General features: G+C 39.0%; 1 long non-coding RNA gene across 1 annotated transcript; it reads right to left on the bottom strand.

The window, feature by feature from the left end:
- Positions 1–48,666: 48,666 nt before the first annotated feature.
- LOC131811520 (uncharacterized) lies at positions 48,667–124,321 on the bottom strand. The gene is made up of 5 exons (XR_009345966.1): positions 124,127–124,321; positions 112,586–112,724; positions 70,547–70,598; positions 67,086–67,187; positions 48,667–48,844 (listed from the first exon to the last, which is right to left on the bottom strand). It is a non-coding gene; the product is annotated as an uncharacterized LOC131811520 (long non-coding RNA).
- Between the last annotated feature and the right edge of the window lie 19,858 nt (positions 124,322–144,179).

Here is a 144,179-nt window from a genome sequence, read left to right as displayed (position 1 = left end):
GTGTTGTAGAACTGTGTTACAACCACTCAGCACGGCCACTCTAGTACCAAGTCAGCCACAGACAGACAAATGGGGGTGGCTGTGTTCCAGTTAAACTTTATTTATAAAAACAGGAAGTAGATCAAACAGGCCCTGAACCCACAGTTTGATGCTCCGGTTATAGAAAGTGACAATTCCATGAAGAAAAGGAGGCAGAGTACACTGTCACTGAGAGGAAGACTAATGTAGGGTGGTCTGCAAAGACCCCTACGAGGAGCAGACCTTTGCACGAAGCCCTGAAGGAAGGAAGAAGCCGTGGCTCGGAGTATTCTAGGAAAAGGAGTCAGCTGAGGTAAAAATCTAAACAGAAAAATGAACGTGGAATGTTGTAGAATGAGAAGGAAAGCCAGTGTGGCTGCAGCGTAGCAGGGAGAGCAACGGAAAAGTACTGAGAGCGGGAGTCAGAGCCCAGGTAAGAACTAAAACGGACAAGCAGCCATCAGAGGCTTTTATTTTTTTTTTATTATTATTTATTTTTTTTAAAGATTTTATTTATTTATTTGACAGACAGAGATCACAAGTAGGCAGAGAGAGAGGAAGGCAGAGATAGAGGAGGAAGCAGGCTCCCCGAGAAGCGGAGAGCCCGATGCGGGGCTTGATCCCAGGACTCTGGGATCACGACCCGAGCTGAAGGCAGAGGCTTTAACCCACTGAGCCACCCAGGCCATCGGAGGATTTTAAACGAAAGAATGACATAATCTGATTTATGTTTTTACAAGTTCCCTCTGGTTGCTGTGTGGAGAATAAATGCTAGGGGACGAGAAGTGACCACAAAGGCCTGTTAGTGGCCTAGAGGAGTGGTCCCGATGAGTCCAGGTTGGCTAGCTTGTCCAAACAAGAACACCAGCTGAGGGTTTCCAGGATTCCCACTGTTTCAGTGAAGGTTCTTTGGTTGCAAAACCCAAAAGCCAATTCTGAATGACTTGAGTGAAGAGGACCCCTATAAATGAGGATGAACGCCGTACATTAAAAAAAAAAAAAAAAAAAAAAAAAAATTCCTGAATCACTGTGATTCCTCCGAGTCCAGTTGGCTGAGATTTTGCTGCAAGCCACACTTGGTGAGGGGATAACACAGAACCTTGCCTTATAGTCTCAGCAAGAGGTGGGGCAACTGGATGGCTCAGTGGGTTGGACCTCTGCCTTCGGCTCAGGTCATGGTCTCAGGGTCCTGGGATCGAGCCCCACACTGGGCTCTCTGCTCAGCAGGAACCCTGCTTCCCCCTCTCTCTCTGCCTGCCTCTCTGCCTACTTGTGGTCTCTGTCTGTCAAATAAATAAAATCTTTAAAAAAAAAAAAAAGTACACACAATGAGGGAGACATGATCATTCTGGCGAGGGAGGAATTAGGTAGGGTGTCATTGCAGATGGGGAGAATGGACGTTGGGTGGCCCCATTCCAACAGAAACCTTCAAGATGCTCTTTTCTGGTGCTCAGTCTCTATTGAAGGGAAAAACCTCTTTTCTTCTTTTAATTGTTCTCTCACCATTAGGTCTAGTTGGCACTAGAAAGAAGATACTAACTGGGCTAGAAAAACATGTCCTGCTTATCCACTTCCCCACGACACAGCTCCCAGGGATCAATTTCCCTGGAAATGCTGCTTTGATCTGGAGACTTAGAATCATATGATCCAGAAGTCAACGTGAGCCACTGACTTCCCCGTCTCACGCATCAAAATTGGGACTTCCAACTTGACAAATGGCTTCCTTGCTCTTTTCTCAATGCAGCAAACATGTTCATTCTCATCTCTGAGGTTTTGTCTGTGCTTTTCCTCTTACCTAAAACTCATCCAAAATTCTTAAAATGTTTACCAGTACCATGACATGCAAGGTATGGTGCTAGGAATGGAATAACCACCCAGATGCTTTAACGCAGTAGTTCTCAAATCTGAACATGCCTCCAAATCGCTGGGGGAATCTTGTTAGAATGAAGAGTCTTTAGGGGTAAGGCTGGATAGTCTGCATTTCTCACAAGCCCCGGGTTTAGCTGATGATTTGGGTCTGCTAGTCATGCATTATGTAGCAATTCTTTAAGTATAGTACTTGAAAATAACACCTTCGTTCAGTAATAATCACTACCATTTGTATAGTATTTTAAATTTTACAAAGTAATTTGTTACTCTTAGGACAATTGTGAGTCAACACAGTAGAAATTATTATATTGATACATTTCACTTCTCCCAACACACACAGACATATGCACACACATGCAAATATACACATATACATTTGTACATACATGGTTTCTCTAAACCATTTTTTAAAAGATTTTATTTATTTATTTGACAGACAGAGATCACAAGTAGGCAGAGAGGCAGTCAGAGAGAATGGTAAGGAAGCAGGCGCCCCACTGAGCAGAGAGCCCAATGTGGGGCTCCATCCCAGGACCCTGGGATCATGACCTGAGCCAAAGGCAGAGGCTTTAACCCACTGAGACACCCAGGCACCCCTCTCTAAACCATTTTAAAATAAGTTTCCAATGTCATGATACCTTATGCCTAAATACTACAAAGAGTTATCTCTGGAGAAAAAGATACTCTCCTGCTTCACCTCAATAGCACTGTCAGACATAAGAAATTCAACATTGACATTCTAATAGCGAAGATATGGTATATATTCAAAGTTCCCTCATTGTCCCCAAAATGTCCTTTACAGTTGTGCTTTTCTTTTTAAGATGCAAGATCTAACCAAGGGTCACACGTTGCATTTAGTTGTATGTGTGTTTGTCTCCCCACTGTTTTTAATCTCTAATGATATTAAAATTTTTGATGATTCCGGGAAGTTTTCATTAGATTGTCCTATAATCTAGATTTTCCTGGTTGTTTCCTCATGATTAGACTCAGGTTAAACATTTTTGACTACCACATAGATAATGCTTTCTAGTTCTCATTACATTGTATCAGGGGATTCATGATACCTGTTTGATTCATAATTGGCCATGTTAAGTTTTATTGATCTGGTTAAACTGGTGTCCACTAGATTTTTCACTGGAAGAATACTTTATCTCCTTTGTGATTAATAAGTAATATGCTAGCTGATACTTTGAGATATTTTTCTCCATTAGGTGTCACATATTTCTAAAACATTTTATTTTTAAATATTTTAAATATTTAAATATTTAAATTTAAATATTTTAATCAATTGATAATAAATGTTATAAATGTTTTAAATATTTTAAAATATTTAAATAATATTTTTAAATAACTATAGATACATAAGAGGCTATAAAAAATAAAAAGTATAGGGAAGTCTTCGCACCCTCCAACCCACCTCCTGCAAAGTCAACGTCCTGAATAACTATAGTACACCTCTAAACCAGGAGCCTGATGTTGGTACAATCCATAGAGGTCATTCAGTTCTATATTCATTTGTGTGTTTGTTCTACACAATTTTGTCAGATGTATAACTTTATGCAATCACCACCACAACCAAGATCCAGTACTTGAACTAACTGATATTTATAGGACATTCCTCTACTGGTAATAATGGAATATATAATCTTTCCAAGGACACATGGAACATTAAATAGTATAGATCATATTATGGTGTCAAGATCCCAATAAATTTTAAAAATTTTGAAAACATGCAAAGTATGTTAAATTAGAAACCTAATAAGTCAGGAAGCAATTAAATAAATATATCCGGGTATTTCCCAAATATTTTGAAACTAAATAACACATCTGTAAATAAGTCATTGGTCATAAAAGATAACAAAAGAAACTGCAAATAATTTGACCAGAATAAAAATTAAAACACAGTATATCAAAATTTATATGGTTACAACAGTCCTCAGGAGAATTTATAGCATTAAATGCTCATATTAGAAAAGAAGAAATACTGCAAGTAAATTTTCTAAAGCATCACCCATAAAAACATAGAAAAAGAAAAGCAAATTAATATAAGTGTAACATCAGGTAGTAATACAAACAAGAGGAGAAGTGAATGAAATAGAAAACAGAAGAACAATAGAGCAAAACCAATAAAACACAAAACTGGCTCTTTTAGAAGATAACAAAAGTAAGAAAGCTCTGGACCAACGAAAAAAAGAAAGACACAAGTGGTCAACATCAAAAATACCACCGCATACTCAGAGAACTAAAAGCATAATCAGGGAATACTATGAACAATTTTCTACCAGCACTTTCTACAACTTAAATGAAATTAACAAATTCCTTGAAAAACACCAACTACCAAAGCTCATTCAGAAAGAATAGATAACAACATGACTAGCTTTATATTTATTGAAGAAATTTAATTCATAGTTAAGACATTCCTGAAGGAAATTCTAGATGTAGCTAATTTCACTGGTGAATTCTACCAAATGTTTAAGGAAAAAATAAAACAAAGTGTATACCAACTTCCAGAAAATAGAAGTGGAAGAAATATTGATACCAAATATTTTTAATATCAAAAATGAAGACTTTACAAGGAAAGGAAACTATGGACTAACATTTCTGTAAGCACAGACACAAGTCCTAAAAATAAAATTTTAGTATTCAAATGCAGTAATATATAAGAATGCTAATGCTTTGTGACCAGGTGGCTCTTATGCCAGAAATACAAGGTTGGCCTATGATTTGAAAATCAAACAATACTTCTTAACATACTAGCACACTAGCACACTGGAAAATAATATGATTGCTATAGATGCTGAAAAAGCATTTAAAAAAATTAAGCACCCGTTTATGATAAAAACTTTCAGCAACCCAAGAATAGAAAGGAAATGCCCTAACCTGATACCCTTTATTAACAAACCTACAGCTGAGTGGAGGAAGCAAGATGGCAGAGGAATAGAAGACTGAAATATCAATCACTAGATTCCAGGAGTTCAGCTAGATAGTTATCAAACCATTCTGAACACCTACACACTCAACAGGAGATAGAAGAGCACCAATTTTAGGAAAAGAAAATCGACCACTTTCCAGAAGATAGGATAGGATGTGTGGAGAAGTGAATTCGAGGCAATATATGAGAAGATAGACTGCAGGGGGAGGGGCCGGCTCCTGGAAAGCGGAGGAGCAGCGGAGGACAAAATTGCAACTTTTAGAAGTCTGCTTCACTGAGGGACATGCTCCAGAGCCTAAGCAGGGGGTGGAACTTTTGTGGGGACAGTGTGGTCTCAGGTCCCACAGGATCACAGGAAGACCACAGATGTCTGAGTGTAGCAGAGCTCCCAGGTATTGGAGCAGGAAAGCCGACTACAGACTACAGACACAAAGCCAAGAAGGGAACTCTCAGTTTGGGGTTACCTTAAACCGGGATCTGAGGCACAGGCAGGCCACTGCTCTTTGCGCAGAGACCCCACAAGTGGCAGATCCAGGGAGACTCACCTTCCTCCTCTGGAGGCAGGAATCAGCTGGGTTTGGAGACTCCAAACAGGGCCATGTGCCAGATAGAAATGCTGTTACAGGCCAGGTGAGCTCAGAGCGTGGCCACAGACCAGGAAGATGGGACGGATTGATGGCTTTTCTCCAAGGGGGCACTGAGGAGTGGGGCCTGAGCTCTCGGCTACTCCAGGCCAGAGATTGGGAGGCCAGTCATTTTCATTCCCATCCTCCAGAGCTCTAGGAAAACCATTCAGAGAACAAAAGCTCCTGAGAGTAACTGCAAACAGATTAATTAGCCTGGCCCCTGGCAAGGGCGTTGCAATTCCACCTCAGGCAAAGACATTTGAGAATCACTGCAACAGGCCCCTCCCCCAGAAGATCAGAAAGAACATCCAGCCAAGACCAGGTTTACCTATCAATGGGAACCTTGGAACGCCAGAGCAGGGGAAAGTAACACATAGAATTCATGGCTTATTTCCCATGATCCTTTAGTCTTTCAAAGTTAAATTTTTTTTTTTAAAGATTTTATTTATTTATTTGACAGAGAGAGATCACAAGTAGGCAGAGAGGCAGGCAGAGAGAGAGAGGAGGAAGCAGGCTCCCCGCTGAGCAGAGAGCCCAATGTGAGACTCGATCCCAGGACCCTGAGATCATGACCTGAGCCGAAGGCAGCGGCTTAACCCACTGAGCCACCCAGGCGCCCCCAAAGTTAAATTTTTTAAATCTTATTTTTTATATTCTATTTTTTTAACTTTTCCTCTTTCCTCTTTTAACATTTTTAACTGTTTTATTTTATCAATACCTTCTTAAAAAATCTTTTTAAATTTTCATTGTTATAGTCATATTTTATACCTATTGTTTTTAACTTTATTTTTATATACATAGGATTATTTTTCTTTAAAATTTTGGGATACAACTTCTTCTAATAGATCAAAATACACCCTAAACTAGTGCATTACTTTGTTCTAGTCTCCAACCGGATCACATTCTCTTCTCTTTCTTTTTCTAACCAACTTAACTTATCTAATCCTTTTTTAGAATCTTTTAATTTTCATCTCTATAATCATACTCCATTCCTTCATCATGGTTACCCTTATTTTTGTATATATACTATTGTTTCTTTAAAATCTTGGGAGGAAGTTTCTTCTAAGAGAAGAAATGGTCTTCTAAGAGACCAGAACACACCAAGTATACACCAAAGTCAAGTGGTGGCTCTGTTCTGTTCACCACTCATATATATATATATATATATATATATATAGTTGTTGTTTGTTTTGTTTTTGTTTTTTTAACTTCTTTCCCCTTTTCTTCTCCTCCCAGTTTTGGGTCTCTTCTGATTTGGTTAGTGCATATTTTTCCAGGGTCTTTGCCACCCTTTTAGTAATTTGTCCTCTCAGTGATCTATTCTTATCTGGATAAAATGACAAGGCAGAAAAATGCACCACAAAGGAAAGAACAACAGGCAGTCCCGACAGCTAGGGATCTAATCAATATGGATATTAGTTATAAACTAGAGTTCAGAATGATGATTATCAAGGTGCTAGCTGAGCTTGAAAAAAGCATGGAAGGTATTAGAGAATTCCTTTCTGGAGAAATAAAATTCCTTTCTGGAGAAATATAAGAACTAAAGTCTAACCAAGTTGAAATAAAAAAAAAAAAAAACTATTAATGAGGTGCAAAAAAAAAAAAAAAAAAATGGAGGTTCTTACTGCTAGGTTGAATGAGGCAGAAGAGAGAATTAGTGATTTAGAAGACTAAATGATGGAGAATAAAGAAGCTGAGCAAAAGAGAGACAAACAACTACAGGACCACAAAGGGAGAATTTGAGAGATAAGTGATACCATAATATGAAACAATATTAGAATAATTGGGATCCCAGAAGAAGAAGAAAGAGAGAGAAGGGCAGAAGGTATATTGGAGCAAATTATAGTAGAGAATTTCCCAAATATGGCAAAGGGAGCAAGCATCAAAATCCAGGAGGCACAGAGAACCCCACTCAAAATCAATAAGAATAGGTCCACACCCTGTCATCTAATAGTAAAATTTACAAGTCTTATCAATAAAGAGAAAATCCTGAAAGCAGCCCATGACAAGAAGTCTGTAACATACAATGGTAAAAATATTAGATTGGCAGCAGACTTATCCACAGATACCTGGCAGGCCAGAAAGAACTGGCGTGATATATTCAGAGCACTAAACAAGAAAAGCATGCAGCCAAGAATACTATATCTAGCTAGGCTGTCACTGAAAATAGAAGGAGAGATTAAAAGCTTCCAGGACAAACAAAAACTAAAAGATTTTGTAAACACCAAACAGGTCTACAGGAAATATTGAAAGGGGTCCTCTAAGCAAAGAGAGAGCCCAAAAGTAACAGACCAGAAAGGAACAGAGACAATACACAGTAACAATCAGCTTACAGGCAATACAATGACACTAAATTCAGCTCTTTCAATAGTTACCCTGAATGTAAATGGGCTAAATGCCCCAATCAAAAGACACATGGTATCAGAGTAGATAAAAAAACAAGGCTCATTGATATGTTGCCTACAAGAAACTCATTTTATCCAAAGACATCTCCACATTTAAAGTGAAGAGGTGGAAAACAATTTACCATGGTAGTGGACAGCAAAAGAAAGCTGGGGTGGCAATACTAATATCAGATAAATTAGATTTTAAGCCAAAGAATATAGTAAGAGATGAGAAAGGACATTATATCATACTTAAAGGGTCTGTCCAACAAGAAGACCTAACAATTTTAAATATCTATGCCTCTAACATAGGAGCAGCCAACTATATAAATCAATGAATCACAAAATCAAAGGATCAAAGAAATACATTGACAATAATACAATAATTGCAGGGGACTTTAACACCCCTCTCGCTGAAATGGACAGATCATCTAAGTAAAAGATCAACAAGGAAATAAAGGCTTTAAATGACACACTGGACCAGATGGACATCACAGATATATTCAGAACATTACATTCCAAAGCAACAAAATACACACTCTTCTCTAGTGCATGTGGAACATCCTCCGGAATAGATCACAACTTGGATCAGAAATCAGGTCTCAACCAGTACCAAAAGAGTGGGATCATTCCCTGCATATTTTCAGACCACAATGCTCTGAAACTAGAACTCAATCACAAGAGGAAAGAACCCAAATACATGGCGGCTAAAGAGCATCCTACTAAAGAAGGAATGGGTCAACCAGAAAATTAAAGAATTGAAAAAACTCATGGAAACAAATGAAATTGAAAACACAAATTTTCAAAATCTTTGGGACACAGCAAAAGTAGTCCTGAGAGGAAAGTATACAGCAATGCAAGCCCTCAATAAACAAGAAAGGTCTCAAGTACAAAATCTAACCCTACAACTAAGGAGCTGGAGAAAGAATAACAAAGAAAACCTAAACCCAGCAGGAGAAGAGAAATAATAAAGACCAGAGCAGAAATCAATGAAATAGAAATGAAAAGAACAGTAGAACAAATCAACGAAACTAGGCACTGGTTCTTTTAAATAATTAATAAGATTGATAAAACCCTGGCCAGACTTACCAAAAAGAAAAGAGAAAGGACCCAAATAAATAAAATCATGAATGAAAGAGGAGAGATCACAACCAACACCCAAGAAATACAAACAATTATAAGAACGTATTATGAGCAAATATATGCCAGCAAATTTGACAATCTGGAAGAAATGGATGCATTTCTAGAGACATATAAACTATCAAAACTGAACCAGGAAGAAATAGAAAACCTGAACAGACTCATAACCAACAAGAAGATTGAAGCAGTCATCAAAAATCTCCCAACAAACAGTAGCCCAGGGCCAAATGGCTTCCCAGGGGGATTCTACCAAACATTTAAAGAAGAATTAATACCTATTCTCCTGAAGCTGTTCCAAAAGATAGAAATGGAAGGAAAACTTCCAAACTCATTTTATGAAGCCAGCATTACCTTGATGCCAAAACCAGACAAAGACAAAAAGGAGAATTACAGACTGATATCCTTGATGAACACAGATGCAAAATTTCTCACCAAAATATTAACCAATAGGATCCAACAGTAAATTAAAAAGACTATTCACCATGACTAAGTAGGATTTATTTGTGAGCTGCAAGTTTAGTTCAAAATCCACAAATCAATCAATGTGATATAATACATTAATAAAAGAAAGAACATGAACCATATGATACTCTCAATAGATGCTGAAAAAGCATTTGACAAAGTACAGCAGCCTTTCTTGATCAAAACTCTTCACATTATAAGGATAGAGAGTACATACCTCAATATCATTAAAGCAATCTGTGAAAAACCCACAGCAAGTATCATTTTCAATGGGGAAAAACTGGGAGATTTTCCCCTAAAGTCAGGAACATGGCAGGGATGTTCACTATCACCACTGCTGCTCAACAAGTCATATCCTCAGCAATCAGAGAACAAAAATAAATTAAAGATACCTGAACTTTGCAGATGATATGATACTTTATATGGAAAACTAAAAGACTCCACTCTGAAAGTGCTAAAACTCATATAGGAATTCAGTAAAGTGTCAGGATTTAAAAGCAATGCACAGAAATCAGTTGCATTTCTATATACCAACAGCAAGACAGAAGAAAGTGAAATGAACATGTCCATCCCATTTACAATTGCATCCAAAATCGTAAGGAACCTAGGAATAAACCAAACCAAAGAGGCTATACTCAGGAAACTATAAGGACCCATGAAAGAAATTGAGGAAGATGCAAAGAAATGGAAAAATGTTCCATGCTCACAAATTGGAAGAACAAATATTGTGAAAATATCTATGCTATCTAAAGCATTCTATACATTTAACCAATCGCTATCGAAATATCATCATTTTTTTTCAAAGAAATGGAACAAATAATCCTAGAATTTAAATGGAACCAGAAAAGACCCCGAATAGCCAGAGGAACATGGAAAAAGAAAGACAAGTTGGTGGCATCACTATTACAGACTTCAAACTCTACTACAAAGCTGTCATCATCAAGACAGTATGATATGGGCACAAAGACACATAGATCAATGGAATGGAATAGAGAGCCCAGAAACAGACCCTCAACTCTATGGTCAAATAATCTTTGACAAAGCAGGAAAGAATGTCCAATGGAAAAAAAGACAGTCTCTTCAACAAATGGTGTTGGGGAAACTGGACAGCCACATGTAAAAGAATGAAACTGGACCATTTCCTTATACCACACACAAAAATTGGCTCAAAATGGATGAAGGACTTCAATGTGAGAAAGGAATCCATCAAAATCCTTGAGGAGGCATTAAGGATTGGTTGCCGTCAACAGGCAGCAACCTCTTTGACCTCAGCGTTAGCAACTTCTTCCTATAAACATTACCAAAGGCAAGGGAATCAAGGGCAAAAGTGAACTACTGGGACTTCATCAAGATAAAACGTTTTTGCACAGCAAAGGAAACAGTCAACAAAACCAAAAGACAACTGACAGAATGGGAGAAGATATTTGCAAATGATATATCAGATAAAGGGCTAGTATACAAAATCTATAAAGAACTTGCCAACTCAACACCCAAAGAACAAATAATCCAATCAAGAAATGGGCAGAAGGAAAGAACAGACATTTATGCAAAGAAGACATCCAGATGGCCAACAGACACATGAAAAAATGCTCCACATTACTCAGCATCAGGGAGATAAAAATCAAAACCACAGTGAGACACCATCTCACACCAATCAGAATGGCTAAAATTAACAAGTCAGGATATGACAGATGTTGGCAAGGAAGTAGAGAAAGGGGAACCCTCCTACACTGTTGGTGGAAATGCAAGCTGGTACAGCCACTCTAGAAAAACAGTATGGAGGTTCCTCAACAAAGTGAAAATAGAGCTACCCTATGACCTAGCAATCGCACTACTGGGTATTTACCCTAAAGATACAAATGTATTGATCCAAAGGGGCATGTGCACCCTAATGTTTATAGCAGCAATGTCCATAATAGCCAAACTATAGAAAGAACCTAGATGTCCATCAACAAATGAATAGATAAAGAAGATGTGGTACACACACACACACAATGGAGTACTATGCAGCCATCAAAAGAAACAAAATCTTGTCATTTGTAACAATGTGGATGGAACTAGAGGGTATTATGCTGAGCAACATAAGTCAATCATAGAAAGACAATTATCATATGATGTCTCTGATATGAGGAATTTGAGAGGCATGGTGGGGGGGTTGTGGGAGTAGAGAAGGAAAAAATGAAACAAGATGGGATCAGGAGGGAGACAAACCATAAGAGATTCTTAATCTCATGAAATAAACCAAAGGTTGCTGGGAGGTGGTGGGCTAGGGATAGGATAGCTGGGTTACAAACCCTGGGGAGCGTATGTGCTATGGTGAGCACTGTGAATTTTGTAAGCTGATGATTCACAGACCTGTATCCCTGGGGCAAATAATACATTATATCTTAATCAAAACAAAACAAACAAACAACAAAAACAAACCTACAGCTGACATCATATTTAATGGTAAAACACTAAAGATTTTCCCCTTAAGATGAGAAACAAAGCAAGATGTCCATTCATCCCATTTCTATTCAATATGCTGACCTTATTCCTCTACAATAAGGGAAGAAAAAGAAATAAAATGCATGTGTAATGGAGAGAAAAAAGTAAAACTTTGTAGTAATGGAAAACATGATCTTTTGTGTAGAAAATCCTGTGAAAGAACACCTGGGTGGTTCAGTCAGTTAAGCATCTGTCTTCACCTTTGATCATGATCTCAGGGTCCTGGGATCAAGCTCTGTGTCAGGTTCCCTGCTCAGTGGGAAGTCTGCTTCTCTCTCTCACTCTCCCTCTTTGCGCACTCTGTCTCTCTCTCTCTCTCAAATAAGTAAATAAAATCTTTTAAAAAAGAAAAAGACAATCTTGTGAAAACTACCATAAAGCTATTAGAATAATAAGTGATTTTATCAGCATTTTAGGACATAAGGATAGGAAACAAAAATATAAGAAGTACACTTAAAACTCAATAATAAGAAGAAAGCCCAATAGAAAAAAATGGAGAAAAGATTAGAATAGCATTGGGACAAAAAGATATTGTTGGTAAACAAGCACATGAAGAGGTGTTTAACATAATTTGTCCATAGTGAAGAAAATGCAAATTTAAACCACAAAGAGATAGTACAATACACATCCACTAGAATCATGAAAATTTAAAAGATTGACCAAACCTAGAGTTGGTTAGGTTTCAGAGCAGCTGGAACACTCATGCAACAATTGTGATAATGCAAAATGGTACAGTTACTTCAGAAAACTGTTGAGCAATTTCCTGTAAAGTTAAACATGCACTTGGCATTTGACCCCCCAACCCTGCTCTTAGGTATTTATTTACATAGGATACATGAAAATACATTCATACAAAGGCATGTGTGTAAATGTTTATAACAACACCATTCATAAAAACAACATACCAGAAATAACTCAAATGTCCATTAACAGGTGAATTGATAAACTAATTCTTTATAAAGAAATAAAGGAATATTGCCTGTCAATAAAATGGAGTGAACTTAATTGTGGTAGTGGTTATCCAAATGAATACATTTGTTAAACCTTAAGGAATGCTACACTTAAGATTGGCGATTTTTTTGGTATGAAATTTCTATGTCAACAAAACTACTGTATAAAATGTGTATAAGTACATATAAATATATGTATCTATATTTAGAAGTAGGGAGTGAATTCAAAGATGAAGTTGTAGATTGTAAGTCCAAAGCAAGGACAATATTTGAAACCATGTGTCTTGCAGGAATCCTGAACAGAAGGCAACATCAATAATGTCATCATCGTTTACAAATAAAGAAACAAGCTCACATGTATTATGTGACTGGGCCATACTTATACAGTCATTTAAAAAATCCATAACAAGTATCCCGCGATTCCATGATGATAGATGAATAACTATGCATAAATTACACAAAAGAATTGTTAAGGAGTTTCTCGGTTCCACCAGGCAAAATGTCAAGTCACCACTGCTTGCCTTTTGTGACCCAAAAGTAATGTTAAGTATACTGGGATTAAAAGAAAACTTAAAAGATCACGGACAAGAAATGCCGATCAAAGATCCTTTCTCTCTCTCCATGTTCATTTTATACAGATATCTCTCTCATCCACGTAGAACAATACATGCATGGAAACAATACCTAGACCCGCACGGTCCTCAAAAGAATAAGCAATTAGGTAGATATGAGCATTGTTTGGTGGTTAGGGACAAGGGAGTAGTGGATAAATGAGGATAATGAAGGAGAGAATCCAGAGGCAGGTGAAAGATTGAGGGTAGGCAACATGACCAAGAGAACTCAGCATATCCATGATCCTTAATTGTCTATTATTTTGTCATTTGATAGAGTCAAATTTGCCATCTCAAAGGCTTTTTAATTATTAACTTTGGGGTTATGTTTGCATTTACAGATATTAATAAATTCCTTACACTAATTATCCAAAAATTAACACAGATTAAAATATAAACATTAACTTTGTGTGACCAAAACAATTATCTGGGCTCGATCAAAGAATTTACATAAAAGCATTAATTCAGCAGACAAAAGCATGTCTGCTCTTCCAAATTTACAGGCAGCGTGCAGCATGAAGTAAAATGCAGGCAAAATGAACATACACTAGGAATGTGACAAATTTTTATGCAAGTATAATTTTATTCCAGAGAGGCAACAATTCTTTTTTAAAATGAAATGACTAAAAAATCTAGCAAAGGAGCTAGCAATAACTACACCCCTTCTCATATTTCTTTTAAGAAATTAAATTAAAGCATTTTTCATCTTGATGGGGGAAAAAAAAAGCAAAATACCCTGAAAACAATAGTATTTTGGATTTTTGAAACAGTAAGCAAGTTCTCTCTCCTTTTGCACAAAGATCCACTTCCCATGTGCAGCTTGTCGTTATGGAATATACGTGTGTTTTTATAGCTGTTAAAGACCCATGAATTCTGGGGCTCCTGACAGGGACACTAAACCGCTTTTAATGACGGTGGCATGAACAGTAACTCGAGATGGTATATACCATAGTGCATAAAATAGATCATAATATCATCCGCTTGGATCTTTGAACGGAAAGCTCTGTCTATGTAAAGCTTAATGAAAATAGTAGGCTTCAGAACAAAGCAGAACGGTTGCTGAGAAAAATCAACCTAGAAGTAATCTGATGGCTTGAAGAATAGATAACCACAGCGCAACCGAACAGCCAGTTCCCCACTGCATTTGCAGCAGGGAGTGGGCAGAGGGAGAAGAGCTAACCAGGGCTAAGAAATGGTGTTCAGATATCTGGCTTTTTAGACATTAACCTGTAGCTTCTTGCTGATCCTGTCCGGGTCTGTGGTATCTGATACACTGAAGGAATCCTGGCCATCAGCTCTGGGTAGTGTATGGAGACATACTTACAAAATCCTAATTGAAACATGCAAGTGATTCTTCTTGGGAAAATAAGTTATAAACCAAGGCAAGGACAAAATGCGAGAAGGAGGGGCAACGTGGGGGTGTGGAGAAGACATGGGAGGGGGATATATTTCCAGAGTTCCCACTTCATGCCGTGGCTGTCTTGCTCCATTACTTCCTGTGATGAGCAAGTGCTTTCGGGGCCAGTTTTTTTTTCTGCAGCAGGTCAATGTTCTCTGTAAAGAGAAGCAACGGGAAGAGGGCAATGGTTTTGTACTCTGAAGGAAAAATACAGAAAGCTGTTAAAGGGAGAGACTGAGAATAATATTTCTTAGGATCTCTTCCCTCCTGTAGCTTTTTTGTACTTGCCAAACATTATTTCAAGGACAAACAGTTGTCCTTTCACGGCACACAGCTAAAGGAGCATGGTATTTCGGATGGAAAGATGGGAGAGAAAGATTTAATTTCTTTTACTCTTGGAGACATAAAGAGTATATTTGGCTCTATAAACAATTACTTGTTGCTTATCATTTTTATATGGGACACAAGCCATTTGTAATATTTACTTACAAGGGCTTAGAGACAAAGCTACTGAAGGAAATACAGGGAGTAGTTACTGGAACGGGCATGTGAGACAGCAAATGGGAGCTCAATCTCAGAGAAGATTTAATAGCAAAAATAAATTAATAAATAAAGCTCAGGTAGTAAATGGAAGGAAGGGGAAAACCATAACATTAAAAAGAGGAAAGAGTTGCTTTAAGTATTGCTCTAAGGGGAGTTCACCAAGGTAGAGCCTGGAAGAGCTAAATATTACTAACAGGCTTCAACTTGGGGATAAATAGGTAATATAATAATCGCATTTGTCTTCATATTACAGTTTCCCTCTAAGGGTCTCAGAGCACCTCACATACATATTGGAAAATAAGAAGTTCCTGACCACAAGAGCGGCTAACCATTAGAATAAGTTGCCAAGGGAGCTTGAAGCATCTGTTCTGGAGGTCCTTAAAATGGAGTGGCTTCCTATTTGTCTGGAATTGTTATGGGCCATTGGTTTTTTAAGCATAGCTTGCATCTGAATCACTTGGAGGGCTTGCTAAAACATAGATTTCTGGGTCCATCCCCACAGTATTGATTTAGTAGGGCTGGGAAGTAGGATGGGCTGGAGAGTTTGCATTTGTAACAAATTCTGAGTGAGGCCATTTCCATGGTTCGAGGGACCACACTGGTTTATGCTTGGATCTGTCTGATGAGGGCGATGACCACCCTCCACTGTGCTCTATGTGCTGACTCTGTGCACTCTATCTGGTGGGTACCCCCTTGCTTCCTGTTGCAGCCAAGTGGGAAGATGCAGTTGAGAGATACTAAGCTATTACTCTGGTCACTCAGCATGTAAGGATCAGCGCTGCTATTCTAACATGAGTTGACTTGAATTTGGGCCCATGAGGCTTAATTGTGATGTTATGCTGTCTAGTGGTGGAGATATGAATGATCTTTAAAAACTGTGTATACTTACAAGTTTCAGAAATCACACAAGATTCAAGGGGAAAAGTACATGCACAAAACCTAAAGAAAGTAGATGACTTTTTGCAGTGTCATAATTGTTAGGTCTCCCTTTGGTAGGTAAAGCCACATCTCTACTCTAGATTTGAGTTATAAATTGTTACCTCTGTAATCAAAATTTCAGCAGTCCCTTCGTTCTCCTTTCCAGGCTTCTCCCTTCTCCCTACTCTTAGCACCACCAAAAATAAAAATACACTGATACAAAACCATGTTAGAGTGATGCAGATTTCATAAGGGATGGAGGGCAGGACTCGCCATACCCCTGATCTTTCCTGCAGAATCCCAGTCCTATTTGCTTCCCACTCCAGGGTTCTTTTCTTCTCTCACCAGTCTGCACCTTATTGCCCTGCAAATTTTAATATGTTTCTTTCCTTCCTGAAAACTGGTCACCACCCACATATCCCTAGATCCTGGAAACTGTTTTTCCCCTACGCTTGGCTTATGGAAGCATTTTCTTTTCCATCATGGTCTCCCTACAAAGAAATTTTCATGTTGGCTGCTTGAGATAAAACAGTCTGCATGTCATTACAGAGAGAACTTCCTAGAGACCTTACAGAACTCCTTACCACATAGTAATTTCAAAGGGAGGGTTTACATATTCTAGATCTGTACTCTTCTAAATCAAGTACATTCTAGAGCTAGAAAAGTGTTCAAATTGAAATATGCTGGAATCATAAAATACAAATTCAGAGACTTACTATAAAAAATGTAAAATATCTGATTAATCAATGTTTACATTGATTACATAGTGAAATGATAATATGTGGGATATACTTAGTTATATAACATTGAAATAAATTTCATCTCTCTCTTTTTACTTTTATTACTGTGACTATCAGTAAATTTAAAATTACAGATGGGACTAGTATTACATTTCTACTGGGCAGGACTATTGGAGATCCTTAAGAGAATTAAGCAGACTGACAAGAGAATTAAGCAGACTGAACTTACGTAAGGTTGGCTTTTTCTGAAAATCAGTGCACTGAGAAGTTCTTCACCTGCAAAAAATAGAACAAAACAAAGGAAAACAAAAAACCAGAGAAGATCTACTATATACTTATTTCCACCTGGCAAATGTCAAAAACTATGGTGTTCAAGGGCTTCGGCAGGCTAGGGTTAGCAGATAGGACTAGGACTTAGGACAATTCTTTGTACACCTGTTGTAACACTTACAATGTGCTTTACATTGCATTGCATTGTGTAGTATTTGATAAATTAACAAGTGGATGAATATCTTCCTTATCTTGACTGTAAGCATTTTGGTAGCAAGATTTATGGGTTTTATTCATTTTCCTTCATTGCGTAGTGTCTGACGCACAGCAAGGGCTCAGTAAATATTTGTTGAAGGAATGGCAGCTTAGGGGTCCTGGGGAGGAAGCTGGGTGATGGCGCAAAGGACTGCACCCCCTGGGAATACTTGGTCTGGTCAAATGCAAACACAGTACAAACTAACAAACTCGCCAAAGAGGTCCCTGGCCTCATCATTCTTAAAGCCATAGGTCGGGGCTTCGGTTGTACCTTATTTAATTATGGAATGTGCTATTCAGCATGCCATTTAATGTTTGCAGCACATTCTCCAGGTTGCAATTTGCATAGCAGGCAATGAGTCCAGAGTGTACATTTTCGTGAAAGATTTCAGAAACTCTAAAAAGAGACCTGAAAATTAGAATATCTGTGATTCCCTTGGCACTAACTGCAAAGAAAGAAAATGCAGGCATTTAGAAATTTAACGAACATCAACAAGTCAGCAGTGGACAATCCAGTCCAGGCTAAATGGAGTGTTTCCACAGATGCTTCCAACTCTTCCCCACTTCTCTCTTTTGTTTTCTCTTCATTCTATCCAAATTTAAAGACTAAAACTGACATAAATACAGCAGAGAGTTCGAGGTCAGAAAAACCGAGGTTTTTTATTTAGCAAAAGCAAGAACACAAAATATTTTGCAAGAATAAGAAATAAAGGGGGAAAAAAACAGTTTCAGATTCTACAAGAGGCAGGCCAACCATGTGCTTTCAGTATCAGCAAATAGAGTGCACAGGAATGATTTTCTTTCAAGGATAGGATATTTCATATAAAAAAAAAGATCCACCCAAGTAATCATTTTGGGCCACATAAAAAGCTGAGAAAATCAGCGGATTTACCTATCATTCTTAGTGTGGTTTGGGTTGTTTTATTTTGAATTAAATATGGGATGTATGCCATTATCTTAATAGCTCTTTTGACCTTAATCTGGACCTGGGAGAGTCCAATTGCAATATGAGTATTATCCACAGTTGGAAATACTGTGGTTCAATTCAGGGTGTCCAGGCAATAGCTTTACACAGTAAAGTTAAATGGAATAGGGCTATCATGACACACCAAACCCCCTTACACGTGTTCCCCTCTGCATATGAAACCTTGAGCTGTCTCAGCTGGGTTGCCCCTGGTATTCATGGTTAAATCATTAGATAACATACTTTGTCTCCACTGATGTTTACATTTTTTTCTTAAACATAGCCAAGGAAAACTAGATCTATAAGCAAGATCCTGAGACCATAAAAAAAAAAAAATAGCTGTACTGGGGGACATCAAGGGCAGCAAAATTATTCTGTAGGATTCTACATTGGTTCATGCATGTCAGTATACATCTGTCAAAACTCATGAACATACAACAATAAAAGGAACCTTGTGATAATGGGTGAGCGTTAGCTTATCAGTTGCAACATGAGGACCCCACTGGGACGGAATGGTGATGATGGGGAGGCTGTGTGTGGGGTGGGGAGGGAGTATGTGAGAACTCTGTTCTTTCTGCTCAATTTCGATGTGACCCTAAAACTTCTAAAAGTAAAGCCTATTAATTAATAAATGTCTTATATTTTATACCAGTGTCTGCATCTATCTATCTGCATCAAGTTGAAAAACATTTTCTACTTATTGGGAGCTTTCTAAAATGATGACGGAAGATAGACGAGATGATATTGGTTGTGTGGCAACCAACATAAGAAAAAGAAGAAAGAAACCCCTCTCCTCCACCCCGACCTCACAGATTAGGGGACACAAAAGAAATCTTAAAGAAGGAAAGAGGCAGAGACAGAGAGGGAGTGGGAGATAGGAGGGAAGCAAGAGAGGGCTATCGAAATCCCCGGGAAGTGGTTGTCCCGAGACACTGCCTTGCTCACAGTGGGGATATATGGCCATGCAGTCTGGAAGGGGAAGTGGCGATTGCTACCCATTGTGTGAGATCCAGGATGATGGGATCAGTCATGCCATGGCCACTCAGAGTAGCCTCAGACTAGTTGAACATGATATAACAAACAAAGCGTTTAAAAACCAGCCAGAAGTGAAAGCATCTAGAATGTTGCTTGCTCGTAAGAAAGACTAAAAATGCAAAGGAACAAAAATAATAACAGTAACAATGAGGAGTGGGATCTCAGACATCCACAACAACAAAAAAAATCTATTATTAAGAATATTTTTTTTAAATTTATTTATTATTTTATTTTTTTTTAATTTTTTATTTTTTATAAACATATATTTTTATCCCCAGGGGTACAGGTCTGTGAATCACCAGGTTTACACACTTCACAGCACTCACCAAAGCACATACCCTCCCCAATGTCCATAATCCCACCCCCTTCTCCCAAACCCCCTCCCCCCAGCAACCCTCAGTTTCTTTTGTGAGATTAAGAGTCACTTATGGTTTGTCTCCCTCCCAATCCCATCTTGTTTCATTTATTCTTCTCCTACCCACTTAAGCCCCCATGTTGCATCACCACTTCCTCATATCAGGGAGATCATATGATAGTTGTCTTTCTCTGCTTGACTTATTTCACTAAGCATGATACGCTCTAGTTCCATCCATGTTGTCGCAAATGGCAAGATTTCATTTCTTTTGATGGCTGCATAGTATTCCATTGTGTATATATACCACATCTTCTTGATCCATTCATCTGTTGATGGACATCTAGGTTCTTTCCATAGTTTAGCTATTGTGGACATTGCTGCTATAAACATTCGGGTGCACATGCCCCTCTGGATCACTACGTTTGTATCTTTAGGGTAAATACCCAATAGTGCAATTGCTGGGTCATAGGGCAGTTCTATTTTCAACATTTTGAGGAACCTCCATGCTGTTTTCCAGAGTGGCTGCACCAGCTTGCATTCCCACCAACAGTGTAGGAGGGTTCCCCTTTCTCCGCATCCTCGCCAGCATCTGTCATTTCCTGAGTTGTTGATTTTAGCCATTCTGACTGGTGTGAGGTGATATCTCATTGTGGTTTTATTATTAAGAATGATTATACTGAAATAGGAGAGTTGGTACCATGGTAGGAGATAATTTTTTAAACAAGCTGCTGGTGGTTTGGCTTTTTTGTTTTTTGGTTTTTGTTTGGTTGGTTTTGTTTTTTTCTTTGGTTGTTTTTGTTTGTTTGTTTGTTTTTTGTTTTTTGTTTTATTGGTTTTGCCATGATGAGATGATCTCAGGTAAGAGAAATTTTGGGCTGAATATCAAGAAAAAAATTCTTGACTGTGAGAACTATTGGATTACAAAGCTGTCTCTTGAGGAAAGAAGTGGAAACTCCATCTGCGCTGCTCTGGGAATAGGTTTGCTAGTTAAATTGTACTCCTTTTCTTAGCTGACTGCTTGACATTTCAGCAACAGAACCAAATAATTCATGGGTCAGCTAAGAAGAGTGCTTATTATAATCATCTTTTAAAACCTCCACTAACAGCAGTGAATTAGGAAAAAAATATATAGTTACTATTTTATTCCATGTGATAAAGCCTGTCAGGTTTTTACAGTATGAAACCTGTTCCTCAATACTCTGCTTCTCGAATGATCGCTGATATCCATAAAAAAGAATGTCCTGGCAGTGCTAAGAAAATGGCATTGGAGAGGCTAGAAATAATGAAGAGGAATTGTGTCCACTGTTTGTGTAAGACTGCTGGTAGAATCTTAACCATCATTTACACTTCAAATAATAACCTTGCTAATAATAAACTAGATTAAGGCCAACAACAAACCAAATGACTTTTAATTCTCTTGGAAGCAGAAAGGAAAAAACAACAGTTAAAGTAAAAGAAGGCTTGCAGAGAATCAATAAATTAAGAACTGCAGATTGTGACATTATTATCCTGTAAATACTCCTTAGTGGTTCTTCCAAGATCTCTTCAAACAAAGAAATAGAAAATTAACAAAATCCCATCCAACATTAGCAGGAAACAAACATAGGAAAGGTGAAATCCTAGTCTCAGGGCATGGAGAAGGGCCCAGGGCAATCCCTCCCGCCCCCCGTAATCTCAACCCCTAATATCTTTACTGTCAGGGCAGCATCAAAAGGCACAGGAAGCTAAGAAGAACCCAAAATGGACAGTGTGCAATTTGAACATGGTACCAGGCAGCCACCCTTAACACCCCATACATAGAACTCATGCATCACTGCATAAATATACGTTTTAGACTGTTATGGACACTTATGGCATCTCCTTTGCCCTTCCTGTCACCTGTCTGTAGCTCCTGCCACTGGAATCTCTCATCATCTGTATTGACAAGTACCAAGAACAGTCCCTTCCTGAAAGTAGATGAGCATCAGCAAGCTTTCACCACGTAGATGGGCATGCCCATTTAAAAGACACAAGCCAGTGCAGGATTTGGTTAATTACAATCACAATGTTCACTCCCTTGGATTAGAGCCCATTTAGAGCTGGAACCATATGTGTGTTGGTTACAGTGATGCTAGTTGCTAAGACATCATTGTGTCTTACACTAACTGCTGGAATCCTAAGATGAAAACCTAGGCAGAGCCTAGAAGATTGTATACTCACTCAATCTCTTGTTAGGAAATTCACACCACATAAGAGGGAAAACATTGACTTGGGAATGTTCACAGAGGGAAAACGTTCACTCACTCATCAGAGCAGATGGTAAGTTATTATTTATTGGGAACCCACACTACAATAGTCCTTGCTCTTTAGGAAGATGAATTCTTGAATCCATGGTCTATCACCAATCAGATATGAGACTGTGACCAAAGTAAGGTCCTGAAACTTAGTTTTCCCACCAGGAAAATGGGGTTCTTAACACCTACCAAGGAGTGTGGCTCTGAGAATAAGTTATAAATCCATAGATGATGCCCGAGTATTTAACAAGCACTCAGTAAATGTCTTCTAAGCACCTTTTTATGCTTTCATCTCTAAACTATTGTGCCATTTGCATGCACTTTATTAATTAGACTCCAGGGTTATCTGGTTAGTATTCTATAAAAGTAAGGAGAGTATAAGGACCAATCTTCATATACAGTGACATATCTGTGAAACAACCTTAGGAGGAGGAGCCAAAAGGCCATACAGTTATAATGAATGTGTCAAAAATAACTTTAATGGCTGTTAAACTATTTCTTCCATTTTATATATAAAAATGGGATTCAATAAAGCAAAAGTTATCCATGACGTAAGAAACCACAATGAAATCAACATTTTGATTCATCAACATTGGATCCTACACATAGTAAGATTATATTAGCTCACATAAAATATATAATAAAAGTATATAAAAGCATTTAGAATGCTGAGATCATGTAGTTCAGCTTCTTTACAGATAAAATCTTTGCCAGTATTGATGAATTAAAGGTAACAGAGCTAGTAGGTGACAAGAGACTGGACCAGAAATGTCCACTTATAATTTCTTAAAATGCCCCTTTTATCTTCATAGCTATATAGAAACATATCAGTTTTAAAGATTTATTTATTTAGAGAGAGAGTGAGAGAAAGAGAGTGCATGTGTGCAAGTGGGGGCAGGGGCAGAGGGAGAGAATCTCAAGCAGACTCCCCACTGAGCAGAGTTTCTCTTGGGGCTCGAACCCATGACCCAAGAGATCATGACCTGAGGAGAGGAAAGTGGGATGCTCAACCCACTGAGCCGCCCAGGGACCCCAGAAATACATTTGACACTGTACACTTAATCAGCTATATTCTGGGCACTATTCTAGATACTGGGAATAGAGTGTCTAGAACATAGTTTAATGGGGAAGATAGGTAATGTAGTAAAGATCCAGTCTAGTTTTTGGATCAGTGAAGAACACCCAAGGATATTTCATTTGGTTGAAGCCTAATGTATGAGCCTGGAAAATGGGGTAAGAAAGTGAGGAGGTGGGGTGGGGGGAGGAAGAGGATTTGCTGAGCTGGAAGGCAGAAAGCCTTGGGGGTGAGGAAGGGCTTGGAAATTCAAGGTAGAGTTTGAGAGTTACCCTAAGTAGAATGGGAAGCCTTGGAGAAGTTTAAATGTAGAAGCTGAAATGATGATATTTGCATTGTGGTGTGATCATTCTGGTTGCACCGTGGAGAAACAGCTGGAGAAAAGAGCAGAGGCAGAGGGCTATTAGGGGTCATGGGTGAACATATGATGGCATGAAAGTGAAATAAAATGAACCAGTGTGAGAGGTATTTGCAAGGTGAAAAGACTGGGGACTTGGTGACTGGATATTGGGACAGTGAGGGAATAGGAAAAGTCAGGACTTATTTTCAGGCTCAACACATGGGACCCATGCAGCAAGAAGAGGAGACAATCAGGGGCCACCCATGGTCATGGGGGACATGGGGGCCATATGCTGAACTTAAGGTGCTAGAAGATACATGGCAGTTCTGTCCTCCAAACTGTAAGAGATTTTCAACACAGAGCCCATTATACAACACTATCATCACATGGGAAAGATAATAAAAAAAAATAGAGATGGGGAACATTTTACCAGTCATTTGGAGGAAATGCAAATTTCCTAGAAAGATATTTGCAATCGGAAGTAAGTCCTTGGGCAGATGGAGCTAGGAGAGTCGGAAGAACATTCCCCAAGCAAAACTCCAGTGGTAGTAAACACACTAGATAAGTGACAAATGCATTGGGATGTTGTGAAAGACTTGTTTGCAGCCAGGCTCAGAGAGCACAGAGAACCAACATGGATTAGGTGCACCTGTGCCTAACACAAAACACTTCAAAACAAAACAGTGGTGCCTTCTCTCTCAAAGGAGAGGAAACAAATGATAAATAAAAACTTCAAAATTGCCCCCCAGACCTTCACACTTGCAGGAACATTGATAACATTGCCTGTGCAAATGATCTCTTCCCTTCTCCCTCCATCTTCTGGTCAGCATGCCTTCTATGTCTGAGTCACTCCAAAATCGGGAAAAAGCAAGGGCAGCCTCTTTGACCAGCTTTGCGGACTAGGACTCTGCTTCTGATCTCCCATGTTACCCTTGTTTTTTTAGAGGAAAAAAAAAAAAAAATCTTGCCAAGTGTTCAACCTCTCTGCTCTAGGAAACCTCTAAAACAGAAATCTTTCGTGAAATTACCCAGTACTAGCTTGTCAGAATTACTCGTGATTGGTATCTTAGTTAAGATTCCTCTGGAAAAAGAGCCCGAAATAAGGACAAGTGGGAAGTGTATGGGAGGGCTGGGGGGACACTCTAGGGGCGGAGAGGAGTGAGATAAGGAAGGGCAGGGAGCCAGGGAAAGGGTATATTATCAAGGCAGCTGCCACTGTAGGTGACTGGCAATTAATCAGAATTATCTCATGTAAAAGATGGAGGAGTTAGGTATTTTTATATCAAATATATACATCAGTCACGGGTCGAGGATTTGAGGTGGGTGTGTGGGTGGATGAGGGCTGTTAATTCTCATGTATTAAGCAAAGTGTTAAGAGAAAGCCCTCAGGCACAGAAATACATCTCTTGGCAGTGGGAGGTCCAGAGCTGTATACTGTGGAGCTAAGGATGAAGAGATGTGAGCGGGACTCTTAGAGTGTCTCCTAAAGTTAGCAACAGCGTGGGCTTCCCAAGTTGGAGTGGAGGAAGGTCTCGACATAGACTAAAAGGTCGCTGGTAACAGATACACACACACATATAGCCACCAGGAGAGATGTGTGACTTCGAGGCTTACTGAAAGCAGAAGAAAGCATTCAGAAAGCCATTTTATCATTGCAGTGGAGAGAGAGACCTGGTAAGAGAAAATAGACAAAAGAGATTTCCTCCAAGGGGGTTATGACAACATTGTTGGGGTCATTTGACAGAAAGGCAGCTCTGTCTGAGTGCTAGCAGGTTCTTGAGAACAGGAGAAAAAAGGGTTGGTCGACCTTGCTTAGGTCAGGTGCTATCTGACCATTTGATTTATTTATTTATTTGGCACAAAGAGAGATATAGTGAAAGAGCATAAGCAAGAGGAGCAGCAGGCAGGCAGGCAGAGGGAGAGGGTGAAGCAGGCTCCCCACTGAGCAAGGAGCCCGACGTGGGGCTCGATCCCAGGACTCTGGGATCATGACCTGAGCTGGAGGCAGCCACTTAACTGACTGAGCCACGCAGGTGCCCCATCTTTTCAGTTTCTTAAGGAAAAATTAGGGTGAGGTACTTTAAGCAGATAGTCAGACATTTGTAAGAGGCTGGTTCTGAGATTCAGAAGTTTTGGAAGGAGTCCCTAAAACCTGGACCCCAGATTATGGGGTCCTGAGTACTACATCTGGAAGAGGCATATCACTCTGTGACAGCCAGACAGGATCTCATGAAAAAAGAACACAATATCTACCAGCCTAGGCTCTTCCCTCCTTGTCATTATGTCTCCTGTTTCGCAGACATCCATCTGCTTGGCTACCTATGCAACCTCTGCTGACAGAAGTGAAAGCCCACAGACTCCCAAGGAGAATGGAGACACGCGGCCCTCAGGACCTAGAAAAAAACCTGACAGATGTATCAGTGTGATTGTACTAAGTATCTGATTTTTGCATATCCTTGGTTCAATTTAAGAACTTCTTAAGAGTGGGGCACCTGGGTGGCTCAGTGGGTTAAGCCGCTACCTTCAACTCAGGTCATGATCCCAGGGTCCTGGGATCGAACCCCGCATTGGGCTCTCTGCTCAGCAGGGAGCCTGCTTCCCCATCTCTCTCTGCCTGCCTCTCTGCCTACTTGTGATTTCTGTCTGTCAAATAAATAAATAAAATCTTTAAAGAAAAAAAAAAAAAGAAGAACTTCTTAAGAGTGCCTTAGAAATATGGGGCTTCAGTACTAATTTTAAAAACAATCCAACAAGGCTAGAATGACCGTATCATAAGCCCTCAAGTCGAGAGTATCTAGTTCAGATAGTGGCTCTGCCTCCCTGTGAATGCATGACCAAGGCTTAAATACTCTCCTCATTAAGTCTTTATTTTGTCATCTAAGAATATGAATAAGAATAATCTGTCCATAATAAAGTCATGATGAGTAAAGGAGCTAGTGGACAAAGCACACTGCTTGACAAGGAGTCAATCCTCAGTATCTTGTAACTAGCACACCAGGAAGGATGGCAGCGGTGCGGGTGCTGGTGGCTGTGTTGATGGTGATCAGGGAGGAAAAGCTCAACCTTCCATCAGGAGACTTGTCCCTAGTACTATTGGCCCCATATTCTCAGCTCCCCTCCTTTTGGCCACACAGTAGGATTGAACTGCTCGGTTCATTTTGGAGTTAGATGTGCCCTTGTGGCTCATTATGGCCAAGAAACGCATGTTATTCCAGAATCATTGAACGATCTGCCACACACCCTTTTTCTCTCTGCTCTAAAATCATCAATGTTTCTATTAGTGGCTATTTCTTCCTCATTGATCACAGAGGGAAAAGAACATGGAGCAGAGGCCCCAGCTGATCTATAATGGGCAGGAAGTATGAGCATAAATGAAGATCTGTTGTCTTCCACCCACCAGATTTGGGAATTGTTTGTTTCTGTAGCATAACCCAGGCCATCCTGACCCATATGGCTGACTTTGTGTCAATGCTTCTTCTCTGAAATGTTGATTTTGATATGCAGGAAATATCAAACTCAGCACCATATGCTAGTTTCCATCTCCCCATTTTCAACAGAGCATTATTTCCAAAAGGAAATTATTATATAAAATGGTTGGGGAGTCTCTTCCATAACAGTTATAAAATGCCTGTTTTGTGTAAAGAATGGAAAGAAAGCAACATGCCCTCTTGCATCTATGCCTTTTGAAGCAATATAGTTCTTCATTTCAGAAACATAGTTATGGCTTCTCTTTGTTGTTAAATTGGTTGGTTCAGAAATTTATACACAGAACAGGTGGTGGATATTTTCTCTATGATACATCTAGTGTTTTCCTGTAGGGTGGGTACCCATTGCGAAGGTGATCAAACTAATTCATTCCAGTTAAAAGACACAAACAGTCAACTCTACCACATTTTAAATACTCTTTTATATTCATTGATGGTAATAATTTCTTGTCACAAGAAATCTAAACCAGATCTGAATCTACAATATGAGAATATAGCATTTTGACTAGCCACCAGGTTAGGATTGCTTGAAATGCCTACTACTGCATTGGCAGGAACTCCAATCCCTTCACCTGGACATCATATACCATCTCTAGATACAAAATGTATGCGATGAAAGCCAATTCAAAAATACTGCTAAACTAAATCCAGAAAGAACAATGTGTGTTAGTTCTAGTTGGGATGTGGCAATTAATTTCAGGGTGGAAGAGATGGAAAGAGAAGGAAACTAAAATGTAGTGAGCAACTATAGAGCTTTAGTCAATTACTGGCCCTGGAGATACCATAGTGAAGAAACTAGGCACAACCCCACCCTCAGAGTTGAACATTCTAGTGATTGAGATGGACCAAAACTAAAGAAACAAAAACAACTCATAGGAAATAACAAAATAGATAAGATACTTTTAAAGTGCTGTAAATGCAATGAAAACAAACAAACAGACATTAGGATTACATTCAAGGGCAATTGAAGTCACCAAAAGAAGAGTAAGGTGATTTGATTTAGGTTTTTATAACCTGTGTAACTACCACGCATAAAAAGATACAGAACACTACCCTCACCCCTGGTGTCCTTGTCAGTCAAAGCCACTTCCAACCGTGCTTCTCCCTTCCTCATGTTGATCAGATTTCTGCCTTCATCCATATTCTTGGAATTCATGGAAATAGAATCATGTAGTGTGTACTTGTTTGCGTTCGACTTCTTTTACTCAACGTGTTTTTGAGATTCATCAATATTGTTGTGTGTATTAATAGTTCATTCATTTTTATTTCTGAAGCTTGTGTTGTATTCAATTATGCCTATATGCCTATACCCCAACTGGACTATGCACTCACCCATCGATGGACATTTATGTTGTTCCCAGTCTCTGGCTATTGTAAGTAAAGTTACTCTCAACATTTTTATCCAACTATTTGGCTGACATGTGTTTCATTTTTCTTGGGTTAACACATAGAAACTGAAATGTTGGGGCCATAGGGAAAAATATATGTTTGATTTTATAAGGAACTTCAAGTTCCAAAAATAGTTGTACCATTTTATACTCTTAAACAACCAAACATGAGATTTCCATTTGTTTCACATTTTTAAAAAAATTTTTACTTTAACCATTCTAGTAAGAGGGAAACGTTATCTTTTTGTGCTTTTAATTTGCATTTTCATGTTGATTAATGATGTTGAACACTTTTTCTTGTGCATTTTGGAGATTCACATATCTTCTTTTGTCTGTTCAAGTCTTTTGCCCATGTTGTATAAGGCTGTTGAATGTAGGATTTATTTATGAATATGGGTATGAGTTCTTTGTCAGCTATGTCTTTGCATTGCAAATAGGCCTCATTCTACAAAGCCTGCAACTTGTCTGTTCATTTTTTTTTTAATGGTGATCTTTTAATTTTTCTGAAGTTCAAATTTATCTATCTTTTCTTTTATTTGTCCTAATAAATCTTTGTCTATACCCAGGTAATATTATGTTCTTCCATATTTTTAGCTAGAAGCTTTATTGCTCTAGCCTTTACATTTAGACCAATGATCCATCTCAAGTTAATTTTGAAGTTTCATATTCCACATATATATATACACACACACATACATTTCATACATGTATAGAATTGAATTTTTCCCCCCACATGGACCTTCAATTGTTCCAGCAGTATTTGTTAAGAAGAGTTTCTTTTCCTTGTTAATTGACTTAAGACCTTGTAAAAATTAACTGACCATATTTTGTGGGTCTATTTCTGGACTCTATTATGCTTCATTGACCCATTTGTGTACCTTATGCCAATGCAACTCTCTCTTGATGATTTTAAAGTTCTAAAGCAAATATAGCAACTAGCAAATTTTGTTCTTTTTTAATATTGTTATGATTATTCTAGATTTTTTGCACTTTCATGCTAATCTTAAATCACCCTCCTGGGTTTTTGATTGATATTATGTTGAATCTCAAGATCAGTATGGGGAAAACTGACATCTTGACAATGTTGAGTCTCCCAATTCAAGAACTGATATCTCTCTATTTTTAATTATGTCTTTAGTATCTCTTAGCATGTTTTATAGTTTTCAGTACAGAGATTTGCGCACCTTTTGATAGATTTATGCCCAGGTATTTGATGTTTTGCTGCTGTAATAAATGCTTTAATTTTATTTCCCAACTGTTTTCTGCTAGTGTGTAGCATTATAGTTGATTTTTACATTTTAACCTTGTATTTTGCAACCATAGTAAAGGTACTTCCTAGTGTTAATAAGTTGTTTTCTTTTGTTTTGTTTGTAAATCCCATTAAGGTTTCCTGTGCACACAATATTTGGAAGTTTTACTTCTTCCTTTCCAATACATATGTTGTTTGCTTATTTTCCTGGCCAGGACTTCCAGAATAATGTTTAATAGAAACAGGATATCAGTTATATTTTTTATTAACACTTTATCTCTTTAGAGTAGTTTAACATTCCCAGCAAAATTAAGGAGGACATATGGAGATTTCCCACAGATAGGTTTCACCTGTTATCCAAAAGTAGTATTTCTATAAAAATTTTCATGAAAAAAAATGGCATAAAATGAAGAAGTAATTACCATTAAGTTGTATGGAAAATATTTTGAGCTTTCCCAGACCCCCAAAATAACCTCTATTAGACTTTTCTGATATCTTAGGAAACATCTTGTTAACAGATGCACAAAATAAATCAAGATAAAACACAGATGCTCACAGACACAGTTCAAAGCTATGATGGATTGATGCTGAGATGCTGAGTGTAGGTCCTGAGGAAGGAGCTTGGTGGGGCCACTGCTGTTGCTCAGGATGTGCACTGCATGTGTAAAGGCTTGCTGCAAAACAAACACTGAGCACTATTTTTTGCTTTTTGCCTTTTTCTGTAAAAGCGAAAATCCTCTTTGGATTTCTCTCAGTCAGTGAAAGCAAGTACTATGGTAGGTCTTTTGTAAAAGTAAAGTGGAATAACATTAACTTTTGAAAAGTGAGGGATACCTGTAACGCCGACACTGACACTTGAGTAGTGTCCCTTATTATCAACATCCCCTAGGAGAGTGGTACATTTGTTACAGCTGATGAACCTATATTGACACCAAAATCACCCAAAGTTCACTCTCAGTGTTGTACATTCTTTGGGCTTTCAAAAATGCATAATAATGTGTAGCCATCATTATTACACCATCCAGAGTATTTTCTGGTCTAAAAATATTTTCATTGGCCTACAAAAAAATCCTCTGTGTCCCACCAATTTTATCCCTCCCCAATCTCAAACCATGGCAACCGCTGATTTTTTTACTGTCTCCATAGTTTTGCCTTTTCTTGAAGATGATAGAGTTGAGATTACACAATACGTATAATTTTCAGATTGGCAACTTTTACTTAGTAATATGCATGTAAGTTTCCTCCATGTCTTCTCGTGGCTTGATAGTTCATTTCTTTTTAACACTGAATCATATTCCATTGTCTGGATGGACCAGAATTTATTCATTCAACTACAGAAGGACATCTTGGTTGTTTCCAATTTCTGGCAATTGTGAATAAAGTTGTTAAAACATCTATGTTCAGGCCTTTGTGTGGACATGTTTTCAATTCCTTTGTGTAACTACAAGGAGCACATTTGCTGGACCATATGGTAAGAGTATCTTTAGTGTTTCAAGAAACCCCCAAGCTGTCTTCCAAAGTAAGCTATACCATTTTATATCCCCAGTAACAATGGATGAAAGTTCCTGGTGCTGCACATCCTTGTCGGGATTTAGTATTGTTACTGTTCCAAACTGAGACCATTCTAATAGGTATGTAGTGATGTATCATGGGTGTTCTAATTTGCATTTCCCTGGTGACATACGCTGTAGTATATCTTTTCATATGGTTGCTATCTTTATATTCTTTAGTGAGGTATTTATTGAGGTGTTTGGCCCACTTTTTTAAAAGTTACTTGTTTTCTTATTGTTGAGTTTTAAGAGTTCTTTGTATATTTTGGATAAGAGTCCTTAAGTAAATGATGTATCTTTTGCAAATATTTTCTCCTGGTCTGTGGTTTGTCTCCTAAGATTCTTGATATGGTCTTTTGCAAAGCAGACATTTTTTATTTTAATGACGTACACCATTATTTCTTTCATGAATTGTGCCTTTGGTGTTGTATCTAAAAAGTCATTGCCAAGGTGCCTTGTTGGCTCAGCTGGTTAAGTGTCTGACTCTTGGTTTCAGTCCTGGTCATGATCTCATGGTCCTGGGACGGAGCCTTGCATTGGGCTCTGCATTCGGCAGGAAGTCTGCTTCTCTTTCTCTCTCTCCCTCTCCCCCTTTCCTGACTCGTGCTCACTCATTCTCTAAAATAATAAATAAATCTTTAAAAAAATAAAAAAATCAGTAAAAAGTCATTGCCATTGTACCCAAAGTCACCTAGGTTTTACCTTGTCTTCTAGGAGTTTTATAGTTTCACATTCTACATTTAGGTCTGTGATCATTTTGAGTTAATTTTTGTGAAAGTGTAAAGTCTCTGTCTAGATTCATTTTTTTGCATGTGAATATCCAATTGTTCCAGCACCATTTGCTGAAAAGACTATTATTGCTCCATTGTATTGCCCTTGCTCCCTTACCAAAGGTCAGTTGACTATATTTATTTGGGTTTACTTCTGGGCTCTGTATTCTGTTCCATTGATGTATTTGTCCATTCTTTCACCAAAAGCACACTGTCTTTATAGCAAGTCTTGAAAGTTGGGTACTATCCTCTAACTTTGCTTTTCCTCTTCAATATTTTGTTGGCTATTCTGGTCTTTTGCCTCTCCATATAAACTTACAGTCAGTTTGTTGGGATAGCATAGAATACAGAGATCAAATTTGGAAGAACTGATATCTGAGCAACACTGGATCTTCCTATCTATGAAGATGGAATATGCCTCCACTTAATCCAGTTTTATATAGCTCTTGCACATATTTTATTAAATTTGTGCCTAGGGATTTCATTTTGGGGATGCTAATGTAAATGGGTATTCTGTTTTAAATTTCCAGGTCCACCTGTTTCCAATTCCACCTTCTGGTATATAAGGAAATGGTTGACTTTCATTTTTAACCTTGTATTCTACAACTTAGCTAAAATTGTTTATTAGTTCCAGGAGTCTTTCTGTTAATTCTTTCAGATTTCTGCATAGACACCATGTCATCTGCAAACAAAGTCAGTTTTGTTTCTTTCTTCTCCATCTGTATATCTTTTATTTCCATTTCTTATCTTATTGGATTGGAATTCAGTATGATGTTGAAAAGGTGTGGTGAGAGAAGGCATCCTTGCCTTGTACTTGATCTTAGCAGGAAAGCTTCCAGTTTCTCATCATTAAGCATGATATTAGCTGTAAGGTTTTTATAGATATTCTTTATAAAGATGAGGAAGTTCTACTGTAAGTTTTTGTAATGAATGAGTGTTGAATTTTGTAAAATGCCTTTTGATAAAGTTATCTAATTTTTCTTCTTTGGATTATTGATGTGATGGGTTATACTGATTGATTTTTGAATGTTGAACCAAACTTGTACACTTGGGATAACTCCCACTTTGTTGTGGTATATAATTCTTTTTATACATGGTTGGATTTTATTTGTTAATATTTTGTTGAGGATTTTTCCATCTATGTTGACAAGCGATATTGGTGTGTAGTTTTCTTTTCTTGTAATATATTTATCCAGTTTTGGTATTTGGTACCCTGTCCTCATGGAATGACTTAGGAAGTATTCACTCAGCTTTATTTTGTAAAAGATATTATAGAGACATTGGGAGATGGAGAGGAGAAGTGAGCTGGGGGATAGCAGAGGGGGAGACAAACGATGAGAGACTGTGGACTCTGAGAAACAAACTGAGGGCTTTGGAGGAGGTGGGGTGAGGGGTTGGGTGAGCCTGCTGGTGGGTATTAAGGAGGGCACATATTGCATTGAGCACTGGGTGTGGTGCATGAACAATGAATTTTGGAACACACACACACACAAATTAAATTAAATTAAATTAAAAAAAAAGATATTGCAGAGAACTGGTATAATTTCTTCCTAAATGCTTAGTAGCATTCAGCAGTGAACCCATTTGGGCCTGGTGCTTTCTGTTTTGGAAGGTAACTAATTATTGACTCAATTTTTTTAATAACTCTATCCAGATTGTCTATTTCTTCTTGTGTGAGTTTTGGCAAATTGTGTCTTTCAAGGAATTGGTTTCTTTCATCTAGGTTATCACATTTATATGCGTACAGTTATTATAGCATCCCTTTATTTATCCTTTTTAATACCCACAGAATCTGTATTGATGCTCCTCTTTCACTTGTGATATTAGTAATTTATGTTCTCTCTCTTTATTTCTAAGTAAGCTCAGCAAAAGCTTATCAATTTTATTGATCTTTTCAAAGAGCAAGCTTTTGGTTTCATTGATCTTTCTCTCTTGATCTCCTATTTTCAATTTCATTGATTTTGGTCTTATTCTTATTTTTTTTTCTTTTTTCTTTTTTTTTAGATTTGCTGTTCTTTTTCTAGATTTTTCTTAAGTTATTAATTTTATATATTTCTTATTTTCCAATATATGCACTCTGTGGTATCAATTTCCCACTAAGCACTGTTTTCACCACATTCCACATTTTGGAAAGTGATGCTTTCATTTTCACTTAGTTTATAGTATTTTTAAGTTTCTCTTGTAGTTTCTGCTTTGACCCAGCTGTTATTTAGAAGTTTGTTGTTTAGGGGCACCTGGATGGCTTGTTCAGTTAAGTATCTGCCTTCAGCTCAGGTCCTGATCCCAGAATCCTGGGACTGAGCCCGTAAGGGTGTTCTGTGCTCCGTACAGAGTCTGCTTGTCCTTCTCCCTCAGCCCCTCCTCCACCTTGTGTGTGTGCTCTCTCTTTTTCTCAAATAAGTAAACAAAATCTTAAAAAAATAGAAGGATGTTGTATAATCACCATATATCTGAGGATTTTCCAGTTATCTTTTTGTTACTGATTTCTAGTTTAATTCCACTGTGAGCAGATAGTTTATGATTTCTGTTCTCTTAAATTTATTAAATAACTATATGATTTCTATTCTTTTAAATTTGTTTTATGGCCTATAGTGTGTTATATCCTGGTGAATGTTCCACATGATTTTTTTTTTTTTAAAGATTTTATTTATTTATTTGTAAGAGACAGAGGGAGAGAGAGCAAGCGAGCACAGGCAGACAAAGAGGCAGGCAGAGGCAGAGGGAGAAGCAGGCTCCCTGCCGAGCAAAGAGCCCGATGTGGGACTTGATCCCAGGACCCTGGGATGATGACCTGAGCCAAAGGCAGCTGCTTAACCAACTGAGCCACCCAGGCGTCCCTGTTCCACATGATTTTGAGCAGAATGTATATTCCATTGTTGTTGAATAAAGCAGTCTATGGATGTCAATTACATCCACTTGATTGATGGTGTTGTTAACTAAGTGCTTACTGATTTTTTTGCCTGCTGGATCTTCATTTCTGATAAAGGAGTATTGAAGCCTCCAAATATGATAATAAATTCATCTATTTTTCTTTGCAATTCTCTTAGTTTTTGCCTTACATAGCTTAATGTTCTATTGTTTGGAATATACAAAATAAGAATTGTTATGTCTTCTCGGTGAATTGACCTCTTTATCATTATGCAATGTCCTTCTTTATCTCTGATAACGTTCCTTTTCTTCTATTTTTTTCTTCTGTTTTTCTCTGTTATTTTTCGTTATCCATTTACTTTTAATCTGTATGTCTTTATAGTTAATGTGGGATTCTTTTTTTTTTTAAGATTTTATTTATTTATTTGAGAGCAAAAGTGAGAAAGAGTGAGAGAGCACAAGCAGGGGGGAGTGGCAGAGTTAGAGGGAAAAGCAGGCTTCCTGCTGAGCAGGGAGCCTGATGCAGGACTCCATCCCAGGACACTAGAATCATGACCTGAGCCGAAGGCATACCTTTAACTGACTGAGCCACTCGGGCACCCCTAATGTGGGATTCTTGTAGATAACATATAGTTAGGTCTTGTTTTATGATCCATTCTAAAGGTCTCTGGTTTTTTAATTTGTACATTTAGACCATTGATTTTCAAAGTGATTATTGGTATAATTGGACTACTCTCTACCTTATTTGTTACTCTTTTCTATTTGTTGCCCTTGTTCTTTGTTCCTATTTTTGTCTTCTACTCTTTTCTGCCCTTTATGATTTAAACGGAACATTTTATAGGATTTCATTTTCTTTCCTTTCTTATCATATCAGTTATATTTCTCTTTTTCCTTCTTTTAGTGGCTGCTTTAGAGTTTGCAATATACATTTACAGCTAAGGCAAGTCTACTTTCAAATAACACTATAGAGCTTTATATGTAGTGCAAGTACTTCATAATAACAAAGTAACCTTAATCCCTCCTTCCTGTCCCTTGCATTGTTGTTGTCTTTCATTTCACTTACATATAAGCATCTGTAGGCAGATATATACATGCACATAATCAAATACATTGTTGCTGTTACTATTTTTTTTTTTTTATTTGACAGAGAGAAATCACAAGTAGGCAGAGAGGCAGGCAGAGAGAGAGAGACGAGGAAGCAGGCTCCCTGCTGAGCAGAGAGCCCGATGCGGGACTCGATCCCAGGACCCTGAGATCATGACCCGAGCCGAAGGCAGCGGCTTAACCACTGAGCTACCCAGGCGCCCTTGCTGTTACTATTTTTAAGAACTGTTATCTGTTAACGTAATTAAGAATAAGAAAAATAAAAGTTGGGACACCCAGGTGGCTCAGTGGGTTAAGCATCTGCCTTCAGCTCAGGTCATGATCCCAGGGTCATGGGATCAAGCCCTGCATTGGGCTCCTTGCTCTTTATTTTTCTTTGATTTTATGCTTCTCCCTCTGTCTCTGCCCCTTCTCTTTGCTTGTATTTTCTCTCTAATAAATAAAATTTTAAAAAAGAAAATGAAAGGTTTTTTTTTTGTCTTTACTTACTCCTTTTTTGATGCACTTTCTCACTTCTTCCAGACCCTAGTTTTCACCATTGTTTTCTTTCTCTCTAAAGAACTTCTTTTAACATTTTTTGTAAAACAGGTCTACTAGCAAGGAATTCCCTCAATTTTTGGTTGTCTGAGAAAGTCTTTATATGTCCTTCACTTTTGAAGGATAATTTCACAGGATACAAAAAGATAGAGCTTTTTTTCTCTTGACATTTTAAATATTTCACTCCACCCTCTTCTTGCTTGCATGGTTTCTGAGAAGTTGGATGTAATTCCTATCTTTGTTCCTTTATAAGTAAAAAGTTTCTCCTCATCCCTTCTGGTTTCTTTGGGGTTTTTTTTCTTTGATTTTATGTAGTCTGAAAATCATATGCCCAGCTGTAGTTTTTTGGGCATTTAGATGCTTGTTGTTTTCTAAGCTTCCTGCATCTGTGATTTGGTGTCTAGATATTAATTGGGGGAAATTTTCAATCACTACTGTTTCTATTATTTCTTCTCCCTCCCTCTTTCTTCTACTTTTGGTATTCCCAGTCTGATAGCCCCAACATCTCTGTCATGTCTAATTCTGGTGTTTGCTTTATCCCTTCAAATTGTGTTGTTTGCCTTTTAGTATGCCTTGTAACTTTTCTTGATAGCCGGACATGATGTGCTAGATAAAAGGAACTACTGTAGTCTTTCGGTGTTGTGGTGGTGGGGTGGGGGAGGGAAAGCTTTCTGTAGTCTTATGATTAGGTGTCATTCTTTTCATGAGCTTGTGCCTATGGACTGTGAAATTCATAAGAATTTCTCAAGTGGTTTTGTTTGTTTGGTTGGTTTTTGGTCCCACCTTAAATGGGCCAGAATGGCTAGAGTGGGGTAGGGTTGAGTATTTTCCTTTCCTCAGGTCTGCTGGGCTCCGATAAAACCCCAGTGGGTTAGGTTCTGGTTAACTAGCTTCCCCTGAAGTCAGACCTTGCTACAAAAAGAATACTCTGACATATATCAAAATGGCTCCTTTAGCCCTCCCTTTGTTAGAAGCATAAGGGGGTTTTTCTCCAATATTTACAAAGGAAACCTAGCCAAGCTGCTAGGGGTAAGTCTCACAGTATTGTGGGGACCTCCCTAGAAATGGTTACTACTGGAATTTCTAATTCTCAGATGTCCACACTGAGCCTCCAGCAATGTGTCAATTAGAGTTCAGGTTTTCCTTCCCCAGCCCTCCCATGATGGTTTCCACTTGTGACTCTGCTCTGCTAAGCCATGACTCCCTGTATCTGTTGGCAGCTGTTGGCCTGTGTCCTGATGAATTGTATGAGAAAAAAAAGGGGGTGCTGAGTACCTGGGACTATGTTGCCATTTATTGAGAGAAGGAAAAGTTGGAGGACACAGAGTGTAGCAGGGATCTTGGTAAGGGTGGAGTAGGCAAGGAGGGACTATTTGGGACATGTCTGGCTTGTCATTCTGTTAAAAATGCAGGTAGAGTTAGCAAGTAGATTGCTGGATGCACAAGACTGAGAGCTCAGCAAGGAGGCCTGGGGTGGAAATTCTAACCCTGTACAATAGGCGTTTTTAAAGCCATGTGATGGTGAGGCTCCCAGGTATAATTTAATTTGCTCAAGGTCACCAGTCGACAATCTAGAATTCAAGCCCTGTAAGGCACCCCATTGCACCTCCATGGAGAACTAGAACTCCATCTCAAATGTCCCATGTCTCCCAGAGCACTTAGCAAAGTACTCAGGGCAGAACAGAGGCTTGGTAAGTACTTATGCATTGATTAATATGTCTGAGGCTATTAGGAAACTCACTAGACAATAAACGTTGTATTAAATTTACACTGCTGCATTGGAAGGGTATAATTGATTAATTGCTTTCTGGCAGCCAGTTGCTTACCAACTTGGGCAGGAAGTGAGCAGAGGCAGGGAAAACAAATTCAGCCTATTTGAGTCCCAGTCAATATTGATCCTTAATGATTGTACCTGGCCATCTGAAGTCTCAGTTCTACCCAATGAAAGCAAAACTCCCTTTTCCTTCTAGGTACCTTGGTCTTCCCGCATTTGGCCCTGATGTAATAACACTGTCCTGGCGTCCATGTCAAGTCCATCAAAGCTTACTAAGAGCTCTCGCTCCTTTGCATGGCCCAGGAATGCTGCATCTGCAACCCAGCCTCTACCAAGAAAAGCAAAAAGACTAGCTTGCTATGCTTGAACAGAATAATGAATCTCCTCCTGCCAGTTTTTATCCACTTTCTTTTCTCCGCAAGTCTTTCTCATTCTGCTTTTTGTTACATATTTAGCATCCCCTGTATACCTACCAGCCGGATACAAAAAGCTATTTCTCTCCAGTGATATGGGGCATAAGCAAAAGTTTATCTCAACATTTTAAGGTTAGCAGTTCACTGTGTTTGGGAAGAGCTATATTTTCCACCAAACATGATTACCACAGAAAGAGTTGCATTAAACTGCTGATGTGTCCTAAGTCCCTCCCTTCAGAACAGTATCAGGATTAGCAGCCCTGAGGTTGTCATGTGGTAATTAAGGGACTGTGAAATGTTATATAAAGGCTCACAGCTGGCTGTTCGAGACAGCAAAATTGAAAGGCAGATTGCTATCACCAGGGGAGATCAACTATTCTCGATCTGTAATATTAAGCCCTGGTGTTCACTGGAAAAGCTGCAAGAATATCAAGAGTTAATTTCTGGCCATTGTATGACCCTCATGGTTTTCCTGTGGCGCCTCGTAGTCAGGAAAGAATACCATTATCACAATGGACTGGGATGGTGTGCGAGTTTCTGCCAAGATATGAAATAAACTTGTATTGCTGGTTCAAGTTCTTTTGTAATGATGCTCCTTGATCATTGGCTCTTACAGGAGAAATAAGACGGCATTTAGAAGATAAAAGTTCTCTGTCCACCAGCCCACTGACTTACCTCAGCCCTCAGAGGAATAGAGAGTCACACAGCTGCTTCGGAAGCTATTATCATGCCACATGGAGCTTCCCGATGTTCCCATTGCCATTGAGTCCCCGGTAGTATTATTTAGAAATAAGGGATAATCACTATTGGTATATTGCATATGAGACAGTAAACTAGTTCTGAGAGAGACTAATAGCCAAAGCAAAGTGAAATCATTTAATCCATTTTCAAAGTTGTTTAAGAGTATACTACAAAGCTATAAATATCATTACTATTACAGAGCACACCATAACATTAACGCAAGAAGTTTCTCTCCCTGGAGAGGGCGGGGAGTTATTCCATTATGCTCACTCCATCTAGAACTTGCTGGGTACACCGCGACAGGCATAAGAATAGGACGAATGCCTGTTTAGCTTAGGAGTACACATGATCATTTTCACTGGGCAGCACTCCTCCCCAGACTATAGGTATCCGCTAGAAAAGCCTTTAAAGTATAGAATTTTCCTCAGTTTTGATCATTAGTTTTCCCAGCAGCTGAGCACCAACCTGGCACTTTATCTGGAACGGTGGGGATGTAAGGTGCCAGTGGGAGTAAAATGGTTGCATAGACACTGGGTTGATTTGCTTCTAAGTACAAACCTATCTGGCCTCCATAAATGCAGCCATTGAAAACAACTTTGCTTTTTGAATTCTTGACATATAAATTCGAAAATAATAACACCTTAGAAAACAATGTCTTGAATTACAAACCAGCCCTGCTAACTTTTGTAGAGTAAAATCTTGTATGAGTAAAATTATTTAAGTTTCAAACTGTTAAGGCACTTCAGCTACTTCTGAATAATCTGCCTTGTGTGATACTTCGCTTAGAACTACATATGATTACGCACTCTGTACATACGTTGTTTAAAGAGGATACAAGTCAATTTTTATTACAAACTCAAGAGTATCAGAAACCACCTTGACATTGTTGTATGAAGTCCAGTAGTTTCAGTTCAAATATGCTTCCAAGATTGGAAAGAATATAAAGGTTTAAAGCCTTTTTTCAAAATCTATCTACAAAATAGGAGTCCAGTTAGGAAAAGTTAAACTCCATTCCTCCCCTAAATTAGAAAAAAAAAAAAAAATCATTCCATTGTAATGTCTTCAATGTTGGGAAGAAGAATCAATTAGAAAGTGATAGCCCAGAAGAAGCAAAACAAAAGGATTTTATTCCAAATGCCAGGTCTGTTTAATGAATGGTGCCTGCCTTCAGCATTGGGTTGAGAGGCTGGTTTTCTTAATTATTTAGTGATCACCACCACGGGTGTGGGAAGGAGAAATGGGACCTATTTATATGAGGCTGCACAGAAGTATTTAGCTTTGTGAATGTGCCAGAAGGTAAGTTAAAGACATGATTTGCTGCAGACTCAAGCAGTCATTCTGAAACATGCTTATTTTTCCTTACTGATCCTAAGAAAGCAATCAAACTGGAAACTCAAAAGGGTAAGATTGGTTCTGAGTCAAGATCTGAGGATGACATGCAACAAAAGACCCAGATCCATCTTTTCTTCTTATATGTACAACTGACTGTAACAGCTAAGGTTTTTATATTATATATATAATTATATTTATCATTATTATATATATTAAGCATATAAAAATATATTTAAATATATGTTATATATTAAATTAATATATTAACATTTATAATGTATTTAATATTCCATATTAAAAATTATATATATTATATAAAAATGTATATATCTTTTTTAATCAACTAAGATTAAAGATGACAGCAAATTCTGTGATACTCCTCTGATTGAGAGATGGGATCTATGTACACTGTCTTTGAAACTAGGTGTCTCCTTGACAGATGTAGGCCAATTATAACAGATGTAGGCCAATTATAACAGCAGGATGGCTGAACTCAGGCTCTGGATTCCAATCTCTAATCTGACACTGTGTCTTGGAACAAGTTTTTAAACAACTTGTTTCTGTTTTCTCACATATAAAGTGAATATAATGATGGTACCTGTCTAATAGGTTATTGGGAGATTTAAATGTGTGTAGTGCTTCATATAGGGTCTGCTACTCAGTAAATATTCAATAAATAGGTTATTATTATTATTACAATAGGATTAAGTAGAAGTGCTTTGGGTAGAAGTGCTTCGGTAGCAAATAGAGGGCTATTACCCAAGTGGTAGTGCTAACAGATCAGAAGAGACTTCACAGAAGAAATGACTTTTAACCCAAGACCAGCAAATGAGGAGTTGACCTGGGAAGCAGGAGGTGGGGTGAGGGGTAGCTTGAAGGAGAGGGGGATAGGGACTTCCAAGCAGAGAAAGCAGCTTACACTGAGTCCTTAGAGGCAAGAGAGAGCATGGCACCACACTGGACTTCACTCCAATTTCTGACTGCAGCCCTGTGGTGTCTTTAGTCATTATCCAATTCCCTACACATCAAAATGTCATTGACTTCCTAAATTAAAGTTCTTACTTTCCAGCCTTTCAGTCATTTTTCATCATTTACTCTAATTCTCTAAATGTCAACTATTCCTCTCTCTAGACAAAGAGATGGAGCTGTTCTACGTACCCTAGTATGAGCCCAGCAAGCATCCTACTCTTGTCTTGTGGTCTACTCTGAATTCCAGCTCTGCTCTTCAGGATCTCACTAACTACCTGGGCTTTTGCATTAATACTTTGAAGCCATCTATCCTCGGTAGGCTGACCAGGGTTCGTTCCTGGCAACTAATGACTTTATCTAGACACCATGCAAATATTTGTAAATGGAAACGGAATAGCTCATTTAATAGCTTAAAAGTCCTATGGAAGCCTGTATGGATGAAAAAAATTGAAAACAAGGCAATATGCGGCTGACTGGCAGGATCACTTTCTCAAATCAAAACAAATGATTCTTTATAGAACGGCTATAAGCTGGATTCTCTGGTACCTCTCTTAAGATGACAAAAGAAGAAAAGGAAGGGATTGCTACTTAATTCCCACCATATCAGAGAAAGTTGCCTGTAAAACACGAGTCTATCATCAGTGTGTGGGAAAGTGTGAAAAACTTTGCAAAAGCTGGAACTACAAACTTCTGATCCTCTTACCAGTGCATGTGTGCCCAACTACACAAAAGGACAAGGTCTGGGACAAAGGCACAAGGACTTCTTTGTACATTTGGAGAAGGTATGGGCAGAGCCATTTCTGACTTCTGCGATGCTGCACTTGAGGGTGGGGAACCATCTCAAGACAGAATCAAATACAGCGTACCAAGGGAGCTGGTAGCTATGCGGACTTGGGTAAATCACAAACAGGATGAAGTTAAAAGTCTGGAGAATTCTCTCCTACTTTTCTCCAGTAAAGTTCATTTCCAGTGATCCCTGCTCTGAACATTAAATTTATAAGCACGCTGGCTATTCATTCATCATAGTAATATGGAGTATTTTGGTAGCATATATATCTCAAAGTCTATTTCATAAAATAACACTTGTTAAAATGTAAAAATGGATGAAAAGAATGAAAGAAAAATACTGCCTTCCCTGTTGTGTTTGATGGGTTTCTCACTGTCTACTACATATAAAGATAATTCGCCCTTGGAAATTTATAGTCACAGAGATTATAAAGCATGCTGCCAAAGTCATAAGGTTTTCACCAATCTGGTATTTCTTTAGGAAGTGGGATGATGGCAAGACCATTTTTTATTAGGCAATGACATGTAAACATCATTTGAGTGTTTCGGAAGTACTTGAGTATAGTGGAATACAGGAGCTGTCTTCTTACTCGTTTGTGGTAAAATTCATTCTAGGCAAATGGATATTTCTACTAGTTTCTTTATGGGGAGGTGGTAGAAAAGACACGTGAAGTAGTATATAGTATTTTAAGCCTTGTGTGATTTACTAAAGGAAAGAATGTCACAATAGAATTTATTTTTAAAACTTTTATTCTCAAGACCAGTAACAGAAAGGAGGTGTAAAATCTTGAAGAAAATAGTAGCCATGTAGACATCATGAATTGTCAAAGTGATGGATTATTTGATCCTATGACATGCAGATGCTGTGCAGATTTGGGAGAGGTAAAAATAAGACAGAGGGCGAGTCATGTTTCATTAAATCCAAAGGCTCAGTTAATGTGGTGGGGGTAGGGTAGCAGAGAATATGATCAAGTGACCAACCATCTTGGTTTTCCCAGTACTGAGGGGTTTCTCAGGTGTTAAAAACCTGGAATGTCTCCAGCAAACCAGAGCAAGTTGGTTACTCTCCCAGCAGAAGCTGAACAAAGAGCTGAAGGTCAGTTTATGACCTTGTAGGAAACAGTGGGCCTCTGTTTTGACACACAGAGTTTTCCAACGGTCACTCTCTCCTGAAGGCCAATCAGACAGCAGTTTTCAGGGAAGCAATGAGGAAGGCCTGAAAGCAGGCAGGTGCCAGGGAAAAGAGAGGAGGGAACAGATATGAAAGACTTCAGAAACAGGACTGGAACTGAAACTACAGCGTCCGGGGGTGATTCGAAGTGGGAGGTGAGGGCAAGGACTCCAGCATGACGGAGGTGTGGTGGACCAACTGCAATGGCATTACAGGACATGGGGACACAGGAAATCTGATCACCCCTTCAAACATGGTGTGTCCTCAGGAACTGTGAAGTGCCAACCATGTTGAATTCTCTACTGAGAGCTTCTGCTGCTCCTGTTCAGCTCGTCCCTCTGCCCACGTGGAAAGACCTTCTGCACTTGATGGCCATTCAAAGGGTTTCTTGCCATTTGTAGTTCTCCCTTTTCGCCAGCTGGTCTACCAATGTGTGTCTCAGAGAGACTTCCTTTTGGTGGTCTAAGCTAACAATATTATAGAAAGTTTGAAGGAGTCACTAACAGCTCATCTATGCCAGTGAATACTCTCCAAGTTCAGCTCACACTGGTAGCAGTCAGAAAGAAGTTTCCAAAGGCAAAGTGGTTCCACAGGACTTGTTTCAGTATCTGCTCACTCTAGCCACCAAAATTTTATTTTTCTCCAACAGTTTTTTTTGGAAGAGTTCAGATTACAAAAATGAAATCACATAGAGACAAGTAAATTAAAAAATAAACATCACCAGAACCCGCTATTGCAGGGATAGTGACAGTTGAAGCTGGGTTTCACTTCCCTTATTTCATATATGGAAACTAAAAGTACCAGATTTCACCAGTCTGTGAAGTAAAAATAAATTCCTCCAGCATCCACCTGAAAAGCTAGATTGATGCCTTCGTTTTCCTCCGAGTTCCTCTCCCAGTAAATTTTGAAGAGTCACAGCCAGATTTGTCTCTATGCAGCCATTTTTGTTTGCTTGTTACCACCAACCAAGCAGTGAGTTCAAACTTGCCCTTGAAGGGGTGGCTCAGTGGGTTAAAGCCTCTGCCTTTGCCTCAGTCCCTGATTTTTAGAGCTTGTTACTCACCATTTGTTTCTATTCCCATCTATAAACTACTTCCAATTCTGCCAGCTAAATAGTACACTTTACAGACTAGGTAAGTGAATAGAAGTTCATTCATTTTTTGTATAAACTAGCCAAGAATAGATTCTGTGTTTGTAACTAAGGATGGTGATTATTACATAGACTTTCTTTAAAATGTTTCATTGAGGGGCATCCGCCTCCAACTCAGGTCATGATCCCAGGGTCTTGGGATCAAGCCCCATGTCAGGCTCCCTGCTCAGTGGGGAGCCTGCTTTTCCTTCTTTCTCTCCCTCTGCTTCTGTTCTCTCGTTCCCTCTCTCTCTCTGTCAAATGAATAAATAATCTTAAAAATTAAAATAAAATGTCTTATTGAGTCAAACTGTATGCTTCTATTTAGGATGAGGTACTAAAAAGTTTTTGGAAGCTCTGTGGGTGTGGGAAGTCTTGGTTGATGAGCTTCACTCTAAGGTGATTTTGTAGGGAGAAGACCTACAATTATCAGTATCTATAGGTCTTTTCTTTTGGCCTGAAAAAGAATCTGCTCAAAGACAGGAACTTTCTAGTTTACTTCCCAGGCATCATAAGTTTAACCTCATCATTTTGGAGTGAACAATGAGAGGGATCAGGAATCCCACTCTTCAGCATAGATCCTTTCATAGACCCACTCTGTTTTAAGCCTTTGACTCTGTCCTGTATCCATAAGTGTACTAGATCCCCCCCCCCCCCCCCCCCCCCGTGTAGCCTTTCCAGAGGGGAAACACCTGGTTTTCTGCTGGGTGAGGGAATAAGGAAAACTCAAGAAGTAGGGGAAAGAATCCTAGGGTCTGTAACTTTTCTATATGGACTTTCAACCAATTGTCCCTTTCCAGCTCCTTTTGTACATACACACACAGACCGTCACACACACAATGTCACACGCACTTTCAGGGTTATCTGGATGTTCCAGTTCCCGAGCTTCTCTGACATTTCTGCAAAATTCTGAACTTCTTCCATTGCTGGTTAAGAAGCTTTCCTTGGGTCTGTTAAAGTCAGTTACCACTTGTTAAGCCTTTTTCTAGCTCCTGATTTTTTTTTTCCTCTCCTTCCTCTTCCATTCCTTGTCCTTTATTATTTTCATGGAAGTTTAAGAAGCAGAAGTCAATTAGTATGTTCAATCCACTTTTTTAACTGAATGACTAATCCATTTTAATTGACAAATAATGTCCTATGCAATGGATCTTCTATAATTCATCTAGATGATAAGTTACTTTGGGTTTGTATACTATTTCTCCCTTTCCGGTATTTTGAATAATGCTGCCGTAGAGTAGATACGGGACTGGAGAAGCCCCTGTACAGAACGTCCAATCTGGCATGTTCCATCTAATGCTACCAGTTAAGACTTTACCTTGGGTAATTTAGGATCTTCTGGATAAATCCTCAGTCTTTCAGAATTCTTCTTGCCCCCTCTAAATAAGTAGTTGAGACGTAAGGGATCAGGTAACTTATGTCCACATGATGGCAGGTAAAGGACCCCACCCAGGTTCTGGTCTGGTAGTTGTTTTCATCTTTCGACTTCATAGTGGAGGGTGGCAAGAGAAGAAGAGTATCTGCTGCAGAATTTCACTTCTCCCTATGTAAATGTCTCCCCACTTGGGTAATCAAGACAGATGGGCCATCTTGCCTGAATCCATTTACCTCTTGTCCCATTATCCACTAGGACAGAAGGGTAGTCTTTCTTCCCTATTCCTCTTCATTTCTGTTTGGGATAGTATCCCAACACCTCTTTCCCGAGGTGGCATCCACCCTTCTTCCCTCCCTCGAGTTGTAAGCCTATAGTGGTTGCCAGAGATCATGGTTTATAGGAATGCTAACCTTCTCTCTTCCCTATACCTCAACTTCATTTCTGTGTCTGAGTCCCTATTCTTCGGCCAGGTAGAAAAATGAAGCTAATTTTGGGAGTTTGCACTGGGATCTCACGAAGAGACAAGGCATAGGTGAGGGGTGTTGGGCCTATATTCTTGTGCCTCAATTCTCATTCCCGACAAGTAACACATTTCCAGTCGCAAGGCTGCTTGGGGGCCAGCGACTCCACAAAGCAGTGCCATGCTTGGGACACACATTCTCTTTCCAAACACACCACCCAGCCCCTTCTCTATGGGATCTCACTACACCTCTAGTCTCAGCACCTACACACCTCTCTCCTTCTCTCTTTCTTTATTACTCTTACTCCACCACACCCACCAACGCTCTTCTAAGGGCTGAAACTTTTAAACTCCTTAGAAAGAAAGACTTGGAGGGGCACCTGAGTGGCTCAATGGGTTAAAGCCTCTGCCTTCGCCTCAGGTCATGATCTCAGGGTTCTGAGATCAAGGCCTGCATTGGGCTCTCTGCTCAGCAAGGAGCCTGCTTCCCTTCCTGTCTCTCTGTGGGTCTCTCTGCCTACTTGTGATCGCTGTCTGTCAAATAAATAAATAAAATCTTAAAAGAAAGAAAGACTTGGAAATTATTTGTTTTCCACTCAGCCCAACTATGGGTTCAGTGACCAGAGATGGAATGAATCCCGAGATGGCAGAAATCACAATGATGTCCACAAGCCTGGTGTCCTCCACTAGCCTGAGTTCATGAGGCTAGTCAGCAGGGGACCTGGGTTCTAGTTCAGACCTGCATTTTTACACTGGCCTTCTGGTGGTCTGCAAGGGAGGACAATCTCCACAGGGACAGCCTTTCACCTGGCAGCTGTTTAGATACTGGAAGACTCAGGACCCATCCAGAAGACAGACCTCCAACCCCCCAAAATTCAACCACCTGACAGCCCTATGTGGGTGGCTCCCAACAGAAAGGCTTTGCCTGCCCAATTCTCAGTTATTTCTTCCCACAGTGTCAGGGAGAACTGTGACGCACAGGAGGAAAGCAACCTCAGAACGAAATAATCCCTTCCCTCCGGGAACTTGTACTCAAAGCAGCTAAACCACCCCGCCCAAGCGCGAGGGGCTGATTGGAGCCTGGCGTCCTCTGCTGTCCCTTCCACAGTCTCTGGTGGAAGTGTTAATGACAGGGAAATGGCCAGCAGCAGGAGGGAAACAGCCAAGGCAGGGAAATAGCCAGGCGATGGTGCAAAAGGCCATAATTAGCTTTCAGATTGCTGCGATTTGAAGTTACTCAAATCTGAGTCATTTTAAAAGAAGGCTCTCTTGAGGGGGAAGTTTTCCGGATGGGGAACAGGGAGAGAACTGCAAGCAGGGCTAAAAAGCAGACAGCTGTGAACATCTCCGCAGCCAGGATCCCTCATCAGTGGGGGTCACAAAGTCCATCCTTCTCTCCCCGCACTGCACCCTCCCACACCCCGTGACCACCTGGTCCCTGAGCATTAGCAGCACAGTCCCTCAGTCAGATAATTACTGGAGAAGGCTTGTGTAAAGCCGGGGAGGAACCAGGGTCATCTTGCTCGAGCCCACGCAGCATCACACAGGCAGCAGCAGCCTTCACCTTGGCATAAACCCACAGAACTACATGCTGCTGCTGGCTCCTGGCTGGTTTACACCCTCTCCTCTCATTCCAGAAGGCATTAGCCCAGCTCGGTCTAGGTGCTATGCTGTTCCATATGGACCACCGCACAAAGGATACAAAAATGTCACGCTCAGCATTAAAGCAGGGGCTCACACTGCTATCTGGTGACCTTCACCACCTCAATCTGAAATGCAGCTTCCTTATTCTGTATACAGCGTGGCTGGCGTGTTGCAAAAGCCGGTAGATCAGATTCCCAGCCCTCCCCCCACCTCGCCCTGACTCTTTATAGTTTCAAAACCCTTCCCAAATAGAACTGAATTAAAAGAAAATGCTGGTTTGCTCTTTTTCTTGGAGGGGAGGGGAAGGATGAAGGTCTTTAGAAACCAGTTCAGACGAGTTTGAATACAATTAAACAGGTGGCTCCTCTCTGCCGTCCGTCCGCAATTTTCAGATTTCTGTTCTAAGCCCCATGTTGCTTCTTCGTTCCCACCGATGTGAATAGACTGGAATAGAGCCTGAAAGCCAGTAAGATCCGTTACTTTCCGCTAATGCCCAGGTAATTCTTAGAAAAGCCACTATAGTATCAGAGTACTCTTGATTCATATGTATTGACCTTGAAAACCATTTTTAAAAATCTATACTTACCAGCAATAATATTGATGCCCTTATCTAGTTAAAAAATAAGAAGTGATCTGACCCACTATAGAAAGGGCACGTGACTTTACATTCCTTCTGTGTCTTCACAAGGTCAGGCTCGCAAGATACAGGGAATAGAAGATTGAAGCTGAAGCTCACTGACCCAGGGAGGGATTAGCCTCCTGAAAGACCCCTGGTGCTGTTGCTTCCCTGAATAGAGGAGGCGAACTTAGGCATCTGCTTTGGCAAATATGACTAGACCCTTCCAATGAATAGATTTTTTCAAAGCCTCTCAAACACCCACTGTGTTCAAGCTTCTAGACTAACCACTTTAGGGAAGGCCCTATCATGGGTGTAGACTGACTCTTTGTGTTTAAAGATGAGTTTTCAGGGGTCATGATTTATATCCCATGACACACAAAATTACCATAAGGACCATTTGTCAGAAAACATGACCAAAACCAACAGGACTCTGAAGCCAGTCTGGGTTTGAGCTCCGAGTCAATCACCTTACCAACAACATGGCCAAACTCGAGTTTTTGTTTCCTCGTCTGTGACTTGAGAATAAAAACCCCAAATCTTCCTTCACCGGATTGTTGGGGTCATAAAACTGAGGTCACAAAAATTGTCATGAATCATCGTTCCCTGGCCTTTTTTCTCTACCCCACAACCCTAGCAATCTCAATTTCTCCAAAAGGAATTCAGAAGCGGCCAGAGAGCATAGGTTTCCATGTGATTCTTGGCCTCTTGGATATTCTGTGACATCCGCCTTCATCTGCCTCTCCCGTTGCTACCGGCATCACAGACAAATACCGTGCTGCCATCTCCCAGGGACAGCTTCACGGTGGCTCACACACACACATCCAAGGACAAAGTCTCTGCTGTTGTCAGAACTTCCGGGGCCAGTGCTGAACTGGACCAGTTTTGCCTTTGCTCCTTCTGCTGGCTGAGCAGGAAGGGGGTCCAGGGATAAGACACAGGGCCCACATTCAGGCTTGCCCCTTTACTGTGCTCACCCCGACATGTGACTTCCATTCTCCAATCCCGTGAGACAAGAAAGAGAGAGGTCCTACAGACCTAGTCCTACAGACTAGCTCAGACACACCAGGATCCCATGAGCTAGACCTCATCTCTCCTGACTTCCCAGTGTTGAGTGGAGTTCTAAGCACAAAGTAGGTGCTCTGTAAATGCCTGTGGAAGACGTGAATGAAGCCGGTCACCTCCTCTCCTTTATCTGTAACAAAGTACATGGAGATGAAAGCAATCGTGATGTGTCATGTGACTCGCTCCATCTTGCCGTGATCAGAAAATCAGCCAGGGCATTCTTCGAGTTTAAGAGAGTTCATCATGCCTCACATTGTTCCTGGTGTGAAAAAGTAATGGAAAGGGTCAAGTTTGGGGTTTGTTGTTTGTTGGTTAGCTTTTTGTTCCCTTTGCACTTACCTTTAGGTCCTTCCTTCTTGCCTGATGTATTGTTGGTCTTGGATCTGAACTCCTTTTTTAAAGGAATGTGTGGCAATCTCCTGACGAACCCCGGCAGACTGCAGACCAAGGGAGCCAGCCACTGCCTACCACAGAACTTGCTTGTGCTTTCATTCCATATACATGGTGCCGCATTGTTGTGCCAAGTGAGATCTCATTCATCTTTTGAATGCCACCTTCGAGGAAGTTTCTCTAACACACTTATCCCTTCTCCCATGTGGACAACGAATGGTCCCCTCTGTGTTCCCAGAGTTGTTTTAGTCCCCTGATCAGTGTAGTGCCAGTCATCTATTAATTACTCATGTGTTTGTCTCATTGGCCAGATTTTCAGTTCCCCAAGGGTGGAGAGTATGTCTTACTCACGACTATCACCGGAGTCAAGCACACGGTAGACACTCTCTAGCTATGTGTCATAAGGATATCTTTGAAAAATAGACAATTAAAAATCAGCAAAAATATATCTGATTCATACCCATCCTTTCCTTCTCCCCTCCACACTCACAGACACGTCCGTACCAACCACAGACACGCATAACGTGAGCATGCCTGCGGTGTGTTTCTGGTGAGACTGTGTCCATTGCAGACACCAAAAATATTTCAGATCCAGAGAGCAAGCCCTTCACAGTCTCCCTGTTGCGGAGAGGCTCTGTTTTTACCTGTGCTTTTACAACTAGAACACCTGCCCCTTCGCATCTCTAAGTCCCACTTCTTCCTTTTCACACTTGTAGTGCAAATTAAAGAGGACACATTTGGCACCATACAAGAAATAAATTAAAAAAGACTTTAGAATTTGGGACCAACCACCATTCAATTAGTAGACTGGATACTCCAGGTGATCTAGAGACAAGAAATGAGAAGTTTGGGGGGTCACTGGCTTTTCACAGAAGATGAACTTCAGGCTCTTTGGCACAGGAGTTTCTGTACCAATGACCTCTTGATGAAGTTCATGTTCAGTGCTTTAAAATACCTTTTCCTATCACTGTGTGGTATTTGTGTTTGCATATTGGATTTTAATATAATGGTATTTTGGCTAAATAAAATTTATTTATTGTGACCTTTTTTTGTTATACTGTACAAATCATTATTCAATAGGAAAATTACCTACTTTTCTTAATCATGGTAGACAAATTATTTTGCTATTTTGCTATTCTGGAGCTCTGAAATTCTCTCATGAGTTCCTATTATATCTCTAAGAATATATTCTTTTGTTCAAGGTTCATCTGATTGCATTTAACTCCAGCTCAAGAAGAGGGAAGTTTTTAAAGTATGAAAAAAGAGTGAATCTGATAGACATTTGCACACAAGAATCAAAGTATAACCCTGGCTTTGTTGGCTAGATTTGGCCCCTGAGCTGGAATTTCTGATCCCTGCTATAGATGATTCACAGGGAGTTTGACAGTGATATTTAGGAGTGACATAGACAGGAACACCGAAAATTACTCATTCAAACAATAAGTTTTTAGTACAAAGGTATCACATGATCCAAGTAAAGAATCCAGATATAAACATAAGAAAATATTTTTAATTTAATTACTCAGAAAAAAAAAACCATATGAAGACTCATTTTAGTATCATGCAAATATTATTAATAATAGATGTAAAAGCAGTAAAATGCTGGTAGATGTTTATCAACTGCTCTCTGATGGATAAAACCGGACTAGATGTGTAGCATTTTCTGATTTCTGGAGCGTAAATAACATCACATCATGATTGATTTCAAGCTACCAACAACACTTCAACAACTGGCTTAGAAAATTCCTGAAGTCTTAACAGTCAACACTTGCAAAACATTTCGGGACATGAAGGGTAGTTCTACCTTTTGTTATTAGTACCAATAATGCAACGCACATTAGTCTTTGTCCACATTGTTGTTTCCCTTCAGATAGTTTCCTAAACTGGAGTTTCTAGGTCAAAACTATCCAGCATTGAAAGCCTTTAAAATGTACTTTCAAATGCTCATGTAAAAATTCTCCGTAGTAATGGGTGTTTAGGTTAGTTTTGCTCGGTTAGTTTTGCTGAAAATCCTTCTTAGTTTTGCTGAAACTAGTTTTGTTAGTTTTGCTGAAATCCTTGCCAATACTGGGTATTTGAAATAATTATTCAACAACATGATAAGCTCCAAAGGGCATATTTGCTTATTTTCATTTAAGACAATTTTTTTCATATCTCTTATCTAATTATATTCTTTTTTGTAAATTCTGTTCAAATCTTTTGCCATTTTTTCAGGTGATCTCTGTGCTATTGATCTTTGAGATGGGAACTTTGAGATAACAATTATTTTTCTGCTGTATATGTTGCAATTGTTTTTCCCTCTCTTAGGCACTTTAACTTAATTTGTAAAGATTTTGCTTTACAGAACTTTTACATTTATCTGTAGTTGACACTACCGGTTTTTTCCTTTTGATTTCTACCTTTGATATTTTATGTAGAAATATCTTCATTCTGAAGAATATAAATGCATTTATACTACATATTTTTATAACATATAAAGAGTATAATAGTATAAATATATTTGTTAATAATTTTGGTGCACTTTTGTTTAACTTTTCAATGGTTAAATATTTAATTAAAAATTTATTTGAGGGATGCCTGGTTGGCTCAGTGGGTTGGGGCCTCTGCCTTCTGCTCAGGTCGTGATCCCGGGATCCTGGAATCGAGCCTGACATCGGGGTCTCTGTTCCGCAGCGAGCCTTCTTACTCCTCTCTCTCTGCCTGCCTTTCTGCCTACTTGTTGATCTCTGCCTGTCAAATAAATAAATAAATAAATCTTTAAAAAAAAAAATTATTTGAATGTGGGATAGAGATCTGATTTTTTTTTTCCCCCAGACTGGTCTCAAAACCAGTTACTGACCAATTAATCACTCAGGGAGTACTTGGGAAATCTCTTTTATTACAAAATAATTTCTTATATACTTTAAAGAATTGTTTGCACTATTCATTGGATTATTTGTTTTTTTCCTGGGTTGTGGGAGCTCATAGTGACTACAATTAACAATATCATATTATATATTTGAAAGTTACTAAGAGAATAAACCTTTAAATTTACCATAAGAAAAAATTTGTAACCAAATGAGGCGATGGATGTTAACTATACTTATAGTAATTGTTTTGAAATATGAACATGTATCAAATCTTTATGTTGTACACCTTAAACTTATACAATATTATATATAAATAATACTTCAATAAACCTGAGAAGAAATGAAAAACAATGTATCATCTCCGTATTCAAGAATATAGTATCTCTCTGTGTTTACGTATTTGATGGTTTCGAATAATAAATTTTGTGCTAGAAGTTGTCTTTAATTGACGGTAGTACAAAACAGCTCATATATATTAGAATAGTGATAAATATTAGAATAGTTATCATAAAAGAAAAAAATATGAATGTTATACCTCAGCCTAGTGAAATCAATTTTGGCTAAATATTCCCAACTTTTCCTATTCTGACATTGATCTCTTTTCTCCATGTTTAAGGAAGTGCTACTATTTTTCTCCATGTGATTTCTTAATGCAAGTCTAGAATTGTAAGACATTTCTAAAACTCTGAACACTTACAGGATCAAATTACAAGTGATAAATTTTGTAAATCCTATAACTCTTAGTCAAATACCACTCTTTTCACTTACAAATGTTTAAGTGAAATTTTTTTAACTTAATAAACAATATTTAACATCAAGTATAAAGAGTAATATACTACAATACAGCAAGAGGTCCCTACTGCCTGTCTTCTATTTTAAAAAGTCACTGTGATCCTATGCAGATTCCACAGCTTCCTGACAAAGGAAAAGTGACTATAGGTAATAAAGATTAACCTCTGGCTTTCTTCAACCCATTTACATGTAGATAGTGATACCACCTGCTGAGGAAGTACAGACCAGGCAATCTTTAGTAGAAATTCAGATTCTTCTGCTTGCTAGTTGCAGAACTTTGACTAAATTATTTAATCTGTCCATGCCTTAGTTTCTTTATCTGTATAATGGGAATGGTAATATCTTGGGCTCACAGTGAGAAACAATCAGTGACTCTCTGTAAAAAAGTATCTAGCAAAATGCATGGAATATAAAATTCACTCAGTAAATGTTATTTCTATCCCCTTTCTCCTCCTCTTCAAATATAAGTTCCTATTGCCTCAAGCTCCCTGAGGTAAACTGCCTCTTGTCTTATTATCAGAAACACTATAGGGAAGAGTTCCTGCTTACTTCCTAACAATTCCACCAAATATTCTATCATCCTGAAAATTTGCTCAGCCTCTCTTATGTCATGTATATACCCTCAGATATAGTCTGTGCATTTATCAGATTTGTTGCAACTCTTTTTCTCCTTCTTTCCTTCCTTTTTTAAATTTACACACTAAAATCTACTCTTTGTGTCATACAATTCTTTGGGTGTTGACAAATGTACCAAGTTGTATATCCCTCACCACAATCACTACACAAACAGTTCTACTGCCCCCAAATACTCCCTCACACCGCCCCTTTGTAGTTCAGCATTACCTTCCACCCCAATCTTTGGAAACCACTTGTCTGCTCTGTCTCTCTAGTTAGGTTTTTTCTAGAATGTCATGTAAATGTGATCATATTTTATCTAGCCTTTTAAGTCTATTTTCTCTCATGTAATAAAATTATTTGGTGCTTATCAACACCATTGTATGTATCAAGAATTCATTCCTTTTTACTGGCCAAGTAGTATTCCATGGTGTGGAGGTAGTTTATTCGTTCACCAGCTGAAGGATATTCAAGTTGTTTCCAGTTTTCAGAATTAGCCAAATTGCTATAAGCATTTCAATACAGATCTTTGTGAGGCCATACATTTTTATTTATTATGAATAAATACCTAGAAGTGGCATTGCTACATCATAAGGTAAGCATGTGTGTGTTTTCTTTTATAAGAAACTACCAAAATATTTTCCAAAATGACTGTACCACTTTAGCAATCACGCCAGCATCATATGGGAGCCCGAATTGCTCTGACTCCTTGCCAGCACTTGGTTTTATATATTGTCAGTGCTTTTGCTTTGTTTTGCTCTTGCCATCTAATAGGTATATAGTGGTACCTCATTGTAGTTTTAATTTGCATATCTCTAGTGACTAATGATGTTGAGGTTTTTTGTTTGTTTGTTTGTTTGTTTAGATGTGCTTATTTGCCATCATATATCTTTTGGAGGCAAGTTTTTAGCTTTTTAAAATATTTTTATTTTATTTTATTATCATTTTTTTGGAGTCAAGTTTTTAAATCTTTTGCCCAGTGTTATTGGGTTATATGTTTTCTTCTTGGCCTTTGAGAGTTTATAAAAATATATTCCAGAAAAAAGTATTTTGTGAGATGCATGATTTGATAAAAAAAGAAGAAGAAGAAGAAGAAGAATGTCACAGTTTCTGGCCTGCATCTTCATTTTCTTAATGCGGTCCTTTGCATAATAACAATTTTAAATTATAAACTCCAATTTATTAGTTTTCCTCTTCTGGCTCAGGTTTTTGGCATCTTATCTAAACTTTTACCCAACCCAAACAAGGTCACACAGATTTTCTTAGGATTTATTCCAAAAATTTGAGAGTTCTATGTTTCTTGTCCAGATCTATGATCTCTGTTGAGTTAATTTTTGCATAAAGTGTGAGAGTTAAAGGTTCACCTTTTTGCATATGGACACCCAATTGCTCTAGTATCATTTGTTGAAAAGTTATCTTTTTTCTTTAAATTGTCTTTACACCTTTGTCAAAATCAATGGATTTGAGATCATGCTTACTTTCTTACATAAGCATGTAATTCTATAAATTGTGATCTCAAAACTGTTTTTAACTATAATTCACAAATTTTGAAATTTTGCATTTTTATTTTTACTCAGCTCAAAATATATTTAATTTTTTCCCTTTGGCTTTTAAGTTACTTAAAAGTATGTTGCTTGTTTTGAAATATTTGGGTATTTTTGGATATCTTTCTTTATTGATTTCTGAAAGATAATTCACAAATTTACATAATAATTTACATAATATAATTTCCATGACTTCTACTCTTTTAAAATGTGTTGAAGTCTGTTTTGTGACCCAAAATACAGTCTATATTAGTAAATATTCCAAAAGAAAGGAATGTGAATTTTTCTGTTGTTGGTGGAATGTTCTATAAAAGTCAGTTAGATAAAGTTGGTTGATAGTATTGTTCAGGTCTTTTATACCCTTACTTGTTTTTCAGTCTACTTTTTTAATATCAATTACTTAGAAAGGATTCTTAAAGTCTCCATGACAATTACGGATTTTTCTATTTTTCTTTTTAGACCTATTAGGGTTTTCAAAAAATGTATTTTGAAATTTTTTGTGAGGTGTGCATACTTAGGATATGTCTTCTTGGATAATTTATCCCTTTATTTTTACAGAATATCCTTCATTTATCCCTGATAATATTTCTTGATCTGAAGTCTTCATTATCTGGCACTAATTAACAATAATGCTTTTCTTTTGATTAGAGTTTGCTTGGTATATTTTTACTTTTAACCAATCTATGTCTATATATCTAAAGTGAGTTTCTTGTATAGAGCATGTCCAATTATATCTTGATTTTAAAATCAGTTAGTCTGTGTTTTAGATTAACATTTATGTAATTATTGATATGTTTGTATTAAAATCAACCACTTTGTTATCTGGTTTCTATTTCTTCCATGTAGTCTTTATTTTTTCCTTCTTTGGTTTAACTGAGAATTTTCTTGTGATTACATTTTATTTCCACTATTGGTTTATTTCTTTTACCTCTAGAAATGTCTAGAAGTTGCTCTAGGATTTAAAATATGCATCTTTAGGGGTGCCTGGTCCGCTTACTTGGTTAGGCATCAGACTCCTGTTGATTTCAGCTCAGATCATGATGTCAGTGTCCTGGGACTGAGCCCCATGTAGGACTATGCACTCAGCAGGGAGTCTGCTTGAATTTCTCTCCCTCTGTCTCCTCCCCACCTTCTCACACACACACTCTCTTTAAAATAAATAAATAAATCTTTAAAAAAATAAATAAAATATGCATCTATAAATAAATTAATTAAATGTGCATCTTTAATTTATTTAATTAGTGTTTACTCTTGAATAATATTTATAATGCTTTATGTAGTGCATGGATCTTCTAACAATATATTCCTAGTTCTGCCTTCCCAAACTCTGTGCATTTATCATTGTTATATATTTTGCTTTTACATAGAAAACACAAAATACATTGCTTTTTTTGGTTTTAGAAATGCATTTAACTTTTATTGTTTTAAAGATTTTATTTATTTAATTGCCAGAGAAAGAGACATCAAGGAAGGGAACATAAGCAGGGGGAGCAGAAGAGGGAGAAGCAGACTCCCCACTGATCAGGGAGCCCGAAGTGGGACTCGATCACAGGACTGTGGGACCATGACCTGGGCTGGAGGAAGACACTTAACGACTGAGCCACCCAGGCACCCCTAGACATTCATTTAATATTTAGAGTAATTAAAGGTAAACAAAATGAATGCTATTATTACTCTCAGTCATTTTTGGAACTCTTCATTCCTTCATACAGATCCAAATTTCTGCCTGGTATCATTTCTTTTGCCTAAAGAATATCCTTTAACCTTTCTCATAAAATGTGGGAAATGAATTCTTTCTGATTTTGTTTTTCTGGGCAAGTCTTTATTTCTATTTATTTTTGGAAGATATTTCGTCTGAGTATAGAATTCTAGATTGACTTCAAAATTTCAACAATTTAAAGACATCACTTCACTGTACATTGACATTCATAGTTTTCAACGTGAAGTCTGCTGTAATTCTTATCTGTCATTCTTCAGCATGTAATGGTCCCTTTTTCCCCCCTCTGGCTATCTTCAAAATTTCTTGTTTTCAGATGCTTAAATATGATATACCTAGGTGTATAGTTTTCTTATCCTGCTTGATGTTCTTTAGCATTTTTTATCTGTGTTCTATTTCCTGTCATTAATATTTATAAATTCTCAATCACTATCCTTTTAACTCTTTGTCTTTCAATTTGGGTCATTTCTTTTGACCTATCTTCAAGCTAACTGATTCCTTCTTTGGCTATGTGAGTCTACTAAGAAGTCCATTTAAGGCATTCTTCATCTCTGTTACTATTTTTTTCATTTCTGTTAATTCCGTTTGACTCTTTCTTATAGTTTCCATCTTTGTGCTAAAATTTCATTTTATCTTGCATTTTATTCAGTTTCTCCATTATAGCCTTCAACATATCAATCAAAGTTATTTAAATTTACCCATCTTATAATTTCAACTTTTATGTCCTATCTGAGTCTGGTTCTGTCAATTGCTCTTTGTCTTTGTAATGTGACTTTTCCCTTGCTTTTTCATATGCAAAGATTTTCATAAGTTTTTGTTAAAAACCTGATATCTTGCATAAGACAGTAAGGTTGATATGTAGTAGGTTTTTTTATTTTGGTTTTGGTGGGGGGGTTTTGTTTTTGTTTTTGTTTTTTGTTTTTTTGTTTTTGTTTTGTTTTTGCTTTTGTCTTTTGTTTATTTGTTTGTTTGGTCACCTAAAGATGGGCACACGTGTGTGTGTGTGTGTGTGTGTGTGGCTTTTAGTGTGGGAGACTAAGTCAATCTGATTAAGAATTGAGCTGGTTTGGGATTTTGGTGTTGCCTTGATTACCCTCAGTGTATAATAGGCTTCAAATTCCTCCACTGATACCTTGCATTTAGTGTGGGGACAATGTTTTCAGAAATGTTTCAACTATCTCCTCCATCCTCAGCTCTGGGTCTTTGCTTTGTGCTGCACTCCAGAGACTCTATCTCTCCATGCTCTTGCTATTATTCCAGAAGTATACTTCATTATTACTTGTATTTGAAGGTTGTTAGTCTGATGGTGGAGGACAAGGAGGGCATTCTCTGTTGGGCTAATTAAGCTGCAGTCTTAGGCAGCACGCTTTCTCTGGGTCACAGGTGTGGCTTTTTCTCTGGCCCTTTCCCAGCTGTAGTCCCAGCACATAATCCTGTCCCTCCTCCCAGGGGAAAAGAGTAATTTTATGTTTACCTCCCTTAGCTACAATGGATTTTCTCCAGTGTTCTAAGGTCGGTAGTGTGTGTTGTCTTTCTCCTTGCAATTTAAGCCTCATGTTTCCATAGCAGAGGTAAGGAATGGGGTATAGGCAGAGTTCTGTGTCCCTCTCACAGCAGCTACTGTTCCCTTCCTCAGATTTACAGCATAAGAGTTGGGTTGGGGACTGCCCCAATCCTTTTTTTTTTTTTTTTTTCCCAAGTGCCTGGTAAAGTATATAGAGAAGAACCCAAAAGTTGGTGCAAACTATGCCAATACCCATGGTCCCAAAGAGTTACATAGTCTTTCACAACACATTCAATCTCTACCAACTCATTAACAATTCCTGATGAAATTCTCTGGTTGACCACATCTATCTCAGGTAAACAAGGGCTCAGGTCCAGTCTTGCTCTGAATGAAAACTGTATCACCTTAGGTTTTGGCTAGTTGCTTGCTACATGACCTCAGTTCCCTTGTGGTTTAAAAAAAAAGTTGTTAATTTGAGGTGTGTCCCCCGTTTTTGTGCTGTTGTTGCTAAGAGCATGAATGTTGTTCTTATCAACTCTCTATATTCTAAGCAGAAACTGGAAGTAGCTGGTTTTTAACTTTCTTCTGCTCTGTTCCAGGGAAAATCCATAGCTTTGGGCTATGCATATTTTAGAATTTTTCCTCTATCTATTCTAGGACTATTAGGTTCCTTTATCTTTTATACCAATACTTTTCTTTCTATAGATGGAACTATATTGCCAATAATTGGCATTTCCCAGTATTTCGTACTTAAAAAGTATTTCACAATCACTTAAATAGTTTTCTCTGTAACAATAGTATAGGGCAAGTGAGCAGCTTCTACGTTTCGGTACATGAGAAAACTGAAGCATAGAGATATGTAATAATTTGTCTAGGATCAGAACAAAGACAGCTTAAAACTTCAGCAGGTAACATGTTAGTTATTTTAGGCATCTGTTCTGACATTTCATTGTGGCAAAACTTCCAGATATTTCCCCCAGCATCATAGGGTGAAATCAAGCCTCAGTAGAGTAGCACAATAGTAAACTTTTATGTATTTTGAATATTAAATTTAAACTCAGCCTAGATAATGACCTTTGTGATCTCGAAAGAATTTTGCCAAGTCTTTACTTCTAGTGTTCTGGGTGCAGGGTAGGCTGTGGTAGAGAAAGAAGATCTTTTTTTTTTTTTTTTAAGATTTTATTTTATTTGACAGACAGAGATTACAAGTAGGCAGAGAGGCAGGCAGAGAGATAGAGAGAGAGAAGAGGAAGCAGGCTCCCTGCTGAGCAGAGAGCCCGATGTGGGACTCGATCCCAGGACCCTGAGATCATGACCTGAGCCGAAGGCAGCGGCTTAACCCACTGAGCCACCCAGGCGCCCCGAGAAAGAAGATCTTTAATTCCCTTATCACTTTCAATCCTGGTAGGAATTGATCCATAGGTAAAGAAAAATGCTAGTAGGAGCTAGCATGGAAGGAATATAGTCCTGAATATAGGGCCAAGAATTAACTTCTTCATTTTACCTGGGGAGTCTCTTGCATCCAAGCATGCTCCTTCCTAGAACAGAGCACCTGTGTTCTCACTGTCTTGTGAGCTGTCCTTGGTTTCAGGCCCTGAAGTTACCAAATATTGGTCTTTTGGCTTCTTTGACTTCTACTTATCAGTGTCTTTCCATCAGCATATTTAGACCAATCAAATCCACAACAGAGAGAATTAGTATTGGATCTTAGAACTTGATAAAAAGTAGGAAACTATATTTTTCAGCAACCCAAGATCAAGTCACTGTGATTTTTTCCATTAAAAAAAAAACTTTTGGTTTTAAACAGAAAAAGTATAGAAACTAAAACAAAGAACAGAGTACTTACTCCCTTTTCATTAAACTTTTATTGTCTATGCTACAAGTCGGTCAGCAATAACTGTTGGCTGTATAAATCTGAGCAAAAGACACAAGAGGGAGATACAACATCAGTGGTCATGGGCAGGAACTGGGGGAAGCAGAGGTGAATGAATTGGAGCCCCAGATTTTGGAAGCCATGCCAAGGTCTCACTGTTTTATGGCAGTGTGGAAGCAAATTGCCTGTAAGAGCAAAGAAGGCAATTGGACTACCATGGAATACTTCCTATGATAAAGTAAAGTTGAAACCATCTTTACTTTAACTAGTTAAATCACTGGAGTTGACATAAAGAAGAAGATACCAAGATGCAAAGATGTGAATATAATCTTTCCATAAAAGTTAATGCTCGGTGGAATGTTAGTCCAACCAGGACTCAAGACTCTGATTGCATCCTAAACTTGATAAAAGTTGTAGGAAATGTTTGCTAAAGATTTGAGTGCTCAGTGCTCACAAGCTGACTTCTGTTTATCTACTGAACTTCCTTATTCTACACTCTAAAGGCTAACATTTGCCATGAGGTTGCAAATCAAAAATAATGCTTCATTTGGGGGGGTGGGGGAGTCAAAGCCCATGAATAAAATAATGAGTCTCTCTTGAGGACTCTCTTTTGAGGAAATATCAAGCTATCAGACAGATGAAATAATATGGAACAAACCAAGTTGAATTTTAATGGTAAGTTCTGAGGGTGGGGTGGTGAAGAAGGAAGTTGGAGAGAAAGATAAGAATGTACTAGACAGAGGCAATAAAAGAAAGATGTGAGAGTTCCAGGTTAGATGCAATAAGCACACTATACCCATCTCCCCCACAGCTATAAAACCTGAACTGAATGCACATTGGGGTCCCTGAGGAGTACATACAGCAGGCTAATCAGGGAAGAGTACCAGACCTGCAGTACCACTGGACTAGTGTTACCTTCACTATCTCTTCTTCCCCAGGATCTCTCAGCCCAAACTAAATGCAGTTGACACCCTGAGTGAACACCCAGAGCAGACAGTGAGGTCCACAAGAAAGCCTTTAGCTCTTGTTATAGGAGTAAGAAGGGGAACTCCTAATGAATTTCTCCACTTTGTGTGGCTATTTCTTCTCTTATTTCTATTCTCTTATGCACCAGCTCCAAGACAATCCACTACAGCAGTGGCAGTGACCAGTACTGAGCAGTAATTTGTACATCCATATGCTAAAAAACAAACGTCAACCTAAACCTCACATCTTATTCAAAAATTGCTTCAAAATGGATCATAGATCTAAATGTAAAGCATAAACTATAAATATCTAAAATATGATATAGAAGGAAATCATCCTGATTTGGATTAAGTAAGGAAATCTTACACATGACACCAAAAACACAATCCATAAAAGAAAAATATCACAAATTTTTTGATCTGTGAATATCAATGTCAAGAGAATGAAGTGGCAAGTTACATACTGATAGAACGTATTTCTAAATCACAGATCTGACAAAGGACTTGTATCCAGAATAATTTTTTTTTTAAACTCTCAAAACAAATAAGAAAAAAAATTAACATGGGTGAAACATTGGAACAGACCCTTCACCCATGAGGATATAAGGATGGAAAGTAAGCACATGAAAAGATGTTCAACATTAGTCACTAGAGAAATGGAAATTAAAGCCACGATGAGATACTACTACACATTTAATAAGATGACTAAAATAAAAAAATACTGACCCTGTGACATAACAGAGCTCTTCTATATTGCTGCTGGGAATGCAAAATGATATAGCACTGTGAAAATGGTTTGGCAGTTTAAACATGCTCTTAACTTACAATCCAGTAATTCCATTCTGAAAATCCACCCTGCAAAAATGAACATGTCTACTCTTAAAACAGTCTGTTCAGGAATGTTTATAAATAGCTCTATCCTAACTGCCAAAAACAAGAACCAACCCAATGTCTTTCAGTGACTCAATAGATAAACTGTGGTACATCCATATAATGAAATAATGCTCAGTAATAAAAAGAAGCAAACTTCTGAAGTATTCAGCAACTTGGATAAATCTCAAAACATTATTCAGTAAAAGAAGCCAGTTTCAAGTGTTGCATACTTGTTGGTTACATTTAGGTGGTGTTTTTAACAAGATAAAACTGTAGGCATGGACCACATATTGGTTGCTGGGGGCTGGGATGAGGGCGGGGGTGATATAAAAAAAAAGAGCAAAGAAGTTCTGGGAGGACAGGAACTGTTCTGCAGCCTGTTCTGTGTCCTGGTGGTGGTAGCATCAATCTATATATTTGTTAAAATTTATAAAGTCATATACCTAAAAAATGTCTATTTTTGTCTGATTATTTATAAAGCAGGTTTTTTTAAAGAGATAAAAAAAAATTGAAGCCAAAATAATTTTTAGCTTCAATTTTTTTTTTTTTTTTAATTTTAAAATGTTGATTCCAAGTCCAGGGACCAGAGGCATGTAATGACTGTAGACCAGATCATCTTATCACTGAATCCTGACACCAGAGACAGGGTTCCCTGACCCTCTGAAAGTAGTTAAGTGACAGACTGGCAGTTCTTGAGATGATTTGACAGCTGTAAATGGCCAGCCTGCATCATCCTATTTGACCAGAAATATTTTTCTGTCAATTATTCGAATGGGTTGTCTACACAGCCCCAGATTTCCCATGGAGTTGCTGCCAACTCATGACATTTCCAGGTATTTGGCAAACTAATTATTGGCCAAGATTTAAGTTGTTCTAACATCACTGCTCTTTTCTGCCTTTTGAAATCTGTACTTTTTTTTGGCCCCTTTGGCCATGCCCCCCCAAACTAGAAACCTCTTTTTAAAAATTATTTTGTTGATTTATTTGAGAGATAGCAGGGGGAGAAACAAAAGGGGAGGGGGAGGGGAAGGGGAAGAATCTCAAGCAGACTCTGCACTGGGTGCAAGATCCCTCAATCCCAGGGTCCTGAGTTGATGACTTGAGCCAAAAGCAAGGGTCAGATGCTCAACTGACTGAGCCACCCAGGCGCCCCTGGAAACCTTCTTTTTAAGTTAGCTTCATATCATCCCTCATTTATTTAACTTTCATTTCTTTCCTGAGACCTCCTTATAGATCTTTCTTTTTGAGTGGGTGAGTACAAAGATGGTTGGTTATCTGGTGGTGACATAGGCCAAGAGGGGATTATGATCTGTTTTCTGTTCAATTTCTCCTTCCTCATCCCATTGCCAAGGTTCAGAGAAACCCATTCAGGACAAACATGATCCAGCAACCCATTCAATGGACTCAGGCAGACCACCATCAACTGTTTACTTTGTGCCTCGCATTGCTTTCTCCTAACTTCTAATAATAGGTCCACTCATAGAACTACCTATGATTAACAAACAATAAAACTTATTGGATGTATTTTAAAGAGCACCTCCACCCTTGTCTCTATCTTAGTGCTTGTTCCATAGTTTCTGTGCAAAGCCTTCCAGTCTTAAGGATTCAGATCCCAATTTAGCAGACACCATACAAGCCTTTTATATGCCAGGTACTTTTATGTGTATTATGTCACTTAATCTCCAAGAAGGCCCAACAGCTTGAAAGTATTCCTTAAGCACTAATTTATATTATGTGTCATGTTAAATTCACATTTCAGCCATTCCAGACCTTTCTAGGGCCTTGCAACATGATGGCATGGGCATATCTATAGGAACACACACAATTTTATGATGTAAATTTAGAAGGTAACATGCTCCGATGTTGGCACCACAACATTAAACATGGAAACGTAGCATGGGTGACATTACAAGTTACACCCCCTTCTTAATCACTGCAAGGAAGGTCCATCGCAACATAATACATAATGGGTACATGGTGACTTTTATGATCCGCAAAAATAAACCAATTGGCAAAAATGATACATGCAAGTTTTTATCTGCATCCTGTGCAAATCTGTCACAATCCAGAAACGTTGGGCAAGTTACTGCCAGAGCTTTCGGCTGAGCAAAGTTTGAGCATTCTGCTGCAGGACGGAGTTAAGTCTCAGAGTCTCATCTCCTTTTTCATGGTGAAGCAGAACAATGGCTCGGCGGAGGCAGTGCGACCCAAGAGTCATCATCACAGATTCTTTCACTTAACCAGTGCCAAAATCAATTTTGAAGCATTATCTCCAAGTTGCTTTCAACTCGATCTGGGTGTTTCTCTTCAGCTAGAATATCACCCCCTACACTGGAATCTTTATTACATCACACTAATCTAATTTAAATGCATTTTTACTGTACTTGGTTTAATGAATGTGGAATGTGTCACTATGAAATTGCACCATTAATTTGATAAATAGGACTTGAAGGTATAATTTTTTCCAGCATTGCAGACTAATGAAGCTAAAATACATATATAATAAGAAGTGTAAATAATAAATTATTCTTAGGAGCAAAAAAATTAATTAGATCTTACCACAGATTGCATCTCAATGTCAATTTTTTTTTTTTTTTTTCAAAACTACTGACTTTCAAACTACTTGGAACACCATTGTAAACCTTGGCAAGTTTCTCAAGTGATTACCTTCCATCCTGGGAATCTGTTTTAAGAAACTGCTATTGTTCAAAAAATCCTTTTAAGATGCCAGGATGGATCCCCTGTTGTCATTTCTACAGGGCATTTAGAGTATCTAGATGAATTAATCTTTTTCTTTAAGTTGTGCAGTTTTATTTATTCATAAAGACTCTTGAAAATCCTTTCAGATAGTATGCTGTGGAGATTGAAAAAGAAAAAAATAAAACCAACCAGGAGACCTTCTATGCAAATTTGCCTCCAAAGGCAACAGATTTCTATTGGCAGTTATTTCAGGGGCAAGGTCTTCCTACAAGCCGGCTGATCATAGGAAGTCTGTGCCGTCCATAGGCTGAAGGATGTGATAACAGAGAGCGATGGGTCACTCCCCAATTACTGCTCAGATGCACACACTCTGTGGGTAAGAACCAGATAGCAGCTAAGCTGGAAATTAGCTGGGAAATATACACACTAAAACCAGAGACCAGATAATGCTCCAAATGAGATTCTATTCCGTGGGTGGAAAGAAGGGAATTGCGACTGGCATAAGTGAGTCTTGGTTCAGGTTCAGCCTAGGAGCAGTGACTTTAGTGTCTGCACATACAGCCAATAATTCCTAGCACTCTAATTAATGAAATCTTTGCAGAGGACATTAGCTACAGGATGTCCGTCTGCTTAGAAACATGAAGACTACTAAAACCAAAATGTATGGTAATGTGAAGCCCACTTGAAGACTCCAGTTCTTGTGTTTCTGACCTATATTAATTTGAAAAACAAATTACCCATTAGACACAATAACTAGTTTTTACAGATTTCTTATTCATCAGATACAAGGATTTTTTTTTTTTTTTTTTTTAAGTTTCATTGTCAAGATGAGACTAAATTTTCCCTTCGACAAAGATTCCGAGGAGGGGGGAAAGAAGCTCTTGGAATTAGAATTAATTATGCGGGGTCCACCCACCCTCTCTTTGTCCCCAGGTGGAGGTCTGTACATTCAAAGACAATTTACTCATGCTCTGTCCATTCCCCTGGCCCGATGCAGGACGCTGGGCCAAATGCTATCCCTGGCCTTATTTTCTATTCCTAACGTGTAGTTTAACAAACAATGTTTTTTATTCCTTGTTATTTGATTTGGAGCCAAAATTCTGACGTGGCATCCGTTTTGTTGCCAGATAATGCATTAAACCTTACTAAGGGGTAAACATAATGATCTTCATTAAACCCTTTAAATGAACCCACCTCCTGCTTCTTCAGGTTGAGAAAAGCATTGACAAGGAACACTGTGAAGCGTCTTGGAGTGATTTTCTTCTTGTAACAGGGGGAGGGAGAGATGAGTGGCAGCTTTTAGGGGGCGAGAAAAAGTTAGGTAAACATAAAAGGTTTTGTAAGATTTCCTCTCCTAATGGCAAAGTTTTAGAGCAATAAATCACAATTCAGTCAATACCATTAGTTTTGGGGCATTATATACCCTCATTAAAGTGCATAAACAATTATATTTATTGAAGGTAATGTACTGTGTAGTGCATTATAACGATGCTCATTAACATATGTAATCATCATTTGAATGGGCTTTACTACCACGTAAACTGATAACGGCATGATTACACACTGGGTTATTAACTTTTCAGTCTTAAGATAATGAAAGGTGATGCAAGAAACCAAAAGCACATACGCATGGCCCTTCATTTGTGAGTTATGCCTTTCCATAACAAATTCCAAGATCAGGTAGCCAGGCTCAGGAGCTCATGTTGCCAACTGCGTGGACCCAGTACAAGATTCAATACAGTGTTTTGACAGGGGGTGGAGGAGAGTATGTGGCAGGAATTAACTCAGACCCAATTACGAAGATAATTCCGTTGGTGACCTATTTCTATCAGCAGCTTGTACTGTTCCTTCTCTGGTTTCAATACTTTTCCACACCAGACTTGGACAGACTCACATGCCCTAAGAAAAATGGGAACTTCCTCCAAATTTTTCCTTTCAAAATTTAACTTAAGAGGCATTTGGCTAATGGTGGGGAAACATTGGAAAACTCTAGATTAAGGGACATTGTACTAAAATCACAAGATCATGAAAGATGAAGAACGAATAAGGAACTATTCTCAATTAAAACAGGCTAAAAAGACAGGATCACTTAGGGCCATGTCTGATCCTAGGTTCGATAATGGCCCAGAATTTTTTTTTTTCTTTTTTGCTATAAAGATATTTTTATTAGGACAATTGGGAAAAATTGTATAAGGTCTATAGATTAGATAATAGCATTTTATTAATGTTATTTTCTTGATTTTGATAATTATACTGCATTTATGTAAGACATCCTTGTTCTATACACATGTAAAAGAATCTAAGAGGAGCGCCTGGGAGGCTCAGTTATTAAGCATCTGCCTTCATCTCAGGTCATGACCCCAGGGTGCTGGGATCGAGCCCTGCATCCAGCTCCCTGCTCAGTGGGGAGGCTGCTTCTCCCTCTCCTTCTGCCTCTCCCCACTGCTATTGCTTCCTCTCTCTCTCTCTCTCAAACAAATAAATAAAATCTTTTTTAAAAAGGTATCCAGGAGAAAAGGACTTTTATGTCTGCAACTTACTCCCAAATGAATTTTAAAAAGGAGTATCCACTTAATAATAATGACAATAATAATATATAAGGAGAGAATCAGAAAGCAAATATGGAAAAAAACTTTGAGTGAAGAGCATTCAGGAATTTTTTTGCACTACCCTTAAAGCATTCTCTAAATCTGAAATTATTTTAGATTAAGAACATTTAGAATTAAAGAACTGACCATAAAAAGGCCATGGCTTTAATTAAGCAGATCTGTTAGCCGGCGTTATCAGCAACAAGTCAAAATAACGATCAGGATCTCCTACTCATTTACGTCCTTGATCTGTTCTGTCAGCGGAAGTCCCAGATTTGCAAGGACAGTTCTTAATTCCTTCACTCCCAGCTGATATCTATTTCCTATATTTTAGAGTCAACAGTGACAAAAGGTTCGTGATATGAAAGGTAAAAGACATTGTGCTCTAATCACCGAGATTAGAGAGTAATAGCCCTCGCCACTGAAAATTCCCTCTTAACCATGACTTCACAACCCAGTTGGCAGCAGCTTGAGAGCTACTCTCAAAAGAATGACTCACATCTCTGCAGAAGCCCGAAAGAAAAAACCCCTCCCTGGCTGTTTCCCACCTCTCCAAACCAGTGCAGTCACACTCTTAAGCGGCACCCAGACCTGAACCAATGGATCACGCAGCGTGGGCGTCAGCTGCCCAAACCACACTCATGGAGAAAGCAAGGCTAACAAAGCTACAGTAAGTTGCCCACTGAAGGAAGAACCAAGATGAGACTCATCTCCAAAGTCTCTCGCGTTAGTCCTCTTGTCCCTTTAGACCACGCAACCCTGTGAAACCAGTAATGTTAATATAATTTAAGATTTGCTTTAGAAAAGGTCTTCTTTGTCTCATTTTCACAGACTTTCATGGAAATTGGGGACTTCTGTAACTGAGAGCTACCCTTCTCAAGGCATGGCTGTAAAGGCAGAAATGACTGTGCTCAAGAATGGCAGAGGAACTTAATCAATAGCTCTCTATAAATAAGAGGCACTACGTAATACATAGACATCTATTTGGAGATAACTAGACTTAAAGATGACATCTACCGAGTTAATGTTTTTATTAAATCATATTAGTGTTGGCACAATCATCTTTTCTCATTATAAATACTGAGCACTTTTATTTGCTACAGGGTATAGCTTTAAGAAATTTTCAATTGACTGACAGCTGCCTGTCAACTCCTGACTCTGGAGAGATCCAGGAACTCAGCTTGCAAAGCTCCAGGGAATTCTAAGGAGCTCCAAGACGGTTAATGGCTGTCCATTAGCGTGAGGCCCAGTGGAGCCCCAGAATCTGTTAAGTGGGAAGTTCTTGCTGTAGAAGGTCAGACAATTCCCTATTGCCATCCGAGAGAACTGGGAAAATTCAACTTGAAGCAAAGACTGGGGTGCTATAAGTTTATGTACTAAGGGAAATCATTTCATGCAGTTTGGTATTACCGTACACCATGTTTTATTTATACTCTATACTAGATGAGAAATTGAATACTCTGCTCTTTTCTGGCAATGGAAACTTGCCTTATTCTCCTGAACCGGGCCCGGCATCAATACAGCAGCGTGCAGCCTTTTTGACTATGTATTATAGAGTGGCTTCTGTGCATTGTATATTAAATTCGATATGCACTGTGAGTTTATATGCCACACACACTACATTTTTCTATATTACGTCCTGCAATCTATCATATTAAGTGAAAGGGGTGATGGACTGGGCCTCAGGTAATGTAAAGAAGATTGCTAACAGCTTGCGCGCTGCGTTGAGAGGAGGTGCGTATTTCTGCCGTGTGCTCTGTGTATATACAGCAAGTGAGCACACAGCAAACTGACCGTGTAGAGAGCTCAATGGCCTGGCAATGGAATTAACCACCTATATACTACTGAAATTGCTTACCGGCCCAAGCAACATGCTTGCTGCACTAACAAAGCCCAGAAAAGTTTCACGTGAGTCAAACAGTCCTTCCCAGAAGTGGGAATAAAAATGAGGTCTGGCCCGTTAAAGATAAAGCAGCACCACCCCGAAACAGTCAAGCTGGGCTAATGAAGGATCTCAGCACAGGAAACATGCACAAGCATTTAGCCATCACTCTGGGCTGGGAATACCTGTCTCGTGTTCTCCAGTCTAGTCTGTGGAGGAAGCCTGGAGGTCCCACGTCTGATCACCATGTTAAAAAAGAACACAAAGGCAATGATTAATGACTGATGAAAGAAGAAGTGTTGATGATCCTTTTTGAAATTCAAATGCATTTTCTCATGACATTCTCTGTTCATGTATCAGAATTCCTAAATCTGGGAAGACTCCAAGTTGTGTTACCTGTCTCACCACTGTCCCTCAAATTGTCTCGTATGGAACTTTCTAGGTTGGGAAGGTTACATAAACTGGGCCTCTTTTTAGCATAACTTTGATGGCTCATTGGGAATTCTCATGGCAAATTTTTATTTTTCTGTGAAAAGTTCTTGGTTCTGCTCACTTATTGATTTAAAGGTAAATGTTCTGTCATTCCCTGGGACCTAGGTGTTGTGGCTGCCCATCAAGACTTTGACCTTGCGTTCTGCCACTTGTGAGTCCTGATCTCGGACCGCCTGGAATCCTGCAGGTCCTTTAATCTGTAGCTACTAATCTCAGAATTATACTTTAAGAAAAGAACCCCACTATCAGACACTCACGACAGACTGCGGGACATCCCTACCTTCTCATTGTCACTGCGGCATCTCTTCCTAAGAGCCGTGGAGGTGGTCACAAGGAGGAAAGTCTTTTCTATTGATATTAGGGAAAAGAACCGTCACTTAAGGTGGTGTATAATCACTCATTATTTCTATTCTTCTAGCGCTGATAAACTTCATGTGGTGAGGGGATTGTAGCTTTTGTAGAAAGAGACACTTGGCCTTGAGCATCAGGCTTTACAATACATCTCTGGTGCAATATTATCAGGTGACACCAGTTCATCCCAGAGCATTTTACAGCTTAACAGAAGGTTTTGATTTCCTGGAGGAGTCTTAATTGATTCTGAATTCTTTAGCATTCAACCTTCCTCACGACGATTGTTAGAAGACTTAATACAGGAAATATTAAGTTTAGACAAAGGAGGCCCAGAAGGGAGACTTTTGTGGACTGTCAAAGATGTGTTTCACTATTAAGAGGAAGTGCCAAGCTAGCCGAGGAGCCTTGGGTTTATTAAGCTTTAGCCTGCCTTACGGGTTTCTCCAGCTGCCTTGGAGGGGGAGGCTCCCCGTGAGCCACGATCTCCACGGCTTGATGATGTATGGAGTGACACCGACGAGTCAAGGAAAATGAGCAGGAGTTATTTCCAGCTTCCTTCCATCACAGGGAAAGCTGCCAAAATTCAAAACTCTGAGGATGCAGGCGGGCAGGGAAATACGGCATGGGGAAAATGGAGAAGCCCCGTCCTGTACACAGAGGACTGTCTGGAACCTGCTTTGCCACAAAGTTGGCATCCAGTTTCTTTCCTGCTGTAGTCAGCAGCCTGTGGCAAACCTTGCCTCATGACTTTGAAAAGGACTCATCAGAGAAGGTAGGAGGATGCGATATTAATAGAATAACACCAGTGACGGTGCATGTTTGCTTTCTTTCATAGATGGGAAGGAACTGTTAACCCTCGGGTTGCTTAAAATATCTGGGACATCCTGATGGACCTATCCCTGTATTATGAGGATGTGGGGTGCCCCACCCCCTTCTCTTGAGCAGGGGCATCTGCATGGCCCCTCCCCAAGGCAAGTGGGTAAGCTGGAAAAGTGGGTCCTCCAGTCACCAGAGGAAGAAATTCCCTTAACTCAATCTTCATCCGTTCTTTCATTTTTTAAAATAAAATGTTTCCAGGGCGCCTGGGTGGCTCAGTCAGTTAAGTGTCTGCCCTCGCTCAGGTCATGATTCCAGGGTCCTGGGATCGAGACCCAGATTGGGCTCTCTGCTCAACGGGGAGCCTGCTTCTCCCTCTCCCTCTGCCACTCCCTCTGCTGCTGTGTGCTCTCTCTTTCTCTCAAATAAATAAATAAAATCTTAAAAATATAAATAAATTAAAATCAAATAAAAGTTTCCATATACCTATTCTGTATTTGATACAATCTAATATATTTACAAAAAAATGATGACAGGGAGAACCTCTCCCCATTCTTAAAGTGAAGAAGCTGTGTCACGAGGCCAGCTCGCCACAGCCAAGCATTGGTCAGCAGAGACTGGGCTTCCATGTGGCATTTTGCAAACCCAACCACAGGGCTTGTTTTGCTTTCCTTGTTTTTTTTTTTTTAATTCCCAACACTACATTCATATGCAAAGTTTCCCAGTATACCATCTTCTACCAGTTTTTTTTAAAAAAAGAAAAAGAACATAATCATTCTGCAGCTGTCAGAAGCGCCTGGAAAAGCCCAAGAGTTCAGTATGAAAGGTGCTATTAGGTTGGGGAAAAACACCCTGGCTGCCACAGATGGCTCATTTTCACGATAGACCTGAGGTTTAAAAAAAAAAAAAAACTAGTTGTTTTGCCTGCAGCATAAACAAGGAATATTCTCCTTGAGCAAGAGGAACTGGCTTTGCAGAGATGAGGCTCCAATCTGTCTTGCTAAATTCTGACACTAAAAAGAAACACATATGGGTACATCCACAAATGTTCACATGGTAGGGGAGCAAGTCTAGGGTAGTTGCATCAAAAGCTTGACTTTACATTGTTTTTTCATGGTGGTGTCAGTCCTGTTTTATAAATTAACAATAACATTTTTATCATAAAAGTAACACATGTTCATTCCTGAAAATTTGGGAAATAAAGAAAAATCTACCCATAATTGCACCATCCAAGGATGATTACAATAACTCTTTGGTGTATTTCCTTCCAGTCTTTTTTCTGTATGTATTTAAACAAACAAGCACATACATACACATATATTTACATATACATATATGTATACATAACATACACATATTCCCTGAATATATTTAAAGTAAACATATCCATTGTGTACCTCATACATTAAGGTATATTTTCTGTGTATGTATCTATTACAAACATATATATTTATTTTTTTACTTCATTGAGCAGTACTATATATATATATATATATGTATACCCACTTCCATATCTTTCTTTTATTACTTAGTATTGTAATTATAACAGGAAAAATCTCCCTTATCATTAATCATTAGTTACACTCGCTGAGCATTTTTAATGACCACATACTATTCCATTATGTATATACATCATAGCTTGTTCAATAAGTCTTATTATCTGTAAAAAATGTTGCCAGGGTTTTTTTGTTTTGTTTTCTGTAGACAATGCTTCATTAGCCATCCTTATATTTAAATCTTTGGCTGTATCTCTAATTCTTTAAATTATCATATAAAGAGGGATCCTAGTTTAAAACATTTTTTAAGACTCTTGGGGCACTTGGGTGGCTCAGTTGGTTAAGTGTCTGCCTTTGGCTGGTCATGATCCCGGGGTCCTGGGATCTTGAGTCCCACATATTGCTTCCTCCTCAGTGGGAAGCCTACTTCTCCCTCTCCCACTCCCCCTGCTTGTGTTTCCTCTCTCGCTATCTCTGTTTGCCAAATAAATAATTTTTTAAATAATTGTAAAAAATGTTTAAGAATAATTTTTAAAAATTTTTTAAAATAATTATTTTTTTTTTTTAATCAGAGAGAGAGTGGGAGAGAGCGAGCACAGGCAGACAGAATGGCAGGCAGAGGCAGAGGGAGAAGCACGCTCCCCGCTGAGCAAGGAGCCCGATGCGGGACTCGATCCCAGGACGCTGGGATCATGACCTGAGCCGAAGGCAGCCACTTAACCAACTGAGCCACCCAGGCGTCCCTAAAATAATTATTTTTAAATAAATATTTTTTAAAAAATAAAATATTTTTAAGACTCTTAATATATTGCTAAATACTTTACCTAAACAAATTCTGTTCACAGAGGTTAAGAAATATCAAGACATATGGCAACAGGGTCAATTTGGCACAAAGATTATAACTTCATAATTTTTCATAATTTCATGAAGACTTTGTCAAGTCTACTGGGGGCAAACCCAAATGGAACTATTCTATAGTTGACAATTGTAAGTCTACAGTGATCACCCAGATTGTAAACTGTGTTTTAATCACAACCTCAACCCTTCAAAAATGGCATTCATGTTTTACAACATGGGTATTTTTTTTACAATTTTATTTATTTATTTGACAGAAAGACAGAGATATTGAGAGAAAGCACAAGCAGGGGGAGAAGCAGAGGGAGAAGGGGAAGCAGGCTCCGTGTTGAGCAGAGAGCCAGACATAGGGCTTGATCCCAGGACCCCAGGATCATGATCTGAGTCAAAGGCAGATGCTTAACTAACTGAGCCACCCAGGCACCTGTTACATTGTTTTTAATCACTATCTTTTATTTAGAAATACATCTCCATCTGTCATAATTTTCTGAATCTCCTCACTGTCAGGACCTTTCACAAGAGCAAATAGCTTTATTAGAAGGACACAGAAAATGTCCTTGTTCATCCTAATACACAGACTATTCTGAACCCACCTGAAGAATTATAAATATCTTTCAGGAGACAACATATTCTCCTAGCTCTCATGCTCTACCCTAATGTCTCCCTTGAAATACAAAGTAATCTGACAATTAGGCAGAACATTTTATGGTGTATCTGTGTGCTTTTAAATGCTGGGAGTGGGATGCCATTTTGTCCCTTTATCTAGTGGCTTAAAATCCAACTTCTGTATAAATACACTGCTGAGCAATTGTAGTGATCAATATTATCTTTATCAAGGCCAATGAAGCAGTGAGCATATAGCTACTCACAGTCCCACGTGTATCTGCATGGAGTTGGATTTGAACCCACAGTCTCCATATTTCCAACTGTAGGCAATTGAGCTACACCCCCCAACACACACACACACACACACACACACACACACACACACACACACACTTCCCAGGATGATCTATGCTCTTATGTAGAAAATTTGATGGATAGAGACAGCTCAAGCACTAAACTGGAACCCCAAATCAATAAACATAAAGACTGGGTGTTCACAAATTGGCAGCCATTTAATTCCTCTGCTATTAATGCTTTTCTTCCAGACATGAGCAGTTTGTGTACCTGTGAAGTTTGCCCTTGATGCTGCCTCAGTGGGCCAAAGGAGGCACCCTTTTCTCCTAGTAGTTCATGTAATCTTCTTAGTGGGTATTTATTTCAAAACTTGGTGAAGACTCCTATATCTAGCCAACTGGTATTCATTGACTGAAAGGAAGACTTCATGCCATTCCATTTATTAAAGTTTATTATTACAGATCTTTTCAAATATTCACAAATATTGAGATAACATAATGAACATCTATATGCCTATCATTCATTTTCAACTTTTCTCATGGCTCATGCCTTTAATTTTTTTGTTTTTTTTTAATAAAGATTTTGTTTATTTATTTAAGAGAGAGAGAGATCACAAGTAGGCAGAGAGGCAGACAGAGAAGTAGGGGTCGGGGAAGCAGGCTCCTTGCTGAGCAGAGAGCCCCATGTGGGGCTCAATCTCAGGACCCTGAGATCATGACCTGAGCCGAAGGCAGGGGCTTAACCCACTGAGCCACCCAGGTGCCCCACATGCCTTTAGTTTTAAGGTTGATTCCGATTGATTCTCTGGAAACCAGTGGGCACCCTCTTGGGGGTGGCATTACAAAGTTCACAGTGCTTAGAACATCTGTCATTGAGTTTTCCTCATCCCTGTATGAGATGCAACCATCTGATCGATTTGTTAAAATAAAATACCTAAGACTCCATGTTGATTCCTGACCTCCAGTTCTTGGGCAGCCCCATTGGCTCTACCTCCAAAGTCTATCTCCTATCTGCCCACTTGTCCTTGTCCCCACTGCTTCTTCCCCAACATGAATCCTCATCAGCTTTTCTATCCTGACTACTGCAATATAATGTGTCCCAGCTCCACTGTGATCCGGTCCCCACAAGGCAATCCAATTACGTCATCCTCCTGCTTACAACCCTCCATAACCATTTCCACTGATCCATGTAGCCAGTACGTTCTTTTACAAACATAAAAAGACCAGGGCATTCCACTTCTCGAAATCCTCCAACAGCTTTTATTGCACTTGAAGTCAAGACTCCTTGGCCTGCACTTTCTACATACCCTGAACTTGCTACCATCCAGAAGTAAATTTCCAGTTTATCTTCATTTTGCTCACTGTACTCCAGCTGTACTAGCTTTCCTTCAGTTACTTGAACATATCAAGTCATGCTCCATCCACCTCAGGGCCTTTGCACTTGTTTCCTATCCCTTGCCCTGTATCCTAGATCTTCCCTGTTAACTCCTTCCTGTCATTCAGGAATCATCCCATTTATCACCACCAAAACTAGCTCCCCAGCTCCAACACATTATTACTTATGAAATTATCTTATATCATATGCTTATTATCCTTCCATCTAACAGCTCTATGAAAGAAGACACCTTTTTCTGCCTTATCCACCACTATATCTGAGTTTCTGGAACAAGGTAGGTCATGGGAACAGTATAAAAATTTGTTAAAGGAGGGACACCTGGGTGGCTCAGTTGGTTAAGCAGCTGCCTTCGGCTCAGGTCATGATCCCAGCGTCCTGGGATCGAGTCCCACATCGGGCTCCTTGCTCCACGGGGAGTCTGCTTCTCCCTCTGACTCTGCCTTCCACTCTGTCTGCCTGTGCTTGCTCTCGCTCTCCCTCTGAAAAATAAATAAATAAAATCTTTAAAAAAAAAAAAAATTTGTTAAAGGAAAATGAATGAATGAATCAATCAATCAAACAAAAAGGAACTTCAGAATCTTATTGTAAGAAACTTATAGGTAACAGCTGCTTTTCCAAATGAGAAATATAAACTTACTAACAGAGCAAGCAGATTTACAAGCTCTCCTGGGGGTATTTGGTAGATTGTGGGGGACCACTGAAAATTCTAGAGAAGAACTGCCTCATACAGAGATAAAGCCAACAGTTTAAGTTAGCGAAGACTATAGAAAGGCTCCTTTAATCCCTAGATAATATTCCTCCCTGTTTCCCCCTGCCTAATTCTCCTGTTATCAGAGGAGTGACTGGGTAAAATGTATGCCCAGTGGTCCCTTGAGTAGACACATCATGTGTCCTACCTCTCAATAACCTCCCAGCTCATAATGCAGTTCCATTTTTCCATCACTTTGCACTCCCTAATTCCTGACAGGGTTACTTTGACTCCCCATCTTGCCCCTGACATATATCTCTCCACTTGTGTACCCTAATTCTCAGCTCCCATTATCAGTCATCATTCTCTTTGGCCCTACCACCATTTCCTACAACTGACCACTTCATTCTTGGGGAAGCTCTCCATTCCAACAACCTTCACGGCATTGAACTTCTATCTATCTTTCCACTATTATATAGTCCCTGCTCCTATGTACTGAATCTCTATCCTTGACATTCTCCAAGGTTTACACCTTAGCCATCTTCTTTATTCCGTCTAGCCTGTGTTATCCACATCCTAATTACGGCATGAAGTCATCTATTTGGATAGCCTAACAAAGCGTCCAAATCTTCCAACTGAGCTCATCTTTTCTCCAGAATCAGCTTTCCTTCCAGATTTTCCTATGTCCAATGTTATATTTAGTCATTCAGTTAAAAAAAAAAAAAAAAGTGTCCCAGTTTGCTCGGTCTTCTCCTAACTTCTCCCACCAAAAACATTCCATTTTAATTTTATTGTATTCACAAATAGAATAAATGTTTAGTTCAGCCCCTTCCTGTATCATAATCAATTAATCCTCCCATTTCCCTTCTTTTATCTGTTCCAGTAATTCCAGCCAAGTTAACCTCGAAACATGCTTTGCCCACACAACCGTATCTCTCAAAAACTGACTTTAGCTGCCCTGCCCTAAGTGACCCCACCTCTGATCATAGCATTTGCTGTCTTCGTCACTCCTTAAATGCATTCCTTGAACACATTCTCTCTCATGCCATCCTGTGTGGCGTGTGTATTCCCAACCAGAGACCCTCAGAAAGGAAGAGATGTGGTAATTACAGCTAACATGTATTGGGTACCAATAAGGTTCCACACATCCTGCCAATTGCTCTATATCTATTTTCTCATTAATAATAGCACCTACGGTCCAATGACGTGGCACTGCTTTATCCCCATGGCCCGGAGCAAATAAGGATTTAGGTCACTCAGCCACTCACTGAGGGAGCCAGGTGGGGACCTGTTCGGCCTAACTTTAAGACCTGTGATCCCGGGGAAACTGTCTAGGTGCCCAGTGTGGTACCCATTCGGAGAAGACGCTTAATAAATGCGAATGATGGTAACACTCAGCATCCCAGCAGAAAGATGGGGGCACTCGGTAAGTGCTGGAGGGTCCTCAGGACACAGCAGAGCGCAGGAAGAGGCAGGACCGCGTTTGCCTCCTTCATTCTCCAGGGGAGCGCCTGTCCCTTGTCAACGGAGCAACTGCTGTGAATTACAAGGTTTCTGATGAAGCGTTCCTTGCCTCCAGGACGCAGTAATAGGAGCACCTGTTCCCGAGCCCCAAAGGGTGCAACTGGAGCTTTCTGTGCAAGGGGGATTGTTCGGGGAGCGCGACATCAGAGCTGCGCAGCGCCGCCCTTGTCACTAGGCCAAGCAGCCGACCCGCTGAAGCCGCGATGCCAAGGAACATTCTGTCCAGGCTGTGTGCCTGTTAAGATTCCCAGAAAGAGAAAGAAACGTCAGATGAGAAGCGGAGGCAAGATTCTCCAGGCTTGTACAAGGCATTTAGCTTTTAGTTGTTATAAAAATGAAAATAATTGTGAAAGCAGGGAGAAATCCGCAGCTGCTCGGGGCTATTCATACCATAAGAGATCCCACCAGGCCCTCTTTATTGTTGCAGTTTTGGCAAATTATTTTCTTATCACACACAACCTCCTCACTTCTGTTCCTGGATAAGCACTTAGGCTCATAAAGCTGTGGGTCAGCCACAGTTGAGCATCCTGCTCGCGAAACAGCCAGCCGTGGGGAGCTTGGGAGCCCGCCCCTCCGCAAAACAGCAACTGGAGTCCATAAAAAGCTGGCCCCCTCCGGGTCCTTCAGTGGCCCCCGGGCCTGGGAGGGGGGCGGTCGGCCTGGATCACCCGCCCTCTCTGCCGAACCTCACTTGCCAGGCTGGCCGCTCTGCGACGGCCCAGGGCTGGGGAGCACCTTCCTGGGTGCAAGCGCACCGGCAGGTGCACCAGCCTGTGCCCGGCTGCACCGGGCTGGGCCGCCGTGGCCAGAAGGGGCCGGGTGCCCACCACACATGTGTGCTGGACAAATGCGCTGGCATCTCCGGCGTGGGCAGAGAGCATGCCGCTCCCATTATCCCGGCCCATTAGGGAAGCAATTGGAAAAAAAACATTTAGCAATTTGGACAGGAGTGAGGCTGCAGAATGGCTCGTTTCTCTGTGACAGCCTGCCACGTACAGATGAAAGGGAAGGCTTATAACAAATTTTCATTACCCCCAAATAAAAAAGCAACAGCAGGCAAAGCAAGGGCTTTGAGGCTGAGAGGTGGGGCCAGAAATCCACCCAGAAGACCACAAAGGAGCCTCAGCAAAACAAATCAATCACTCTCCAGTCACTTCCACTGGCAGAGTGCGGTTCATGCAAATGGCAATCAGGCCTGTCAGCCTGTCAGGCTTTGGGCTTCAGCTCCTCGCCTCACACTATTCATTAAGTGCACCAAAACACAGCCTGCAGGGCTCTCCCCTTGCTCGATGGCCTCGCTCACCTTCCCTCAACCTATGGCCCACAGGAACACCCACCTCCAAGCTGGGAGGCAGTGACTACAGGATTTGGTCAAGGAGAAATTGCAAACAGCACCAGGGTCTTTGCATTTTGCTTTGCTTCCAGCTTGAGTTAGCACCGGGTGGAAATCAGACCTCAGATTCAGAAGTGCAAAGGGTCCTGTGGGGCTCCCAGAGGCTCTGGGCTGCCGTTCTCCCACCCCCAATTCAAGCTGTGCAGAGAGAGTCCAGGACACCCACTAGGCACAGACCCCAAATGAAACCCCAGCCTCTGCATATCCCACACAAGTCCCACGGCCCACTCCTGCTCTAATGAGTCTGGCTGCCCACAGAGCTGTATAATGCATTGCGCCTTTGACCTTATTAGAAGACAACTACACAAATACCTCCTTTTCCTGGCCTGGGTGTCTGTCCACAGGTATCACCAGCACGTTTACCACGGCAGATAAAAATGAATTGTGGTGGGGGGTTGCAGGCTGGATGTTGAATAAGACCGGGGCTGGAATAGAGAGGTTTTCCATCCCAGGATTTCTCAAAACCCCAGTCTTTCATTATCAACGGCTTCAAAAACACATGTTATTAAACATCTGGGTTTTAGTGACATCCAAGACTGCACAGAGTATGGAATAAGTGGGATTTGGTGTGTGTGTGTGTCTGAGGTGGGTGTTTAAGGATTGTCCCCATTAGAACGCTGGTGTTGACAGCTAAAGGAAAGAGTCTGCTCACAGCCCCAAGAATATCAAGACAAGGCTCTAGTGTTACGATTTCTATTTGCATGAGATTAAACTAGTTTGTAAAGAAACAGCATATAAAATGTATAAAGATGTTTTAGTCTCCGTAATAGGACATATGTCAAATGTCAAAGGTTTGTGACGTTTGAGCTCAGACAGAGAGTATCCCTGAATGGCCGAGCGATCTGAAAAGGGTTCGCTCAGGGCAGGAACAAAGATGTGTTGAGTGCCTTCAGTGTGCCAAGGCCCTTAGATAAGTCGTGTTTTTGAATGGTAAACCAAGGTCCAAAGGGTTTCCTATTTTGCTCAAAGCTCTACAACCAGAGAGGGGCAGAGGCAGGAGGAAGAGTGCAGTTTGGGGGAGGACAGAGGATTGGTAGGAGACAGCCAGAGAGCCAAGGCACAGAGACTTAGAAAATCTAATTCTGCCCCTCTGAGCCTCCTCTGTCCCAAACACCAGCCCAGACACCAGGAGTGACAAAGAGGCAGAAGAAATTCTCCTTTAAGGAGCTTGAGACCAAGATGCTATCAAGAGACACCACTACCATGAAACACCATGGTGAATGACAGAGGGGATCAAAGAATGAAGAGATGGTAACTCGGATGGGAAAAATATGTTCGAAAGGCAGTGGTAGGTAGGTTTGACAGAAGTACTGGCCATAAATTTCTCTCTCTACACCCAAGGATCCCCTGCTGTTATTAAGGGAACTGAATACTGACCTTTCCGATTTCCTCAAGCTTTCCCAGTGCAATAGACTAGACGCACTTGTCAGGGGGGAAAAAGGAAGCGGAAGTCAGCTTAAAGTTAAGAATTCTTGAAACAAACTCAGTGTCCATCTGTGAATGAAAATGCAGTGTATGTATACAATGAAATAAAAAAGAATGAAATCTTGCCATTTGCAACAACATAGATGGACCTTGAGGGTATTATGCTAAGTGAAATAAGTCAGAGAAAGACAAACACCGTATGATTCCACTTACAGGTGAAATCTAAAACAAAACAAAAGACCAACAATATACAACTGAATTCATACATACAGAGAACAGATTGGTTTTGAGGTGTGGGCTGACAGGGCAAAAGTGACCAAGCGGTACAAAATTCTAGTTAAAAAATAAGTCCTGGGGATGTTATGTACAGCCTAGCATCGATAGTTAGTAACACTGTATTGTGTATTTGTAAGTTACCAAGAGAGTAAATATTAAAAGTTTGCAACATACGGGAAAAAAAAAAAAAAAACAATGCATGGTGATGGATATTAGCCAGACTTACTGTGGTGATCGTGTCACAATATATACAAATATTGAATCATTAGGTTTCACACCTAAAACTAACATAATGTTCTACATTAATTATATCTCAATTAAAAATAAGTAAATGGTAATGGAGGAGGGAAAAAAGAATTTTTTTCAGGAGTGTGTTGTATCTTCGCTAAGAAAACGGCACCACTCTTTGTTCTTCTTGAGGTTGACGCGGCCCCTGGACAGATGAAAAGAGTAGCTTTAAGTCCACACGTGAGTGAAGAGACAGACTTTGTGTTTTGCAGGGTGTCGCTTGCTGAATGGGGAATTACAGAACTGAAGACTTGCTTGCCATGTGCATTTCAGCCTGGTCTGCTTCATTCATAGACATGGGTTTGGGCCCAGGAGGGAGCGGAATGGCCTGGCGTTAGTGATCTACTGGTCACCCAGAGAATAAGCTCTGCTGTTTTAACAAATAATCCGCAGGCCGTGGATTTTAGAATAAACCATTGACTTCCATAGTTAACGTTTTCATGACACCTCTCTTCCTACTTTGAGGAGTAATGAAGTGATGAATAAATTCAAGCTCATAGAACACCTTGAGGGTCAGGGCCCCAGAGTGCTCTCTGGCTAAAACTATGTATAAGAAACCAATAAATCAATATTCAATGTCTTCAACAAGTTTGTCCATAGTTGTAAAGTGTGAGTAGTAGCATTCTCTTGTAAAGCCCCCCAGTATATTATTTCATTCACTTCCCGTTACTACCTGAGCTCGGTGTGTAGTGTTACCCCCATTCCAGGTCCATGGTGACAACACAAATTACCCATTGCCACATCGTTGATAAAGAACAAAACTTGAGCCCAGGATTTTGGGTTTTTTTTGTTTTTTAACAAAAATAAAACAAAATTTTTATTATTTAATAAAATAATTATCCTGCTTTTTGTGTGTCAAGACTCACCAAGAATGGTACACCCATTTTCTCTTATCTTTACAGTTATGTACCCAGAAGCTTATGATCACACTTGATGTACAGCTTGACGAACACCCTGGATGTACAAGCTCTAAGAGGGAACGTGAGTTCCCCAGATGGAGCAGCCCGTGGGCAGGTGCTAGGAAGTGGGAAGACGTGGGTGTGGAGTCCTTGATGATCTAGAAGGCTGACTGCAGGGCCATGCTGGACTCCGAAAGTGAGCCGAAGTCCAGGTCTTTCTCACTGTCTCCAAGCAAATCTTTTTCGATCGTGAGCCTTTGTTTCCTCCTCTGCTAAATAAACGTACAAACCCAAGACTTTAGCTTCTGAGTCCAGGGCTCCTTCCCATTGCAACACAGTGTCCACCAAACAATCTGCTTCTCCACCAAAATGTCTACAAGCATCCTGCTTCGCTTTGTCCTTGTGTAACTCTCTGTTACACGGAGCACCACTACCCAAGAAGCAAGAAGGGGCAAGAGTATCTCTTGGATTATGAGGACAAAAGAAAACAAACAAACAAACTTGATATCTAGTCATTCAGGGGAAAAAATTCTGAATTTTTCAAGAAACCACTTCCTCTTTCCTCTTCCCACTGCAAGGAGACCCGATGCTTAAAAGGAGGTCCCACGGCAAGGACAGAGCTGTGTCTCAGGGTGAAGGCATCAATGGCCAAAGAGGGGCAGGGGCCACTGGAACACCATGACTACCAGAGGTGGAGGAGTTAAAAGATATCAGGGTCAACACTTGTTTGGACAGCAATAGTGGTAAGTATTCTGTTGTGACATCTCTTAGTAAGGGCTATCCTGAGAACACTGTTGTTCCAATGGTTCAAAAAATCTAACTGTATAAATAAACGGCTTTCTGGGCTGAAGAGAAGTCTTTCTTGTAGTAAGATGATTCTGATTTAAAAGTCACGAACCGGGGTTTCTCAAAGCGTGGTCTCTACCTAGTTTTGAATAAGCGTCGTAAATGGTACCTGCTAAAAATGCAGATCCCTGAGGTCCCTGTGCAGTCCTACTGACTCAGACTCCTGCAGGAGGAGCCCCAGAATCTGCATTTTAACAAGCTCTCCAGGTGATCAATGTGCCCACTGACAGTTGTGAACCCCTATTAAAACAAAACAAAACCCACCCCTTCCGTAGCCACAATGACCCCTGAAAACGAGGACTTTGGCCAGCTAAAATAATAAAGTGAAGTTTGTATTTATCCCAGGATGCAGAATTGCTCCCCAAGGAAAGCAGCTGGCAGATATTCCTGCTGATGGGTGTCGGCCACAACTACAGCAGTTATTTCCAGGCAATGGACAATTCCTCCAGCCCAAATGAAGCTTCAGCTTAAAGTAACAATGACAGTTTTGTGCGACAGCAATGAACCTTTCGATTTATCATTCTCCAAAATCATATGGCCTGCGTAATGCCATCAGATCCAATAGAGCCTTCCAGCAGCAAGCTGGGCTGCGGTTGAACCTCGTATATCACATCTGGGAGAGTCAGAATAATATCACAGGGCTGGCTTCCATTTTGCGTTTTCTGAACACGTTCCGACTCACTTCACCTCTCAGCATAGATGCTGTACTGCTGACCCCATCCTTTCCTATTCGCTTGTTTTAGATCCTTCTCCTTCAAGTACTTTTCCAAACTCAGCCCCAGTGAGCATGCAAGGGTCTTCAAGAACATGCAGTCCTTCAGAGCCCAATGGGGGATGCCTAAAGCAACCAAGAAAAACAATAATTCATCTCTCCAAATTCCAGAGGAAGAAAAAAAAATCCCAGTAAGGTAAATAGATTTGTAAATAGATGTGAAGACTTCTTTCCAACATCTATCAGTTTGGTTTAGAACAAAGCATGATTAAATATTCACTGTAGACACTGGTGAATTCTGGCTTCTCCTTAGTTGGGGGCTGAGGTCAAGGATACCTGGGAGTTCCTTTTCCCTCCGCTCACCCTTCTGCTTTCTGTCTGACCCACAAAGGGCCAGAAGCACACTTTCTCCGCATAGAAGGAAAACCTACTGGGGCATTTCTTCTTTACAACCAAATGCAAAGCTGCCTGCTGTGTAAATAGATGGAACTAAGAGACTAAGTGACACCATTCTCAATGCAAAAGACGTTAACCCTAAGTTTTCACAGCAATGCGCTGGAATTCTCAAAGGCTAAAAGAGGCTCACAAAGCCCTCTGCAAAAGTAGGGCTTGTTCCACTGGTGAGCTCAGATTTTGCACTCTTTAGTTCAATCACTGACTCGGGAGGGCGTGTAGCTCAGCTGGAAAGCAGGGATCCAGGTGGAAGGCAAACGGTGTTGGGTCAAGTGGATCTGATAACCACGAGATACAGGCCCAACATGCTTGCAGATTTCCTGATCTGGATGGGACTTCTTACCTCCTGTTAGCAGCCAGCCTCCCTTTTTAAGGTAATGGCTACATTTTCTCACTTGTTCATGGAGCTTGCACAGTTTGAGATTTCTGACTCTCCCATTGTTCATACAAATGGAAATCCTAGCGGTGAGCTCTCCAAGGTTTCTTGTATCAGCCCTTCCTGTCTCTCCACCTGTTTCCTCAACAGCCATTTGCTCCCTTGGCAGCACTCACCGTGATACACGTGTTCTCAATTACCTAGAAAAGATCAAACTGCAACCTGCTCTCTCCCAGGCTTCCTGACCGCACTGCCTCTACCACATCTTTTGCTCTCTCTGCTGAATAACATCCTGCCAGACTGCAGGGGGGACAGGTGGAATAACAGGTTCTATCCTCCTTGGCAAAGATAGGAGCATGCCAGCAAAGCATGAGGAAGAGAAAGGATGGATTATGGAATGTATTCTTCAAAGTGGCTAGGAGAATAAATTTTAAATGTTTTCACCATAACAACAACAACAATGATGATGACGACGACGATGACAACGTTGCCCCCTTCAGCGTGAGTTGAAGGCTGTATTGACTAACCCTATTGTAGTGAATATTCTGCAATATACATCTGTATCAAATCATCACTTGGTCTTATATCTTCAACTTATACAATGTTATATGTTAATCATAGCTCAATAAAGCTGGGAAAAAATAAAAAGAGGGCAGAGGTCATTCATTTTCACCCCATTCTGCACTCCAGTGAAGCTGCCCAAGGTGTATTTACACGGACTCCCTTCTGGCAGCCTGTTCATTGCATAGCCTGGGAAGAAATGGGTTCAGTGTAAGTAAATGATAATGAGTCTGTTGAAGCATTATACAAAATGGTCCCCTAGTGGCAGGAAAGAGTTAATGTACCTCCCAAAGTGCCTAACTTACAGTCAGGATGGGACTTTACTCTGGGAAAACTGGGCTCCACAAACCTAAACCTTGATGAAAGATGTCAGCAAGCCGGGAAGTCAGAAAAAGGAGGGTAATTATTATTATTATTATTATTATTATTTAATCACGCCTGAGTACTTTGCTCTGGCGGGTACTAACTCAGTCATTTCTAGTAGGCCAGAGGATGAAAAAGGCAAAGGATGAAAGAAGAGCAACCCAAAGAGAAGAAAAAAGACACAGAGGAAGAGACATGAAAAGAAGAAAGAGCAAGTGACATGTATAGTATTTTTTATTTGTCCTCACTGCATTTGAAATGTCTGAGTTGCAAAAATCGAATCCCCCATGTCTCAAAGCCCCTCCAGGTAGTTGAAAACAGTCACCATCTGCCTCCCAGAGGAAGTTAATCCTTGGCTTTTATCAACTACTGTAAACTCTACTTAGTGTTACTAGTTCCAGATATCAGAATTCTCTCCCTGGAATTATATTTTAAGGATCTACGTATCTCTATCTTTTTGCAAAGGCTATAAAAGATCGTGTTTAAAAAAAAAAAATAAACTTCTGGTGTGCTTAAACTTTATTGTTTAATCCCCTAAATTGGACTGCCTAAATCCACACAAGATTGCTAACAATGTGAAGGTCTTTGAGGGCAATAGAGTCTAACCATAGGAGTAATAACGATGGTGGTCTTTCTCTTGGAACTTTATTAGAATATTTGTTGTTGTTGTTGTTTTAAAAGATTTTACTTATTTATTTGACAGAGAGAGACAAAGTGAGAGAGGCAAAGCAAGCAGGGGGAGTGGGAGAAAGAGAAACAGGATTCCTGAAAAGCAAGGAGGCCAACATGGGGCTCAATCCCAGGACCCTGGGATCATGATCTGAGCTGAAGGCAGATGCTTTAACTGACTGAGCCACCCAAGCGTCCCTAGAGTATTTGCTTTGTTTTTTTTTTTTTTAAAGATTTTATTTATTTATTTGACAGAGAGAAATTACAAGTACACTGAGAGGCAGGCAGAGAGAGAGAGAAGGAAGCAGGCTCCCTGCCGAGCAGAGAGCCCGATGCGGGACTCGATCCCAGGACCCTGAGATCATGACCTGAGCCGAAGGCAGCGGCTTAACCCACTGAGCCACCCAGGCGCCCGAGTATTTGCTTTGTAATAGACATGGCATGTTACAACATTGTGAGCCAAAAAATAAATGTTGCTTGATAATAAAATATTAAGTAAACACCCATATCTTTTTTTATGTATAAACTATCATATCTATTCTAAAAATTTAGGATAAATACATACAAAAAGAAGAGAATTCTCACATAATTCCACCTGCCAGACAGAACTATTCTTAACATTTGGGGGGATCTACACATGCATTATTACACATATATTCATTATTGTATATTGCATGTGTGTATATATATATATATATATATATAATTATTGTGTTAAATGAATCTTTGCATACTTTTTTCTACACACTCATTTTTCTTTAAAAGAACTACAGTTAAAACAATATATTTTTATATGGATCTCTTTTCATTTCATTAATTATGTAAAATCCCAAAAATTATTTTTTTAAAGATTTTATTTATTTATTTGACAGAGAGAGACCACAAGTAGGCAGAGAGGCAGGCAGAGAGAGAGAGGAGGAAGCAGGCTCCCCGCTGAGCAGAGAGCCCGACGCGGGACTCGATTCCAGGACCCCGAGACCATGACCTGAGCCGAAGGCAGTGGCTCAACCCACTGAGCCACCCAGGCGCCCCTAAATACATAAGTTTCATTATGTGGGTACATCAAATATCATTTACCACTTTGTCTAATTTATGATCAGATATTTATGTTGGTTGCAATTATCTGTATTTGAAACAATGTTAAGGTAAACATGTTAGAGCTAAATATTTGTGTATATTCATGATTATTTTCTAATTCTACTGAATGGAATTATGAGAAAGGATTCAGCCTTTTAAACTTAACTCTTTTATACTGCCAACTTAATATCCTGAAAGCTTCTACCAATCTGCTCTTCTACCAGCATGTATTTTCAAAGTAAAGAGTCAAATAACAGATCCCATTCAAAAAAGGTAATTTTACATTTCTGACCCCAATACAAATTTGTGGTAGGCAGGAATAATATCAGTAATATGATCATAAAGATTTTCTAAGTAATAGGAACATAAAGATTTTAGGTTGAAATGATGATGAAGATTAACATGTTTATGAATTAAAGTTTCTCTAGAAATACAAATTTGGTATCTGGGGATTGCTATAATCACAAACAGTAAATATAAGAAGGTGGATTACACATCATTGTATGATCAACTTTGTGGGTATAGACTAGAGAGGTCTTAATGCACACAGTGGCCTAAGGAGCAGACCCAGAGCAGAAAATCAAACTCAGTGCCTCATTCACCCATTCACTGGTGCTTTCTTTCAACATTTATTGACTATCCCGTTTTCACCATACTAGGTGCTAGGTTCCATAGAAGCTCAAAGCTAAGAAAAATCTCTTAAAGCTAGTTCTTACAACAGACCATATACTTCCCAGAAAATTCTTCAAGAATTCAGAGGCTTCCCATAGTTATCCAAAATGGTAACCGATCGTTTTACAAAACCAAATAAGCAAAGCACATGATTCCTTAATTAATCAACTGATTCACTGAGCATCCTACACAAGGCACACAGAATACTGTGAGATGGTTTCTGCTCTTAGTAGTTTCAACTCTAACCCAAAAGATGACAATAAACACACAAAAAAACTTAAACAGCAACCCATGGCACAGAAAGAAAGTGCTGCTGGAGAGACTTGACAGACTGAAAAGCCTGGTTTGGCTCTGTACTGTGGTGGCCAGAAGCAGAACTTGGACTGTGCCTTAACAAATGGTGGAGCTTCGATGAATGTGGGGGGCTGGGAGAGGCCACATCAATGGGCAATCAACCTGAGCAAAGCCTCAGAAGTTGGGGAGTAAGAGCAGTGAGAAACCCAGGAAGACCTTGCTGGAGTGCAGACTTCAGTGCAAAGGAAAGAAGGGAATTCTGGAAAAGCAGCTGAAGCCAGACTGGTGCACATGAGGAAAGCAGGGCTAAGGATGTAGGACTCCGTCCTAAAGCACTGGGTAACAAGAGATGATTTTAGAGCAACAGGGCTCTGGTGGGGACAGCATTCTAGAAAAATCCATGTCTACAGAGAGCAAGTTGACTTAGAGGTATGGAAGGAAGAGAGATCAACATCAAGAGGCCAGGATGGAGAGGTGCCTGGTGGGCTCAGTTGGCAGAGCATGTGACTCCTTACCTCAGAGTCAGGAGTTCAAGCCCCACATTGGGTGTGGAGCCTACTTTTTATTAATTAATTACCTATTAATTAATTAATAAGAGGCCAGTTTGGAGAACACAATAGTAATGTAGGTGTGAGGAAATCAGGTGCTCGAGACCAGGCAGATAAAAAGGAAGGGGTTCCAAATATTAGAACAGCTGAGTTTGAGGGGGTGGGTGGGACTTCTGTCATTCAGTCACCCTTTCTTCATATGGTCAGTTAAAAAACACAAAGGGATGGCAGCACATTGCCTGTCGGGTGCTGGTGCTGTGTTTCTTCTCTGTCCCCTGACTCAGAGACAATACTTACATTAGACAACTATAAAACCAAGTGTGGATTTGAGTAACCCTTGTTGGGAATATTTTTAACATAATTATTAAAAGCTTTAAATATTAATAAGAGGCAATTCTTCTCCTTTATGAATGCATGCATTACATATAAATTTAGACACTATTGTGCATTTTGAGATTATGATTCACATACTGTACATCTAAGTTTGGAGGAAGTAAAGCTCTAATTAAACATCCTGTGTTTGAAAATGTTGGGATAATTTGCAGAAAATATTTCAAAACTTCTCTAAATGGCTCAGAAGCATTTAAACTTTTAAGAAAGTCTACATCTTGGTGAAAAGCATAAATTGTCTACTGTCTTATTTTTAATGAGAATTTAAGAATGTTTATTAAAAAAGAAATAAATTTTCCATTTCAGCTCATTTGGCTTCATCTGCTATTAAATCCTACATATACCCAAGAGTTACACTGATGTACTTAAATATTGTTTCTGCTTTGAGATTGCCTAATGAGGCAATTAGTGGAACTCCTCAGATAGCTGGACCAAACACTTTTCGGCAGACAGAAGAGGTCCACTCAAGCAACAATGCAAAGTGCCCACACTCCCTGCCCACTTCTATTCAACACTGTGGCTTAGACAAGGTGAGTGGTGGATTTTGGAAGGCGGACAAAACCATGCACTTTGCCCACACAGACAAAAAAGAAGCTTGAGGCCCATGTGTATGAGAACCATGTAAAAACCCTAATGTTGAAGAAAAGAACTTTCTCTTTTGTTTCTTTCTGTATTACTAGTTTTGTGCCTGTGCTCTAATCCAAAGCTATCCAAACTCTAGTCTTTGAGAAAACACCTCCTGTTACTTATTTATTTTCTTTAAATTATTGTGGGGTGCTTGGGTGGCTCAGTCAGTTAAGCATCTGCCTTCAGCTCAGGTCATCATCTCGGGGCTCTGGGATCGAACCCCACATCGGGCTCCCTGCTCAGTGGGGAGTCTGCTTCTCCCTCTCCCTCTGCCACTCCTGCTGCTTATGCTCTCTCTCTCTATGTCAAATGAATAAATAAAATCTTTAAAAATAAAAAAATAAGTAAATACAGATTATCGAGTTCTTTTAAATTGATTAAAAATTTTTATAAAAATTCATTTTAAGAGAAGCTATAAAAAACTATCATAAATGGAACATCTGAAACACTTGACACAAATAGAAGATAACTATAAGAAGAAATGCCATGACAATAAAGTGCTGTTATTATATACCATGTTATTAAGTGCTATTGCAATGCCATTTTCTGTCAAAGCTGAGAGCCTGCGACATTTTCTTTTTGTTGCAGGGAGAGATTGGCAAAGGCTACAGAGGTGTTAAAGTCGTTTCAGCATCAGGCCAGAGATTTTTTCCTTGAATAAGTTTATCCATCACTAAGGATTAAAAGAGATTTGAAAACAACATTTTTTTTTTTTTACATTTCCACCCAATATGATTATTTATTTAGCAAACACATGCAGACAATCACCAGATGCCAGGCTTGTTTTAAGTAATTAAGAACCGTTAATTCATCTCACGGTCATCATGACCCTGGTGAGGTAATGCTATTGTTATTTCCATTTTACAGATGAGGAAAATGAGTCACAAAGGGGCTAAGTCATTAGCTGAAGGTCATAAGGCTTAAGAGTGGCAGATCCAGGATTCAAAATCCTGTGTTTTTTCTGGAGGTTTCTCAACACCACTCCACATCACATGAGAGTGGGTTTCAATGTTCTGGGAAGCCATGTTCATACATTATCTAAGATCATAGCAGGTGCCCCCTGAACTGTCAGCCCACACTATGTATATGTCCCATGCTTTGGGGAGTACCACACTACCATTGGTCCTGACATTCCACCTTCTTGAATCTTCTCTTATGGCTCAGTCTTCAATGATAGCTTTGTCCCCTCACCCTCTAAAAAACTAAAAACTTTTTTTCTGCTACTCTCTCCTGTTAGCATTGATCAGTTTCAATGGTTACTTGAAGTTTCAATACTAACAAATTAATAGTAAGTAGTATAAATAAATTACATGAGTTTAATTTTTTATATATATATTAATAACTAATATATATTAGTGTATCTGTGAATAATGTAAGAGTGAGTAATATTAACATATTTTTCTCCCCTGGTAGATTTTAAGTCCTTTAAAGGAAATAAATAGTTCATATCTCTTTGAATCAATCATTAAACTTAACAAGTAATTTATAAATGATTTAAAGATAATCACTGCATTCTTTTTTTCAAAGGTTTTTATTTATTTACTTAACAGAGAGAGAGACAGTGAAAGAGGGAACACAGCAAGGGGGAGTGAGAGAGGGAGAAGCAGTCTCCCCGCCTAGCAGAGAGCCCAATGCAGGGCCCAATCCCAGCACTACCTGAGCCAAAGGTAGACGCTTAATGACTGAGCCAACCACGTACCCGATAATCATCGTACTCTTATGTAGCAACGTTTCCAGAGAAATAATGAGATGTAAGAAAAGAAGCACATAAGAGTAAATTTTCCACACACACAAAAATAGAATTTCCAGAAAGAATGAAAGACAGAGAGCCATGCAGTCCATGCAATGGAATTCTGCCTCCCAAATACTTTGTATGTGATTTGGTAACAAGATGAATTGATAAACTAGCTGTTATCTAGACCAAGTACATTACATTAGCAAGTACCACTATGTGATTTTACAAAAGAGAAAACTGAGCAACAGAAGGAGCGATGTGCCCAAGAGTGTATAATTCCTATTTGACTGTGGAACGCAGGGCCACCTGAATCCAAGGACTACATGTCCCAAGTATGACACCTGCACAAGAGGAGATGGCCCAAATATAGATTTACCTCTGAGAAAATCCAAGTTTGACATCATGTGTGCTTTCTTATTGTGCTAAAAAAACAAATAATACATATTTACCCTCAACAAAATTTTAAGCACACAGTATTGCATAGTTAATTATAACACAACGTTGTACAGCAGATCTTCAGAACTTTTTCACCTTGCATGACTGAAACTTTATACCAGTTGAGTAACTCCCCATTGCCCCCTCTCTGCAGCCCCAATCTTTCTGAGTCTACGAATTTGGCTACATAAAACACCTTACATAAAGGGAATCATGGAATTCCTAAGGGTTAAATATCCAGAAGTGGGATTGCTGGATCATGTGGTAGTTGTGTTATTTATTTCTGAGGAAACACCATACTGTTTTCTACAGTCGCTACCCTATCTTGTGTTCTCATCAACTGTGTTGAGTACGAGGTTTCTGATTTCTCTACATCCTTGCCAATACTTGTGATTTTCTGTATTTTGGTATTTTTATATGAGCATCCTGATAGGTGTAGACTGATAGCTCATTGTAGTCTTGATTTGCATTTCCATGAAGATGAGGGATATTGAGCATCTTTTCATATTTCTGTTGCCCATTTGTAAGTCTTCTTTGGGAAAATGTCCGTTTCTTAAAAACACACTATTTGGGTTTTTGTTTTTTTCTATTGGGTTGTTATATATTTTGAGTTTCTTATATACTTTAGATACCAACCCCTTATCAGATAAAAGGTTTGAAAATATTTTCTCCTATTTCATAGATTGTCCTTTCACTCATGATTGTTTCTTTTGCTGTGCGGAAACTTTTTGGTTTGCTGTAGTCTCACTCATGCATTTTTGCTTTTATTATAGGTGTTTTTGGTATCATAGTAAAAAAATGATTGTCAAGAACAGTATTCTGGAGAATTTTCTCTCCTATGTTTCCTTCTAGAAATTTTGTTTCAGGTCTTACATTTATGTCTTTTTCCATTTTGAGTCTATTTTTGTGTATGGTGTAAGATAAGGATCCAATGTCATTCCATCTCATACGAATGTGCAGTTTTCCCAACACCATTTGTTGGAGAGACTATCCTTTCCCCACTGTATGGTCTTGGCAACCCCGTGGAATGTCATTTGGCTCTATAGGCAAGGATTTATTTCTGAGCTCTCTATTTCAGTTTTTTGGTATGCCAGTAGCATACTATTTTGATTACTGTAGATTCGTAATATGTTTGGAAATCAGGAACTGTGAGGCCACCAGCTTTGTTCTTCTTTCTCAAGATTGTTCTGGCTATTAAAGGTCCTTTTGTTTCATATGAATTTTAGCATTTTTTTCTATTTCCATAAAAAATACACTGAGATTATGATAGGGATTTCACTGCATCTATAGGTTACTGCAGGTAGGTAGTATGGATATTTTAAAATATTAAGAATTCTGATATATGACTGTGGCACCTCTTTCCACTTATTTTTATCCTCTTTAGTTCCTTTCATGCACATTGTATAGTTTTCAGTGTACAAGTCTTTTGCATCCTTGGTTAAGTTTATTCCTAAGCATTTTATTCTTCTTGACGCTGTTTAAGTGAGACTTCTTTTCTTAGTTTCCTTTTTGGAATGTTCATTATCACTGTTTAGAAACACAGCTAATTATTACATGTTGATCTTCTGTCCTTCAACTTTGTTGAGCTTGCTTATTTTAACAATTCTTCTTACGGAATTTTTAGGAGTTTCTGTGTATAATATCATGTCATCTAAAAACAGAGAAAATTTTCCTCTTCCTTTTCAATTCACATGTGTTTTATTTTTTCTTGCCTGAATGTTCTGACAGTACTTGCAGTGCTAAGTTGAATAGAAGTGGTGAGAATGGGCGTCCTTGTCTTGTTCTTGATCTGAGAGGGAAAGCTTTCAGTTTTTCACTACTGAGTACGATGTTAGTTTTGGGCTCTTCATATATGGTATTCATTCTTTTGAGGTAATTTCTTTCCATTCTTAGTTTGTTAAGGCCATTTTTTAATCATGAAAGAGTGCTGAATTTTGGCAAATCCTTTTTCTGTAACTATTGAGATGATCATGTGATTTTAATCCTTCATTCTGTTAATATGGTGCATCACATGGGTTGATTTTCATATTTTGAACCATTTTTGCATTCTATGGATAAATTTTACTTGGTCATGCTGTATGACTTTTTTAATATGCTGCTTAACTCAGTTTGTTAGTTTAGGATTTTTGCATCTATGCGCCTCAGGGATATGAACCTATAATTTTCTTTTCCTGTGGTGTCTTTACCCGTCTTTTTATCAGGCAAAATGTTGACCTCATCAAATTAATCTGAATGTGGTCTCTTCACTAAAGTGTTCTCTTCAATATTATAGAAGAGTTTGAGAAGGATTGACATTAATTCTTTAAATGTTTTGTAAATTTCACCCATAAAGACATCAGGTCATGAACTTTACTTTGTTGAGAGTTTTTTGATTGCTGATTCAATCTCCCAACTCATTATAGGTTGGGTCAGTCTTTCTCTTTCTTTATGATTCAGCGTTTGTCGATCGTATGTTTCTAAAAATTTATTCATTTCTTCTGAATTGGTTATCCAATTTGTTGGCATACAATTGTTCATAGTCTCATGTTCCTTTTTATTTCTGTGGTAAAAATTGTGTTTTCTTTGTGTTTTGTTGAATTTTTATAGGGGCATGCTTTGATCCTTCATTTTCTTTTGTATATATTTTATAGGGGTTTTTTGTTGTAGTTATGATAGGGGTTGCATAAAATATCTTACAGTTATAAAAGTCTATTCTAAATGAGTAACAAATTGACTTCAAATGTAGGCAAATACTCTACAATGTACTCAGCCCCACACATTTTATGACATTGAAGTAATAAATTCTTTTTATTTTGTGTATCTGTTAATATTTTTAACATTTTTATACTAGTTATTTTTATATTTCTTTTAATTTCTATACAAGATTTAAATTAAAGTTCACAGTATTACATCATTCTGTATTTATCTATATTTTTACCTTTAGTGGTAAGCTTTACACTTTCATACACTTATGTGTTGTTGTTTAATATCCCTCATTCCAACTCAAAGGTCTTCCTTTAGCATTTCTTCTAAGACAGGTCTAGTGGTGAAGAATTCCCTTAGCTTTGTTTATCTGGAAAAACCTTTACTTCTCCTTCATTTTTGAAGACTATTTTTGCCAGATATAGTTCCTGGCTGGTAGGGCTTTTCTTCTTCTTTCAGGACTTTGAATATACCATCTCAATTCCTTCTGGCCTGCAAGTTTTCTGTTGAGATTCTGCTCATAGCTTTATTGGGATTCTCTTGTACATAGCAAGTCATTTTTCTCTTGTCACATTCAAAATCCTCTCTTTCTTTGACTTTTGATTTTTGGATTATGTGTCTCAGTGTGGATTTCTTTTGGTTCCCCTTAGTTGTAGCCTACTGAGCTTCTTGAACAGAATGTCCATTTCCTTCCCCAAATTGTGAAGTTTTCAACCATTATTTCTTTACATAAGCATTGTGTCCCCCCCCCCCTTCTCTCTCTCTTTCTCTCTTCCTTTTAGGAATCCCAAAATGTGTATCTCTTTGATGGTGTTCCATAGCCCTTGGACTTCCATCACTTATTTTTGTCTTTTTTCTCTTTGATCCTCTGATTGGATAATTTCAAATAACATATTTTTGAGGTCAGTGGCCTTTTCTTCTGCTGATCAAGTCTGTTGTTGAGCCACGATAGTGAATTTTTCATATAGTGAATTTTAGTTATTGTACTCTTCAGCTTCAACATTTCTGTTTCCATTTGTCTTTTTTTTTTTTTTTTGTCTACCTCTTTGTTGATATTCTTGTTTTGTGCATGCATTGTTTTCTTTAGCATGAAGAGAATTTTTATTTTTAATCCTTCGTCAGGTGTTCATATTCCTCATTTATTTAGAATCAGTTCCTGGAGGTTTATTTTGTTCTTTTTTGGGGGCCATGTTTCTCTTTTCCTTCATGTGTCTCAAAGTTTTGCATTGCCATCTCTGCTTTTTTTTTTTTTTTTTAATAGCCACTTTTTTGCTGTCTCTATGGACTGGCTTCATACAGGGAAAGACCCTCACCAAACACACTGAATAGAGATTCTGAGAGCCCCTAAAACTTCTTTTTGAGTGATTCGTCTTCACTAAGATTGTGCCTATCATTTCTCAATTAAAGAGGCTTGCTGATTTCTTATTCAGGAGCTCATAGTCTCTCTCTCTCTCTCTCTCTCTCTCTCCCTCTCCCTCTGGTGTTGATCTGCAGCACTGCAAGCTCTCTGGTTTTACAAAAGTAAGCTGCCCCCACTCTCCCTTGTTGTCAGCAGCCACCAGACATCCAAAGTATGCCAACTCCATGTCAGCACCCCAAGTCAGACAAGACAGATATTGGTCCCTTGGGCAGCTCTCTGAAAAGCTGGAACACTGGATATACATTCAACTCTTCTCTTTCTCTCTGAGGAAGAAGTCACAAAATAGTGTGCTCTTTTCTGGCATTGAGCTCTGCTGTCTTGGAGGAGGGACTGACATTGGTAAAGGAAAATTGCTCTTCTTACCTGTTTTGATGTAGCTATTTTCAGCTCTGTACTCACCTTGGATACTGTAATTTCTTAACTGGATTCTGGAAATCTCATAAGTATATTTTGGTTCATATATAGTTTTAAAATTGGTGTTTCTGCAAGAGAACAGGGATGAGACTTCCCTTTCTATAATCTTGCTGATATCACCTTTTGCTTTTTTTTTTTTTTTTTTTCATTTTCTTTCAGTAGAGTACTTTGGCTGGAATTATTTAAAAATAAATTTTGTATTGCAATACCAGGGAGGAAATATTGTGAGCTGAACTGATTCAAAATGGAGTAAAAGATTTTGGATGGACTCCCAAATTGGTTTCTCATTCCGACTTCTTACATACCCACATATACAGTTGATTACCAAGATATCCTCTGACTCCAATAATTTTCATGGGTTTACTGAAATAGCTTAACTCACTAAGATACAAACAAAAATCAATTTTATTTTTCTGTATTTTTTCATATATCACCACCTCCACAAATCCACTCAGTAACTCTTTCTCTAACCAAACTTTTGAGATTTGGGGAAAATAAGATAGCTTTTCTTATAACTCTCAGGTATTAGCAAATAATCTCAATTTTAAAATAATAAAACACCGCATCCAGTCTAATTTCAAAACTCCAAATTCCAATGTAATCTATAACATTACCCCTCGCCCAACTCAGGTCTGATATAGGGCAAGGAGCCTAAATTAGCAGAGGGAGCATGGATGATTTCACCCTGTCCCCATTTCCTACTTTGCTTTTCTACTGGTTTCCCTTTCATTGTGGTGTATCTGAACTGGAACAGTGGACAGGAAAGAGGTTAGAGCAGAATTAGTTTTAACTTGAATTTGGCGTTAGTGGATGTTTTTTGGATTTTGTGAAGATCTTTACCATCACTGGGGATCTACTGTCTCAGTTCTCTTGACACAGACAAGACTTCTTTTAGTGGCTGCTTATGATCCCCCAACCTCTGACTTCCAGTGGTTGCACATACATACCACATTCCCACTAGAGAGCCGTTTTGGCCCTATGACAGTTCTCTTAAATATATATATCCCTTCTTCTCTCTTCTGACTTACAGAAAATATCATAAAGCTTTGAAATGTTGCAAGTCTTATTTCTTTGCTTTGCCACCAGCAGACTGCCTCAGCTAAACTTTGCCCTACTTAGGCATTCTAAATCCTGCATCTCTCAAATTCCATGATGGCATACTTATCAGGCTCTTCACCTGGTTCTCTTGGACTCCTCACTTGGCTTGAGGTGAGGACAGGGCATCTCCCCTTCCCTCCCTTATACTGATCATTCTCTCTAAAAAAGTCCTTACCACCAGCCTCTTTAAGTTCTTGGTGAATTCAGGGCCCTTGACAGAATTCAAATATAAAATTCATAATAAAACTCCCTTGAGAAGAAGAATAAATGAAACAAGATGGGATTGGGAGGGAGACAAACCATAAGTGACTCTTAATCTCACGAAACAAACTGAGGGGTGCCGGGGGGAGGGGGTTTGGGAGAAGGGGATGGGATTATGGACATTGGGGAGGGTATGTGATTTGGTGAGTGCTGTGAAGTGTGTAAACCTGGTGATTCACAGACCTGTACCCCTGGGGATAAAAATATATGTTTATAAAAAATAAAAAATTAAAATAAAAAAAAAAAAAACTCCCTTGCAGAAGGAAATTTCCTCAGACTGATAAAAAAATTTTTTTTTAAATCTTTTTAATTCTCATCATACTTTATGGAGAATAATAAAGTCTCTTCCCTAAGACTAGAAATCAGGTAACATGTCTCTTCTCACTAGTCTTATTCAACATAGTGTTAGAAGTCTTAGCCAGTGTAATAAGGCAAGAAGTGGAAATAAAAATCTTAATAAGAAAAGAACTAAAATGGTCACTATTTGCATATATTATAGAAAATCCCAAGGAAACTAACAAAACAAAACAAAACAAAACAAAACCCTAGAACCAAAAAGTAAGTATAACAAGGTTACATAAAAAGCCCATCACATTTCTCTGTGTTAGGAGTGGACAATTGGAAAGTGAAATTGAAAACAACTTACATTTGCAGTCACTCCAAGAAAAATAGAACACTTAAAGTACAAAACTAACAAAATGTGTGCAGCATCTGTATGTTGAAACTTTTAAATGCTAATGAGACAATAAATTGAGAGAACCTCTGTGTCATGAATTGGAAGACTCAACAAACTGATCTGTAAGTTTGATGCAAATACCATGAAAATACTGGGAAGATTCTTTTTAGATATAGACAAGCTGATTCTAAAATTTATATGGAAAGGTAAGGAACTAGAATACTCAAAACATTTTGAAAAAAGTGGAATAAAGTTGGAGGAGTCACACCACCTGATTTGCTATATGAAATATAGCTACAATAATAGAGACAATACGGTATTAGCAGAAGAATTGAAACAGAACCACAGAACAGAGAATCAAGAAACAGATGCAAACAAGTACAGCCAATTAATTTTTGACAAAGGTGTAAAAGTTATTCATTGAAGGATATAATCTTTTCAACAAATGGTTTTGGACTATTTGGACAATCAGGCAGAAACAGAAGGAAAAAAAAAAGAACAGTGACTGAAGCTTCACACTACATAAAAATTCATTCAAAATGTTTCATCAATTTAAATGTAAAGCATACAACTATCAATCTTTTAGAAGAAAACAAAGAAAAAAGGTTTGCAACCTAGGGTTAGGGAATCAGTTTTTAAACTCAACACCAGAGAAAAAATTTCTAATAGCCAAATAAGAAATTAGACTTCATGAAAAATAAAAACCTTTGCTCTGTGAACTACTCTGCTAAAAGGATGAAAGACAAGGTATAAATTAGGAGAAACTATACAAATCACAAATTTGACAAATATATGGATTATATAAAGAACTATAAACTCAAATGTAAGAAAATAAACAATTCAATTATAAAATGGGCAGCATACTTAAACAAATGCTTTGCCAATACAGATGGCAAATAAACACATGAAAAGATTTCAACATCATTAGCCATTAGGGAATTGCAAATTAAGACAACAATGAGATATCATTACACACCTATTAGAACAGCTAAAATTTTTAAAAGTACTGTCAGTACCAAATGGCAGCAATGATGTAGAGAAACTACATCTTTCATATATTCTTGGTGGGGATGTAGAATGGGACAGCCATTCTGGAAACAGTTTCATAGTTTCTTGTAAGGTTAAATGTATATTTTTCACATGACCTGGCAATTACATTCCTGGATATTTATCCTAAAGAAATTAAAAATGTGTTTATAGGAAAAAAAAACCTATACATGAATATTTATAGAGGTTTTATTTGTAATAGACAAAACGTGGAAATGAGTCAAATGTCCTTTAACAGGTGAATGGGACAACAAAGTGTTCTGCACCCATACAACAAAACTCTATTCCACAATAAAAAGAAACAGACTATGGATAAATGTCACCACCCAGATGTATCTCAAGGCACTTATGCTAAGTGAAAAAAGTCAATCTCCAGGGGTTATATATTGTACAATTCTGTTTATATAGCTATCTCAAAGAAATAAAGTCATAAGGATGGAGAAGAGACCAGTGGTTATCAGAGTGGGAAAGAATAGGACTCTTAAGAGATAACATAAAGGAAGGATGCCTGGGTGGCTCAGTGGGTTAAAGCCTCTGCCTCTGGCTCAGGTCATGATCCCAGGGTCCTGGGATTGAGCCCCCAGGGAGCTCGCTTTCCTCTCTCTGCCAGGTTCATCCATGCTGTTGTGCAGTATCAGTAAGTTACTCGTTTTTTTTTTTTTTTTAAGATTTTTAAAATTTATTTGACAGAAAAAGATCACAAGTAGGCAGAGAGGCAGGCAGAGAGAGAGAGAGGGGGGGAAGCAGGCTCCCCGCTGAGCTGAGAGCCCAATGCGGGGCTTGATCCCAGGACCCTGAGATCACAACCTGAGCTGAAGGCAGAGGCTTTACCCCACTGAGCCACCCAGACACCCCACTACTTCTTATTTTTGAATAATATTTCTAATATGAATATGCCACATTTGTTAATACATTTTCATGTTGAAAATGCCTTCTGGTGATCTCTGTCAAATAAATAAATACAATCTTTAAAAAAAAATAAAGAGGTAACATGAATGATAAATTAATCACAAGAGAAATTTTCATAGAAATCTACATTTTTAAAAGTTCATATAAAAACTTGTGAAATCTGAACATCCCAGACTTATCCCAGAATTGATAATATTGTACTGATGATAGTTTCCTGGTGTTGACGACAAACTATGCTTATGTAAGATATTGTCATTGGGGTTGTCTGGGTAAAGTGTCCATGGAACTCTCTACCCTATTTTTTCATTTTTTGTGGGTCTTAAACTATTTCAAAATAAAATGTTATTAAACACAGACACATGCACACATAGATATGACAGTGTCCCTTTCCTGTTGTAATGATGCCACTTTGCCAATAGAATTAAGCCCACATTACTTAGCATAATCTTCAAACTCTTCAAAATGTTTTTCAAGCCTACATTCTCTGTTGTGTCTTCTACAGATTCTCTTCTACTCCCCCCATATACCCAAGGCTGCTCCTTTCCAAATACCCTGGGTTAATCATGCAGCCACATCATTGCACAGATTGTTTCTTCCCTTCTATTCCCCTGACAAACCCTTACCCGCAGTGCTCGTATAGAGGGAGAATCCTCCTTCTCCTCTTCACTTTCTGGCATCTTCCCTTAGAGAAGGAAAATGCCCATGACCTGTCACAGAAGTCTTTGGGATGGTACTGCACTTTCCTCTTCATTCCTGACCTTCTTCCGCTCAAAGACAGAAGAGGTTGGCAGCAGCTAATCTGATGGAGGGGGCCTAATGTCCACAGGGTGAACAGAGTGAAATCGTAGTATTTGTCATTCTCTGACTGACTTATTTCACTTAGCATCATACTCACTAGCTCCATCCATGCTGCTGCAAATGGCAAGATTTCATTCTTTTTGTGGCTGAATAATATTCCGTTGTATATGTATAGACCATATTTTCTTTATCCACTGGTCAATCAATGGACACTTGGGCTGCTTACATATCTTGGTTATTGTAAATAGTGTTGCTATATATAAAAGGGAGCATATATCGCTTCGAATAAGTGGTCTCATATTTGGGGTGGGGGCAAACACCCAGTAGTGCAAAGGATGGATGATAAGGTAGTTCTATCTTTAATTTTTGAAGAACCTCCACAGTTTTCCACAGGGGGTGCACCAGTTTGCATTCCCACCAAGAGTGCAATAAGGCTCCTTTTTCTCCACATCCTCACCAATGGCTCAATTTTTTGTATGTAAAACCCCAACAGTCAGAACCCTAGAATGAAAGAGATGTAAGTGGTAGCATTTGATCTTCAAATCAGACCTTAAAACTCTAGCAGAAACTCAAGTGTTCTCTCCTCTGTGAAGCCTTCCCAGCCTTCACGGACACTCAGCCACCCTGTCCTCCATGTCCGCAGAGCACCTGGATTATAGCCCGTGATGTAATAAGGCACTGGAGACGATATTCACTGAACTGTGAAGTCAAGGGCGGGACCCCTCAGTTTCTTTCAGCTTTGAATTTACAGCAAATTAAAGAGAGCATATCGATAGTTTAAAAAGCCCCCCCCCCCATTTAATTATCAGAAGGGCAAACACATGCCATCAGAAAGAGCCCTCGGGCCAAGAATCATGTGCTGCGGAACACCTCTGATACAAGACTCTATACTAAGAAGAGAGGAGGAAAGATCTCTGAGGGTATTCAAGATGGCAGATACCTTAAAGGAACAGAACTCCGTGTTAACCAAACATGAAATCAGAAGGGAAAAAAATGGAGAAAAATTTCTATGATAGATAGCTGCTGAATAGCGCCAGAGGCAGCTCAATTGGACCACAAAGCACTAGCATTTGTCCCTGGAAAACTCCTTCACTGAGCATGCAGAAGAGGGCATTCAGCCCCATTATCCGGCAAGGTCTCTTTTTTCCTACCTGACTTCCCTCTTTCTCTGTGTCCAGATATTCTCTTTCATTGTATCCTGGAGTTTTGTTCTGTCCACTACACATTTATCCACACAAAACTATAAAGCAGTATAGAAGGCATCACCAATGGCACAGAGGGTGAATTCAAGTCTCGTTTCTCTGTTTCTACCATCAGCAAGCAGACCTGTCTTCAGTAGGGCAGCCAAAATGCATTCATTTTCCAATGCCAGGAAGATTTCTTTGGAATTGAGCAGTTCACTGTGTTGAAGTTGGGTGTGGGGGTTTTTGTATTTTTGTTTTTTTTTTTTTTCTAGAAGCATTCCAGCTAGCTAACACTGAATTTATGACTTTGCAGAATTCCCTAAGAATAGGTGAAGTGAAAAATCGTACCCATGTTGTCAACAAATTCCAAGAATAACGTTCCTGTCTATCCATCCATACAAGGAAGTTTACATGCCATAAACATATGGATGAAAACAGTAATTCACTAGCATCACAAGAAGGTAGTTTTTTTTAAAGTGTGGGAAAAATACAGTAAATTTTAAAGACTATGAAAAAAAAAGTAGGATATAATCTTCCTGCCCCATAATTTTGCATCTTATGCCTCACTCATTGTAAAATACATTTGGAACATGTAAAGTAAAATGCACATGCTTTAGGCTTATAAGCAGGTTAAAAAAAAAAAAAAAACTCTGAATCCCATAAGAAGAGAGTAAACTTTATCAATGTATTTAGGACAGAGAAATATTACATAATGCATACATTTTATTATTCTTACATACTCCTATGACTGTTTACTTTTCTCATCATGGGTGCTTATTCTTACACATGCCATGCCTGTGTACACAATATTTTTCAAAAAAGCATTTTTTTCACTTAACATTGCTTTAACTTCATCTTTTAGGGAGGATATGTGTGTGACAAGAAACTATAACTAGACAGACCATCCCGGCATAACCAGAGATTCTCTCTTCTAGCGGTGCCTTCTCACATAAGACTCACCACAGAGAAAGGTCTTGTTCTAAAATTCTCACAGATTTTCATGCTAATAATTTTCTGTGCCTGCACACGTGAAAAATTGGACTTTGGTAAAAATCGTTCTGGAAAAATAGAACTCAAAGTTCGGCAAACATCTTAAAAATTAATCATGCTATCTTTACATATTAAATACACCCTTCTATTGTTCCTCAACCAGAGCCATTAAAATGGTGGGCAGCCAATAAGTATTATTGGCGGTTAAAATGCATACGCATATTCAATGATCCCTGCTGTGGTAAGTTAGGTGGAGCAATTATTTTTTTACCCTGCTTCTGAGAAGAAGAAACTGAAGAGGAGGAACACTTATAGAAGTTATCACCCTTAGAGTCATGGGTAGATTCTGGGCTGAGATGGGGGATACGTCATTCCCAAGACACACCACATCACAGTCTTCCCTGCTCTTCCACTGGCTGGGGAGATAACAGCTATTTAGCGATATTAAGTAAAATAATAACAATGCATTTTATTTACAAGGCACTTATCCTCCACTGGCATGCAAGGTGTCTGCCTGGAAGCACAGCAGTGAGACAATTAAACTTTATTGAGCTGTCTGATGTCATCCCCGGTGGATGTTGGCATATTGTAAGACCTCGCTCAGGGTTCTTTGTATAAGACTTGCCTTTTCAGTATAACTACCCTTGATTCTTTGTGTATCTCTAATTTCTTTCCATAACATCAATAAAAGAGAATATTGAGGGGAGAAAGGTCTCTTCCAAACAGGGGGTCTGACTCTCGGCTGTGATTTGCTTGGCAATTGGAGATTTTGTGTACAATCTCTTAGAGCAAAAGGTGAGAAATGCAGAAGGAATGGCTTTTAGAAAAACACAGAGAGCAGCAGGAAGCCCTCTCTGCCCAATTACAAGGTGATCCCAGTTCATTTTTACGGTTTGTTTCTTCTTCTTCTTCTTCTTCTTTTTTTTTATCACAAATGTTTCCAAACACAGTCTTGATGTCCTGTGGGGCTGCTTTTGTAAAAAGCCATAGCCTCTGATTTAAGGAGCTTCAAAAATAGCTCTCCGTTTCTTCAGTCTGAAAGAGAGCAGTCAAGTAACAGCACATTTATTCTCTTTGAAAAATAGAAAGATGTCAAAAGCAAAGTTCATGGCAAAATTAGGCTGATTTGTTTTGTGCTTCTGTGATTCTGGCTGTGGAAGTAAACGGGGCGGGGCGGGGGGGACACAGTGGTTTGTTTAATAAGCAAAAAACGCTGTTAAAATGAATTTTGTGCTTAAAAACGTACCCTGGCAGGAAGAATCATCAATTATACAAGCTTTGGGAGAGGGGAAAAAGGAAAAGAAAAAACAACAACAACAACAACAAAGCTTGATAGCCACCATCAGACATTTTCCCCTAGTCAGCATACAATGCAAGCATCATGTTCGGAAAAAGGACAACCTCATTACTTGGATACAAATGATCTGCGGTTCTCAGAGATCCTCTGTGTTGGCTGTGACAGATGCTAAGCAGTAATCCTGCCATGAAAACTGCCAAAAGAAAAGCAGCTTTGGCTGGTAGTGACAAAAGGATGGCCCCCATTTGGAAAACTTTCAGGAGATGCCCAGATGAGATTCTCCAGGAAATACCACCCAGGAAGAGGCCACTGAAGTTCTAATTGAGACAGTATCCGTAGCACTGACTTCCCTCTCCTCACACAACATGATTTGACACTCGGTCCAGTGGTGGCAATTCTGCTGCCCAGCCTGGCATAGTCCTTAGGATGGAGTACCAGCTAAATTACAGGGTCCTGCACTCCATGCTTTTCTTGCTTTGTATATGTAGGGCCTAGCATGCAGGCAGGATCTGTGTTTGTTTGTTTGTTTGTTTGTTTGTTTTTAATTTTATTGTATTATTTATTTAAAAGAGAGCAAGAGCGAGAGAGATCATAGAGGGAGAGGGTCAGGGAGAGGGAGAAGCAGACTCCCTGCTGAGCAGACAGTCCAGTACGGGGCTCAATCCCAGGACCCTGACATCATGACACTTAACCCACTGAGCCACCCAGGCACCCCTGGACCTAGTTTTCATCTCCAAGAAAGTAATTATGTGATTTCTTCTTCCAGACCTTGCAACTGCCATCAATTTACTGATTTTTGAAGTGATAAGAGTTCAAAATCCATTCTGGGAATTGGCTGGGAAATAAATAGCAGTCCCATTTCCAAGTAAAATATACTCTTTTATATTGAATTGGACTCTGTATACTGAAATACTGAGGTTTGGCATTTCTTATTGTTGTTTGTTTATTGGCTGGCTGGTTGGTTGGTTGGTTGGTTGTGGTCATTGTTAATGAGACCCAATGGGAAAAGGAGCCTACACAAAGCATTCTGAATTTTCTAGATTAGGTCTTTGTTCTAACATGGTGGTACAATTAGTCATGTGAACCAAATAGCCTTTTTGACCTTCTTTCTATTCCTATTTTTTTTCTATGAATTTTATGTTGGCCAAAATATCTGGCAGAGGGAGCAGGAGATGTACATTCTGCACCAACACAATGATTTTCCAGGAGCATAAATCATTCCTGGAAGTGCTGACTGTATCTTCATTTTTCTCAAGTGTACCAAGCTCCCACATACTACAAAGCCATATAGCACATGGTATTCCTTCTGCCTGGAACATTCTTCTGCCCTCAGCTTGGTCCAGTTAGCTTCTTTCCATCTACCAGGTCCCTTCCCGTAATCACTCTTTGATTGACTTTTCTAATGGTTCTTAAAGATTTTATTTATTTATTTATTTGACATTGAAGGAGAGAGATCATAAGTAGGCAGAGAGGTAGGCAGAGAGAAGGTGGGGGAAGCAGGCTCCCTGCTGAGCAGAGAGCCTGATGTGGGGCTCGATCCCAGGACCCTGAGAATCATGACCTGACCCGAAGGCAGAAGCTTAACCCACTGAGCCATTCAGGCGCCCCTCTAATGGTTCTTTATCATTTGTTCAGTAAACATGTGCATCTCCTTGCTACTGCTTATCACAGGTATAATGTTATAATTTTTGAGTAAGTCATCCTTCAATTAATGTCTTAAACAATACCTAGAGACTGGAATGTAATGAATGTATGTATGCTCTACACATGACCAATTTTCAGTCAACTATATAGAGATAAAACAAAGCAACAAATCCACAGATAATTTAAAGACCATTTTTAACTGTTTCAGACCTCTCCCCATTTTTATCTCTCATCAATGTATAAGTTAAAGAATAGACTAGACCTAACTCATTTGCATATCCTTTCTCTCTTTGTTCCCCATTTCTTGAGTCCACTCTCTTAATGAGACTGGAAATGTCACTAGCAACAAAAAGTAGAGAGATAGGATCCTTAGACTTGGGGATCAAAAGTGAATGCCAATGGTTAGATCAAAGGTCAGCAATGCAGTGAATCAAGATTTTAGACCATGGCTTCTTGAAAGCATAAAGTAGAAGGAAACTTCACAATTTTTCCCCCTATCTCTACCTCTTCTCTTTAGATAAGATAGATAATCTAGAGCCTTCTCATTTATTTTCTTGGTGTATAGATAGACAAGATGATGGAAAATATATAGTCTAAAAGATATGTTGTCCCAAATTGTTACAGACCTTATGTACTTTTGTCCAAGTATAGCTGAATTGGCATGAATTTTCAAATATTGTGACCATGGTCTCTAAGAGCTGCTACTTTCTCTCTTTTAGCTTGACTGATCCATTTCATTTTACCATTGAATCCATCTTTAGACACACTGACGTCTGACTTTCCCACTGTCTACTCATCTGGGGTAGACAAATTGCTTTCCTGAGTATGATTCTTGGTCCTACTGTTATGAAGCTGGAAACTGATGGAGAAGCATTAGCCCACCAATGAGATGGGCAAGATCCCATAGACCACTCTGGTGGTCTGTGTGGGACTTGTTCAGCTTCTCAAGGAACTAAGATGATAACAGACCTGTTCCGAGATTGGAATTGCAAACCGCAAAGTACTGTAGAGGCTTACCAGAGCTCCAGGATGCAAAAGGTTTTCCATGAGAAGCAAACCTATTCCATTTGTGGCTTTTGCTAGTTTTGCACTATCAAGAAATGTATTTTTAAAAAACCTTTTCTACAATGCTTGCAAAAGCCACAAATTCGATACCTTTGGTTTGCATGCAAAACGTGATGCCTAATTCAGGTTAGACTTTGTATTGCATTAGCTAATGCACTAGAACTTCTTCCAAGAAGTTCCCAGGTCAACCAGTTTAAGCTTCACATTTCAAAGACACTTTGATTTGAGACCTCAGCAAAACATTCACAAAGTAATGAATGGCCATGTAATTGTCAAATTTAAACCTTAAAATATTTAAATGTTGCATTGCCTCATCTCAACACTCCTGATAAGCTCTCATGAAAATTATGGGCTAAAATTGACATTGATTCCATTAGTGCAATAGAGGCAAGTTCATATCATAGAAACAGGAAATAATTCAGGTTAAAATCATTCACTCAGCTGTGACATGATAAAAGGCACACAGTACAGAGGATCTCCAAGAGAAAAATGTATTCCTGGAAATGGTTGAAGGACTTTAAATTGGGGGAAGGGGGGAGGCGTGCAAGTTGTAAATCTCCTTTATAAGAAAATCCTCCAACAGGACTCATAGGCTATTCTATGGCCTATATTAGCTTATGAACTTTCCATGATTGTTGATTCTCACTACTGTTCTTCTACAGTCAGTTTTACTGTCTAAAAATCAGGTTCAGTTGGATTTCCCAAGGCTCTTCTTGACTCTTCTATGGAGTTTGGTGCCAACATGGGTCAGATGACCACAACACTCCACTCTGCAGTATTTGAGGTGACCGCAGTTATAGGGTAAGTGGAACCATTTTCATTATCTTTTATATATAATCTGTGAGGTCTAAGTTGGATTATTTGGTATGAAAGGTTTAAGGTATTATCATTTTTAGTAGCACTTCATTGAGAAATGTATAAGAAACATCTGAGAATTTACTGATCTTTCCCTATTGACTCTGTTACTTGTGATGAAATGATTTAAAAAAAAAAATCTTCAAAAGAGTAACAGTAGAATTTTTCAAATATCTCTTCTTTATCTCCCAACATATCATTAAGCTTTGGATTCACAGAAGCAAAATGGCCTTAGATGATGAAGATATAGATTATGGACTGAGGGCTACATAATTAAACATGTAAGATATCAAGGTAAAGTACCAGAATACATAAAGAGGATAATTTCTTTAGTCAGCAAATGGGCAATAACAGGAAAAGAATTTTTGTCTTGGGATAGTGAGCAGTTGTATAAACATATGATGCAAAGGCTTTTTCAAATAGACATAACATTGCCATATGTTCCATCTGAAAACTGCAGAGGGACTTGGGAAAATCAGAATGATTTAAGATCTCCTATACACATCTCTGCCACCATTTGGTTAGCTGAGCCCAAGCAGCTAAAAGTAAGGAGTGTAGTTAAATAGGGACACATTGAGAGACCATAGTGTGCCCCCAGAGATCTTTGTGTTAAGATAAAGAAAGCCATCAAACATCATGGACAAACTGCTGCTTCCCTTAAGACATGGGAAAGCCTGTGCACTACCTCTGGTCGCTCAGTTCTACCAGAGCTCATGGAAGGCTTTCCTCCAGATTCAGGGCAGAGACTGCTTAACATGGCAAAGAAGGTTTAGACTGTGGGCAACATATGGATTTGCCCTTCTTCAGTACTTAGCTATGAGAAAGAGACAACACTGCTAGGGTGTCAAAAGACCAGTAAAGTAAACAGATCCCTCTACATAAAGGAAAGGCAGCCTACAAAGCAGGCACAATGGAAACAATAGCACCTCAATGCCAAGTGCAGGCTGTGCCTGCACAATATCAAATCAACCAATCGAAGGGTGAAAAATTCAACACGCACAAATGTTTTGTCTACGTAACCTAGCCTGTGTGCTTGCTTTCTTTTTGCAACTGCAGTGAACAATGGTTTTGGTATCATGTAGGCACAGACCCCGTGTAAATAATTGGCACCCAAAGACAAGTCATTGAATTGGTTGTATAGACCACCACTCTCCATTTCATTGACTAAAGGGGGGGAAATGAGATTGTTGTAGGAAGCAAACTATACGACCAGCAGTGGCAGTCTGCTCCATAGAGCTGACTACATTAACCTCAACAGGGTCCAATTAAATCCAGGAGGGTGAACAGCCGTCTGAAAGTCGTTTTTCCTTCATCCAGAGGATCAGATTTATTAATACACAGATATTTTTATTGTCCAATCCCTTAATAAAGAGGATAGGTGGGAACTTTTTCTGGCCAAAATTAATCAGATTGCACTTAAAACTTCAGTTTAGCTGATCATTACTTAAACATTCATTTCAATTTGCTTCTCTTGCTGTCAATAGTCTTTTCTCTAGAATAAAAATAGTTTGTGTCATTTGAAAGTACCCAACCATAAAGACATAAATAACTCTAGAGTGAATCAGAATCAAACGAAGTTGTTTAAATTTATGTCCCAGAAACTTATTCATATATGCATGAATGTTCTTGTTTATAACTCATTCTGCATGGCATCTGATGGGCTCACAATTTAAGTCTTTCTTCAGTTATGGAATTCCTTAGAATAATTTCTTCCTGTATGGACTTCCCCTCCTGCCCCACCATCCCAGTTCTAGTTGCCTCGTAAGTCCTATTCGGCAAATAGTGAAACCTCCAAATCTCCCCTTCCTATCTCTGAAATTTCAAGCTTCATGTCATTGGGCTACATCCAGAGAAAGAATACCTCCCCTCACTTAAATTCATTGATTCATTCATCAAGGGTATCCCATATGCTATTTAATCCACTTAGTGAATTTTTTATTTCAACAATCACCATTTTCATTGCTAAGAAATTATAACTGCCAGATCTTGTTTCTTAAGTACTTGTTGTTGTTTAATAATCTCCTATTCATATAGCATGTTTGCAAAAAGATTCCTTTATCCCTCTGATTATATTATGTGTTCTTAAAGTCATTTTTGGATCATTTATATTATTTCTCGTCTTTCTGGTGTGAAAATGTTCTATATGTGATAATAATAATCTTTCATTGTGGCCATCAACGGATAGTATGTAATTTTTGGTTACCCAGTCTTAGTTCAGGTTTCCTCAAAACAGAGCTACAGAAAGCGGTGTAAGAAATTTATTTTAAAGAAATCCTAAGAAACCCAGCGAAGGAGCAAAGTGAGATAGACAAACAGGAAAGACCAATGTAAGGGATTATTTGTTCTGTTCACCCAGGATTTTTGAGAAGTATAAAGAATCTTAGTTTGCTAAAGGACTTCCTTCCCCCATTCGTTGAAGGCTGCCCCTGGGACTGCTGACATCCTCATACTTTTGGCCTGTGTTTCCCCATGGGCCAAGATGTTTCCCTTAGTTTGGGAGAAGGACCTGGAGCATAAAGCAGAGAAGATATGCACTTAAGGCTGGATTTGCTCAATGTCTATCTAAACATGCATGCAACTGTACAAGGCTGTTGCCACTGAAATTGGGCAAGGATCTCCCACAGGCATTCTGTAGAAGAAGTCTCCAGAATGTGTCCTGAATTGTGATAATTCCTGATAGAGTGACCTTCTTGCAGGAGTGAACTTTGAGCAGTGACATTAATCTAGCCTTTTATCAGCAGCATCTGATTTGCCCTGGCAGTGAGGGTAGCCCATTCACTGCCATCTTTTTAGGGTGCCTCTTTTTCTCTGGCTTCCAGACAGTTCTCATTCTTATTTTTAGGAATGGCTATGAATATTTTTTGAAATGTTTTCTATAATGTTTTATAGGAGAGAAAGATCTCCACCTGTACTAAGCCATCTGCCTAATGTATAAATTAGACTCTTCTGTTATCTGTCTTAAAGCATCACTTACAAGATCACCAAGATTCCCCGAGTAATTTTGGATTTAAAGATTACGCCACATTCACAACATCTATTTCTATAAGGTTTCACCAATGCTGACCTCCTCTCTGCTATCATTCCACTCAAATTCAAAGTGCTAATTATTGGAGGTGAGGCCCTGATCCTCTGAGGCCTGTCTGGGTCAGTCCATTTGAAATTTTTACAACTAGTGTCCTAGAAAATTCATCTAGTAAATATTTGATGTCATACTCGCTTTCCAATGCAGAAGATTGTTTTGCTTTATCATGTCATATTAGTTTTCTAGGGCTGTCATGACAATGTATCACATTTAAGTGGCTTAAACAACAGAAGTTTATTTTCTTACTATTCTGGAGACTAGAAGTCTGAGGTCAGGGTGGTTGCAGCATTGGTTTCTCCTGAGGCCTCTCTCCTTGGTTTGTACCTTCTTGCTATATCTTCTCATGGTCTTGCCTCCATACCTTTCTGTGTCAAATCTCATCTTCCTATAAGGACACCAGTAACATTGGATTTGGGCTCACCTTAATGACCACATTTTAATTTAATTACTTTTTAAAAACCCCTATCTCAAAATATAATCACATTCTGAGATTGTAAAGAGTAGATTTCACCCTGTGAATGGGGGTGAGGGGAGACACTATTCAACTCAGAATACATGTCCATTAAGAATTCTTCAGATTAAAAAAAAAAAAAAAAAAGAATTCTTGAGATTCCCTTCAATATTGTTCAAATGGAATGAAACATTATTCCAGTCTCCATGCACTTCAAATAGAAGGAGTTGCCATTGCTACAGACGTTCAAATCACGGGGGTTTTCCTCCCATTTTTACTAGAAAAACATTTCGGCTAATAATCTCTTTGAATGTGCAGAAAGGAATACCAGGGTGATAAACCAACAAGACAAAATCTTTAGGTCAAAGCTGAATATAGCAAAACCTACTTAATATAAGATTCTACAACTTACGTGAAAAGATAAACTAAGTCACAGAATCATTTTAATTAATTTCTTTTTAAACTAATATGTAGATATCATTAAATACTTAATCAAACAGTTCAAAGGGATCTTGAATGTAAAGAAAGTCTTCCTCCCACCTCCATCCTCAGTTCCTGGCTGTCCTTCCCAGAGGCAACCACTATTATCTGTTTCTTAATTATCACTCCAGAGATACTCTATGGGAATGCAAACATGTATATTAATGCATCCTTTTTGCTTTGTACGGTAGAGGTATAGTTTACATATATTTTGTGTTGTGGCTTTCCACTTAACAGTCTTCACGATTACTCCATCTCACAAAAAGAGATGTACCTAATTATTTTCAAAGGCCAAATAATTTTTTGTTATATGGGTGTACAAGTATAAATAATTTTTTAGCCATACCTACTGATGGCCATGTAGGTCGTTCTGGCCTTTTGTTGCAATCAATAAGGTCATAATGAGTAGCCTTCTTTATACAGTTTTGCACAGAAGTACACTTAAAAAATAAATTTCCACCCATAGAACTACAGGTTCACATGTTATGTGTATTTTTACCTTTGAAATACATTGAGAAATTTCCCTCCAAAGAGTCTGCATCAATCTGGAATCTTACAAACAATGTATATGGATATTTTCTACCTCACACCATGTTAATATAGATTATTATCAAACTTTCAAAGTAACTTATCAGTTTGGTAGGTGAAATAGTGGTACATCATTATTTTTCTAATTTGCATTTCCCTAATTATGGGTGAGGTTGAGAACCTTTTCTTACACTTAAGAACATTTGGATTTGTGGTAGAAGAGTCAAGATGGCAGAGGAGCAGCAGGCTGAGATGACTTCAGTTAGTGGAAGATCAGCTAGATAGCTTATCAAACCATTTCGAACACCTACAAATCCAACAGGAGATTGAAGAGAAGAAGAGCAGAAATTCTAGAAACGGAAAACCGACCACTTTCTGAAAGGTAGGACCGGTGGAGAAGTGAATCCAAAGTGACAGGAAGATAGACCATGGGAGGAGGGGCCGGCTCCCGTTTAGAGCTGAAATAGCAACAGAGCACAAAATCAGAACTTTTAAAAGTCTGCTCCACTGAGGGACATCACTCCAGAGGTTAAGCCGGGGTGAAGCTCATATGGGAACAGTGTGGCCTCAGGCCCTGCCAGGTCACAGAAGGATCGGGGCTGTCAGAGTGTCACAGAGCTCACAGGTATTAGAACAGGGAAGCCGGCTACAGAGACAGAGCCAAGGAGTGAGCTCTCAACTTGGGGCTACCTTAAATCATGATCCATGGCACAGGCCACTGCTGTGTGAGCAGGGACCCCACAAGATCCAGGGATATCCCACTGGAAGAGCACAGGGATCTGTGGGGCTCAGAGACTCCAGGCAGGGCTGTGTGCCAGAGACAGAGAAGCTTGGTCACAGGCTGGGTGATCTCAGAGCACAGCTGGAGGCCAGGGAGATGGGAGTGCTTGAGTGATGATTGAGTGCTTTTCTCCGAAGGCGCACTGAGGAGTGGGGCCCCAAGTTCTCAGCTCCTCTGGGCCAGAGATTGTGAGGCTGCCATTTCATTCCCATCCTCCAGAACTCTATGGAAAGTGTTCAGGGAACAAAAGCTCCCGAAAGCGAACCTGAGCAGATTACTTAGCCTGGCCCATGGTAAGGGCGGTGCAATTCCGCCTCGGGCAAAGACACTTGAGAATCACTACAACAGGCCCCTCCCTCCAGAAGATCAACAAGAGATCTAGCCAAGACCAAGTCCACTTACCAAGGAGAAGAGCGGAATTCCAGAGGAGGAGAAAGCAACACATGGAATTCACAGCTTTCTCCCCATGATTCCTTAGTCTTGCAAAGTTAATTAATTTTTTTAATTTTATTTTTTTCTTCTGCTAAATTTTTTTAAACTTTTACCCTTTTCTCTTTTATAGCTTTTTAACTAGTTTATTTTAACAATAACTTTCATTAAAAAAAATCTTTTTTGAACCTTCATTATTATAGTTATATTTTACCCTTCATTGTATCTAACTTTATTTTTTCTTTACACATAGCATTTTTTCTTCTAAAAAATATCGGGGTACAACTTCTTCTAATAGATCAAAATACACCTCAAATCTACCACAGGGCCTCAAATATAGCACAGGGCTTTATTCTAGTCTCCAGTCTGAGCAAATTCTCTCCGCTTTCTTTTTCTTTATTTTCCCAACCAACTTACCTTATCAACTCCTTTTTTTAAAAAATTTTTTTCATTTTTATAGTCATATTCCATCCCTTCATTGTGTTTACTTATATATGTTTTTCATTCTTTAAAATTTGGGGAGGTAGTTTCTTCTAAGAGACCAAAATACCGCCAAAATTAAGTGGGTGACCCTGTTCTATTCACCAGTCTAATATATGTATATTTTTCTATTTATTTTCTTTTTTAAATTTTTTTTTCCTGAACTTCTTTTTACCCCCTTTCTTCCCCCCCACGATTTGGGTCTCTTCTGATTTGGTTAAAGCACATTTTCCTGGGGTCTTTGCCACCTTTTTAGTATTTTATTCACTCCTTCATATATTCTTATCTGGATAAAATGACAAGGCAGAAAAACTCACCACAAAACAAAGAAAAAAAGAACCAGAGGCAGTACCAAAGGCTAGGGACCTAATCAATACCTAATTGGTAATATGTGAGATCTAGAGTTAAGAATGATGATTATCAAGATGCTAGCTGGGCTCAAAAAAGGCATGGAAGATATTAGAGAAACCCTGTCTAGAGAAATAAAAGCCTTTTCTGGAGAAATAAAAGAACAAAAATCTAACCAAGTTGAAATTAAAAAGAGCTATTAATGAGGTGCAATCAAAAATGGAGGCTCTTACTGCTAGGATAAATGAGGCAGAAGAGAGAATTAATGATATAGAAGACCAAATGACAGAGAATAAAGAAGTTGAGCAAAAGAGAGACAAACAACTACTGGACCACGAGGGGAGAATCCGAGAGATAAGTGATACCATAAGATGAAACAACATTAGAATAATTGGGATTCCAGAAGAAGAAGAAGAAAGAGAAGGGAGCAAGGTATATTGGAGAGAATTATTGTAGAGAATTTCCCTAATATGGCAAAGGGAACAAACATCAAAATCCAGGAGGCACAAAGAACCCCCCTCAAAATCAATAAGAATAGGTCCACACCCCGTCATCTAATAGTAAAATTTACAAGACCTAGCGACAAAGAGAAAAATCCTGAAAGCATTCTGGGACTAAGAAGTCTGTAACATACAATGGTAAAAATATTAGATTGGCAGCAGACTTATCCACAGAGACCTGGCAGGCCAAAAAGAACTGGCATGATATATTCAGAGCACTAAACGAGAAAAACATGCAGCCAAGAATACTATATCCAGATAGGCTGTCGTTGAAAATAGAGAGATAAAAAGCTTCCAAGACAAACAAAAACTAAAAGAATTTGTAAACACCAAACCAGTTCTACAGGAAATATTGAAAGGGGTCTTCTAAGCAAAGAGAGAGCCTAAACGTAACAGACCAGAAAGGAACATAGACAAGATACAGTAACAGTCACCTTACAGGCAATACAATGGCACTAAATTCAGCTCTTTCAATAGTTACCCTCAATGTAAATTGGCTAAATGCCCCAATTAAAAGACACAGGGTATCAGAATAGATAAAAACACAAAACCCATCAATATGCTGTCTATAAGAAACTCATTTAGACCCAAAGACACCTCCACATTTAAAGTGAGGGGGTAGAAAACAATTTACCATGCTAATGGACAACAAAGAAAGCTGGGGTGGCAATCCTTATATCAGACCAATTAGATCTCAAGCCAAAGACTATACTAACAGATGAGGAAGGACACTATATCATACTCAAAGGGTCTGTCCAACCAGAAGATCTAACAATTTTAAATATCTATGCCCCTAACATAGGAGCAGCCAATTATATAAACCAATTAATAACAAAATCAAAGAAACACATCGATAATAATACAATAATAGTAGGGGAACATAACACTCCCCTCACTGAAATGGACAGATCATCCAAGAAAAAGATCAACAAGGAAATACAGACCTTAAATGACACATTGGACCAGAGGGACATCACAGATATATTCAGAACATTCCATCCCAAAGCAACAGAATACACCTTCTTCTCTAGTGCACGTGGAACATTCTCCAGAATAGATCACATCCTGGGTCACAAATCAACTCTCAACCAGTACCAAAAGACTGGGATCATTCCCTGCATATTTTCAGACCACAATGCTCTGAAGCTAAAACTCAATCACAAGAGGAAATTTGGAAAGATCACAAATACATGGAGTCTAAAGAGCATCCATCTAAAGAACAAATGGGTCAACCAGGAAATTAATGAAGAATTGAAAAAATTCATGGAAACAAATGATAATGAAAGCACAATGGCTCGAAATCTGTGGGACACACCAAAAGCAATCCTGAGAGGAAAATATATAGTGATACAAGCCTTTCTCAAGAAACAAGAAAGGTCTCAAATACACAACCTAACCCTACACCTAAAGGATCTGGAGAAAGAACAAGAAAGAAAGCCTAAACCCAGCAGGAGAAGAGAAATCATAAAGATCAGGGCAGAAATCAATGAAATACAAATCAAAACAACAACAACAACAACAACAAAACTATAGAACAAATCAATGAAACTAGGAGCTGGTTCTTTGAAAGAATTAATAAGATTGGTAAACCCCTGGCTAGACTTATCAAAAAGAAAAGGAAGGACCCAAATTAATACAATCATGAATGAAAGAGGAAAGATCACAACCAACACCAAAGAAATACAAACAATTATAAAAACATATCATGAGCAACTACATGTCAGCAAATGTGACAATCTGGAAGAAATGGAGGCATTTCTAGAGATGTATAAACTACCACAGCTGAACCAGGAAGAAATAGAAAACCTGAACAGAACCCTAGCCAGAAAGGAGATTGAAACAGTCATCAAAAATCTCCAAACATTTATTCTTCTTCTACCCACTTAAGCCTCCATGTTGCATCACCACTTCCTCATATCAGGGAGATCATATGATAGTTGTCTTTCTCTGCTTGACTTATTTCGCTAAGCATGATACGCTCTAGTTCCATCCATGTTGTTGCAAATGGCAAGATTTCATTTCTTTTGATGGCTGCATAGTATTCCATTGTGTATATATACCACATCTTCTTGATCCATTAATCTCACAAAACAAACTGAGGGTTGCCGGGGGGAGGGGGTTTGGGAGAAGGGGGTGGGATTATGGATATTGGGGAGGGTATGTGATTTGGTGAGTGCTGTGAAGTGTGTAAACCTGGTGATTCACAGACCTGTACCCCTGGGGATAAAAATATATGTTTATAAAAAATAAAAAATTAAAAAAAAAAAAATTAAAAAAAAAAGAATCTCCAAACAAACAAGAGCCCAGGGCCATCGGCTTATCAGGGAAATTCTATCAAACATTTAAAGAAAAACTAATACCTATTCTCCTGAAACTGTTCCAAAAAATAGAAATGGAAGGGAAACTTGCAAACTCATTTTATGAGGCAAGCATCAACTTGATCCCAAAACCAGACAAGGATACCATCGAAAAAGAGAATTACAGACCAATATCCTTGATGAACACAGATGTGAAAATTCTCACCAAAATACTAGTCAATAGGATCCAAAAGGACATTAAAATGATTATTCACCATGACCAAGGGGGATCTTTTCCAGGGCACAGGGTTGGTTCAACATCTGCAAATCAATCAATGTGATACAATGCATTAATAAAAGAAAGAACTATAACCATATGATACTCTCAATAGATGCTGAAAAAGCATTTCACAAAGTACGGAATCCCTTCCCAATCAAAACTTTTCAGGGGCACGTGGGTGGCTCAGTGGGTTAAGGCCTCTGCCTTTGGCTCAGGTCATGATCCCAGGGTCCTGGGATCAGGTCCTGCATCGGGCTCTAGGCTCAGTAGGGAGCCTGTTTCCTCCTCTCTCTCTCTCTCTCTCTCTCTGCCTGCCTCTCTGCCTACTTGTGATCTCTGTCTGTCAAATAAATAAATAAAATCTTAAAAAAAAAAAAACTCTTCAAACTGTAGGGATAGAGGGCACATACCTCAATATCATTAAAGCTATCTATGAAAAACCCACCACAAATATCTTTCTCAATGGAGAAATACTGAGAGCTTTTCTGCTAAGATCAGGAACACAGCAGGGATATCCATTATGACCACTGCTATTCAACATAGTACTAGAAGTCCTAGCCTCAGCAATCAGAAAACAAAAAGAAATTAAAGGCATCCAAATCGGCAACGAAGAAGTCAAACTATCACTCTTTGCAGATATGACACTATATGTGGAAAACCCAAAAGACTTCCCTCCAAATCTGCTAGAACTTATACAGGAATTCAGTAAAGTGTCAGGATATAAAATCAATGCACAGAAATCAGTTGCATTTCTGTACACCAACAAGAAGACAGAAGAAAGAGAAATTAAAGAGTTAATCCCTTTTACAATTGCACCCAAAACCACAAGACACCTAGGAATAAACCTAACCAAAGAGGCAAAGAATCTATACTCAGGAAACTATAAAGTACTCATGAAAGAAATTGAGGAAGACACAAAGAAATGGAAAAATGTTCCATGCTCATGGATTGGAAGAACAAATATTGTGAAAATGTCTATTCTACCTAAAGCAATCTACACATTTAATGCAATCCCTATCAAAATCCCACCTATTTTTTTCAAAGAAATGGAACAAATAATACTAAAATTTATATGAAACCAGAAAAGACATTGAATAGCCAGAGGAATATTGAAAAAGAAATCCAAAGTTGGTGGCATCACAATTACAGACTTCAAGCACTATTACAAAGCTGTCATCATCAAGACAGTATGGTATGGACACAAAAACAGAAACATAGATGAATGGAACAGAATACAGAGCCCAGAAATAGACCCTCAACTCTATGCTCAAGATAGAAGAAGATTAAATAATCTTCAACAAATCAGGAAAGAATGTCCAATGGAAAAGAGAGTCTCTTCAACAAATGGTGTTGGGAAAATTGGACAGCCACATGCAGAAAAATGAAACTGGACCATTTCCTTACACCACACACGAAAATAGACTCAAAATGGATGAAGGACCTCAATGTGAGAAAGGAATCCATCAAAACCCTTGAGGAGAACACAGGCAGCAACCTCTTCGACCTCAGCCTCAGCAACTTCTTCCTAGGAACAACGCAAAAGGCAAGGGAAGCAAGGGAAAAAATGAACTACTGAGACTTCATCAAGATCAAAAGCTTCTGCACAGCAAAGGAAACAATCAACAAAACCAAAAGACAACTGACAGAATGGGAGAAGATATTTGCAAATGACATATCAGATAAAGGGCTAGTATCCAAAATCTATAAAGAGCTGATTGAACTCAACACCCAAAGAAGAAATAATCCAATCAAGAAATGGGCAGAAGACATCAACAGACATTTCTGCAAAGAAAACATCCAGATGGCAAACAGACACATGAAAAAGTATTCCACATCACTTGGCATCAGGGAAATACAAATCAAAACCACAATGAGATACCACCTCTCACCAGTCAGAATGGCTAAAATTAACAAGTCAGGAAATGACAGATGCTGGCAAAAATGTAGAGAAAGGGGAACCCTCCTACACTGTTGGTGGGAATGCAAGTTGGTGCAACCACTCTGGAAAACAGCATGGAGTTTCCTCAAAAAGTTTAAAAGAGAGCTACCCTATGACCCAGCAATTGCACTATTGGGTATTTACCCTAAAGATACAAACGTAGTGATCCAAAGGGGCACGTGCACCCAAATGATTATAGCAGCAATGTCCACAATAGCCAAACTAGGAAAAGAACCTAGATGTCCATCAACAGATGAATGAATAAAGAATATGTGTTATATAAATATATACAATGGGATACCAAGCAGCCATCAAAAGAAATGAAATCTTGCCATTTGGTGACGGTGTGGATAGAACTAGAGGTTATTATGCTTCGTGAAATAAGTCAGTCAAAAAAGACAACTATCATGTGATCTCCCTGGTATGAGGAAGTGGAGATGCAACATGGGGGGTTGGGAGGGTAGGAAAAGAATGAATGAAACAAGATGGGATCGGGAGGGAGACAAACCATAAGAGACTATTAATCTCACAAAATAAACTGAGGGTTGCTGGAGGGAGGGGGTAGGGAGAGGGTGGTGGGGTTATGGACATTGGGGAGGGTATGTGCTATGGTGAGTGCTGTGAAGTGTGTAAACCTGGTGATTCACAGGCCTGTACCCCTGGGACTAGTAATACATTACATGTTTATAAAAAAAATTTAAAAATTATATGAAAAAAGAAAAAACATTTGGATTTGTGTTTTCAAAAGGCATTGCTCACAGTCTTTTTCTGTTTATCAACTGCTTATCTTTTATTAATTATAAAATAGGTTTTAAATAACTATGGGAGACTACTTATCTATTTATTATTTCTAGAAAAAGTATCAGATGAACACTGTGGATTTCTAAATCTGCTTAGGTCTCCTAAGTATGCCTTTATAAATGAATAGCAGGGAATAATAGCATTATCACTAGATAAGAAGTCTCAGTTCTACCACAGTTGGCAGCATTTTAGTAACCTGAATAGATGAAGAGTTATACCATGTTCATTGATAGAACGAGTTAACACTGAAGATGTCAACCCTCTCCAATTAATTTTCACATGCAAGGTAATTATAATAAAACTGCCCAGCAGAGAGTCGCCTGGGTGGCTCAGTGGGTTAAGCCTCTGCCTTCAACTCCAGTTATGGTCTAACGGTCCTGGGATTGAGCCCCTCACTGACTTTCTACTCAGTGGGGAGCCTGCTTCCTTCCTCTCTCTCTGCCTGCCTCTTTGCCTACTTGTGCTCTCTCTGTCAAAAAAAAAAAAAAAAAAAAAAATGCCCAGCAGAAAATTTTTTAGGAACTCTACAAATTTATTCTAAAATGTCTGTAGAATAAAAAAAGTACACAAATAGCCAGTTCAATTTTGAAAAAAAGAAGATCAAGGAAAAAGGAGCATGCTTTATCTTAAAAAACTTTCTTTTAAAGAATGGTAAAAGAATATTGATCAATAGAACATAAAAGTTCTCAGGGGAAAAGAAAAATTAATCAAAATCTAATAAAAAATTAATGTATTCTATGTTGGCTAATTGAATATAATTTTTAAAAAGGAAATAATACAGGGAAAATGTACAATCTAGAGAGAAAATTCATCTTGAATTTCTACATAGGCCATACTCAAAGTGGATGCCAAATGGTACAAAGATCTAATGAAGAAAGATAAAATTATAAAGTAATAGAAGAAAATGTAAAGAACATTTTTGAAACTTAGGGATAAGGAACGACCTATTAAAGTAGATGCTCAAAGCATAAAACATCTAGATGTCTATAAAATAAAAATCATCATAAACAAAGTTAATGGACAGATGACAGTTTGGGAAAAAATATTTGTAATCTCTAAACTTAAACAGGATTAATATTTAGGATACACTATGAACTCCTGGAAATTAATAAGAAAAGGGTAGGAAACAGTAGATAAAATGAGCACAGAACATTAGCATGTGGTTCACAAGAGGAGAAACCTAAATCGGGTTGTTGCAGGTCAGGTTTCTTGGAAGACAGACTAGATGATGAAAATTATAATCGAAAGTTTATCAGGAATTGCTATCAGGATAAACACCACCATGGAAAAGACAGAAGGATTGGGAAGATGGAGAAGTGGATCTATAGCGCAATCTCAACAAATGACTCAGCCCATCCATCTCAGTCTGCTAGGCTACCATAACAAATTACCATACATAGGGTGTCTTAGACAACAGAAATTTATTTTCTTATAGTTCTAGATCTACAAGTGCCAAATAAAGGTCAGGCAAGGTGGGTTTCTAATAAGAGCCCTCTTTTAGGTTTGTAGACAGCTGCCTTCTTTCTGTCCTCACACAGCCTTTGATCTGAGTTATGTGCAGGGAATAAGATATCTCTCTTCCTCTGCTTATAAGGCCAGGAATACTATAGGATTAGAACTCCACTGCTATGGCTTCATTTAACCTTAATTACTCCTAAAATCCCTATCTCCAAATACAGTCACACGAGAGATAAGGGCTTCAAGATATGAATTTGGGGGGTAGAGGCCTAGGACACAATTTAGTCCATAGGGCCACCTGGTGAGATCTCCAAAGCTGGAATAGTGTGGCAGATTCTATTTTCCAAAAATGCCTGCAATCTCCTATGCTACATGTTTTCATAAGGTGACCATGATACTCCTCCCATGGAAAAGAAGGGTCTACAGCCTCTCTCCTTGAACACTGATAAGCTTTTCTGACCGTATCAGTCAACAGAAAATAATGAATACATGTCTTCCAAGGCTAGGTCATAAAAGGAAATGTAGCTTTTAGATTATTTGTTTGAATACTCATTCTTGAAGTATTTAGCTGCCACATAAGCAATCTGACTAGTCGGAGACCACGATATTATGAGACAGCCCCAACTAACCCATATGAAGGAAGCAAATGGCAAGACCCTGAGAATACACAAAGAGAGAGACAGAGATGCTCAGACAAACTCCAGCTATCTTAGCCCTCTGTTTTATAGCTCCAGCCACCATCTGACGAAAATCGTGTGAGAGACCCTAGATCATAACTTCCCTTTGATCGCCTCCCAAATTCCTGAGCCACAGAATGCCTGCAGCAGTGATTTGATATATCTATCTATCCATTTGATAGATAACTAGAATAGACAACTTCAGAATTGTCTCAATTGGGACAAAAGGACTAGACTTGATATGCCTACATTTACCACTCACTGAATGAGGACTCTTCTGGGAAGTGGTGACTTTGGGCAAGATAACACTCTTCAGCCAAGGGCCCAAAAAAACTTACCAAAAAAAGTGCTGATTGCTGAAGGTCAATGACCAGCAGAACTCCCAGGAACTTGGGGGAATAAGTCCTTTGGTCTTGAAGCATGAGCCAGATGGCATATCACAACATCTGTTATGGTCCATCCCTTGTACCACTTAGATCCATTTCTTTTTATAAGTTCTGCAAGCAGCAACTCCAGCATTCCGGTGGGCCTTTTTTTTTTTCCTGTAAGAAATATAAGACAGGGAGATTAGTGGGATGACCCATAGTTCTACAGCTGCAATTTGTCTTAGGACACCAAAAGATTCTCATTTTTTCCCTTCTTTATTCTCTATTCTAGATTCCTTTCACTCTCAGAGACTCTCCTGATCTAGGGACTTACCCAAGGGGTGACCCAGCCTCTCATTATTGAAGAGCCTAAACTCCTGCTCAAAAGTCTTTCTGTTGCAGCTGTAAGTGCTCATTTACATCAGAATTGGGCAACGTAGTAAAAACATACCCAGGTGAAACTTCTGAATCCTAAATACCTTCTTCTTCTCTGGATTCTGTAATAGAAACCCTATTTCCCATTGAAGCAAAGCTCATAGGTCTGATGTGAGGATGTGGGATCCATGTAGGTGGATCAAAGACTCTAAATCCTCACACAGTGGCACAGGCATGGACTATAAGGGAAAAAGAGTATGTGCACATTCTAGTGAAAATGAACTGATATCCTTTTGGGGCAGAGGTTTAAGATACTCAACTTGCCATCAGGTCATACCTCAAGAGACAGTTCCAAAACTGGGGGCTTCGTTGTTGGTTTTTAATGCTGGAAGCTCAAACGTACAGCAGTGACAGTAGTTAGAACAGCCTCAGTGTGCAAGAGCCCAGCCTACTGAGCCCATGCATAACCTCCTTCCCTGTCACCATGGTTATTTCATATGTGTGTCCACTGCGCCATCACTGTGGTAGCCAATGACAGCTTGATTGTTTAGTGCTTTCTCTGTGGTAAATGCTACTCTAAGATTTGTACTTTTCACACTCACTCCCCTATGTCAGCTCACATGCCTCTATCCAAGATCATGTTCCCAGTCCTCCAAGCATTCTCTTTCAGAGCGGGTCGCTGACACACTGGTCAAGTCATTTGCTACTGCACATAAATCCATATATACCCAAACCTCGGGCCACTTCTCTTCCTTGATAAAGACAGTATACCAGATGCACCACCCCAAATTAAGTCCATTAGGAAGATTTCCCCTCACAACTACATTTTAAGGCCATCCATGATTGGGCCACTTAACCCAAATGTAGTAGCTCAAAGTAACATGTCTTCCTCTCACATATCTAAAATTTGAGCAGAACTTGGTGGGAACAAGTGAGACAGCTTTAATATAGGGAACAGAATCATGAGAGTCTTTTTATTCACATGTCTGACAGTTGCTGCTGGCTGTTGGCTGGGACCTCAGCTGCTAAAGCAGCTGCAAGACCTAGACATGGTATTTTAATAAGAATATTTTGCTTTCTCAAAGCATAGTATCTAGGTTCAAGAGCAAGCATCTCAAGAAGAAGGGAAATGCAGGAGGGAAATATAGCAACTTTCATGACGTAGCCTTGGAAATCAGCATCACTTCCACCTTATTCCATTGGTTAGAACTGAGTGACTAAGGCCAGCCTGTATTCAAGATGAGGAGAATTGGACTCTATCTCTTGACAGCATCAAAATGGAGGCTCAGAAAATGTCAAAGAATTTCCAGACATATTTTTAAACCACCACAGTTTACAAATATACTAAGCCGATCCATTTGTGAGCCCAGCTCAGCTTTTTTCTTCCTTTGTCAGCTGTTCATGAGAGACTTAACCATTTGCCCATGAATGTGACCTAAGAGAGAGGTGTTAGTGTGATAATGTGGATGATATGACAGTATGGAACACCTGCTTGCACAACTTACTTGGCCTTCTGGCTCTGCTTGGGCTGGACCCCAGATGTATCATTTCTATCTTACAATGGAGAGCTGCTGGGCTTGTCCAACTTTATGACTTGGTAGGTCTGACAACTCCTATGTCATAATGGGAAGTGCTGGCCACATGGTCACTTTATTACATATTGTCAGGTGCTCTATCCCTACCAGAGTCCAGCAGCTGGCTAGGAGCTAATATTTGAGTGGCATATAATTATTCACTATAGATGGCATACCCTTGCTCCAGAACTCTAGGGCTTGCCATAAAATCCACAGAGCATCTTTTTCCACATAAGATACCTCTAAAATTACAGGATAAGCTGAATTGTGTATCCTAACTTGGCAGGACTGCTAGCCTAGCATCCTGGACCTGCTACCAAGCTTTTTTTCTGGTCTGGGCCTCGTGCAAAGCTGACAGCCTTTCCTGGGGAAGACATGGCCATCAAGCCCCAAGAGAAGCCATTGTATTTCTTTCTTTTTGATGGGAAATATGAGATGCAATAATTATTGTTGTTTTTGTTACTCTGGGATGGAAAGTCCTGGCATGTTCCAGACCACTGCCTTCTTGAAATTTCACTAAGATGATTAGTCAGTCCCTGGATCTTCACAGTGTTCATCTCATACTCTCTTAAGCACATGTCTTAATGTGGTTTCCAATGTACTTACTGTTTCTTGTTACATCTAGTCAAGTTAGCATAATGTCATTGATGTAATAGAAAAGTATGTTCTGCAGGATGTCCAGAAAGTATGGGTCTCTTCAGACTATATTATGACAAAGAGATGGCTATTAACATTTGTCTTTATAAACTGTACATGAATACTACTTTCTGTTTCAAGGGAATGCAAACTGTTTCTGATCTTCCTTTCTGATTGAGCTGAAACTGAATGTACTACCAGACCGAAGGCTGCATCCTACATGCCTCAGGTCAATAGTAATCTCCTTTAGAAAAGATACCACATGTGGCAGTCTGGAAGCAATGAGACTACACTTGGTGGCACTAATACTAGTCCACTGTCATCCTTCAGAGTCCATCTGGTCTTTGCAAGTGCCAGACTTGGGAATTAAATGAGAGTATCATGGGGACAACTTCTGAATTATATAGATCTTTGAGACACAAAATTCCACCTATCCCCTGACCTCCCAAAGTTGCATTTTTTATTTCATTTTTATTTATTTATTTAGTTTTATTTATTTATTTGACAGACAGAGATCACAAGTAGACAGAGAGGCAGGCAGGGCAGGGTTGGGGAGGGGGAAGCAGGCTTCCTGCTGAGCAGAGAGCCCGATGTGGGGCTCGATCCCAGAACTCTGGGATCATGACCAGAGCTGAAGGCAGAGGCTTTAACCACTGAGCCAGCCAGTGCCCCTCATTTTTATTTTAATGAGGTGGTAACAGTTACAGAGTTTGGCTTTCCCTGCTAGTAGCTCTTACCGCACAGAAACGGAACCCACGCTAGGTTCTGCCAAGTCCCTGACTGCCACTCTGATCTGCCACTCATTTCAGCAATCATGTCTGACTTGCTTCTGATGGTTAAATGCAACCATGCCAGTGTCTCTAACCCAGGTGTCTCAGGCCTCTAGTATTTTGTGATGCTATCATCCTTATTACTCTCAGTAAACCCAGTTCTAGTTATCTGTTTTTCCAATTAAATAGAGAGTTCTCTCAACCAAGATATTTCATGGTCCCATCCTTTTCCAATCTGTACTCTTGTCTTGGCACAGTAGACCTGTCTAGATTGCAGTTGAAAATATCTTTGGAGTTTCCCCTACTTTTATGGTTGAGTCCCAGGTCTAGACTTCGGATTTTTCTGCTTTCCAGCAGCCAAAAAGGCCTTCCTTTTCATACTTAGCCTTTAATTATTGATTAACCAATCTTGACCATTTATTATCTTTTTCTAAAGCACCAGTTTCCCCTGACAATAGCCATCTAATTTAATCGTTCATATGATTATCATTTCCTCCATATTTTTTAAATATTGGCTGCATTGCACCCACTAGTGCCTTTCTTTTCATTGGTACACCCATAGTTGAAGAGTGACAAAAACTTTAACAGTTTCGCTGCTACCTTTTACAGGATCAGTCTCGCCCTGATCCACTACCACCAGTGGGAGGGATGTGGTACTCAATGCCAGCAGGCCAGAGGAAAATCTAGCCCTAGAATCCTCTCTTAGTGTGTGCTTTCTCAAACTACCCCACTTTGGGCATGACTATTGAAGATTGTGTTCCTAAGAAAGAAGATACTGAAATGGAGATTGGCATGAAGAAAATTCATTAGAGAATGTTCTTGAGATAACACATGTGAAAGAAAGGAAGAAGGCAGATTAACAGAGGGAGAAAATGATCTGCAATTCAGTCTCAGCAAAACTTTCACCTGATCTCATAAAGAACTTTGTAGGTAGGCTGGTCCTTCTGAGTTGTCCCATGTTAGGATGAGAAGTTTGGGCCTGTGCTTCCAAATAAACCAGTTATTGGATGTAAACTGCTTCTGGAAAGGGCACATGAACCTGGACAAGGCAGCTGTCTTCTCCCAAGGATAATTTCTGGTATGGGCTGACAGCTGATAGCCACCAGACAAAAGCATTCCCAGATGGAGGAATTAAGTCCATTCCTGAAGGAGGATCTGGGTAACACATCACAGTATCCATGACACAAGTATAGAAAAAGATAGATTCACTAATAATCACATAAACACAAATTTAAACAATTAGCTATCTCTTATGGCCATCAGATTGTTAGAGATATAGGAAAACAGGAGAATATATATAAGAATATAAATGAGTACAGATCTTCTGCAAACAATTTGTCATAATTTAACAAAATTAAATAAACATATACCTCATGAGCCATCAATCCTATAAAAAGTCTAACACAGGTTTATAAAATTACATGAACATGAGTATTCATCACAGGGCTGTTTGTGGTAATGCAGACCAGGAGTAAACTAGGTCAAGATCACTAGAGAAACACATAAGCAATATAGAGTGATTGTAACATATTAGAGTGCGTGTCTACGGAAAAGAGGAGCAGGGGAATGGGAACTAGGTAAAGAAATGAAGGTGAAAAATCAGTAAAATAAAGAGAGGTCATGAATGAACCAGGGATCAACCAATGATTAACCCTTTGCACCTGAGGTCCCCATGGAAGCATGAGTGCAAAAATATTTAAAAATTTGGGCAAATTTTCTCTTATGTACGTTTGAGATTCAAAACCTAATAAGGAAGAAAGTCAAGTTGGTTAGAAAAGTACTCCTAGAAAAATTCTTTCCAGTTGGAAAGATACCTCACAAGGCGTTAGACTTAGATTGACACAGCTTCCGACCTACTTAAACTCTTGTAGAGGAAAACTTCTGTGTGGTCATCCTACCTTCTCTGTTTATAAGATGGCACAGATTGGATCTAAGACACCAATCAATGCCAGTTACAAAGGTTATTATTTGCCTGTTCAACAGACTCTAATAGAGTCCTTTCTCTTTAATAATCTTCTAGAAGGAGAAATGGAACATGAGCACCCCATTCTTCTTACCACCTACCCCAAAAGGAAAAGAGGAAAAGTCCTTGCTACTTCATGACACACTTTGTCATCAGAACAGAGGCACCAGGGGTGCCTGGGTGGCTCAGTGGGTTAAATCCTCTGCCTTCTGCTCAGGTTGTGATCCCAGGATCCTGGGATCGAGCCCTGCATTGAGCTCTCTGCTTGGCAAAGAGCCTGTTTCCCCCCCTCTCTCTCTGCCTGCCTCTCTACCTACTTGTGATTTCTGTCAAATAAATAAAGTCTTAAAAAAAAAAAAAAAAAGAACACAGGCACGATTAGATTGTTTTCTGTTTTTTTCTGGTCTGTGCCTTGTCCTGAGCACACTCACGCCAAATCTCTCCCTTCCAAGCTTATGCCAATATACATTGCTTACGGTGTCAGCCTCCCCATTAATTAACCCCACCCATGATAGCTCCTAAAGATTCAACTGGAAAGAGCATATTAAGATCAGCCAGCTAGCCCGCAAGAAATCAGCAGGAACTGAAAACAAAAATTGCCATTCCCTTTTCAAGGACCACCCCCAACAGGGATTCTCCTGAAAATTCCCGAGGACTGCCCAGGGCAGTTTTCTGGCCCTTCTTCTGATCTTATCTCTCTGCCCCTCCCAAGATACTGGCTGGTCTCTCAGACAATACTAACAGAAAAACATTAGAACTTCTTTTTACATTTAGTTTGTCTCTTTTTTAAAAGTCTGTATTTGTGTTTATTTTTTATATGCTGTATCATCACTATGGTAAAGATGTATAACTTACAAACAAATAAATACACATAAAGCAGCAAAGCATGCTCATATCATTTTACTGATGGGGCAAGATTCTGAAGGCCTGAAACCTGTGCCCTTCGTCTCCAAGGTCTGGACAAAGTCTTGTGCTATTCCTCCATGCAGTTGGCCAGGGACCATTGGACTTGCTCCTGCCAGCTCCATTCTTCAACCTTTTTATTGTTTGTCTTTGCCTTGGTTCTAGACCAAATTCCTGTGAAGTCCTTCCTTTGTTTGGCACATGGCTGTTATTAAAGCTTTTATCTCCTTCCCAGACTAAAAGGTCTTTGATTTTCAATATTCTTTCTGTGCCTTCTGATCTCCAGCTGTGGCTAGGCAGACAGAGGAGGGAAGGCTTTGGGGAGACACAGATCTGCCTTTACTTTACTGCACTCCTACTAGCTTCTCCCCATATCTCCCACCCATCTTATTGGTCCACTCATTGCTCCCAACATGTTGCAAGGAAGAATACTATAACCACTTCTTGAGGGGAATTTCCCTTCCTCTATTCTAGAAGCTCTCTCCTTTCCAGATTTTACAGATGTAAACATCTTTGTTTATGATGTATCATAAACCAGACACCAATTTGTCTTCTGCTAGGTAGCATAAGTATAATCTAAGTAGAATATTCTTGTACATACACAATAAGGTTCTGTTTCTAATAATTAAAGGAGAAAGGAAAGAAAATCTAAATATCCTACAGATCAATAAAAATCAGAAAAGGTATTAAAGACAGAATTGAGGTACTAAAAAATAAGTGGTAGTATGAGCAAGAGACTTGAGGATCTGAATATGGTGCCTAACCCATAAGAGGTATTCAATAAATATGGATTATTCCTGATTGAACATTATTTGTTCCAATAGTCTTTTCCTTTATACATTGCTTATGACTGTGTTTTCATAAAAAAAAATCCATAAATGTGTCTCCTATGATTTTCTTATAATTAGCCATGGAGCACGTAACACAATCAGATTTATGTGAATTGAACGCCTTCCCACCTGAGCAGAGAAAGTTGAATTTTGCAAAGACATAGAAGCACTGTGTCTATGGCTTAGAAAGCGATTTCATTTATTGCCCAAACTGGGACATTCTTGAGTAATAAGTACAATGAGATAACAGACATGAAGGAACTGTCCCAGACAAATCAGACATCACATGGTCATCATATGACCTACCAAACTGAAGATGACATTGATTTGAATCCAAATTTATACAGTGATTGATTTCTCATTACATTATTCATTGTCACTCAGCAAATTACATGACTCAGTACTTAAGGGTTAGTTAAGACCAAATGGAAAGTAAAATCCTAAACTTGAAAAAATTAAATCTACCATAATGTTTTTGTTGACCTCTAATCAGAATTGGGCTCTATCTAATCAATTTCTTTTTCTCTGAGTTGGTCACAAATTTCATTACCTGATTCTGTTATTAAATTTTTACAATTAATATCAGTTCTTGTTTTCTCAACCTCTGAGCAGCTTTAGAAATGAATGACCATTCATTACTTTTCAAACCACTGAATTTCTTCTGTTTTCTGACACCAAATATCCAGCCTTGGCCCTACACTGGTTTCCAAATGTCCCTTCTGCCCAGGTCTGGCCCCCATTATAGACTATTTTTCCTCCACCTCTTCCTTCTCTTCTCACAGTATATGCCCTCTGGGAAACCTGATTTGCTCTCCCAGACACCTCTCCCAGTTATAAATGATTCTTAAATCTTTACCAGATCTCACTTTTTACCTGAACTCCCAACCTATGTAACTGGCTGCTATTGGACTTCTCTACTTAAATGTCTCCCAAGAACCCCCAAGTATTAAATAAAGTTGAATTATGTTAAAATCTCTGTTGGATATCTCAACATCTCAACAACAGCCCAGTCAACTCTTCTTTTGGTGTTCCCTGCCTCCAAAAATGGCATTACCATGAAGTCAAAAACCAGTGTTTCTTTCTTGACCCCATAGTCTTTTACTCTCTGTGTCTGCTAGGTTGCCAAGTCCTGTCAGTTCTAAATCCCAGATGTCCTTTTCTCTCAATCTTCACTATGACCAATCTTGATGAAGCTAACACCATCTCCCAATCTCTTAACCAGTCATTCATTCCCCCTCCAGACTTCCCACCTCTAGTGCCTTTCTATATTGCAGTAAAAGTGATTTCTAACAGTGCAGATCTGTTCCATTTGCTTTTCTCTTTCAAATTGCTCTCTGGTTTTTAAATGTAGTTTGAACAACATGACATGAATGCCCCACCCACCATCTAGCCCTGCCCACCTATGCACACTGTTTCCCTTCCTCTTCCTTTTTGGGCTCTATGCAGGCATTCCCTAACACAGTCAGGCTCACACTTATTTCCTATTGCCACTACTGTGACATTTCCTGCCTCATCTAACTTACTCCCACTCATCCTACTGCTACTGACTCAAATATCATTTCCTCAAGGAGCCAGTGTCTGATCCCAAAACTATATTAGGTTTTTTTCTATGTGTTCCTATAACACACTTTCTTTGTATTAGGTTGAAACACATGAAACTGCTTTTGTAAGTCAGCAACAGTTAAATAAAAGAAAATTCATGTAGTCAAAGCTAATACTTGTATCTGCTAAACTGCAAATTCCCTGAGGGTAGGAACATGGCCCATTTCATACACTGTCTCACACAGTTGCTAGCACATGGTAAATAGTAGTGTTTGTTGCATGAGTAAATGAATGAATGAACAAATAAATTAAATGTTTTCCATAAATGGGTCATCATGCTAATAAATCTAATTTGAAGCTCTAATGCTTTTCTTTTTAACAATGATAACTGTTTTCTGTTACACAAGTGTTTGCCCACTCAGATTAAGTATGGAAAAGATATATTCTGAGTTTTCAGCAGAGTACAATTAGGTGAACTGATAAGCAACACCTTGCTCTACAGAGCACAAACATGAACTGACCTCATATAGGTTACCACTTTTTTTTTTTAACATATAATGTATTATTTGTTTCAGGGGTACAGGTCTGTGATTCATTAGTCTTACACAATTCACAGCACTCACCATAGCACATACCTTGCCCAATGTCCATCAGCCATCCACCTCAACCCTCCTACCCACTCTTTCCTCCAGCAACCCTCAGTTTGTTTCTTGAGACTGAGTCTTTTGGGGGTGGGAGGAGCAAGATGGCAGAGGAGTAAGAGATCTAAATTTCGTTAGGCCCCAGGAATTCAGCTAGGTAGTTATCCAACCACTCTGAACACCTACAGATTCAATAGGAGATTGAAGAGAAGAAAAGCAATACTAGGAACAGAAAATAAACCACTTTCTGGAAGGTAGGAGGTGCCAAGAAGTATGAAACCAAGACGATACTCGGGAAGAGACACCATGGGGGGCAGAGGCCAGCTCCCAGAAAGCAATAGAGCAGCAGCGCACAAAATCAGAATTTTAGACATCTGCTCCACTGAGGGATGTCACTCCAAGAGGCTAAGTGGGGGGTGGAGCCTTCACAGGGACAGTGTGGTCTCAGGACCCTCAGGAGTCACAGGAAGACCAGGGGTGCCTGAGTGTGGCAGAGCTCCCACGTATTGGGAGCATGGAAGCTGGCTGCAGAGACGGAGCCAGGGAGGGAACTTGCAGCTCAGGGTTGCCATAACTGTGATACAAGGCACAGATGGACCACTGCTCTTTGAGCAGGGACCCTAAAAGTGGCATATCTGGGGAGACTGAGTACACTGCAGGAATCGGCTGGGTTTGGAGATTCCAGACAAGGCCATGCACCAGAGATAGAAATGCTCAGTCACAGGCTGGGTGAGCACAGAGCATGGCCAGAGACCAGGGAGAGGGGAAGGATTGACTGCTTTTTTCAGAGGGCACACTGAGGAGTGGGACCCCAAGCTCTCCACCCCTATGGGCTGGAGAGTGGGAGGCTGTCATCTTCATTCCCATCCTCCAGAGCTCTATGGAAAGCATTCAGGGAAGAAAAGCTCCAAAGAGCAAACGCAAGCAGATTACTTAGCCTGGCTCCTGGCAAGAGCAGTATAATTCCGCCTTGGGCAAAAACATTTGAGAATCAGGGCAACAGACTCCTCCCCCAGAAGATCATTCAGCCAAGAAAAAGTTCACTAAGCCACAAAAACTGTGGAACTCCAGAACTAGGGGAACATAGCACACAGAATTCATGGCTTTTTTCCCCATGATTCTTTAGTCTTTCAAAGTTAAATTTTCTTAATTTTATTTTTTTCTTATTCTATTTTTTAAAATTTTTCTATCTTATTTTAGCTTTTTTTTTCTATTTTAGCTTTTTAAAACTATCGTACCTTATCAATACCTTTTTAAATATCATTTTAAATTTTCATACAAGTCATATTCTGTCCCTTCATTGTATTTAAACTTATTTTTTGTATACATATAAGTTTTTCTTTCTTTAAAATTTTGGGATATAGTTTCTTCTAACAGATCAAAATATAACCTAAATCTAGTGTATGGCTTTGTTCTAGTCTCCAGCCTGATCATATGCTCTCTCTTCCCACCCCCAACCTACTTCTTATCTTATCAATTTATTTTTAAAAATCTTTTTTATTTTCAACTAGATAGTCATATTCCATTTCTCCATCGTGTTTACCCTTATTTTTGTATATATGTAGGTTTTTCTTTCTTTAAAATTTTGGGAGGCAGTTTCTTCTAACAGACCAAAATACAACCAAAATCAAGCATATGGCTCTATTCTATTCACCAGTCTATTCATATATTAATATATGTGTGTTAATATATAAATTTTTTCTTTTTTTTTTCCTTTCTTCTCCCACTGGGTACATGTCCCTTCTGATTCGGTTCATGTATATTTTTCTGGGGTCGTTGCTACCCTTTTAGTATTTTGTTCTCTCATTCATCTATTCCTTTCTGAATAAAATGACAAGGCAGAAAAACTTACCTCAAAAAAAAAAAAAAAAAAAAGAACAAGAGGCAGTACCAATAGCTAGAGACCTAATCAATATGGACAAGATATCAGAACTAGAGTTCAGAATGACGATTATATATAAAGATGCTAGCTGGGTTTGAAAAAACCATAGAAGATACTACAGAATCTCTTTCTGGAGAAATAAAAGAACTAAAATCTAACCAAGTTGAAATCAAAGGCTATTAATGAGGTGCAATAAAAAATGGAGGTTCTTTCTACTAGGATAAATGAGGCAGAAGAGAGAATTAGTGATACAAAAGACCAAATGATGGAGAATAAAGAAGCTGAGAAAAAGAGAGATAAACAACTACTGGACCATGAGGGAAGAATTCGAGAGATAAGTGATACCATAACATGAAACAGTATTAGGATAATTGGGATCCAAGAAGAAGAAGAAAGAGAGAATGGGGCAGAAGGTATGCTGGAGCAAATTAAAGCAGAGAATTTCCCTAATTTGGGGAAGGGAACAAGCATCAAATTCTAGGAGGCACAGAGAACCCCCCTCAAAATCAATAAAAACATGTCAACACCCCATCATCTAATAGTAAAACTTACAAGTCTTAGCAACAAATAGAAAATCCCCAAAGCAGATCAGGACAACAGGTCTGTAACATCCAATGGTAGAATTATTAGACTGGCAGCAGACTTATCCACAAGGGACGTGGCAGGCCAGAAAGAATTGGCATGATATATTCAGAGCACTAAATGAGAAAAACATGCAGCCAAGAATACTATATCCAGATAGGCTGTCACTGAAAAGAGAAGGAGAGATAAAAAGCTTCCAGGACAAACAAAAACTAAAAGAATTTGCAAACACCAAACAAGCTCTAAAGGAAGTATTGAAAGGGGTCCTCTAAGCAAAGAGAGAACCTAAACGTAACAGACCAGAAAGGAACATAGACAAGATACAGTAACAGTCACCTTACAGGCAATACAATGGCACTAACTTCAGCTCTTTCAATAGTTCCCTCAATGTAAATGGCTAAATGCCCCAATCAAAAGACACAGGGTATCAGAATAGATAAAAACACAAAACCCATCAATATGCTGTCTACAAGAAACTCGTTTTAGACCCAAAGACACCTCCACATTTAAAGTGAGGGGGTAGAAAACAATTTACCATGCTAACGGACAACAAAGAAAGCTGGGGTGGCAGTCCTTATATCAGACCAATTAGATCTCAAGCCAAAGACTATACTAACAGATGAGGAAGGACACTATATCATACTCAAAGGGTCTGTCCAACCAGAAGATCTAACAATTTTAAATATCTATGCCCCTAACATAGGAGCAGCCAATTATATAAACCAATTAATAACAAAATCAAAGAAACACATCGATAATAATACAATAATAGTAGGGGAACATAACACTCCCCTCACTGAAATGGACAGATCATCCAAGAAAAAGATCAACAAGGAAATACAGACCTTAAATGACACATTGGACCAGAGGGACATCACAGATATATTCAGAACATTCCATCCCAAAGCAACAGAATACACCTTCTTCTCTAGTGCACGTGGAACATTCTCCAGAATAGATCACATCCTGGGTCACAAATCAACTCTCAACCAATACCAAAAGACAGGGATCATTCCCTGCATATTTTCAGACCACAATACTCTGAAGCTAGAACTCAATCACAAGAGGAAATTTGGAAAGAACACAAATACATGGAGACTAAAGAGCATCCTTCTAAAGAACAAATGGGTCAACCAGGAAATTAATGAAGAATTGAAAAAATTCATGGAAACAAATGATAATGAAAGCACAATGGCTCGAAATCTGTGGGACACACCAAAAGCAATCCTGAGAGGAAAATATATAGTGATACAAGCCTTTCTCAAGAAACAAGAAAGGTCTCAAATACACAACCTAACCCTACACCTAAAGGATCTGGAGAAAGAACAACAAAGAAAGCCTAAACCCAGAAGGAGAAGAGAAATCATAAAGATCAGAGCAGAAATCAATGAAATACAAACCAAAAGAACAGTAGAACAAATCAACAAAACTAGGAGCTGGTTCTTTGGAAGAATTAATAAGATTGATAAACCCCTGGCCAGACTTATCAAAAAGAAAAGAGAAAGGACCCAAATTAATGCAATCATGAATGAAAGAGGAGAGATTACAACCAACACCAAAGAAATACAAACAATTATAAGAACATATCATGAGCAACTACATGCCAGCAGATGTGGTAATCTGGAAGAAATGGAGGCATTTCTAGAGATGTATAAACTACCACAGCTGAACCAGGAAGAAATAGAAAACCTGAATAGGACCCTAGCCAGAAAGGAGATTGAAACAGTCATCAAAAATCTCCAAACAAGAGCCCAGGGCCAGATGGCTTCCCAGGGGAATTCTACCAAACATTTAAAGAAGAATTAATACCTACTCACCTGAAACTGTTCCAAAAAATAGAAATGTAAGGAAAAGTTCCAAACTCATTTTATGGGGCAAGCATCACCTTGATTCCAAAACCAGACAAGGATCCCATCAAAAAAGAGAATTACAGACCAATATCCTTGATGAACACAGATGTGAAAATTCTCACCAAAATACTAGCCAATAGGATCCAACAGGACATTAAAATGATTATTCACCACAACCAAGTGGAATTTATTCCAGGGTGCAGGGTTGGTTCAACATCTGCAAATCAATCAATGTGATACATTAATAAAAGAAAGAAAAAGAACCATATGATACTCTCAATAGATGCTGAAAAAGCATTTGAAAAAGCATAGTATCCTTTCTTGATCAAAACTCTTCACAGCATAGGGATAGAGGGTACATTCCTCAGTATCATCAAAACCATTTATGAAAATACTACAGCAAATATCATTCTCAATGGGGGAAAACTGAGAGCTTTTCTGCTAAGATCAGGAACACAGCAGGGCTGTCCACTACCACCACTGCTATTCAACACAGTACTAGAAGTTCTAGTCTCAGCAATCAGACAACAAAAAGAAATAAAATGCAATCAGCAAAGAAGTTAAACTCTCACTCTTTGCAGATAATATAGTAGTTTATGCGGAAAACCAAAGACTCCACTCCAAAACTGCTAGTACTCATACAGGAATTCAGTAAAGTGTCAGAGTATAAAATCAATGCACAGAAATCAGTTGCATTTCTATACACCAACAAGAGAGAAGAAAAAGAAATTAAGGAGTTGATCCCATTTATAATTGCACTCAAAAACACAAGATTACTCTTAGGAGTAAATTTAACCAAAGAGGCAAAGAATCTGTACTCAGAACTATAGAGTACTCATGACAGAAATTGAGGAAGACACAAAGAAATGGAAAAATGTTCCATGCTCATGGATTGGAAGAATAAATATTGTGAAAATGTCTATGCTACCTAGAACAATCTACATATTTAATGCAATCCCTATCAAAATACCATCCATTTTTTTCAAAGAAATGGAACAAATAATTCTAAAATTTATATGGAACCAGAAAAGACCCCCAATAGCCAGAGGAATGTTGAAAAAGAAATCCAAAGTTGGAGGCATCACTATTCCAGACTTCAAGATGGAATCATCAGCTTGATGATCACAAAGCTGTAATCATCAAGAAAGTATGGTACTGGCACAAAAACAGACACATAGATCAATGGTACAAAATAAAGAGCCCAGAAATGGACCCTCAACTCTATAGTCAACTAATCTTTGACAAAGCAGGAAAGAATATCCAATGGAAAAAGACAGTCCCTTCAACAAATGGTGTTGGGAAAATTGGACAGCCACAGGCAGAAGCATGAAACTGGACCATTTCCTTACACCACACACAAAAATAGACTCACAATGGATGAAAGACCTCAATGTGAGACAAGAATCCTAAAAATCCTTGAGGAGAACACAGGCAGCAACCTCTTTGTCCTCAGCTGCAGCAACTTCTTCCTAAAAACATAGCCAAAGGCAAAGGAAACAAGGGCAAAAATGAACTATTGGGACTTCATCAAGATCAAAAGCTTTCGTATAGCAAAGGAAACAATCAACAAAACCAAAAGACAACTGACAGAATGGGAGAAGATATTTGCAAATGACATATCAGATAAAGGGCTAGTGTCCAAAATCTATAAAGAACTTATCTAACTCAACACCCAAAGAAGAAATAATCCAATCAATAAATGGACAGAAGATATGAATAGACGTTTCTGCAAAGAAGACATCCAAATGGCCAACAGACACATGAAAAAGTGCCCAACATCACTCAGCATCAGAGAGATACAAATCAAAATCACAGTGAGACACCACCTCACATAGTCAGAATGGCTAAAATTAGTAAGTCAGGAAATGACAGGTGTTGGTGAGGATGCGGAGAAAGGGGAATTCTACATTGTTAGTGGGCATGTAAGGGGTGCAGCCACAGTATGGAGGTTCCTTAAAAAATTGAAAATAGAGCTACCCTACCACACAGCAATTGCATACTGGGTATCTACCCTAAAGATACAAATGTAGTGATCTGAATAAGCATGTGCACCCGAATGTTTATAGCAGCAATGTCCACAACAGCCAAGCTATGGGAAGAGCCTAGATGTCCATCAACAGATGAATGGCTAAAGAAGATGTGATATATATATATATATATATATATATATATATATATATATATATATGAATGCTATGTAGCCATCAAAAAAAAAACCCAAATCTTGCCATTTGTGATGACATGGATGGAATTAGAGGGTATTATGCTAAGCGAAATAAGTCAATCAGAGAAAGAAAACTCGTATGATGTCCCTGATATGAGGAATTTAAGAGGTAGGGTGGGGGTTGCGTGGGGAAGGAAGGGAAAAATGAAACAAGATGGGACTGGGGAGGGAGGTAAACCATAAGAGACTTTTAATCTCAGGAAACGAATTGAGGATTGCTGGAGGGGAGGGGATTGGGAGGGATAGGGTGACTGGGTGATGGGACATTGGGGAGGGTATGTGCTGTGGTGAGTGCTGTGAATTGTATAAGACTGATGATTCACAGACCTGTACCCCTGAAACAAGTAATACATTATACGTGAATTTTTTAAAAAAGTCTCTCATAGTTTGTCTCCCTCTCTGGTTTCATCTGGTTTCATTTTTCCCTCCCTTCCCCTATGATCCTCTGTCTTTGTTCTCAAATTCCACGTATCAGTGAGATCATATGATAATTGTCTTTCTCTAATTGACTTATTTCACTTAGCATAATACCCTCTAGAGTCCCATCCAATAGGTTACCACTCTTTTTTTTTTTTTTTTTTTGACAGAGAGATACAGCAAGAGAGGAAACACAAGCAGGCAGACTCCCCACACAGCAAGGATTCCTATGTGGGGCTCAGTCCCAGGACCCTAGCACATGACCTGAGCCAAAGGCAGACACTTAATGACTGAGCCACCAAGGTGCCCCTATGTTACCATTCTTGATAAGAGTGAGAGTGACAGAAGGCAAAGACTCCAGAGGAAGCTAGACTCAAAAACTCTATATATTCTAAAATTATTTCACTCCTCTGAGAAGTCCTATAGTGACACCTTTGAAAAGGTGACTCCCAAAGTTTTAATTTGTAAATCACTTTAAGAATGGGATACTTTCAGTAAGCCTCACTCAAAAGGCCTGTCATTTTGAATATTGCACAGCCTCTCCAAAGATGAATATGGGCATGCTAGCACTTGCTAATTCCCTTTAACTATGGCAATCCTTAGCGAATTGCTGCATTAATGAGGAAGTCATTGCCTATATGGTGTCTGCAAACAGAGGAGTGTATCTTTGCTTCAGTTCTTCTGACAAGGGTTGTTCTGCCTTAATTATTTATGATCACACACCACAGCATAGGAGCGCCCACGAATAGTTTGTATGAGTAATGAAGTTTTAGTAATAAGAGACTTCACTCCATCCTGCTGCTGTTAGAGCTTACAGAGCAGGGTGAGAATTTAAGGTTTTTGTGGATTAGTGAACTGGGAATTAGCAGGATTCCCTAGGATAGAGTTCTAAATAATACAATGAAAATAAGTATCTACAAGTACAATTCTTTTTTTTTTTTTTTTTTCAAGTTCTTTAACAGCCCTCAGTAGACCCTGGATGAACCACAAGGAAAATGATAAGAAATGAAGCAGCTAATGATAACAATAATTACGATAATAATACTGCTTATATAACTCTTTACGGGTATGTCTACACAAACACGTGAGATGGATGTTGAGACAATTTCTAAATAATTCAGAGCACACAGCTTACAAATGTCGGCAGAGGGCAGCTGGGAAGAAGAAGGTTCATTTGGTCAGAATCCTCCAGTCTGTATTGATCAAACTGGCTAAATGATTTCTCATATTTCTCTTGAAAACTTCCTATTCTATTTTTTAATCTCAATTCGGCACATAATTTACTTTTGATGATGGCCAAGTCTTTCACTCTCTCCAAGAGTAATTTTCTTTATGTTCAGCAGAGGGACATCCAGTTGAGACTATGGTATCTTTTCCAGCCCTGGGGTTTTGGGTTCTATAACATTCGAGATCACAGGTCCACCATCACTTATTCTTTCACGAATGACGTACTGAGCAGCCACGTATACAGCAGGTCCCATAATAAGGACCAAGAAGTTCGTCCTGAAACTGTAAAGTCAGTATTAAGCTGTTTACCACAAAGCTCTTTTTCGTCTCCAAACCTTTCACAAACAACCACTCCTGTTCTGTCATCTGTTTTCATCAGGATGGTGGGGAAACATGAAGGGCTTGAGAAGCTGTTTTCAGAAGCCTGGGGCGTAGGCGGCAGGTTCCTCCTTCCTTCCTCACACAGCATTCTCGACGTGCCCAATAGAGTGAATATTTCTCTGGGTTTCTCAACTAGCACTGGACTTGAAGGCAGCCTCCTGTACTCACTCGGCTAAATAAAGAACATCAGAGAGCAGAGGAGCTCCCGTGCCCCAACAACTAGAAGAGAAAAGAGCATGCCAACCAAGGCTAAGGGCATTCCAGAATGAAAGATGAACCAAAGACCCCCAGAGGGCAAAAGAGGGCATACGACAGCTACATTAAGTAATTTCCAGGAGCTACTAAGAGTGGCCAATTTCAGTTGCCCCCCTCTCAAAAAAGGAACAAGTAACAATTCATTTTAGGCAATAAAATGAGTGGAAAGTACAGAGAAGGAAAAGACATTGTAAATTATTGGATCTGCCAGATTGAGTTTTTCAGTTATACCACAGCCAGTAAAACCATAAAAAAGGGGAAAAGCTGACCTGCAAAAACTTCACTGCCTTGAGGATATGTGTTTAGTCTACACCCTCCTCCTGAGAATAACCCCTTGGTAAATAATTTTATATTAAAAGATTTTATAGTTTTATTTTCTTTTGCTTGAAAATTATATGTGAGAAAAATAAATGCCCTATGTATAAAGGGTTCTAGGGCCTGAGTCAACACTTTGCTCTTTCTCGTAACACCAATTATTCTCATTAATATTAACAAACTTTAAAAATGCCTACATTCAGCCATTCAACAAATATTTATTGAATGCCTATCATAAGTCAGGTCCAATCTTAAGTGTGGAGTATACAGCAGAGATATAATAGATACGGCCTGGGACCTGATGGAGCTCAACAGTCTAGGGGGCAGATAGACAATAACAAACACACACAAAAAATAAAACATTTTTTAAAGCTCTGAGTTTTTTAAGAAAGTATAATGGGGACGAGGGTAGGGAGCATCTAATTAAGGGAAAGACTTCCCTGGGGAAGTGACAGTTGATCTGAGACCTAAGGGATAAGGAGTTAGTAGGGAACGCATAATTAGGGCACAGCTAAATACCAACCATGCTGACATTGGAATGGGTCTGGCATATGGAAGGAAATACCTGTGCATGCAAATGGAGATTTACATTTTCAAAAAGCTGCTTTGTTTAGAAAAATGCAATAAATGCTCCATGATTTTTAGGCAAAAATATACTGATAAGGTTGAAATAACTTCGGTCAAACCTAAAGAGAATGGTTTCTTGTCAATGTAAAAAAATATATATATCTCTGAACAATAAAATGCCTGCCTTCATCTGGGCATCTGTCTTATTTTCATGTTCAATTTTAAAAATTAAATCTAAAGATTCCCAAAGACCTTTTCCTATAGCCTTCTTTCATAGTCTACTCCAATTCTGAACTACTCTGAGTGTCAATACTATTTCTTCATAGCACATTTCGTAAGAGTTTTCTTTCTGTATGTATCTTTAATAAGACTATTTTCTGCATATTTACAAAATAAAGTGTAGGGGCACCTGGGTGGCTCAATGGGTTAAAGCCTCTGCCTTTGGCTCAGTTCATGATCCTAGGTTCCTGGGATCAAGTCCTGCATCAGGCTCTCTGTTCAGCGGAAAGCCTGCTTCCTCCTCTCTCTCTTTGCCTGCCTCTCTGCCTACTTGTGATCCGTCTGTCAAATAAATAAATAAAATCTTTAAAAAATAATAATAAAGTGCAATCACCACTCTCTGCATATACCAAAAGCCTTTGGTATAATTTTGAAGATTGTTAGCAAAATCTTTCTCTTTTCTCTAGGACAGATTATATTGGAGTTCCCCATGAGAGTAAAAAGTCACTACAGAGCATTTGCCCAGCTTCTGGTCCAGTATTTCTTAATAGAAAATAAGTATGTTATATGCATACAAATGTATGTATATGGCATGGAACCAAAAAAGAAGACAATGAGGGGCACCTGGGTGGCTCAGTGGGTTAAGCCTCTGCCTTCGGCTCAGGTCATATCAGGGTCCTGGGATCGAACCCCTCTTCAGGCTCTCTGCTCAGCCTCTCTCTGCCTACCTCTCTGTCTACTTGTGATCTCTCTCTCACAATAAATAAATAAAATCTTTTAAAAAAACAATGAAATTGTTTTCATAAAAAATGAATTCATATTTGACCTGTAAAATGGACACTAACCAAATGCCATCCACAAAATAGACCTATA

The sequence above is a fragment of the Mustela lutreola genome, chromosome 11, assembly GCF_030435805.1.
Source record: "Mustela lutreola isolate mMusLut2 chromosome 11, mMusLut2.pri, whole genome shotgun sequence".
Taxonomy (NCBI): Eukaryota; Metazoa; Chordata; class Mammalia; order Carnivora; family Mustelidae; genus Mustela; species Mustela lutreola.
The sequence above is the reverse complement of the archived record's forward strand: the minus strand, read 5'-3'. Positions and strand labels throughout refer to the sequence as shown.